We start from the raw sequence: 123,821 nt of genomic DNA, 5'->3' as shown, positions 1-123,821 counted from the left end.
GAGTACAGCTTGTAAAATGGCATGTCGGGTCGTCTTTGTGTTGTTTCAGTTTTATATTGTGTCAAATTTAGGTCAACCTAAATACGACTCGTTTAATAATTGTGTCAAAATACTGAGAATAAACAGGACTTAAAAAATAAATAGGTTACCAAATAACTCGTTTAATATCTATATATTTAATAAATATTATAACCAACAAAGTGTTAGCTCCACTGGCAATGGAGTCCCCTTAAGTAACTTGACTGGGTTTGCTCCTCAGTTCGAGTCGCATGGAAGTAGCATTTGTTGGGAGAACCTGTGCCTCTTGGTTCGAGCGGGGATTTCTAGTCTGGGTTGTGATACGGGCTCAAAGGTGCCTCCCACAGTTGGGGCCCTCTCTAGGATACCTCGTGGTCAAAACTAAAAAAAATAAATAAATATTATACAAACACGCCCCCCCCCCCAAATATTACACATTTATACTACTAAAGTTTTAATTATGTATATGTAAACAATACTATATATCGATATCGTAAAATATACATGTGTACCAATATTTTACACACTTACACTATTAAAGTTCAAAATTTATATAAAATTTTATACATAAAATACTGTGTATATGTTCATCCTTCCAAAAAAAAAAGAGAGAATCATGTTTACTATTTGAGTTTTAATGACAAAAACTTATAAATTAATTTTAAAAATATAATTGTGTCATTAGTCAGGTATTGGTCAAGAACTTTGACCCTAAATTGACACATAAAAAAACCGTGTCAAATTTGACGAGTCATATTCATTTATTCGTGTTAGATAATTAAGTTGTGTTAAATTTTACCAGTTCTAGAATAAAATTACATTATTTTGTGAAAGCCAAATACATATTGGCACGCGACATTGACTAAACATATACATATATATGTTATATGTAGAGTAATGATAACGTAAGAGTTGATCAAAAGGGTACAGAAGAAAAGGTGACAACTTCATCTTCTGCTCATCAAATGTAACCCGTGTTTATTACACATGCTATGCTATTTGTGGATGCTGATGCTTGTTAGTTCAACCGCAGAATTTTGATTTAAATACGTAAGAAAACAATGAGAACAATTAATATTTTGAGTTTTTTCTTTTCTTGTCAATGGAAACAAAATATTATTGACAAGTAATATATGTAGCATATAATTAGTTAGACTGTACTTTGCTGTTGAATTCCACAGAAAGATTAATTGAAAAATGTATTGTTAGTACGGTCGTCGACTTCTATTATATATAATACATGCTTTAGAATAAAACAAGTCATGATAATGTTGTACAGAGTCAAAAAGATGAACGTGCGTGCACATAATTATTTAAGATGTGATTGCACGAACCGATAGTACTACTCGAGAACAATAAAGAAGATGAGGTTTTTGAGTTCTCGCAGTGTCATAAATTATAATTACTCATATAAAATTATCACATTATACACGCACGTATATAAGGCAAAGGATATTTCAACTTAAATTTTTAACTCAAAATTTGAGTTATTGATCTCATACAATCTAATGGTGAATGAACTAGTATCATTAAATGCTCCTTTAACTTTTAATATCTACCATTATATTTTTTGAAATCCATGATTCAAATTTTGTGTAAAAAATTTAAGTAAATAAATTTTAAGTTAAATTATCCCCTCCCTTATATGTGTGAGCATTGGTCTAATACAAAATTTTAGAATTTATTAAAGTTTGAAAAAGTTATTAATCATACGGTTTAATAATATAATGTCATTACACTATTAAGCCGTATGATCTAATAATTTTTTCTCACTTTACAGAAGTCCAGGAACTTATTAGGCGGGGCTACATTTTTAATTCAAGAGCCTATGTGTAATTTCATATAGAGCCAGATGGTTTGCATAAAATTAAATATAACTAAACAAAGTGGTCACCAGAATTGTCTAATAGTTTAATTAAATGGCTAACGGAGTAATGAGGTCTCATTTACTTTTTAGCAAAATTTGTGTTTCATGAAATGTATAAAAACCTTTAAATTGTGGAGATGGATAATTAATTATGAAATTTTGAATCGCCTCCCATCTTTCCCTTTCTTACAAGTTCTTCACTTCACTGGAAACTCTTCTTGTTTACCATACATATATGGCTTGTAATATGAAAATTTTATCGGCACTGTCAGACGGCACCCCAATCTTTGGCTTTGTCTATTATTTCTTCACCATTCTCATCCTCATAAATATGTTTTGAGGGTATGATACCATCTCGCAGATTCCTGCCAAGTATGATTGTTGTTTGAGTATGGGCTATGCTAGCAGGCATTCTTGCAGCTGTCGCGCAAAATATGGGCCACCCTTGAGAACGTGCTGGATGAGCAAGAACGTGAACTTGCGAGGGATATAGGAAGAAGATGAGATTAATAGTTTCCCATGTTTGGTTAATTGGGGAAACAGGGAGTGATTATTTTTATTTTAGGAGGTGTTGTTTGTGAAAGCAAATCCAGAAAACCAAAAACGGCAGAAGACTTTGTGTTTAGAAGTTGGAAACACTTAAGCTCAAACGGCACAAGATCCTGCGTTTTGATGTGTACAAGAATTACACTTCTGAACGACGCATGGAGTTGTCGTTTAGAATTAAGTGATGCACGCATATGTCACGTGCTTGAGCTCAGTTTGTAAAGTTCGTTATTTGTCGTTAGAAGCACGAGGAACTCACGTGAGGTGCTGGAGTTTTTTCTGGGTTCGTTAACTGAGGCTGTTATGGAACAGCTGAGGTGGAAGCAATCGGTTGGAGAGCAGAGAGAGCTGAAGAGAGAGAAGGAAGTTGTTTATATAAAGCTAGTTGTGACCCTTCTTGGCAATCTAAGCATTACTCTGTAATTCATCTCAAGGAAATCAATAAAGCTGTGTTCTTTCCCTCCCGTGGATGTAAGCTAGAGAAATCTAGCTGAACCACGTTAAGATTCTTTTGTTCTTTTGATTACATTGCTTCTGTTGGTTCTTTAGTCATATTAGTTTAATCATCTAGTTCCGGAGTATCATCTTAGTCATAGCTTTTCAATTAAACATCTTGCTGCATCTTGTTCTTTTGGCTTGAGGTCTTGGGGCAGAGTCTTGGGTTGTTTTATCAGTCTATAGCACCTGAGATTTTACAGGAGGGAAATGTTTTTGTTGACGAACATTAACGTTAATGTCCAAAATGTTAGATTCGCGCGGTCAAGAGGCAGCAGAATATAAAGATCTAAAAGCCTACAACTGAGCTAGCTTAAGAATTAAATCCAAACACATTCCATAAACCAAAAGAGCTCAAGAAACTCTGATTATTTATTGATTCAATGGCTACTATCATAAAGTATACAGACTCACAACAGAACAAACCAAACCTACTTGCAAACTTTTCGAAAGCTCAAGTAAAAGATCCCGGAGTTCACACTGAATGCTGCTTATTGAGAGTCAACAAAGGCTGATCTGAAACATGGAAAGACCAAAAGGCATTAGCATAATCTTAACGCAGCGGTAAAGGTAATTTGATCACATAACTCATCCCCAGTGGATTAGAAAACAACTTGAAGAACTTGGATAAGAACGTTCCAATGCTAATAGCTGCAGTTTATTAATAATTTCGAGTACAATGTGTCACTGCAGGCCTGCTTAGTATTCTTTTATAACCACTAGTTTACGATGAAGGGGCGTCCGGCTGTTTTTCTGGTACAGCATTTTGAAATGCCGGTAGCTTGCTGTACGCCTCATGCAGCCTCAGTAAAAGAGGAAATTGAGTCTGCATGTAGAGCGAGGAAAGAAAAATTCATTGTCGCATGCATGTATAAAGTAATGCATTGGAAAGGAAGGACTAATTTTTACTGGTGTGTTGAAGTAGAATATGGTACCAATGCAAATTGAATGAGATACATAAATTGGTTGAAGATGTAACCAATACATGAATTTGAAAAGGAAACCATTACCATGTCAAGGTTGATCACGTTGATGGCTGCATAAAGCTGTGGTGCTAGAAACAAATCTGCCTGCACGGTTGATAACATATATAATAGGAATAGTCATATCACATAAACCCCTTCACATTCTTATTGCTTGGTAAATTACAAATCAAGTTCTACCATGGCTGACCAAATATCAGTTCGGCAAAGCACAACTAAATACATATTGTGATCTCGGAAAACTGAAGCAGGTCATAACTCGCAACCTTATAATGTACTTCAGGCCATAAAGGATAAAACAGGCAAAGACAAATCCTTCTCCTTTCTCCTGGCTTTTTTCGCATTACTTCTTCACTCACTCACTCTCCCTTCTGTCAGATGATTATCTTCATATTTTCAATAGAAAAATTAGAGTAACCTCAATGTTCAATAGTAATCACTACATGAAAGAGCCATAGATCAATGCAGTTATTAGAAACTCAATGCATAGATGACCCACATACAGCCAAGGTTAATTTTGATTTATGAACTCCAGGCTCTATATTGCAGTTGCGAGTATGTACTCTTATATCTTGTCTGCTCTACCCAAATTAATAAGAATGATCCTCCAACCCCACTCCTCAAAACTTAAATCTTAAACCGCGATTGCACCAACAGGGATTTCCACTCCCTGCTTGTGGACTGAGCTTCCTTGCACAGACTATTGTGTATTATAGAAGGGTTTATGATGCACACAGATGAAGGAGGAAAACTAACCAGGAAAACTTCATCACCAGTTGCATATTCGCCAGCATAGTCTTTTAACAGCTTCTCAAGTGCTGAAAATTCAAGCTATAGTCAGATTAAGCCAGAAAACTAATGTTGGAAAAAGAAACTCTGCAAGATGGATATTATTTAGTAGGACTCTTATGGAAGAACCAAATTAACTTCAATGATAATATATTCCAGGGGATAATGTTGGAACATGTTACACACACGCACACGTATGCACGTACACACACGCACACACACGCACACATATATAGGTGTTCTTTCAATTAGGGATTCCTCAGAGATAGGCTAAAAGAAAAAAAAAACACAAATTTTAATATATTGCAGTATAAAATACATCATAATAGAATATTATTTTTTTAATCTTTTAGATCATCAATATGGTGAGGAATCTCTGATTGGATAATAATTTTATATATATACATACATATTTTTCTGTATTTGCAAAGGTATGCGTGAAAATTTACATATATCTGCTTGTGAATTTGTGCATACCTACAGTTTAATTAATTTTAAAACTAATCATTCAAGTATGAAGCCTCATCAATGGACCGATTAAAAAACTCGTAGAGACTTAAAGAATTCTAAGAATGACTGTTAAATTCATCAGCTTAAAAAATTAAAATTTCTCAATGGATATATTAACATGTATCTTCTAATTTTTCCTTTCTAACATTCATGTAAGGCTTACCCACAAAGCCTTTTCCCATGTGAGTTTTAGTCCAGACATCTCCCTCATCTGCATCAACTTTTTCCTCAATGTACTTCTGTGAATCGAAAAGAAGCAACTAGAATAAATTTCAAAAAAATATTCCAACCATGTAATAAATGTCATCTAAAATCATGACTGAAAAGGCTTTTAGAAACAAACCACAGCAGTAAGGTTCTGAAAAGGCTGTATGCTTGAGGAAACAAGATTTGCAGCCTGCAAATGGAGCACAAAAGGAAACTCATTGGTCTCCAAATCTGACACAAACTTCTGATAAAATTGCATAGAGCAATGGATGCAGCAAGTCCAAGACCAAAACATAAAGGTAATGGAAAATGGATCATCTATTTACATCTGATAGGTATCTTCAGAACAGGAAAATAAGGATTATTAGAGTTATCTTATTACGTCGTGATTGCTTTAATAGATGTTTCCTGAAACAAGCTATAGAAAGTTATCTGTTTGGGCACTAATATTTAAGCTATTTACATTTTCCAGATGCTGTATAGGGAGTACATATACTTCGAAAAACTTCCACCTTTTCTTTTCTAAATATTGAGAGGCACATTAATGATGCATGATCGAGCTAATAAATAGGATAAACCATCGAAGTCGACGAAACTTAGCATTAAATTCCATGGATTTAGTCATGTCACTTGTACATTCAAAAGAAGCTATAAGCAGAGTCTGATCATCTTTATTTACCAATGCAAAGCAAAATAAACCAAAGAGAGATGGCAACTAAAAGGATTTGAAATTGACCTGATAATTGATAGCTTTTCTCTTAAGATCAGAAGGCAACAATGGATGCTGAGGATACTTCTCTTCCAGGTACTGTAAAATTCACAACGGAACCATAGATAAGCAAATAACTATTAGTATCAAACATCACAGAAATAATCTAAAATCAGGAGCTGCAAATGGATGACTGACCATTAAAATAGCAAAAGAATCAGATACAACAAAATCTCCATCAACCAAAGCCGGCACATAACCAATAGGGTTGATCTTCAAAAATTCTACAGAACATAAAACCACAAAAGAAGTGAAGCCCACATCCAATTTTGAAATCTACGATCTGGCTAATAAGATCGTCATAAAAAATGATGGTCTGTCACATTTATACTAAGACAAAGTTACTCACCAGGACTGAATTGCTCTCCTTTCAGCAGGTCAACTGCTTTGTATTCATACTCTAACCCTGTAACATAAAAAATATCAAATAAAATCAAATTTTGACAAACTAACTCAGAAGGTGTGAATCAAAAGTCGTCGAATTGAAAGAGAAGAGATGACCTTTCAAGTTGAGACCAATTCTGACGCGATATGAGCATGAACTCCTCCAGTATGAATACAGTTTCAGCTTCATGTAACAGTCTCAGTTTCAGTCTTAATAGAACAATCGTAGTAATAATAACAAGGACCGTGCTAAGTTAGAAGGAACGTAACTTTCAGCCCATGTAACATGGCAATGAGTGTACTGCCATGTTACTTATTTTTATATATTTTATAAGAATTGTAAGTCATGTAAATTGTAATTTATCAAAATCCTAATAATAATAATAATAATAATAATAATAAAGATAATAAATGTGAAATCGTAACTCCAAAACATGAAGCAAGATGAAGACTTTTTTTAATCTTACCATGTTTTATCAACAGGTTCTATCTATCTCTGACCAGACTACGCAAGCACAGCTGATTGAAGTGAGTGACCTATCACTTGTGTCTTTTTATAATGAGCAAAGCAATGGCTTTTCTGTTCTACCGTGAAAACCATATATTATAAATTAATCCAAATTTGCTTGTGCATGCGTAGGCAATTACGTTTCTTACTTGACGATCGGATTGATTGACCATGACTAAATTGGTTTTAGTTCTACTTTTCCTGCTATCCTACATGCTTCCTCAGTTGATGTGTCATGACCCTATTTGCATATTTTAATTTCTTTTCTATTAAGATTACTGTGCTTTTGTCATCATAACACACTCACAAGATAAAAATCCCCTTAAATTAGTATCAAAAAGAAATTTTTCCTCTCCACTATCAATTTCTTTTCAAATTTTTCAAATTTTAATTGAATCCATCCTTCACCACTATCAATTGCTTTTCATCATCATTTCTTACCGATCGTAAGCCAACAATCAAGGACACGATCAATCTAATCTTTACTGACTGGTCCATTGTCACACTAACCCATAATCTGATCTTCCACCTAGTAATTTGCTTGTTTTTTCAAATGGACAGCCACAATTTTCCTTAATCATCAAACCAACAATTTTTTTTTTCTCCGAATCATATAGTCACAATAAAAATTCAATCTTTAAACTATTGTTGCGATCATTATAATGTCTTTTATTCGTTGTTGATAGATAGAAAGCAACTTAAAGGGGTCTAAAGACATAACAAGAAATTATCCACGATTGTAAAACCATTGCTCCAAGTTAAAAGTCTTTAACTTTTTGTTGGTTTTTACTTTAAAAATCTACGACGCCATTTTAAATCAAAATGGCTCACTCTAACTTTAAAATTTTCATTGCCATGGCATTGCTTTTCGTTTCTGATGGCGCAATCTCTATCTTTGTCTCCAACGAAGACTCCACCAGAAGTAGTGCCATCTCCATTGAAGACTTAGTCAACCGCTTTGCCATCTCCATTGAGTGCTCCCCCTGTGACCACGCCCTGTCCAGTGACTGTCAGCACTCTGTTGTCACCTCCTCTGTTTTCGTCTTCTCCGGCACTAGTGAATTCTCCATCATTGATCTCAATGCCTCCATTTTGATGCTCCCTACACGGTCTGAGAACTCTGACGTTTTGTACAGATTTGTCGTTTCTGGATCTCTGGTTTTCGGGCTATTCGCTGCCGTTTTGGTTATGTAGAGTTCAGCGGGTGAAATATCAATTTATTATTGTATTTGGACAATTTTTTTCCTATTACATATATTTTTAATTACGATTTTGAATTCTAATTAGATTAAAATTAAAATTGCGTTGAACTACTATTAGCCCGTTTGAAAGTGTGGTGAGGTAGCTGGGCTTACTAAGGTGTTTGGTAACATTTGTAGTTGGGTTTTGGTAGCTTAAAATTTTTTTTTTCTCAACTTTTATTTCACAGTTATAGTTTTTACTCCACATTAACTGTAGCTTAAAAGCTACAACACTTTACTCCAAACACACCTTATAAATAAGTGGTTTTTATTATATTTTTGAGTAAACAGTAATAAAATTTAGGATATGCCTATGTTGGAGCAGATTTAACGGTAGAGCACGAATTTCAGCCCCACATATAAAGTGATAAATAGTAAAAAAAATTAATTATAACTTTGATTATAAAGTAGTGTTTCCAACATAGTCAAACTCTAAAATTTATTCTAATTCCTATTAATTCTCCTCTCCCCCCTCTAATTTCTAAAACTCTTTATCTTTTCTCTTTTAAATTTTCTAATCAAAACCCTGTCATCTAGTATTAGGGCATATTCTCCCAAGCAACCGATCTTTCTTTTTCCCTTCAACTAAAAAAAGAAAAAAAAATTTCCAGCATCCCAAAATTTTGCCAATATCCCTTCACTTTTAATTTCGGTTTTTACAAGTCAATTACTTGCTTTAATCAAGTTTATCCCACCAACTAATTATGACTTTTGTAAGTTCCACCACAAGCCATCAACCGAACCAATCATTTAACCTTGACAAACTCTAGCAGCCACACCTAAACTGGCGCCATCATCAACCACCGGCTAGCAACACCATAACTCTGAATTTTCTTGATAATCTTTTTTGTACATCATGATCTTTACGGTGCTTGAAGAAAAAGTTACACAACTGACTCAAGTTAATCTGTAGTCCTAACCTTTCAGAATAGCACTCTAAAAGGCACTTCTGCTAGACAATCTTGAATGATTGGGCGAGTTGTGCAAGGCAACCCAAACATTTATCACCATTTAGGCACGTCGAGAGGCATTCTACAGAGGTTTATTTTAACTGTGATTAGCAACCTAAGCCGGAGCATAATTGCAAACAACCTCAGCTATTGCTTTTAGCAACTGATGTCTCCAGTAATCATCAGCCCAATACCTCAGTGATTTTCATTCTGCCAACACACTATTTCGATTGGAAGCCGTTTGATGACTTTTTGAATTGCGAACAAGCCTAATTCGGGGGATGTTATCACCCTAGTAGCTTATTTTAATTTCTTCTCTACTAGGATTAGGTTTTCTTATTGCAATTATGATTTAGGATTCTAATTATATTAGAATTAAGATTGTGTTGAACTACTATAAATAGTGGTTCCCATTATATTTTTGGGCAAACAATAAAATTAATTCTAATCGCTATTAATTCTTCACTCTCCCCTTTGAATTCTTAGGGTGCATTAGGTACTGTTTTCAAAACACTAAATATGTGTTCGGTAGATTGTTTTAAAAATATTTTTGAAAATGGTAACAATTTTCTTTTACCATCTCACAAAATAATAACATTATTATTATTATTATTATTATTATTATTATTATTATTATTATTATTATTACTACTACTGCTACCAACCAAAAAATCAATTTCCCTCACAATAAATTTTTTTATATACATTCTGATATTTATGATTTTGTATATAATTAAATCAAATAAGTAGAGTTTATCGCTTTTCTTTAAACAACAAAATTAACAAGATCACCTAATTTATTCATAAAATTAAAATAATCAAACTAATTAAATAATAAAAATGATTATTCATTACTTTATTTTTATTTTATGAAAATTATTTCAATAATAATTCTTTAAACTATTTCTACCGAATATATTTTACTTTTTTATTTTTAGATTATTTTTGAAAATAATACCGAACACATTTTTAAATTTAAAAATAATATTTTCATCCTCATTTTTATTTTATGAAAACAATATTTAAAAAACAATACTAAACAGGACCTTAAATTTTTTATCAATTCATATTTTCTTTTTTGAATTCTCTAATAAAAAACCTTAAATTTTCAGGATGCGATTGGCTCCACCCCTTATATTCTCACGGAAACCCATGAGAATATACCCCCAAACGCACTGTTAAGCAGCCTGCGCTGCAGCCTCCCCCAATTAATAAATATTTATTTTCTTTAACAAACACCCGCCACTAATAATTTAGCACGATTCAACCTAATATTAATACGTTCGTAATTTCTCTTTGTATCGCACTTGTCTTCTTATGCTGGTTTTCTTTTTTTCTTTTTTTATTTATTTATTTAAAAAATTATGTTCTTATGAAATGGATGATTGAAGGAATTCACTTTCATGATTTGAGTGAATGTTATGGTTCATGCCAACAGTCTTAGGGTGCGTTTGGAATTGATGTTGGGCGGCTGTAGCTTAAAAGTTACAATATTAAAGTGTTTGATAAACACTAGCTGTTGTAACTTTTAAGATATGTTGATATGATTTTTCACTTATATAATATAAAATCTACTATATTTTAAATAATTTTATTAAAATTATTATTTAAAATTTATATTTGTTATATATTATTAACTTTTGTTTCATAGTTATAATTTTTTTTTTCATAGCAACTGTAGCTTAAAAACTATAGCACCTCAATCACAAACGCACCCTTAGTCGTTAGACGACCTTAGTATATATTGTTGTGTAAATTAATAGTGTATATGCGATAGGAGTTTAGGCACGAAATTTGAGCAGATAAAATTATAAATATTATTATCATTCTCTCTTTGCATAGAGATCAACATTGATATTTACGTATGAAGTCTGCATGAGTCCTTAATGATGGGGATAAAAATCACCACGGGTTGGAGTCCATGTGACAATAAGCAAGCCCAATGCAGATTGAACCAGGCCCAGTCCTTTAGCAAAACTACTCGTGATTAAACACTTGATGAATGAGTAAAAGCCGACAGAAAGACTATAGAAAGCCAGCAAAGAAGCCGAGTAGACGGCCACTCAAACAACTTAGCCTTTGGCCTCACAGTAGAGGAACTAATTTGAAATTTTTTTCCTTGTGCCAAATATTTATTATGAATGTATCTGAAATATCATTTCTGAAAGAAAAAAAAGGCCCACTCAAACAAGGCTTCTTCGAAGTGGCAGTGGCTCAACTCATCGTCAATCCAGCAAAACGGAAGCCAATATAACTCAAAGAAAGCCAAGAAGTGAAACGAATCCAGCAAGCACACCAATTCTACATTACAAGCTTCAACAGCAACCCAGTACAATGTCTGACAACACCAGAATATTTTTGTATGATTACTTTTGGGGCCAATCCTTCCGGTTAAAATTGGCGCATTTTATTACATCATATGTTGTGACAGCGTAATGAGCACTTCAACGAGCCTTCTTAATCGTAACATTTCTATTATTTATCTGCTCATTAACTGACAATAACAGTAACAAGATAATCGAGAAACAAGAATGGGAATGGAGGAGAGTGTGCTGAAGCTGAAGCTTCCACTTACAAAATTATTCAATCTGGAGAGTGGAGACGGCTGTGTGCAGCCACGGCCTGTTCATATGTCTCCGAATCGCTGGGACCCTCTTTCTCGATCCCTTTCTCGGCCTCTCCATCTTTCTAATTCTCTCGACAACACCAATATTCCCTCAGTCTCAGTCGCCGTCACCATCTATCAACCCCAGCAAGACCCTCACTCTCTCCACATCGATGTTCGCAATTCTGCTTCTGGGTCGGCGCCGTCACTTTCTCAGAACAGCAAGACGCGTTGCTTGCTCAAGTCAAGAGAATGCTGCGCTTAACGGAGGCTGACGAGAGGAATGTGAGAGGCTTCAAAAGGATTGTACATCAAGTGGCCCAGAAGGAAGGGGAAGAGTGTCAATATATGAAAGATTTTTAGTGGGAGAGTGCTTCGGTGGCCTGCTTTGTTTAAAGATGCAGTCTGCATATTAGTTACCCACCAAACGCTTTAGGTGCTCTGCTTTCACAAGTAAGCAAAAGCATAACAGTTATATATTATCACTACCCTAAAATTTCAATTTGAACCTCGTTTCACAAAAATTGTTGCATACTATGAGGTTTTATAAATTAAATCCAAATTTGGAAGCTACTGAAGTTTTGATTTTTAACTAGAAGCTAGTGACCAAATGTAATTTTAATAGGTGGCCGAGAACTTTGAGCATGGCTAGAGCCCTCTTTGAGCTTCAGTGGGAACTTCAACATTGCTCACCCAGTGTCAGTGAAGATTTTATTCCGAAAACACCGGCTGGAAAAGAGTCAAAGTGAAATCAGAAAGTTTTTGAGAGTTGCCTCCAAGTTGACAAGCAGAATTGCAGAGAACAAAGGAGGCTCAGAAGATGATATCAATTTGAAGCTGGATTGTGCTGGAGTTCTGGAAGAGAATGTGCAATCAAGCTTCCCTCGAAACGACATTGAAGGTGATTTGCATAGATTGAATGAGCTGTCTACAACGGATCCTCCATCTGCCTGTGATGGGATTGGTAACTTTCCTAGCCCAAGAGAACTAGCAAACCTTGATGAGAGTTTTCTGGCAAAACACTGCAACCTTGGCTATAGAGCAGGTCGCATCTTAAAACATGCCCAGGGTATTGTTGATGGCAAAATTCAGTTAAGAGAACTAGAAGATATGTGCAATGAAGCGAGCCAAACAGCCTATGATAAGCTGGCAGAGCAGCTAAGTCAGATCTATGGATTTGGACGATTTACACGCAACAGTGTCCTTGTATGCATAGGATTTTACCATGTGATTCCAACTGATTCTGAACCTATTAGGCATTTGAAACAGGTAAATTATTTTTTACCCTTCCTTAAGCATCCTCATTTGTTGGAAGAGTTTTGAATACTATTGATAAATTCATTGATGGATGTCCATGCTAGAAATTGCACTAGTAAAACAGTGCAAATGATTGCCGAATCGATCTATGGAAAGTATGCACCTTTTCAGTTCTTGGCACGCTGGTAAAAACAAATGGAACTCAGCCATTCTTTTATTTATCTTTATGATCCTCTTACGTACCTGGTTATGTCCCTCACTTGATCTTTTTCATTATTAGGTCAGAACTGTGGCACTTCTACGAAAAGAGATTTGCGAAGCTAAGTGAAATGCCTTACTCTGGTTACAAGCTTATAACAACTGGTATTATGAGAACAAAAAATATTTGTCAAATTAAGAGGAGGAAGATATCTGGACAGAGTGGCATATGATTTACAAATTAGAGTGGCAAAAGTGGGACAAAGGTTATTCTTGTTCTTGCTTCACTGTGACATTCACCACTGGTTTTTTCAAGTATTTAATGTCTGATATGACATTTGGGAAGTCTATGTAGCATTTTACCACACCCAATGTCATCTAATATAGATTAAACGTTCTGATATAATTAGATTTGTTTTGTTAGTGAAGATTTACAGGCCTCGGTTGGGTTTGAATTTTTATGATTTTATTACTTTTGATCGTTTATATTTATTGTAATTTTGATTGTTTAATTTTGATTATTATCGTCTGTGATTCTCTTAGCTTGATGATTCATGTCAAGTAGTTGCTCCTTTGCTTGAAATGGTGAGAATTGATAACTTCAACCCATAATCCCCAGCTCTCATGGAAGCCTCAAAACCCGAATGCTGTAAACTAGAAGAAACGGGATCTCCGCTCATTTTTAACAAACATATGCTAAAAGGATTCATTTATTAATAATGTTTAGCAGCTAATGATTAGTACACGTGTCTACAAGTGAGTTCTAAAGAGAGTTAAGCTCTGAGCTCTCTTGTTGACCGACAGAAGTAGCTGAGATTGAGAAGTGGGTCAGCATGTTAATTGAAAAGTTGTTGAAGAAGTGTGGTGGGGTTTGTGTTTTTGAGATGGGTTTTGAGTTTTGACCAGTGTTGGTTTTCTTTTCTCAGCTCTTTAACGAAAGGTTATGTCTTGTATTGCTGAATGCGCAAAACAGAATGGGCGGAGACCCTGTTTGTTTGTCGGGAAAACGTACATTTTGAGCAACTCTGATAATCCGTCGCATACCAAGGGTATAAAATTTTGACCACATTATAAATTAAATATCAACGGGAGAGATTTGTGCCTCATAAGTAGAGGCATTACACTGAAATGAGGTCAGAGAGAGATAGATGAACCAAGCCTTTCCATATACCCTGGATCCAGCATCGTTAGCATCTGAAAAATATTTTTTGACCTCTTCAAAGGAGAAGCATCTTGCTCCTTTCAGTTGAGGAATGCTACCGCTGCTCTTATTCATGTCCCAATGTGCTGCATTTGTAAAACATAAATAGATTTAATAGTTTACCAGCCAGAAAATGCAAAGTGTACATCAAATACTGAACATACCAAAAGGATTCTGTTCATTGGCAATTCTCTGCTCTTCTCTTTTGACGATAAGCATAAACTCCTGCAAGGAGTAATAGTAACAATATGACACAACCAGCAGCTGCTGCTCCAATTGTAAACCCGATGCTTGTCAACTTGTTTGTTCCTCCAGATTTTCCTGCAAAATAATGCACAAACAGAAACATTAATATCAACGAAAGCAACATTGCACTAATACCTTTTTTTTCTATGACATTAGCAAAATTACCAGCAAAGTAATGATACTGATCACCAATAAAGAAGTAAGGTCCAAAAAGAGGAGGAGGCTTGTCGATCTGGTAGCTGAGAACAAACCCAACACTAAAGACTCCTGTTCGATTAAAACGATCTTGGCCAGCAGGAAAAACTTTTATACTCAATTCAAGGTATTCAAAATTATTCTTGCATGGATTACTGAGAGAAATGGAATCGATGGGAAGTTTATAAGAAGACTGAAAAGATGTTGTCAAAGACTGCTCGAGAGTTTCATAGTAAGTTGTGTTTCCCAAGTCTGAAAATGAAAGAGCTCTGAAAACTAGAGTTCCTGTATATGGATAGGCAGATTGACTTGTGGGGCTAGAATTCTGATCTGAGTTGTAGGGAGCAGATGGACAGTTCTTTGGTTTCATTAAATAGAGGAACTTGGTTGGGAAAGTCTGCAGTGTCCTTTTGCATTTCCCGACTCCTGACAAATTGGGTTATCGAAAAGCCTGCAAAATTTTGAAGAAAATAACCTCCGTGAGTTGAAAATACATTGTTTCTAGTATATACTATGTTACATATGGCGCTTTAACTTTCACGAAATTATTACTTATGGAGTTTTTCGGAAAGCTATTGATTAAAAAAAAAAAAAAGAGAGAGAAAAAAAATCCTAGAATACAGGAATAGTGAGCTTTACATTATGTCAACGCTGGGTGCTCCTCCACTATCTGTGTAGGCAGAGATGCGATTACTATACACATTAACGAGCAGCTTTTCACTGTAGCTCGTACCAAGGTCCAAGGTGCCATTAAGCTTGTTGGTTTTCATGATCCTACCAAAATGTCATAATAAAATCAGGGCACAAGAGTGATTGCGTTCATATGGAGTTTGTTATTGATCTGTTTTGCATTTGTAGCTAAATGCTTAAATTTGTGTGCTTCATTTGTAATTTTCAATAGCTTTTACACTGGATGGGGTGCTACTTGAAATATAAGCTAATAGTTACACAGTCTGCAGATGGGGAATGCCGAACAGATCAGCAGGAATTTGACCTTCAAGATTAGTATTCTCCATCATTCTGTCACAAAAAGTAGCTGATCATTCTCCTTATTTACAAGAAAATTACATGCTATCTTGAATGACTGATAAGACAGATAAATGCACAAACTAAAAACAGGTCTTACAACATAGACCACTCTCCAGTGTGCGCCACGTTTCCAAAGGATGAGATACACCAAGAGCATGCACATAACGGCCCAAAAATCATAAAAATATAAAAAGACGTTTGCCAAAAAGAATACGCCACGTGGCAGTTAAGGTACTCCATATATAAAGGTTTCTAGGTTTTATTCTGCATCATGTTTTTCTCCTTCACTCACACTCCACAAAATAGGTTTTTTTCAACTTCAAACCTTGATTTACAGAGGGTTGGCAAGCTCTCTTTACCATTAAAAAATTTGAGTTTGCTAACTTGAGCGTTTGAGTGTTAACGTCGGGGTACCTCGGCTTCACCTCTAACCTCTCTCTTTCATTGTTTTGCAAGTGTGAAACTCATTTTGAAGGACACCTCTCTTAGCCCAAACCTTTCACCATTGATATCACTTCCTCTTCCCTTTTCACCTCCCCCGAATTTCAGATACGCCGCACACAACAAACCAGTGAGGTACCCCGTCTCCCCTAAAAATACAAATTTATTGTTCTAGATAAATTTACCTTTTTCTATCCCCAAAATCTGTAGAAAACAGAAACCACGAAGGGACATGTGATGCATTGAATCTGCCATCACTCATATCCCTCCAAATCAATTATTATAAAATGAAAATTAAATAAGTAATTGAGATGCTTTATCTATTCCAAGATTATTGATGTGAAGATATAAGTAGATGTAGTAAAACCTTCTCTACTTACAAGTAGCTGAGGATGTTCAAGCCAGTAAGGTTAGGCATTGGACCAGTCAGTTTATTGCTGGACAGGAACCTGAAAAATAGCATCACTAAACACTCTTGATTGCAAAATAATCTGTGGTGGAGAATTGGAACTACGGTCCATAAATAAAGCATAAAAACTCATGAACACTTGTAAGATTGTTGAGGTTTGATGGAACAGGACCACTTAATGAGTTCCTATCAAAACGTCTGCAATCAAGATGAGAAATTCATCAGAAAAGAGTTCACAGATGCTCACTATCAGCAACCCACCTTAGCATTTCACTTGAATATGAGATGTAGATACTCACATGACTTCCAAAGTTTTCACTAGTCCAAGGGTGGAAGGAAGCTCACCAGTGACGTTGTTGATATCAAAAAGCCTGGCCCAAAGAGTGAAAAGTGAGGAAGATAAAAGAAATCGGAATCAACTAGAGAATGATGCTTAAATTAACAATGTTTTAGATGATCAATCTCTGATAGTGACATAAACTACAAAAGCTATTTTGTATAAACTTTATGAAACTTACACATGAATTAGAACCATACCTGATCGGAAAAGTTTCACTGCTATTGAGCCTGAGAGTTGATTATTTCCAAAATGACATTAGATGATGACAAGAAACTTCAACAAATGAATACATGCAGGGCAAGGCTATAAGGTAAGAGAGCTAAAAGGATTAAACAGATTTGGTATACAAGTGCTTCGTATGAACCAGCGTATCAAGACAAGGAGAATTTCCATCGGAGACTGGTGTCTGCCCCTCAATTTGGTAGTCAGCAAGATCCAGCCAGCAAAGTTTAGATAGTCTACCGAGATGGCAGAATTTTTCCACTTAAGTCGTTCGAATTTTAAATCTGCAATGTAAAGATTTAGACAGATTGGCCGTTGGGACAAACTCAGAACTATACAGATAAAAGATGTGAAAGAATGCAAATGGATAAAACCGCCAAGTATTATACAAGTTTAATTGCACTAGCCTAGTGAAGCACTACATAGTCAAAATCCTTACAGATAGACCAGCTCCTGCAGAGATCCAATTGAGTCGGGAATCGGTCGAGAGAAACTGCAACCCACCAGGATTCTATCTGCAAATAGAAATAGCGTATTTTTCATCAGGATTCTAACCGAAAAACTTTCCTGTCAGCAAATGCTTTGACGAGTGAAAATCTCCTTACAAGTTAGACAGCTTCTTCAAATTCCCAATTGTTGTTGGAAGTGGTCCTCTCAAATCCTTGTTGTAGGATAAATCCCTATAAGAAGAGTTCACAGTCAAATGCTTGAAAAGTGCTGACTTTAAACTACTTTCAACAAATGAAGATTTAAATTTCCCCTATATATGATAGAAATTCAGGTGGGGATATATAGAAACCTGCAGGGTATCACATTTGGCACTCTACTAAGTCAATAGTCAATTTTACCGGTTTTTACCTCCAAAAGAAATAAACGGTGCAAGATAGTATAATGGAGTTATCATCATGGAACCCAGTTACTGGTTTGCATTAATATGAAACCATACGAAAAGGACAATGCATTCCATAAATATCTTTTGATTGGTTAGTTTGATTGATATAGTTTTTATATCGACAAGATCAAGACAATCTTTTTGATCATTTGGACCAAGTTTCTTGGAAAGAAAATTCATACTGCTAAAATTTCAGCATGAACAAGTTTGTATTTTCAAAAGAAATAAATCGTTCGTCAAGTAATAGGAGGAGAACCAAAAGTTCCACGCTTGCTACTACAATATTATTATTAATAATCTCGAGAGCTCTTTGGGATCATTTAGGCGATTTTCCACTATCATTTGCTACATTTTTTGTCCCAATAAATCATGTTAAATTTACCATATCTGACAGAAAACGTGATGTGATTTGTGAACATATTTAACAACCAATATGTATAAGAAAATTAATTCTTCAATGCGGGGTTCTTGGATTTGTACGTAATTGACTGCAAAAGTGCTCTGAATTGCCCATATCCAACAAGTTGGCACGCGATTGACTATAAATATATATATTGATAAATCACGATAATCTTAGAATTGATAATCATCCAAAGAAAAGATAATAATAATAATAAAAAATTGATCCCCACTTGAAAAATTCAATGCTTGATTTGGTTGGCTATTGGCGTTAAAATGAATAACAGTGTCATAATTATCCCAAAGGCAACAAGGGAAACTGATAACTCCACGTTCACGTTCAACTTCTTGCTGGTCTGGCACATTAAATTTAGGACTAAACTCCATGTGAATTAAATAGTGACAATCTCCCTTGAGATAAATTTTTCATTAAATTCAATAGCTGATTGAGTAAAACCAAAAGATTCCTGGTTTTTTTTTTTTAGGGAAAAAAAAGGATGCGATGTTGCTTTTATCCTTTTTCTCTTTGTTTGTCACATAAATTATAATGATGGGCACGGGATAAAGTGATTCTATCAGTTGACAGTTATTAGTTGAAAGAAAAATTTCATCTGGAAAACGTGCAAGCTAAAGCTCCCAGAGGTTTTTAGGCTTCAGTTAGGATTTTGAATAATTATCAACTAAGCGAATGAACACATGATTTTATTGTAGGTGTATTCTTCTAGTTATTTAGTTGCATTTTGCTACCATTGCAAAGTTTGAATGATAATGATATTCTTGTGGAGAGTTAAAAGTTTGAGTGAGTGTTTGGTAACTGAGAAAAACAGAGAAAATGAAGGAAAAATTCAGAGAGAAAGTTGAGCTGAATTTTATGAATGAAAACTGAATTAATCTTGTTAATTTTGCTAATTACAGATGTATTTATACAATGATCTTGAACATTCTAGATTCAACATGTAAAAGCTATATATTTGTTAAGCTAAGCAACATGCTTTAACAAACTACCAGCAGCGTAACTAACTTTGCCAGCTCAGATGACATATCAGTAACACTAACCAACTTTGTTGACAAGCTGAATTAGTAATTAATCAATTCTAATTATCTTAACCAATCAATTCTAATTATCTTAACATGGAGTGGCTTGACTTGGCAAAATAGTTATATATCCAGAAGTCATTTTATTTTAAATAAAATTTCCAGGTACGAACACTAAAAATGAAGTTTATATGAATTTGTTGCTACACCATATGATATTAGTGTGCTTATATTTAATTAACTATAATGTTATATATATGTTGTAATAATAATTGAACAAAATTCCGTATTTAAGTATAGTACTTAAAAAAAATTGTCAGTTCAGTTTAGTTCAGTTCAGTTCAGTTCAGTCGCCTACTTTGTTTCAAGACAGGCATGGCCAACAGCCAAGTGCATGCTGCTCTGCAATTGGCAGTCCGTTTGAAGACATGCATGGCTAAGTGCATGCTGCTCTGCAATTGCCAGTCTGTTTCGTCTTGCTTTCTTTTCTTCTCTTTTTAGCGTTTTGGATTTGTCATAACTATACAATCTTATCAAAACATTTAAACTAACAATCTACTGACTCTGACTCATGCTTCTAGGCTTGACTTATCTAACTTGTCTAGCCTTCTGACTTATCTAACCTTCTAACCTTGTAACTTACAGTCACAAACATAATAAAAAAAAATTACTATCACAACCGCTTGAGCAAATATCATCACAGTACATACGGCAACACTTTGCCGATGATTTCAATAGTGAAATAAATAGAGTTTGTTGAATGATATATAGCGATGTAATTTTAATTTTTTTAAAATTAATCACCTAAAAATTTATTTAAAATAAAAAATATATCATGCATGTAGTTATTTTACCTAAATATATAATAAAGATATTTGATGGTAGGAAATGTGATTCAATTTTAAATTTTGATGATAAATTCTACCATTAGTAATTGATTGAAAGGAAATACATTAATTGCGTAAGGGTAGCTTTGAGAGTAAAGTTTTAATTATATGATATATTATGTATGTAGTGATTCTTATGCCAGGGGAAGATTTCATTCAATTTGTCCGAGAAAAAAATTCAGATAAGTTTGAATTTGTAATATTTTGCAACTAATTAACACTTAATTACACTTATGTTTTTATTCAATAACTACTAATCACAACCTGATAAAAAAATAATATAAATACTATATTAGATCAATAATGAATCCAAATCTTATGATAACGTGACTTTATATTATTACAACTAAAAAAGTATTTGGTTACATTTTTACTTTTTTGGTTAATTTTGTAACAATAATGTTAAGGATCCTAACATTTGAGTCACAACTTGAGTCTCAATATTATGTATCACTCATCGATTGGATGCTGGATTTTATAATTAGTAAATCACTTAACCGACATCCAATAGATAAATGCCACATCAGTTAAGACTCAAATTCAAGCTTATATGTTGGTATACCTAGCATTGCTCATTTTATATTCTTTACTAGATTTCTATTTTTTTGAAATAGTACAAAATATGGTAAAGTAATAAATTATATTAAAAACAAATAAACCAATATATGGGTTTTCGACTAACTGTTGTTTGTCTCTTCGACTCTTCCTCGTTGATGAGAAGTGTAAGAATTAAATATTATTAGTAATTACAATACAATACTCTAAACTACTTTACTTTAAGTCTAGTATTTTTTTCCATCCATTGGGTTTGAAGAGTCGAAATCCAACGAATAATATGGCCGGGCTGTTAGTTACAAATAATGTAACTTAGCCGCGGCCTTGCTTAAAACGAGTTCGCCTGTGAGTGTAGTTGATCCTTGTAAAATGTGTGCATGGATGACTGGATGTGATATTGGATTTAGTTAACATATTGACTATTAAGTGTGTGAATGTGAGAGCCACTGAAGTGATAACAGTCGTTGAACTTTTATCAAATCATTTTCACACAAGTCAAATGAATAATAACAAAAGCTTAATGATTAGATGAAGGGTTAAATGTGAGATTCTCTCACATCTGATATTTTTATATGCTACGCATCTTAAATTTTTTTATCCTAAATAACTATCGCAAATGATGTGACATCCATCAATTAGTTGGTGAGATAATACAATCAATTCATTTAAATTTTATAAAGAGCTATCAAACAATTAATAAATGCCACATTATTTGAGATAATTATTTAGGAGTTCGCATGTGAATGTGATGTCTATTGTTTATAGGGACAAATGGTGTTAATTTATAGACTAGAGAAATCGCGCGATTTCAGGAGTATCAATTTTGTTTCTTTTTCTTAATCACGTGGTTTCAGTTTGTTTTATTTGGGAAAAAAAATGTTCTACGTCAATTGATATTGGATTTATTTAACTTTATTGAATGTGTTGTGTGAATGTGATAGCGCTCGCGAGTACAGGAGACTTCTGTCGGATCTTTCGCTTTCTTTTCTTGTATAGAGAAAGAGGGTCCTAAATTTTTATCAAGTCATGATCACACAAGACAACTGATAACCAAAGCTAGATTTTCTCCTAAATTAATTTAATGGTCTGTTATAAAATTCTCTTGACTATTGCTAGTATGTGGGTCCGTCCAGTTACTATTCCATTCTAGCTCAAAAGTCAAACAAACTAATCCCCAGCATAGCACAAAGAGCCAAAAAACGATTCAGTTAAAGCTTCATTCGTTTGTTCACCGACAATCAAACAGATCCGATTCCAGAAAACTCTTTTGATTTTTTAGAAGAGTATTGAACTAATAATCCAAAACTTCTTGACCAATCGGCCTTTGGCCGAGTGTTACAAGTCACGCTCTCATAAGTGAGTGATTCTTCGAGGTTCGAGTCTTCCATACGGTAATATAACGACTTAACCCACATTCTACATCAAGACCACCTTTCTTTCGCTAAAAACAAATAACCACCGAAAGGTAATGAAGTTTCTTCAATTGATGTTGAATTTTTTTTTGAAGGATATCAACTTTTGTTTCAGACACGTACATATAATCAATATTGAAGTACAATTATAGATAAAATCAATAGAAGTTTCTTCAATTGATGTTGAATCGTTTTGAATTGCATGTTATCTTTTTTTTTTTATTATTGTGGTTATCGTGTACTTAGATATAGTAATCCAGTAATTATTTATATAGAAGTTCATAGGCATATTTCACACTCAAAAGTTGCAAAAAAGAGCTAAACCTTCCGATTGCTTCATAAAACTAATCGAAACCCCCATGACATTTTGAAAATCATTCAAAATCCTGAGTGTCAATTTATTTTGCTAATCTTACCATTTTCGAAACCCCCATGACATTTTGAAAATCATTCAAAATCCTGAGTGTCAATTTATTTTGCTAATCTTACCATTTTACCCTTAGTAGTTGTTTGATGTTGGGAAAATGAATATCTTTAATTATTTAATCACAGCTAACTGAAAAATTATGGAAAAAATGGGAATCATCATAATTTTTCAATTAATTTTGAAAAAATTTCATAATTAAATATAAAATATGTATATATATATAATATTTTTTTGCAAGAATACTAAGCTAAGGGCATTTGTAAGAATAAGTAAAAAAAAAAAAAGTACACACACATATGTATTAGTCATTATCTAGCAAGAGATCCTTTAATTAAGTTTATTAAGGGATAAACTAAAGATCTCTAATACAGTATATTTTGTCTTATAATATACTGAATTGTGTATTTCTCTTATCTTTTAAACTATCCCTTAACTTAATAACTTTAAGTGATTCCTCGTTAAAAACTTGCTCACTCTCTCTACATAATAAACATGACCAAATGAGAAGTAGCGAGTGAGCGTGACAGAGTGTGCATGCGTTTGTTTTCACAATTTTCAAGTGGCTTTCGAAACAAGGAGTGATGTTGATTCTGCTTGGTGTAACTCATAATGGTTTTCAAAGTTATAATGGGGTTTAAAAAGATGAACTCATATTGTTCACTTATTTAGTCAAAGAAAAGAAATTAGAGAATCCATCATAAATTTTGCGGTTTCAATCTAGTCGGTTTCTGACAGCAACATCCATAGCACTTCCCTGTCTGGCAAGCACATGATAGCAAAACGGAATATTCAAAGTTTTCAAAAATGATGATGGTTGATCATTAAAAGTGACAGTAAAAATGAATGCACCAACAAATTAATTTCTCAAATCCATCACTGAAAATATATAACCACAAGTATTAAACAATTAAGTTTCTTCTATTGATTTTTATATTTTTGGGAAGGGTTTTATCTACCTAAATACTGTGCATATTTGAATTGGTTTATATAATACTTAAAAGAAACTTTTAATATAATATTATATAATATTATATTTGGTTTGTAATAAAAAACATAACGATCCTCAAATTTCATTCACCTCACCAGTCAATACTGAAGCAGAAGTATAACTTTTAATCACAGGACAATAATGCATTAGTCGTTTCTTTTTTCACTTTACATTCACTTCACAAAAGGACCGGCCTCCGATTGGGTGGGTCCTGGTTATCATCAAAGCAGACAACGCGAGACCCACATAAGACTGTTGTGTTAAACCTAGGATAACGATAAAAGTATAGAAACATGATTTGATAGAAAAGTTAATATTAATGTTTCAACAGCCGACGAAATGCAAAAAGGATTTGATAATGATTTTCAATTTTTTCGCTTCTTGGGTTTTTGTTGGTTATAAATATCACCCCAGGTGCTTGCTTTCATTATACCACAATAACTACAATTTATTTCATATCGAAGGATCTCAACTCATCAAAGCAATGGCGGTGTACTCAAAGATTCTAACTGCAACAGATATTTCTACTCGGCTGGAAGTTAATTCCAGCAGTCTTGGAGATTTTTTCCCGCCATTCCCACCTGGCCAATACCAGCAAGTCTTGGATGTAGAGGACGAGAATGGAAAAAATTGGAAATTCGTCTTGTGCATCCGTCAGCAGGGACAGTACGAGAAACCCTATATCAGCCAAGCCACCTGGCATCCTTTTGTTTTGGAAAAGCAAGCTGAAGTTGGTGATGAAGTCGAGTTTTCTAGGGAAACAGATGGAGCTTCTGGATCAGCATGCAGGTACAAGATTAGATTGATTAAAAAAGGGATGAAAAAGGAGGAGAAAGAAGTGATGGAAAATGAGGAGAAAGAAGTGATAAAAAATGAGAAGAAAGAAGTGAAGCTATTCGGTGCTATTATCGGTTATAGCAACAATTAAAGTGGAAATGTGTTCGCTTTCTTTATTAATTGCATGCTATATATTACGCTTATTATCCTGTTTTTCTTCTTGAAGTGAGATTTGTTTACTTAAAATAAAAAAAATAAGTTTGTTATTATTCTGGTTTTCCATAATTGCTTGTACGTTCATGCTATTTTAGTTCATTTTCCATCCATCTTCATGTAGTTCTTTTCTATTAATAATATTGCCGTTGTTCAAATATCGTAATTAATTGTTCAACTATCTCTCTCCTCATGTTATCATCAGTTGACTTTATTTTTTCAACCAATTCTGTCAATTCAAATCACTTAAACTCACACAAGTATGTGGTAGGTCATGAGCTTGAAAAATCCAACTTTCTCAAGTTAAATAACGTTAATACTTCAATTCAGATCGGTATCCACAAAAACCTAACAAACTAAACTAACCTATAACACTTACCAATAACAATTCTCTTTGGTCGGCTTTTGGTGTTTAATTTTTTTCAAATCACGTACACACAAGTCAACTGAAACAAAACTTACATAATTTGATTTGATTTTTTTTTCTCAAAACCTATTTTGATTTGATTGATAGATTATTAATGATTGAGAGCATTATCATTACAGATTTTTACGTAAAACCAATGAAAGAAAACGCAAGTACATATGCACACTGTCACTATCTCTTACTTCCAGTTTGGTCATAATTTATGGCTGCGTCCACGTACACTCACTTCCAAAGAACTTTCGACATCAAAATCAAGAGCACTTTTTGGTCTGGCAATCATTCGACAGCAACACGTAATATTCAAAGTTTTCAAATAAATGCACCAACAAATTAGTTTATCAAATCCTTCACTGAAAATATATATATCCACCAAATATTAATTAATTAAGTTTCTTTTATAGATGTTGATATTGTCGTTTCAGAGACATGCCTATAACAATTAAAAGAAAGTTATACTTGATATTGCATAGATCTTTCTGAATAAAGATATTAATCTACCTACAAACTGTGCACATATATGAATTGGTTTGGATAATAGTTATAAGAAATCACTCATTATATTTGGTTTGTAACGACGAATATGATGATTCTCAATTTTGATTCACCTCACCAGTCAATACTCAAATAGAATTATAACTTTTAATCGTAGGACAAAATGCAGTATTCGTTTCTTTTTTCACTTTACGTCAACGTCATTTTTTTTTTTTTTTTTAGATGACCGCAGCCAATAATTAAAGATTCAGAAGAATATTCCATTATACAAAAGACGGCCTTTGATTTGGGTGCTGGTAATCATCACAAATCATTTTTGTCAATCAAAGTAGAGCATGTTGTTGAATAAAGGAAAATGATGTTCTCACAATGCTCTGCACAAAGCTTTGCACAAAACGGTTCGTTTTGTACAAAGTATAAAAGCCATTCACACGTGCAAGCAACAACGCCACACACGCACGTAACAAATCCTGCAGCAACGTTCCTCCCATCTCTCTCTCCCGTCTCCCTCTTTTCTCCCCCACCACACAGCAACATTTTTCTCTCTTTCCTGTGTGCACACAAGCTTGATATCAGCTCCGTTCTCCCTCACGACGCAGCAACAGTGACGGCTCTCTCGTCTCTCGCTTGAAGCATCTAGCTGGCTTCCTGGACTTCGATCTCCCTCACTCTCTCAGCCCTGGTCTCCCTCACTCTCTCTGCTCCAATCTTCCTCACGCTCTCGGCTCCGTTGTCTTCATTCTCTCGATCTCAACTGCATCGCTCTCTAACTCCCAACACAATCGGCTTAATTGATTAAAGATTAATTTGTAATTAAAGATGCAGACTGCTTAATTTTTAAAGATTAATTAATATATTTTTGAGACCTCATAGATTTTGAATGGTTATTATTCTTATTAAGGATATCGTGGTCTTCAAATTATTATACAGAGCATATATTAATTTGGTGATTAATGTTGATTGCTTTGCTTATGGTTGCTTGAATTTACTTCTTACATGAGGGACCTTCTCAGTTTTGTTTGATTGGGTTCTTCAAAATTGCTTATGATTGCCAAGGACTGCAGCAATTGTTCCTCTGAATGGGAAGCTTTGTATAATTTGTAACATCATGAGCATTAGCATGGTTGCTGCACTGCGGTCTAGTGGGGGATAAAAGAGGGAGAATGAGAGAGAGAGAGAGAGAGAGAGAGACGAGTGAAATGTTGTTGCACTCTTTGTTCCGTGCGTGTGTGATGTTGCTGCTTGTAAGTGTAAATGACTTTTATACTTTGCACAAAACGAACCGTTTTGTGCAAAGCTTTGTGCTTAGGTTTGTGAGAATATCGGCGCAGTTGAATAAATAACACGGGACCCACAGACAATTGTGTTAGACCTATGATAGCGATAAAAGAGAAGAAACATGATTTGATCGAAGGGGATTGCTACCTTAATCGTAAGGTATAGCCTTACATTAGACAATGTGAAGAAAAAATGAAACAAGATTTGATAGAAAGGTTATTGTTTCAACAGTCCCAAAAATGTTAATAATATAGAGGGTCCCCTAACAACTGTCCTATAAAATCATAAACCACTTTATATTTAATTAGACCACTCTAAATTATTTACAATTTATTCACAAGTATTACAAATTTTATAATGTATTCACTAAAAAGAAATTGAAATTAGCTAGAAATATAATGAGTTAGAATCGAAATAGTTACAAAATGAGGAATTGAAATCATAATAATTTATTTATTTGAACTACATGAATTATAATTAGAATTAGCTGTATTATCATTTATATGTTTACTTTGTCTTAGAATAAAAATCAAAGCGAGTTAAATGGAAGCTATTTTGGGAATTTAAAATTACGTGGGCGAATTGGAACTCTAGAGGCTTCAATGAAATAAAACAGAGTGCAAGAGGTTGAACGAAATTTTACAATCCAAAAATTTTTATAATACTTAAGAATAAATTGTAAATAATATATAGTATAGGGGGCTGAACAAAATTTTATAAAACCGTGAATCCAATTTTCTCATCTTAAATAGTATTAATACTTCAATTCAGTCTCCTACCGCCAAAATCTAAAAAAGGTAGCAAACAGGTTTAATTGCATGCTTGCCCTTAGTAGTATATTAATTTTTGTTATGTGCTTTCTTTTAATATTGTAATATTAATTTCTTTTCTCTGTTTTATCATTAATAATTCTCTTTGGTCACCTTTTGGTTTTTAATTTGTAATCAATCATGTTCACGCAAGTCAACTGAAACAAAAAGTTTTTAGAAAAGCGATTTGATTTTTTAAAACCTACTTTGATTTGATTGATAAAAACAGATTTTTAATGATTAAGATCATTATTATTGCAGATTCTTACGTGAAACTTATGAAAGCAAACGCATGCGCACACACTCTCACCACCTCTTACTCCGATTCGCTCCTTCTCGTTTGGTCAAATTTACGGCAGCAGCCAGCCAACCACACTCACTATCAAAGGAGAACTTTCTACATCAAGAGCACTTTTCTTTCACTAAAAACTAATAATGGTAATGAAGTTTCTTCAACGACGTTGATATTTTGCGAAGGATCTCAACTTTTGTTTAAGAGACGTACATATAATCAATAAAGTACAATTATAGACGAGTGTGTGTGGTCTGCGCTTGCGTTTGAGCAAGACGAGTGCGTGTGTTTTGAAGCTACAGTAATTTATTTTATAGTGGTCCTAAATGGTGTGAGCATATCGGTGTTGAGTTTAAAAAGATCAACTCATATTGTTCACTCAATTAGTCAAACAAAACAAATTAAAGAATGGATCATAAATTTTGTCGCTTCTTGGGTTTTTCTCTTTTAAATATCAGAAAACAAGTACAATTCAGTTGCCAGCAACATCAAGAGCACTTTTCTGTCTGGCAATCACTTGACAGCAAAACACAATATTCAAAGTTTTAAAAAATGATGATGATCGATCATCAAAAGTGACAGTAAAAATGAATGCACCAACAAATTAATTTCTCTAATCCATCACTGAAAATATATATCCACAAATATTAATTAATTAAGTTTCTTCCGGTGATGTTGATATTTTTGGGAAGGATTTTATCTACCTAAATACTACGCATATCTGAATTGGTTTAGATAATACTTAAAAGAAACCACTTATTATATTTCGTTTGAAAAGACGAATATGATGATTCTCAATTTCACCTCACCAGTCAAAGCAGAGTATGTTGTTGAATAAATAACACAGGACCCACGTACGACGACTTGCGTTAGACCTATGATAACGATAGATTTGATAGAAAGTTAATATTAATGTTTCAACAGCCGACGAAATGCAAAAAAGATTTGATAATGATGTTCAATTTTGTCGGCTCTTGGGCTTTTCATATAAATTCACCCCCTGGCTCATCCTTTGATCAGATCACAACAAGTACAATTTATTTGATATCGAAGGATCTCAACTCATCAAAGCAATGGCAGTGTATTTAAAAACTCTAACTCCAACAGATATTTCTATTCGGCTGGAAGTTAATGCCAACCGTCTTAGAGGTTTTTTTCCGGCATTCGAAGCAGGGCAATACCGTCAAGTCTTGGACGTAGAGGACGAGGATAGAAAAAATTGGAAATTCGTCTTGTGCATCCGTCAGGGACAGTACGAGAAACCCTTTATCAGCCAAGCCACCTGGCGTCCTTTTGTTGAGGAAAAGCAAGCAGAAGTTGGTGATGCAGTTGAGTTTTCTAGGGAAACAGATGGAGCTTCTGGATCAGCATGCAGGTACAAGATTAGATTGATTAAAAAAGGGATGAAAAAGGAGGAGAAAGAAGTGATGGAAAATGAGGAGAACGAAGTGATAAACAATGAGAAGAAAGAAGTGAAGCTATTCGGTGCTATTATCGGTTATAGCAACAATTAAAGTGGAAATGTGTTCGCTTTCTTTATTAATTGCATGCTATTACGCTTATTATCCTGTTTTTCTTCTTGAACTGAGATTTGTTTACTTAAAATAAAATAAAAAAAGTTTGTTATTATTCTGGTTTTCCATAATTGCTTGTACGTTCATGCTATTTTAGTTCATTTTCTATCCATCTTCATGTAGTTCTTTTCTATTAATAATTTGTAGTTGTTCAGCTATCGCAATTGTTCAACTCTCTCCCCTCATGTATGTCTAGGGTTTCTATTGTCTAGCTTTTACAGTAAGGGTTTCCATAAGCTAATATTCCAAGTAATTGACATGTGCTTCATGATCTATAATCTTAAAGGCCAACATCTTATGTATGGTACCACAGCCACGCCACGACATACTCTCTTTATATTTCAATAAATTCCTCTTGAATAGTCAAGATTCATATATAAAAAAAAGAAAAAAGAAAAAGAAAAAATTTGTTATAGTTTGAAGAGAATGATTGGGTAAAAGCATCACAAGTGTTTTCATGAGTTGATTTTATTTTTCAACCAATTCTTTCAATTCAAATCACTTAAACTCACGTAAGTATGTGGTAGGTCATGAGCTTCCAAAATCCAACTTTCTCCAGTTAAATAGCGTTAATACTTCAATACGGATCGGTATCGACAAAAACCAAACAAACAAAACTAACCTATAACACTTACCAATAACAATTCTGTTTGGTCGGCTTTTGGTGTTTAATTTTTTTCAAATCACGTACACACAAGTCAACTGAAACAAAAGCCTACACAATTTGATTTGATTAATAGATTGTTAATGATTAAAAGCATTATCATTACAGATTTTTATGTGAAACCAGTAAAAGCGAACGCAAGCACACGTGCCCACTGTCACTGTCTCTTACGTCCAATTTTGTCAAAATGTATGGCAGCAGCCATGCACGCACACTCACTTTCAATATATATAATTTTTTTTAATAGTTTTTCAAAGAATACATCAACATCAAGAGCACTTTCTTGTCTGGCAATCACTTAACTCACAAGAGTTAAGAGTCGTGAACTTCCGAAATCCAACTTTCTCAAGTTATAGATAACATTAATACTTCAATTCAGATCGGTACCCACAGAAACCAAAAAACACTAAACTAAACCTATAACGCTTATCATTGACAATTCTGTTTGGTCGTCCTTTGGCGCATAACTTTTTATCAATTCATGTTCACATAAGTCAACTGAAACATAAAGCTTACAAAATTTGATTTGATTTGTTTTCAAACCTTCTTTGATTGATTAATAGATTGTTAATGATTGAGAGCATTATCATTACAGATTTTCACGTGAAACCTATAAAAGAAAACGCAAGTACACATGCACACTGTCACTATCTCTTACTTCCGGTTTGGTCAAAATTTATGGCTGCATCCACTTACAATCACTTCCAATGAACTTTCTACATCAACATCAAGAGCACTTTCTTGTCTGGCAATCATTTGACAGCAGCACGTAATATTCAAGGTTTTCAAAAATGATGATGATTAAAAGTGACTGTAAAAATAAATACGCCAACAAATTAATTTCTCAAATCCTTCACTGAAAATATATATATCCACCAAATATTAATTAATTAAGTTTCTTTTATAGATGTTGATATTTTTGGGAAGGATCTTTATTGTCGTTTCAGAGACATGCCTATAACAATTAAAAGAAAGTTATACTTGATATTGCATAGATCTTTCCGAATAAAGAAATTAATCTACCTACGAACTATGCACATATATGAATTGGTTTGGATAATAGTTACAAGAAATCACTCATTATATTTGGTTTGTAACGACGAATATGATGATTCTCAATTTTCATTCACCTCACCAGTCAATACTCAAATAGAATTATAACTTTTAATAGTAGGACAAAATGCAGCATTGGTTTCTTTTTTCACTTTACGTCAACGTCATTTTTTTTTTTTTTTCTAGGATGACCGAAACCAAGAATTAAAGATTGAAAAGAATATTCCATTTCACAAAAAGACGGCCTGTGATTTAGGTGCTGGCAATCCTCACAAATCATTTTTGTCAATCAGAGCAGAGCATGTTGTTGAATAAATAACACGGGACCCACAGACAATTGTGTTAGACCTGTGATAGCGATAAAAGTGAAGAAACGTGATTTGATAGAAAAGCTATTGTTTCAACAGCCGAAGAAATGTTAAATAATATAAAATGCCAAAAAGATTTGATAATGATTTTCAATTTTGTGGCTTCTTGGCTTTTCTATTATAAATATAAACCCCTTGTGCATGCTTTGATCAGACAACAGCAAGTACAATTTATTTGATATCGAAGGATCAAAATTCATCAAAGCAATGGAAGTGTATTCGAAGATTCTAACTGAAACGGATGTTTCTACTCGGCTGGCAGTTGAGTCCAACACAATTGATGAATTTTTCCCGGCATTCGAAGCTGGACAATACAGTCAAAACTTGGTCGTGGAGGACGAGAACGGAGAACGATGGCCATTCCGCTTGTTCATCCGTCAGGGACCGTACAGGAAACCCACTATATCTGCTGGCTGGCTTGGTTTTGTTATGAGCAAGCAAGCTAAAGTGGGAGATCTAGTTGTGTTTATTAAGGAAAGAGCTGGAGCTATCGGATCAGCCTTCAGGTACAGGATTAGAGTGATGAAACCAGTGAAGTTTATTTGATATCATAGCAACTCAACTCATCAAAGCAATGGCGGTCTACTCAAAGACTCTTTCTCCAACAGATGTTTCTACTCGGCTGGAAGTCAATGCCAGCAGTCTTAGACGTTTTTTTCCGGCATTCCCAGCTGGCCAATACGATCAACACTTGGTTGTAGAGGACGAGAATGGAAAAAATTCGGGATTCTCCTTGTGCATCCGTCGGGGACAGTACGAGAAACCCTATATCAGCCAAGGCACCTGGCATCCTTTTGTTGTGGAAAAGCAAGCTGAAGTTGGTGATGGAGTTGAGTTTTCTAGGAAAACAGCAGGCAGGTACAAGATTAGAGTGGTGAAAAATGAGAAGAAAGAAATGATGAAAAATGAGGAGAAAGAAGTGATAAAAAATGAGAAGAAAGAAGTGAAGTTATTCGGTGCAATTATCTGTTATAGCAACAATTAAAGTGGAAATGTGTTCGCTTTCTTTATTAATTGCATGCTATTACGCTTATTATCCTGTTTTTCTGCTTGTCCGTTCATGCTATTTTAGTTCATTTTCCATCCATCTTCATGTAGTTCTTTTCTATTAATAATAATGCCGTTGTTCAAATATCGTAATTGTTCAACTCTCTCTCCTCATGTATATTTAGGGTTTCTATTGTCTAGCTTTTACATTAATTAGAAAGAAAAAGTTGTCTAGCTTTTACAGTAAGGGTTTCCATAAGCTAATATTCCAAGTAATTGACACGCTCCATTATCTATAATTTTATAAGGCTAACATCTTATGCATGGTAACACAACTACGCCACTACGAACTCTCCTTGTATTCCAAAAGAAGAGAGTATAAAACAGCCTAACCCTTCAAAATGATTGGGTAGAATGAAATTATTAAACTAATAAAAAAGAAATAATACTATGTATTATTGTATAACAATTAATAGAGAATGATTCGGTAAAAGCATCACAAGTGTTATCATCCGTTGATTTTATTTTTTCAACCAATTCTTTCAATTCAAATCACTTAAACTCACGTAAGTATGTGGTAGGTCATTAGCTTCCAAAATCCAACTTTCTCCAGTTAAATAGCGTTAATACTTCAATACAGATCGGTATCGACAAAAACCAAACAAACTAAACTAAACTATAACAATTCTGTTTGGTCGGCTTTTGGTGTTTAATTTTTTTCAAATCACGTACACACAAGTCAACTGAAACATAAGGTTACATAATTTGATTTGACTTTTTTTCAAACGTACTTTGATTTGATTAATAGATTGTTAATGATTAAGAGCATTATCATTACAGATTTTTACGTGAGACCAATAAAAGAAAACACAAGTACATATGCACACTTTCACTATTTCTTACTTCCAAGTACATCTGCCCCAGTCAATACTCAAATAGAATTATAACTTTTAATCGTAGGACAAAATGCAGTATTCGTTTCTTTTTTCACTTTACGTCAACGTCATTTTTTTTATTTTTTAGGATGACCGCAGCCAATAATTAAAGATTCAGAAGAATATTTAAGCACTTAAAAATAGGGAGAGGGCTAACTTACAGATTCTGTAAGTAACAGCCCTCACATGAATAGTGTTAAATAGTGTTTGGCTGTGGGCCCGAGTGGGACCCACAACCAAGTTTGTGAGTGAGCTGTAACTTACAGAATCTGTAAGTTAGCAAGCTCCTAAAAATAGAATACAAAAGACGGCCTGTGATTTGGGTGCTGGTAATCATCACAAATCATTTTTGTCAATCAAAGCAGAGCATGTTGTTGAATAAATAACACGGGACCCACAGACAATTGTGTTAGACCTATGATAGCGATAAAAGAGAAGAAACATGATTTGATCGAAGGGGGCTGCTACCTTAATCGTAAGGTACAGCTCGCTCTACCAGCGGTAGACCCTAGTAGGGCCAGGCTGTACCTTACGTTAGACAATGCGAAGAAAAAATGAAACAAGATTTGATAGAAAGGTTATTGTTTCAACAGCCCCAGAAATGTTAATAATATAGAGGGTCCCCTAACAACTGTCCTATAAAATTATAAACCAATTTATATTTAATTAGACCACTCTATATTATTTATAATTTATTCATAAGTATTACAAATTTTATAGTGCATTCACTACAAAAGAATTGAAATTAGCTAGAAATATAATGAGATAGAATCGAAATAGTTGCAAAATAAGGAATTAAAATCATAATAATTTATTTACTTGAACTACATAAATTGTAATTAGAATTAGTTGTATTATCATTTATGTGTTTACTTTGTCTTAGAATAAAAATCAAAGCGAGTTAAATTGTAATAAATTACTATTTTACGTGAAATGTTGTAAGTTTCATGTTTAACGTCTGATGTTGCATGTCGGACGTTCGGGTTTCATGTTTGACGTCGGATGTTGCATCTTTTGGATAAAGCCAAAATAAAGAATATTCTCGAATATTCTCGTCCGTTTCATGTTTGACGTCGAAGTTGCAAACTTTACGTCATAAGTTGTATATTTCACGTGCAGTGTTGCAGGTTGCATGTTTAACGTCCGTTATTGCATGTCCGATGTTCCGCTTGCATGTTTGCCGTTAGATGTTGCATGTTTTGGATAAAGCCAAAATAAAGAATATTCTCAAAAATAAATGGTGTGAGCATATCGGTGTTGAGTTTAAAAAGATCAACTCATATTGTTCACTCAATTAGTCAAACAAAACAAATTAAAGAATGGATCATAAATTTTGTCGCTTCTTGGGTTTTTCTATTTTAAATATCAGAAAACAAGTACAATTCAGTTGACAGTAACATCAAGAGCACTTTCATGTCTGGCAATCACTTGACAGCAAAACATAATATTCAAAGTTTTAAAAGAAAGATGATGATCGATCATCAAAAGTGACGGCAAAAATGAATGCACCAACAAATTAATTTCTCTAATCCATCATTGAAAATATATATCCACAAATATTAATTAATTAAGTTTCTTCAAGTGATGTTGATATTTTTGGGAAGGATTTTATCTACCTAAATACTACGCATATTTGAATTGGTTTAGATAATACTTAAAAGAAACCACTTATTATATTTCGTTTGAAAAGACGAATATGATGATTCTCAATTTCACCTCACCAGTCAAAGCAGAGTATGTTGTTGAATAAATAATACAGGACCCACGTACGACGACTTGCGTTAGACCTATGATAACGATAGATTTGATAGAAAGTTAATATTAATGTTTCAACAGCCGACGAAATGCAAAAAAGATTCGATAATGATGTTCAATTTTGTCGACTTGGGTTTCTCTGTTATAAATTCACCTCCCTGGTGCATGCTTTGATCAGATCACAAGAAGTAAACTTTATTTCATATCGAAGGATCTCAACTCATCAAAGCAATGGCAGTGTACTCAAAGAGTCTAACTGAATCGGATGTTTCTACTCGACTGGCAGTTACGTCCAGCTGGCTTAATAATTTATTCCCGCCATTCCCGGCTGGCCAATACCATCAAGTCTTGGACGTAGAGGACGAGAATGGAAAAAAATGGAAATTCGTCTTGTGCATCCGTCAGGAGGGACAGTACGATAAACCCGTTATCAGCCAAGCCACCTGGCGTCCTTTTGTTGTGCATAAGCAAGCTGAAGTTGGTGATGAAGTTGAGTTTTCTAGGAAAACAGATGGAGCTTCCGGATCAGCATGCAGGTACAAGATTAGATTGATTAAAAAAGGGATGAAAAAGGAGGAGAAAGAAGTGATGGAAAATGAGGAGAAAGAAGTGATAAAAAATGAGAAGAAAGAAGTGAAGGTATTCGGTGCTATTATCGGTTATAGCAACAATTAAAGTGGAAATGTGTTCGCTTTCTTTATTAATTGCATGCTATATATTACGCTTATTATCCTGTTTTTCTTCTTGAAGTGAGATTTGTTTACTTAAAATAAAAAAAAAAAAAGTTTATTATTATTCTGGTTTTCCAGAATTGCTTGTCCGTTCATGCTATTTTAGTTCATTTTCTATCTATCTGCATGTACTTCTATTCTATTAATAATATCGCAGTTGTTGAACTCCCTTTCTTCATAGATATCTAGGGTTTACATTGTCTAGATTTTGCATTAATTTCCAAAAAAAAAAAACTTGTCTAGCTTTTACAGTAATAATAAACTTTATTTATTATCGGTCATGTTCAATGTTACTATCGATCATGTTCCTATTATTCCCAACAATTAAAGTGGACAAGTGTTCGCTTTCTTTATTAATTGGAAGCTATTAAGCTTATTAATTATCTTGTTTTTCTTCTTGAAGTGAGATTTGCTTATTATCCTGTTTTATTAATTGGAAGCTATTAAGCTTATTATAATGTTCCTCTTATTCCCAACAACTAAACTAACCTATAACACTTACTGTTAACAATTCTGTTTGGTCCGCTTTCGGTGTTTAATTTTTATCAAATCATGTACACACAAGTCAACTGAAACAAAAGCTTAATAATTTGATTTGATTTTTTTTTTTAACCTGCTTTGATTTGATTAATAGATTGTTAATGATTAGAAGCATTATCATTACAGATTTTTATGTGAAACCAGTAAAAGCGAATGCAAGCACACGTGCACACTGTCACTGTTTCTTACGTCCAATTTGGTCAAAATGTATGGCAGCAGCCACGTACACTCACTTTCAATATATATAATTAAAAAAGTGATGAAAAATGAGGAGAAAGAAGTGATGGAAAATGAAGAGAAAGGATTTAAGCTATTCGGTGCTTTCATCCCTTATCCCAACAATTAAAGTGGAAAAGTGTTCGTTTTCTTTATTAATTGCAAGCTATTAAGCTTATTATCCTATTTTTCATTACATTGTATCAATCAATCATTATATTGATTTACAATCAATCTATCTTAATCGGTAATTAAAATGGAGACAATTAATTATTTGATTAATTTTTTATTTCCATTAATATTATTTAATTCTTATCATCAACATTGTCAATTATACATATAATATTTTTATTAAGACTTCTCCTATTCTAGTTGTAATGTACTTATGGAATGCAACTATTGTTGCAATTTACTTTGTGTTCTGTGTAATATTTTTTCTATTTCTATTTTTAGTATATCAACTGTGCTTTTTATTTATAATTCAGTTGGTTTAGGAGTTTCAATACCTAATAATAGTATTAACTCAACTACTTCTTTTCATATTATGGAATCTCTTAATTTGACTATTCGAATATGATAATATTTCTTTAATATAATCTAAGGTTTTTCTTAGTGTATTAATATTATTAGTTTCAAAGAACTGTCTAGTCCTAATAATAACTTAGAAATTTTGTCTAAATTAATTTATAGATTTTGGCTTAAATTAATTAATAGATCTGCTATAAAATTCTGTTGACCATTGCTAGTATGTAGTATAAAATTCTGAGTTGGCATACTCACCAAAGCTTGTATTTTTCAAGCCGTCTACTTTTATAATAAAATTTAAAGTAAACGCGCGTATTCAAAACATTTAGCATGAATTAAAGTACTTTTACTTTATATGTTGACTTGGAACATTGTTATGACAACATTGCCCACACATCACACCATCGTCATCATCTATAAAATTCTGTTGACTATTGCTTGTATTTGGTATATGTTTAAACTGAATTTCTAAGTGCTCTATATTACAACTGATCTTAAATTTTTTAGCACTACTAGAAAAATGGTCTTTACTGATACTTAGTTCGTGACACTTTATTAAAAAGTATCAGTATTTACATATATATGGACCATTTTCCGTGTTTAACATACAAGTATCACAAAATATTAATACTCTGGTGTCTCTAAATTAAACATCAGAGATTACTGACACTAAAGTATCTGTAATAAATTTAAAGTAAATATTATATTGTTCCCGATAAAACTCGAACCCAAAACCTATAAAAATTAAGCTTTTAAGTTTTAAACTAAAGCCATTATAATTTTTCGTAATGACACTAAGGTATCACTAACTGTTAAAAAAAACAAAAACAAAAACACACGCACACATTCACACATGACACCTCACCCCACACACTCACAAGACGCAAAAACAAACCCTAAGTCCTTAACAATTAACATTACAATACTTTGAAAGAGAGAGAGCGCCGCTACTCTCGATCCAGTGCTCCAACACCGGCTCAGATCTCTCGCTTTTATATCACCGCGTCAAGCCTCTCCGTCACGCCATCAAGCCTCCATCAAGTGTCACTGCTTCAAGCCTCCATCAAGTGTCACTGCGTCAAGCCTCTCTGTCACGCCGTCAAGCTTCCATCATGCGTCACCGCGTCAAGCCTCTCTCCGCTGTCATAAGTCACCGACGCGGCACCGCGCCATCACTAGCCAACCAACCACCAAAATTGACAGCCGTGCTAGCTACCCACCACCACAATACCCTGCCACTGCCTGCTAATACTCCACAAAATCTTCTCAAGACTTCTAGCCACAATGTCCAGGTCTACTTTTTCAAGTCTTGCTTCTTCAAGTCTTAAAAGGTTAAAACAACAATTTTAGATTTCAAATCTTGCTTCTTCAAGTCTTAAAGTGTATCTTCAGTCACCAATTATATTTATGGGTATTCACCGGTTCGTTGAGTAATTTTTTCAAACATATGGGGTATCGCGTCATAACAACCTTGTATATATCTATATCTAACATTGAATGAATGAATGAATCTATGTGTAGCTTACGAAATGAAAAATCAAGAGTAGTAACAATTAAAGAACAATTAAAAATGAAATGAAAGCTTAATCACAAGTTGTCTGTTGATTTACCTTTCAATAAATCTCTCTCTCACACTCACACACTCTGCTCTCTAACCTACCTTTTTGACTTGGCTCCCAGAAAATAATAAAGTAAAATTTTGGTCCCAAGAAAGTTTGATTTCTAAACAAAGGGGAAAAAAGTTAAAAGAAAGTAAGATTTATTTTACAAATTTTACGGTGCTTCTCTTTTAGAACTGTATGTATAAATAATAATAATAATAATAATAATAATAATAATAATATGAGTTTCATAGAAAATTTAGTTTATTTGATCATGTTCATTGATATGCTTTAACAATGCTTTATTAATTCTTTTTATTTCTTTAGGAAAGATTGATAGAGTGGATAATATCTAACTAATTTTATGATAAATGGCAAAACGTGTGGAATATAATTGGAAAAAGATTGAAATAATCTATTTCAGATTTTTATGTCCTCTTGCGTTAGTTTATTGGATATGCTTTTATTATATGTCCGTAATTTACTTTGTTTAGGCCAAATAAAATATTTTTTGTTGGATGGGGCAATATATAGTATAGATGGCCTAGTGTAACTCACTAGAAGCTGCAAATTCTCTGTAATTTGCAGAATCTTTTTTTTTTTTTAATCTGGGGTACATGCACAGAGATTTGGGTGCATCCACTTCACACTTATCATTTTTATACAAAAGAAACCATGTAGCACATATTAAAATCACATACACTTCACTTTTCAAAGATTTAATCCAACAATAAAAAAATTTCCGATTTAATCCAACATCACATGCAACTTCCTGTGGAGTTAAGTTCCCAAATTCCATTAACTGAAAACCATGTCCCGAATTTGATTTACAAGAAAGGCTTTTACAAGAGAGGACAAGGAGAAATTTGAAGTAATCTGGAATTCTCCATAGTCTTGGTTTCCTTGATTTGCTATTTGGCTTGTTGGCATTCTCCAATATGTAATATGTTTGTACTATTTTTGTAGAAGTTACGAAAAGACGATGACTTCTACTTGATTTGCTATTTGGCAGGTTGCCATCCAGCGCTGTGAGCCCTCTTGGTAAGGATTGCATTATTTCATCCATGAAAGCAGTAAGTTGCCCAATTAATTCATTTGCTCGCATCAATTTGCTAGATTGTTTTATGTAGGTATCAATTGTTATGTGTTAAATGTCCCAAAGTATAAGAAACCAAAAGAGAGATGAGTACAAAGACATGGGGTGTGTATTAAACAGACTAATTTATTGCGTCAAATTGGATATTACAACCTACAGAATCAGTTAAAAAAAAATGAAATGACATGAAAAATGAAAAATGTTTATGGCATGTTTTGTTGGCTTGCTGAACATGTACATGTATTTAAGTGACTTTAAACAAACAAAACATGGCTTTGTTTTGCAATTTGTATCTTTTATTTAAACTTGAAAAGTTTAATCTTGCATTATGTCTACAGGGGGCGTTAACACCTATGTTAGATTAATTACATGCTTGGTAACCCAAACTTTAATTCATTAAAAAAAATATTTATCATTTAGCTACGAAGCTTAGGAGTATTCATGCACATGTAAGAAGTTCATGTATCTAGTCTCTATACTTTTTTCTTGGGGGTTAAATTTCAAATAGGGTTTAAAATTTTAATCTTAATACTTTTTTTCTGTTCTATAAATGTGCAGCAAAATTCTTCAGCAAACTGTGGATGAAGTCAAAAGAAATCCTTCCTAACTAGCACATGCCGACTTTTATGAAACTTGCATTTTTTTCTCGTCTCCCATGGGGAGTAGCTGAACCCATTGAGGTAATGCTTAATTCAATCATTTCTTGATGGTTTATTAAAATATAGCATATATGTTTTATTGTCTTATATTCTGTACCTGTATTTTGGATTTGGAATTTCTATTAATAGACTTCACTTTCTACCCATAAAATGAGAATATAATTATACTTTTGTAGCTATTTTGAGCCACAAATATAAAGAATGTTCACCTTAGAAAAAATAAGCTCCACCATTTTTTAAATAATTGATAGTGCACCGTGTCTAAGTGAATGATTGAGAGATCTTTGTAATTGATCCAGTGATCTTTCTTCAATATTTCCTTTTGGTTTCTTCATCTCAATGACCTTAAGCCATTTTTTATTCTTGTACCTTAATAACTGACTATGTTTAGTTTCTTTTTGCAGAAGTGAAGTTTCTAAAAAGCTGGTGTTGTATTTTGACCCCAGATTGTTATAATTGTGTCTCGAAGATTTGATAGGAAATTGGAAAGTACTGCAAGAGTTTGGTACTATACATTTTTTTCTTAAGAATACTTATTTAATTCATTAGTGATACCCTAAGAATACTTAGGATGAAAAGGATTAATATCAATTCTGAGCTTGTTAGGGATCTTCGGTAATTACTGTTAGGTGTGCTATGTGCTGGTTCTGTTTATTTCCATGTTCTTGCTTTCCGTAATTTCTAGAAAATGTTGAGTGGTTGGTTACAGATTATTGTTTTAGTGATATTGACTTGTTAGTAATTGGATTTGAAGTTGGATGTGATGAGTACACATTATGGATGATCTTTCGTAACTTCTTGATGAGTGGGCCGCATATGTTGCCAAGTTATTTGTAGCATACAATAATCATGTAATGTATGAGTATATTTTTTATTGTAAATGTCCAAGACTTAATTTGTCTGGCATACTAATTAATTCTATATGTTACACTTGTAGGTGGGAAAACAATGAAGTTCAAGGTGTAGAGGCATTGAGGAAAATTTTGTTGCCAACTAAATACTTGTATTTTTCTCAAATCGAATGTCTACTTGTGTGTCTTTCAAAACCAAGAGGTGGGCTTGGAAACAGCCATCCTTTGAAGAAAGCTTAATAGTTCACTAGTCTAGCTCCATGGCACCGAAAATGAATCAGGGCTCCTATATTTGAGATATATATTCTGAATTTATATGTTTCTTTAATACTTGTTTGAATTTGTATTTGATACAATTGTAATAATAGATATACTACCAATATTTAAATATGAATTGAAAGATTTTGCAATATGAATCGAGGTGTTTTTTTTTTTTTAGATTTGTGGTGCCTTTTAATTTTACCAACAAATCAATTAGTAATGAGACAATTTAAATTTTTATTTTTCTAAATAAATTAAATAGTGATACCATGGTAATAGTAATCATAGACACTAATATTATATCAACAATTACTAATACTATAGGATCATAATATTAGTGATACTATAGTAACAATAATCACTAACATCAATTACAAGTGTCACTATTTTTCTGACTCCCAGATTACTGACGCAATTAACAAGTGTCACTAAAAGTAATTACTGACACTATTCTAATGTCAGTAAAGACCATTTTTCTAGTAGTGTAGATAAATTTGCCTTGACCTTTCTATGGTTACTTATTAGATAAATTTACCCTTTTGAACAGTATAAATAGAATCCATATTTTCATTTGATAATGGAAGTAATCAAAGGTTGTAAAATGTCATCACCTGATTTCAATAAAATCTTGGAAGTGTTGTTTTGATGCATTATTACCTCTTTGCATTTTGCTGTTTGTAGTAAATGGCTGGTTTGAAAATTTGAAATGCATATATCATTTTTACATTAATTTTTTTTAAAAAAAATTGTCTAGCTTTTACAGTTTGTTTGCATTGAGATGTATTTATCATTTTTATAGAACTAGAGGATTAGGTCGATTGTGGGCATCATACGAGCTACATTTTTATAGAACCAAGTTATGCATCATTTTTTTTTTTTGATTCAATAGGGGCTCTGTTAAAAGAACTACAAGGACACTATTCGGGGGTGAGCCACCCCATACATATCATGAAGAAGAAAAGGAATGACACAATCCGGGGGACTACTCAAATTGTGAAGGCCAATTGGAAGGTCGGAAGCGTAATTCGCAATTGAGTCTGCAGCAAAATTTGCCTCTCTGTAAACATGGTTCACATAAATGTGCCAATTCCTGTGTATAAGCTCTTTGATGGACGAAACAAGCGGAGAGTATTCATTAGTCATTTCTTCAAGATTATTCAGCATTTGAACAACGCATTGACTATCGACTTCAACAAGAAGCCAGCGAATACCGTGGTCCCAAGCCATAACCATACCTTGATAAACCCCCCATAGTTCTGCAATTGTGACCGAACAATACCCAATGTTCATTGCAAAGCCACTAACCCAATCCCCGTTAGAGTTCCGAAGAATTCCTCCAGCAAACGAACCCCCATTTCTTCTACATGCACCATCTGAGTTAAGTTTGCACAAAGGCCATACAGGGGGTTGCCACCTAATCCACTTTTCCACTTTTCTTGTTGGACCATTGAGGCCAGACTTGTTGGAGCTAGTGATCTCTTCTGCACGAATAAGAACATCTTGAGCCATGCGAAGTGAGTCCGTTGAAACCTTATTAAACTGGTACTGATTCCGCCAAAACCATAGTCTCCATATTGCGACTCCAAACATACAAGACCACTCCAAACCATTCTCCATGCATTGGTTACTTCTCAAATTAAGAGTTAACCAGTCAATAAGATTTGAAGAGAAAAAAACTTGACGCCATTCACTTGGGAGAAGTTGGTTTCATAACCTTCTTGCCATAAAACAGTCACGAAGTACATGAAGCGTGGTCTCTGATGCCACCCCACAATGGTCACAGGTCCAGTCAATATGGATGTGCCTTCGTCCAATTTCGGCTTTTGTCTTCAACCGATCATGAAGGGCAAGCCATATAAAGGTTTGCACACGAGGCGGCCCCTTCCATTTCCAAGCAATGTTCCATGTTGTGCAAATTTTAATGTACTCGCAAGCGCACGAATCTATTGTAGTATAGACTAATGGTGACGAGTGTCGATCCCACGAGGAGGTGGATTTTAATTATATATAGAATTAATTTTGTAAATGGGTGGTTGGAATTGTGGTGGAAGTGATTTAAATTATCCTAAAATTGGAATTGAAATGGCGATAATAAATTCTAAAATTGGACTTGCAATGGCGAGAATAAATTGAAGAGAAATCTATTAAATTGACGTACTTGGGTATCTGGATCCGTATCAACATACATCATGGGCTAAATAATCCGTATTAATGCCAATTAAATCATGAGGGGGGAATCCACACCTCATGAACCACGCTCTAATCAATATGGTGCGAAGGGCTTATCGTGCCAAATAATAATAACCTTGTACTAGAGGGCCGGTGAAACCAAGGCGGTACTAGACAAGATTAGTATTATTTGTCGACGAGAAGTCAAAACATCCACAAAAACTAGAGGGGAAGAGAAAATAAATTTATCAAATAAAGCCCATGACACATGTTGAGACTTCACCTTCAACCCAAGCTTGAAAGAAAATTAGCCACTCATAATTGAACTAGGGGTAAAATAGGAATTTATTAAAATACGAAGAAAATACAAGATGGAGAGGGAATTACAGAAAATGGATCCCAAAAATGGATTCAGAGCTATCAAATTAGGGGGGAGAGGCCCCCTTTTTATAGATACATGGAGTAAATCATGGCCATCGGATTAAAAACAGTTTGGACGCTCAGGATTGCGCCACGTCATCAGTCAATGCCACATCATCGGTCCGTCTATGTGAACAGTGTCGTGAACAGTAACGTATACAGTATCGTACACGTGAATAGTACCGTACAAGTGAACAGTGCCATTTTTCCTTTTATGCTCCTCCTAAGGTTTTCGACCGTCCTGAGTTCAAAAGTGATGTCCGTTTTGCCATCTGATTTCTCGTTTATTGTGAAATGACTATGATGCCCCTAAAATACATAAAATCTTAATTAAAATAAAACACATGTAATTAAATCACAAAAAGGTTAAATACATAAAAGTAAGGGTTGTTAGTAAGACTTGAAATGTAAAATGACGGTTTTCTCCTTTATAAATATACATTTTCTAATACTCAACATTCCACCGAGAGTGTTCTATACCAGTTTCGTTTTCAGTTATGGCCATATAGGCAGACTTGATAGAGAAATCCCCCCGTTGAGAATTGGCCCAAAAAAATTTATCATCGCCCTTTCCTTCCATTGGTGGCTGAACAGCTGCAATTCCTAAAATAATACAATTCGGGAGGAGATGTTCAAAAGAATCCCAACGCCAGTTACCATTAGTATCGACAAAATCAACAACTAAATTCATTAAACTCTCGACAGGAATAGGAGCCAGCGCATATGAACTCAAAGGCTTGTGCTTAGTAACCCAACAGTCCAACCAAAAACGGACCCTCCTACCATTTCCTATATTCCACTGAAGCCCTTTAAGAGTATCCGACCAAACCTTTCCAATTGATTTCCAGAGATGCGAACCACTGCGAGTTGGTAAACCAAGAGGGAAGTCCGAGTCAGCTACGCCATATTTGGTATAGAGTACTCTACACCAAAGACTCGTTGGTTCAGAAACCAGACCCCAAAAGAAGAATTTAACATTATGACTCAAATTCACAAGGATTCACTATCAAATCAATTATAATAGAGTTATGTGTCCCAATTTGAGTTTCAACTGATGTGGTATTCATCGATTAGATGATGGTTAAGAAATTTTACAAGTTATGAAATCTATCATCCAATAAATAAGTGACACATAGCATTAGAACTCAAGTTAGGACTCAAATATTGGGATCTTTGACATTATTGACTAAAATAACAACAACAGCTGAGATTCTTTGGCGCCATCTTTGACATTATTGACTAAAATAACAATAACAGCTGAGATTCTTTGGCGCCAATGTGCTCGGAATACGCAGTATTTGTCAAGAACCCTATTTAAAATAAAAGAACTTGAGATATTGTATTTTAGGGCATTTCCTTTTTTTTTTTAAGGGTATCTTTAACATTATTGATTAGCTCAGATTCTTTGGCATCAATGTACTACGGAATAAGCAATACTTGTCAAGAATCATATTTTGAATAAAAGAATTTGAGATATTGTACTTTAGGGTATCTCTTTTTGTTTTCTTTAATTTAAAATCATACTTTTAACCAGTTTGGTAACTAACCGGTGATACTATTTTAAAAGTAATTAAAAAAACTTTTATTAATAGAAATAATGTGCAACATTGATTAGATCTAATAATTCATATTTCTTACATTATTGATGCCTGAAAAAAATTATAGTATCATAGAGGGACCCTTATTCTATACACGTTATAAAATCTCAATAATTACCTCAATTAAAATAACATTTTTTTTAATTTGTTAGAATAGAAATGAAAAAGATGCTCTCGACTCTTCGTACATCAATGACAAAATAAATGATGAAGAACTGCCCATTTGTTTTGCCTTATGGCCATTGGTGATTTGCTTGAAAATTCTGGTTTTGATCATTGTCGGAAGAATTTAAATGCAAAATAGCATCTATATAGTATGGGTTTAAAATATTTAATAGGATCACAAAAAGACACGTGATGGGGTTGGGGTGTTGAGGAGAATATACTAAAATTGGCCTACACGCGATTGGGGTGTTGAGGAGAATATTCCATATCAACTAATAAAAAATTCTTGGACTAAGAGTATAAGATTGAGATAACCCTCAACTCATGAATTAACTTTTGAGTATGAAATAGGCTACTAAGCTTTTATACAATTATCTATTTATAAAACCTGGAATCCAACTTTCTCATCTTATATAATATTAATACTTCAATGCAGTCTCGTACTGCCAAAATCTAAACAAGGTAGCAAACCGGTTTAATTGCTTGCCCTTAGTAATATATTAATTTTTGTTATTTGCTTTCTTTTAATATTGTAATATTAATTTGTTTCTCTGTTTTATCATTAAAAATTCTCTTTGGTCCGCTATTGGTGTTTAATTTGTAATCAATCATGTTCACACAAGTCAAGTGAAACAAAACGTTTTCAAAAAAGTGATTTGATTTTTTTAAACCTACTTTGATTTGATTGATAAAAACAGATTTTCAATGATTAAGATCATTATGATTGCAGCTTCTTACGTGAAACTTATGAAAGCAAACGCATGCACACACACTCTCACTACCTCTTACTCCGATTCGCTCCTTCTCATTTGGTCAAATTTACGGCAGCAGCCAGCCCACCACACTCACTATCAAAGGAGAACTTTCTACATCGAGCGCTACTGACAGCCGTCATTTTGACCATACATTTGGTTTTCAATTTTCATTCACCTCACCAGTCAAAGCAGAGTATGTTGTTGAATAAATAACACAGGACCCACGTAAGACGATTGTGTTAGACCTGTAATAACGATAAAAGTGAAGAAACATGATTTGATAGAAAAGTTAATGTTTCAACAGCCGAAGAAACGCAAAAAAGATTTGATAATGATTTTCAATTTTGTCGCTTCTTGGGCTTTTATTTATAAATACCCCGCTGCTTGCATGCTTTGATAAAATCATCCGATCACAACAGATACAATTTATTTGATATCGAAGGATCCCAACTCATCAAAGCAATGGCAGTGTACTCAAAGATTCTAACTGCAACAGATGTTTCTAATCAGCTGGAAGTTAAGTCCAGCTGGATTAATGATTTATTTCCGGCATTCGAAGCTGGGCAATACCATCAAGACTTGGTCGTAGAGGACGAGAAAGGAGAAAAATGGGAATTCGTCTTGCGCATCCGTCAGAAAAAGCACAAGAAACCCTCTATCAGCCAAGCCACCTGGCATCCTTTTGTTGTGGCAAAGCAAGCTGAAGTTGATGATAGAGTTGAGTTTTCTAGGAAAACAGATGGAGCTACCGGATCAGCATGCAGGTACAAGATTAGAGTGATTAAAAAGGTGAAGAAAGAAGTGATGGAAAATGAGGGGAAAGAAGTGATAAAAAATGAGGGGAAAGAAGTGAAGCTATTCGGTGTTATTATCGGTCATGCTTAACTTATTCCCAACAATTAAAGTGGACAAGTGTTCGCTTTCTTTATTAACTGCATGCTATTACGCTTATTATCCTGTTTTTCTTCTTGAAGTGAGATTTGTTTACTTAAAAGAATTTTTTTTTTTATTATTCTGGTTTTCCAGAATTGCTTGTCCGTTCATGCTATTTTAGTTCACTTTCTATCCATCTTCATGTATTTCTTTTCTATTAATAATATGGCAGTTGTTCAAATATCGCAATTGTTCAACTCTCTCTCCTCATGTATATCTAGGGTTTCTATTGTCTAGCTTTTACATTAATTTAAAAAAAAAATAGTCTACCTTTTACAGTAAGGGTTTCCATAAGCTAATATTCCAAGTCATTGACACGCTCCATTGTCTATAATTTTATAAGGCTAACATCTTATGCATGGTAACACAATTACGCCACTACGTACTCTCCTTATATTCCAAAAGAAGAGAGTATAAAACAGCCTAACCCTTCAAAATATAAACTAGAAAGCGACAAATATTAGACACATAATGTGGTAGGATAAGACATAATTTATTCAAACACGCGCGTGCAAAGAAATATTCTCATAATTTGTTCAATAAATTCCGCTTGAATAGTCAAGATCCATATAAAAAAAAAAAAGAACAAAGAAAAAAGAAAAAAAAACTGTTATAGTTTGAAGAGAATGATTTGGTAAAAGCATCACAAGTGTTATCATCAGTTGATTTTATTTTTCAACCAATTCTTTCAATTCAAATCACTTTAAACTCACGTAAGTATGTGGTAGGTCATTAACTTCCAAAATCCAACTTTCTCCAGTTAAATAGCGTTAATACTTCAATACAGATCGGTATCGACAAAAACCAAACAAACTAAACTAACCTATAACAGTTATCATTGACAATTCTGTTTGGTCGTCCTTTGGCGTATAACTTTTTATCAATTCATGTTCACACAAGTCAACTGAAACATAAGCTTACATAATTTGATTTGATTTTTTTCAAACCTACTTTGATTTGATTAATAGATTGTTAATGATTGAGAGCATTATCATTACAGATTTTTACGTGAAACCTATAAAAGAAAACGCAAGTACACATGCACACTGTCACTATCTCTTACTTCCAGTTTGGTCAAAATTTATGGCTGCATCCACGTACAATCACTTCCAAAGAACTTTCTACTTCAACATCAAGAGCACTTTCCGGTCTGCCAATCACTTGAAAGCAAACGTAACATTCAAAGTTTTCAAAAATGATGATGATTGAAAGTGACAGTAAAAATGAATGCACCAACAAATTAATTTCTCTAATCCATCACTGAAAATATATATCCACAAATATTAATTAATTAAGTTTCTTCCCGTGATGTTGATATTTTTGGGAAGGATTTTATCTACCTAAATACTACGCATATTTGAATTGGTTTAGATAATACTTAAAAGAAACCACTTATTATATTTCGTTTGAAAAGACGAATATGATGATTCTCAATTTCACCTCACCAGTCAAAGCAGAGTATGTTGTTGAATAAATAACACAGGACCCACGTACGACGACTTGCGTTAGACCTATGATAACGATAGATTTGATAGAAAGTTAATATTAATGTTTCAACAGCCGACGAAATGCAAAAAAGATTTGATAATGATGTTCAATTTTGTCGGCTCTTGGGCTTTTCTTATAAATTCACCCCCTGGCTCATCCTTTGATCAGATCACAACAAGTACAATTTATTTGATATCGAAGGATCTCAACTCATCAAAGCAATGGCAGTGTATTTAAAAACTCTAACTCCAACAGATATTTCTATTCGGCTGGAAGTTAATGCCAACCGTCTTAGAGGTTTTTTTCCGGCATTCGAAGCAGGGCAATACCGTCAAGTCTTGGACGTAGAGGACGAGGATAGAAAAAATTGGAAATTCGTCTTGTGCATCCGTCAGGGACAGTACGAGAAACCCTTTATCAGCCAAGCCACCTGGCGTCCTTTTGTTGAGGAAAAGCAAGCAGAAGTTGGTGATGCAGTTGAGTTTTCTAGGGAAACAGATGGAGCTTCTGGATCAGCATGCAGGTACAAGATTAGATTGATTAAAAAAGGGATGAAAAAGGAGGAGAAAGAAGTGATGGAAAATGAGGAGAACGAAGTGATAAACAATGAGAAGAAAGAAGTGAAGCTATTCGGTGCTATTATCGGTTATAGCAACAATTAAAGTGGAAATGTGTTCGCTTTCTTTATTAATTGCATGCTATTACGCTTATTATCCTGTTTTTCTTCTTGAACTGAGATTTGTTTACTTAAAATAAAATAAAAAAAGTTTGTTATTATTCTGGTTTTCCATAATTGCTTGTACGTTCATGCTATTTTAGTTCATTTTCTATCCATCTTCATGTAGTTCTTTTCTATTAATAATTTGTAGTTGTTCAGCTATCGCAATTGTTCAACTCTCTCCCCTCATGTATGTCTAGGGTTTCTATTGTCTAGCTTTTACAGTAAGGGTTTCCATAAGCTAATATTCCAAGTAATTGACATGTGCGTCATGATCTATAATCTTAAAGGCCAACATCTTATGTATGGTACCACAGCCACGCCACGACATACTCTCTTTATATTTCAATAAATTCCTCTTGAATAGTCAAGATTCATATATAAAAAAAAGAAAAAAGAAAAAGAAAAAATTTGTTATAGTTTGAAGAGAATGATTGGGTAAAAGCATCACAAGTGTTTTCATGAGTTGATTTTATTTTTCAACCAATTCTTTCAATTCAAATCACTTAAACTCACGTAAGTATGTGGTAGGTCATGAGCTTCCAAAATCCAACTTTCTCCAGTTAAATAGCGTTAATACTTCAATACGGATCGGTATCGACAAAAACCAAACAAACTAAACTAACCTATAACACTTACCAATAACAATTCTGTTTGGTCGGCTTTTGGTGTTTAATTTTTTTCAAATCACGTACACGTAAAAGCGAACGCAAGCACACGTGCCCACTGTCACTGTCTCTTCCGTCCAATTGGGTGAAAATGTATGGCAGCAGCCATGCACGTACAATCACTTTCAATATATATAATTTTTTTTAATAGTTTTTCAAAGAATACATCAACATCAAGAGCACTTTCTTGTCTGGCAATCATTTGACAGCAAAACGTAATATTCAAAGTTTCAAAATGATGATGATTAGAAGTGACCGTAAAAATAAATGCTCCAACAAATTAGTTTCTCAAATCCTTCACTGAAAATATATATCCACCAAATATTAATTAATTAAGTTTATTTTATTGATGTTGATATTTTTGGGAAGGATCTTTATTGTTGTTTCAGAGACATTAGACATGCCTATAATAGTTAAAAGAAAGTTATACTTGATATTTTATAGATCTTTCCGAATAAAGAAATTAAGCTACCTACGAACTAAGCACATATATGAATTGGTTTGGATAATAGTTATAAGAAATCACTCATTATATTTGGTTTGTAAAGACGAGTATGATGATTCCCAATTTTCATTCACCTCACCAGTCAATACTCAAATAGAATTATAACTTTTAATCGTAGGACAAAATGCAGTATTCGTTTCTGTTTTCAATTTACGTCAACGTCATTTTTTTTATTTTTAGGATGACCGCAGCCAAGAATTAAAGATTGAGAAGAATATTCTATTTCACAAAAAGACGGCCCGTGATTTGGGTGCTGGTAATCATCACCAATCATTTTTGTCAATCAGAGCAGAGCATGTTGTTGAATAAATAAAACGGGACCCACAGACAATTGTGTTAGACCTATGATAGCCATAAAAGTGAAGAAACATGATTTGATAGAAAGGTTATTGTTTCAACAGCCCCAGAAATGTTAATAATATAAAATGCCAAAAAGATTTGATAAATGATTTTCAATTTTGTCGCTTCTTGGGTTTTTCTATTATAAATATCACCCCCCTTGCGCATGCTTTGATCAGACCACAAGAAGTACAATTTATTTGATATCGAAGGATCAAAATTCATCAAAGCAATGGAGGTGTATTCGAAGATTCTAACTGAAACGGATGTTTCTACTCGGCTGGCAGTTGAGTCCAACACAATTGACGAATTTTTCCTGGCATTCGAAGCTGGACAATACAGTCAAAACTTGGTCGTGGAGGACGAGAACGGAGAACGATGGCCATTCCGCTTGTTCATCCGTCAGGGACCGTACAGGAAACCCACTATATCTGCTGGCTGGCGTTGTTTTGTTATGAGCAAGCAAGCTGAAGTGGGAGATCAAGTTGTGTTTATTAAGGAAAGAGCTGGAGCTATAGGATCAGCCTTCAGGTACAAGATTAGAGTGAGTAAAACCACTGAAGCTATTCGATGAAATGGACAAGTGTTCGCTTCCATTATTAATCGCATGCTATTAATATCTACTGCCAGAATAATAGCTACTGCCAGATATAGAATCATAACCTGGAAACATATTGTTAAGATTTTCATAGCCAACAAAATCTGGATTAGAAGTAGAGCCATCAAAGTTTGAAAAATATGCTGCTCTTGGTGTTTTTCCTTTGCCAAAGCCTCTTGGAACAGGCACATAGTCTTCAACAAATCTGTGCCAACAGACATCAGCAGTATGGCCATTTTTAAAGCAAATCTAACATATCAGCTCTCCAACATTATTGAGAATTCCTTGTGATCCACTCATGTTAACAGATTCATTTTTAGCTAGAAAAGATGGGTTCCTAGGTACTGGATTCCTAGGTGCTAGAAAATGGTTGAAACTAGTTGAGTTATTGCCAGGAAAATGTCCTCTGCCATAGCCACTTTTAAAACCTCCATTAAACATTCTTAGAGAGTATTTCATATTTCCCCTGCCAAAGAAAGGATTTCTACCACCAGAATAACTTCTTTTAAAACTTCCTCTAGGCTGTGCAAAATAAGCCCTGGGATAATATGCATTAGTGCATGCATAATTTGCATTAAACACATTTTTGTCATCTTTCTCTTGCTCTAATCTAGTCTCATGAGTGAGTAACAGCGCATAAGCATCATCAAATTCCATCCTTGAACCAGTTATAAATGCAGCAATATCACGATATCCTGATCTTAATCCATTAAGAATAGTTAACATAAGATCCTTCTCTATAATTGGACTACCAACACTGGCCATCTTACCAGCTATTGCCTTCATTTTAATACAATCATCTTCAACACTAAGAGCTTTTTTTTTAAGAGTGTTCAGTTCATATCTGAGCTAAAGAACTCGAGCTTCAGATTGAACTCCAAATTTCTTTTCCAAAGTTCTCCATATATCAAATGAACTGTCACAATTGATAACAAGACTTAAAATACCTTCACTTAATGATGACAGTAGCCAGCCAAGAAGTGTCTGATCCTGTGATCTCCAGATCTAATATTCAGATTTTCAATTTTTTGTGTAGATCCATCTACTTCAGTTAACAGAAGATACTTATTAGGTACTAATCTAGCTCCTGTGACAAAATCCTCTAAACGATTTCCTCTAATTGAAACTAAAACTTGAGAACGCCAGAGTAAGTAATTTGATCGATCTAGCTTGATAGGATTAGTAAAAGAGAAGTTGATTTGAACAGTTTGATTTGTGTTGTTTGTTGTTTGATTACGAAAGCTTGACTGTTGATTACTAGAACTAGCTTTGTATGGCTCTGATACCATGTTTGAAAGCTTGAAATTTGAATGATCAGACTATTTGGCTATTGAGAAAATATGTTCTGGTTGCAGAGAAAATCGTAAAGAGACTTCTGGAATCTTATGTTTTTATTTCACTTTTCTTAATAACGAAATGATTACAAGATGCTCTTATTTATACTCAGTTGTTTACAGCTAACAGAAATGAAGAAACTAACTAAATAGAAACTTAACGTGCTTAACTAATTTCAGCTGAGCTGGCACTTCACTCTTCAACTAATTTAGCTGATTGTACTCAACTCACACATGCGCTGCATGCTTCCATATATTATGAGCTTCCTTAACAAATCAGCCCATGGATGAAGTGCACCATGAACCAGTGCAAGATAATCAACGGCCCATATGAAAAAAGAAACTTCCAGACAGGCAAAAAGACTACGTCGTTTAGGATGGTTCATGGAAATGCTTTGATTAGCTGCGTTTATTTCAGATTCCTTTTTGTTGTTTTCTGTTGCGTTGTTAAAATTGGTTAATTTTCAATCTGTTATATATTTAGTAGCTTTGTTGTTTTTAAGGGCATGAAATGAATGAACAATTTTCTTTCTCTCTTTGACTCTTCTTTCTCATTCTCAAATTTCTGAATTTCCTTCGTTGGAGCAATCACTCGCTTGATGAAATGGTAATTTCGATATTGCTCTCAGTTTCACAAATTAAGAGCGTATCACCATACTAGATTATTTTTTCTCGCAAATTAATCTCAAGTAAGAAATAAAAAAATTAAAAATAAATAAGTGGGGGTTGGGATAAAAGAACACCTAAAATTAATCATGTTCATTGAGACTCGAAGCCTTTATCTATTTCTTGTCTTACCTGTACTGGAGGTAAACCCTAATTGGCTTGAAAATTATAGACTAAAGGAGCATATCTTTGTTTAAAAAAACAAAAAATCCAAGATTAATTTTGATCCTGGGGAAAGATTTAACATCGAAATAGCAATTTGATACTTGCTTTGTTATATTATGTGTGTGTAGGTCGGAGGGTCGGGTGTTAATTGAAAAATAAAAATAAAAAGAGACAAGTTGTGATGGGGAAGCATTAACTCAATTATTTCATTGACTTGTTTGAAATTCCTGCATCTCTGTCGCAGTCGCGGTCAATCAAAGAGTTACATCCGTTTGGGTGAATTCAATTGAAGGCGACGGATTTATAACTTCTTCTCTTACTCCTTCACAAGCAAAATTCTCTCTCTCTATATCACACATCAAGATTTTCTTGAAATTTAAAAAACCGATACGGTTCTGTACATAATATCTTTCAAAGAACAGAAGTGCAGCCCCGAAATTAATTTACTCAAATCAGATCAAATGGGTGGATTCATCTGTATATGTTAAAAAGTCTAAGAAGCAATCTCCAATAGAACAAAAAGTAAGATCAAAAGGGTGGCTTCTATGGTACCTGTTTCCATTTACTGGTAGAGTACATTATAGGAGGGTAAACTCTAGGATGTGTTGCTCTCTTCGATCGTGGCATAGATTCTATTAGTTCCTATTTCTAGTGCGGAGCCATATTTGATTAGGTGGGATCTCACTACTAAGGGCACTTTTCGTTTGCGAATAGTATGGAAGCTTGTGCATTGTTCTAGGCTGAAAGATGAGGTTTTTCCACTTATCTGGCAGTGACATATCCCTTCTTCGATTTCTTTCTTTCTTTGGCTAAAGTTGCATGGATTTTTGGCTACTGATGATACTTTGTGTTCGAAGTGATTTTGCATGGTCTCTCAGTGTGTTTGCGGTTGGGCCGCTAAGACTTCCTGACACTTATTCCTTGATTGCTCGCGAGTTAGGTTGGTTTGGGATAATTTTTGTCAGACTTTGTGTATGAGCTGTTGTTGTTTTGACACCTGAAGCTTTACTTTTTCATTGGTTGTGGTTTGCCCTTTCTCAGAGCCATTTTCAAGTACTTCCTTATTTTATTCTGTGGCAAGTTTGGAAGGCTTATAATGCTTTCAGATTTGATTCCCAACGTTTCTCAGTTAATACGATTATCCATTGGGTGGGATTGGATCTCGGGCTTACTAATTTTGCTTTTGGATTTAACCCTTCCCAGCTGCAGGGAGTTTTAGATTCTCATCGGGCTGAGCTGCAGGGAGTTTTAGATTCTCATCGGGCTGAGGTTTTGGTTGCTTTTGGATCTTTTCTCGGTTGTAAGTCAATATGAGCTTATGACCATTTGGGAGGGATTGGAACTTGCTGTTCAGCTTGGTTACTCTAAGCTTGAGGTAGAGTCAGATTTTGCCACGACGGTTTCTTGAATTCATTCCTAGGGTCCTATTCGATGGGATTATGCCTATTCTCTGCGTCAAGTGTGTGCTTTAACATTTTTCTCTCTTATTTTGGTAAGGGATGTGCTTTGGAAGGCTATTTTTGCTGCTGACTTTCTAGCCAACTGGGCCTATACTCATCGAGTTAGCCAACATTTCTTGTGCTCTCAGGAATCCCCTGCTGGCTTATTTGGCATTCTCTATTTGGACGCACAAGCAGTTCCTTATGTTAGACAATAGAATAATTGGTCTACTATTTCATTTGATGATTCTATACTTTCATTTTCTTTATTCTTATGTATTTGCTCTTGCTTTAGGAGGTTTTATTTTAGAGTGATGATACAGCTACAAACTCTTGTATAAATTTATCTTGTATGAACTGATGTGGCATTAATTCATTGGTTAAATGAAAATATAAAATATTATAAATAAATCATGTGGGTCAAGTGATATTTAATTCAACTAATTTTATCATGCCACATTAATTTGTACAAAATAAGTTTATACAATAGTTTGTGGGTATATCAATACTCTTTATTTTATATCCCCCTCCTTGTTTTTTTTAACTTTTTACTGATTTATATAACAGGTATGAGTCACGCCTAACTCCCTGCCTCTTGTTTTTTTTTTTTTAAATGAAACCTAATAATTTTCAGTGTCCGATATGCAAATGAAATAAAATTGACATCATACCAAATTACATTTGTATAATGCCAAAAAAATATGCATTTTATTAGTTTAATTAAAAATTACATTTGCATCATGTCATAATATAATTCAACTACTCTTGTTCCGGCCACGATGACGGTGACTACTACCAGTACAACACCACCTACATGATTCAAAACCACCTGTAGACTTACTTCTCTGTGGCTAACAACAACAACTACCGAGGACACACCACTCGCAAGGCCACGATATCTCAAAACTCAGTGGATTATAGGAATCTTACTCTGGGTTTGGATTTGTTAGTTTCCTTAATGGTGTGCTTGTCCTACTTCAGATCAGCAGTTTCAGGTTCAACCATCTTTTAACTTACATGGTTTCTGGGGGTGATAGCATTTCTGCGATTGCATTCCTTTTCAACGTCGACCAACATGCCCTTCTTGACGCTAACAAGCTATCACAAGATGACGTTACATTTCCCTTCACTCCAATTCTAGTTCTCTTAAAACTGCCCCCACCAAGATCCAGCTATTTGTACCATCTCCACCACCTTCTTCTCCACACACCTCCGTCTTACTCCTGTACCTCTTCTAATCATCAATTATTACATATACATAATACAAAAATATTATACATACATATACTTATAAACATGCAAGTAAATTTAATTCAATATTATGTCAATTTCAATAATTTATATTTTTATAACAGTTTGATAGTACGATTTATCAAATATATATGACAAAATTTAAAATTTATGGTATTTTTATCAATAATAATAATATATAATTTCAAATATTATTATTATTATTATTATTATTATTAGTAGTAGTAGTAGAAGATTTTAATAATGATAATATTAATAAAAATAATTAATAGCAGTTTAAATAATAAAGTTAATATTATAATTATAATAATAATAATAATAATAATAATAATTGATAAATTTTAATAATATTAATATTAATTAATGTTTATTATTATTATATTATAATAAAAATTATAAAGGACCTATTTGCAAATAATACAAAATTTTTGGGTATTTTCATAATTCTACATAGACCAAAATGCCAAAATGACAGAATTTGATTGAGGTTAATTTGGAGATTATGAAAGTTCAATGGCGTAAAACGGATAGTTCTGGGAACATGAATCTATTCCCAACCCCTCTTGTGAATGAAATCTATAGGAGTGATTCCTAAATTTGTGTGGCCTGCACGATTCCGATTCTAATTTCAATTCCGCTCTTATTTGGTGAAATAAATACTATCGATGATTCCGATTCTAAATTCTTATTCTTCAATCTGAGAAGTAAACACACCCTTATTAATTGATTTACTTCACAATTGATTATTTCTACCTTACATCTAATATTAGTTATTGTAAAAGCTTACTAAACTAGCTCTAAATCAGATTATAAATGATAATTTAATTTTTAAAGCATAAATAATTCAATATATTATCACGAAATAATTTTAGTTAATTAGTACGTAAATATAACGCTAAAATTATGATTTTGTATTCATAAAAATATATCTTTAAAACATTTATAATATAAGTTATAATATTTAATTTTCTCTTATTATTCTCATAATAAAAAATATATTTTGCAATTATGAATTAGTGTAATGACTAAATAAGCTATAATTGTTTTAATTTAAATTTTCTTATTTTTAACTTATCTCTTTGACTTAATAACTTGAGGGTCCGTTCAATCGTAAAGGAAAAGAAAATGGTCTTGGCGCAATAGTTTTCTCTCTTTCTCTCGGCCGATCCGTCGTGGAAAAATGACTTATGGTGCCATTTTAGACAACAACTGCACTTCCACGAGTGCCGTCATTTTCCCCGGTTCCGACCCATCTCACCTGTTCTGCTGTTCATACTCCCTAGCGCCGGCAATGCCAATATGGGAGTGTTCGTAGCTGACGTATTGGACTCCGACGTCGTTTCATGGGCGGTTCACGGTTGAGGGATGCAATGGAGTATTCTGCGTGGCGACTCCTCGCACGTTGGAGGATCCTGTGGGCCTGGAGAACAGGAGAAGGAGCTTGTTCTTCCGGCGGTTCAAGGGACACTTAATGGGCTTGAGGCTGCTAAGTGGTTGGGGTGAGGCGCGTGGTGGTCACCAGCTCCTTTTCAGCTATTTTTGCGCCGAGTCCCGGGTCGAAAGATAAGGTCTTTGGTTAGACTTTGTGCACTGATCTTGATTATTGCAAGTCTCTTTTAAGGTTATTTTTTCTTATCAAAGTTCCTATTTTTATTTTTCAATGTTATTCGGTTAGTGGAATACATCATCATCATAAGCGTGGTTTTTTGAATGATTAACAGTTGTGGTTTTTTTGAGTTGAAGGGAATATTGATGAACAATTGGGTGATTATTTTGTTTGCCTATAAATTTTGCAGGTTTAATTTGTGAACTTTGAGTGGAAGGTATTTTCAAAAGTTCTTTTGGTGTTACCAAAGTGGCTTTTGTGTAGTCGGAAGCTTGTTTTGTGTTTATTTGTGGTGTTCCGTTGAACTAAGCAAAAGCTTTTCTAGTCTTCTTGATGGAACAACAGTTGGTGATTAGAATTCGCAAAAGTGCTGGGCTTTTTTGGTAGAAAAGCAAAGAATTTCAAGTGCTTTTAAGATAAACCTTGAAAAAGCGCTTTCACTAAATTCACAGAAAGTGATTATATGACCAATTTCATCAGTTAAATTTATGGATGGAAGATAGAGTTCTGTTTGTCAAAAAGGGAAGTGTTGGTACAGTGAGATTATAGGTTCTTAAATTGGTTTGTGTCCTGGGACTCAAATTGACAAATCAAGACCAATCCGCATCTATGTATATTCATTTTCTCGAGTGAAGTACCCGGTTGTGGACAGCTTTTCTGCTGTTGTATGCATCCAATTTTACATGTGGGATTTTAATTGTTGGTTAATATACATCCTATTAATGCTCCTGCTGCTTCTGGTAGATATCTATGCACAGATGGTATCTATTTTACCTGTTAGTACTTTTATTAATTATTGTTTTGTTTTTGAGTTTTGTTTTTGATATCTATCAGTCTCCAACCTCTTCCCCGAGTTTCCTGTTCACAGGTTTGTTATACGCCTCACACTCACACTTAATATTATGGCTCACTGTTTCATTTTATCATAGTTACTGTGACCCTCTTCTCTATTATACTTCCAAATGAAAAATAAAATGGTGCCACTTTTTTTATTAAGTGGCTCCACGATGCAGCTTTTGGTAGTTGTCATTCCCAATGATAGGAAAAACAGTTACAATCAAATCTCATGAGCACGGCCGGCATAAATTATCACTACATTAATTCCTACACTGATTTGTGAACCAAGTCTATATTTTACCTGTTAGTACTTTTAATATCTGATTGAATCATACAAAATCAATCATTATTGTTTTAGTTATCACCCAACGGAGTAGGTTGACTAAGTTGATTGTTGGAATTTTTGGTTGTGCGTTGGCAAAACTGGCTGTTATGGTGGGATGAGAGACGTTACAAGAATCCTATTTAATTTTAAAAAAAAAAGGTTACGAGAAAATTTGAAGTTTTACTATTTATACAGAAGCCATGACATGGTCTTGTGTAACATGACCACATCCTTTAATTTTATGTTTTACTTTGTAGATTTCCTGAAAGAATGATCCTTGTTATGAAGTTAATCCTTTGCAAATTAGAGTTTGCTTACTGTTACCCTTTTTGGAACTGTAACTACAGAGATGACTAGAGATCATTTTATATGGATGAGAGGTGAAGTTCACTTGGTTGTTAATTTTAAGTGAAGAGGCTGAATTGCAAAGAATTTAGCACAGAAAGTGACGCAACACTCAATTTCAATAGTTTTGTTTAGGGATCAGTTGTTTTGAGTGATCAATGCGATAATCCAGATTCTAACATGATGATCCTAGTTGAAGGTGATAATTGCACCCATATGTGGTGTACAATTGGACATGAATATATTATTTCTCTCTTAAATTATTATGACTTTCTAGTGCTTATCCTTTCATGTTTATGGTGGAGCACCTGTAGCTGTGAGCTTCTCTTTTTTGAAATTTCGTTTCTTTAGAATCACTTCTTACTCTTTAGAATTGAATGAGCCTCTTGCTGTTGTTTACATGTATCCACTTTATGAAGTGGAGCTTTTCTTCTCGAATAGTTCAGTTCTTGATAGATACGGTAGAATAAAAATATTCTCTCTGATAAGTCTGTCAATTCGATTGCTTTGTGTAGTTTGCCTTCTATATTAGATTTTTGTCTCTCTTTAGCCTTGGTGAAGAAGCTTTACATTTTATTTGCTGCCCTGGAGTCCTTTTGAAGCCTCGTTGGAACAAAATGCTAATGGTTAATTGCTTCATGAACCAGTTCTGCATTAATATAGGACAAAAATCAAGTATTGTTTTACTTATGAAATGGTTCTCCTGTGACTATGCAACTTTAAAAATTATGAATACTATCAATTTGAATTTTATGTTTCTGTTTACAATTTTCTAGACCAGCGCTGGAAGTATTAATTCAAAGGTAATACTCCACTAACATTTTGCTACAGTTTTCTCTGTTTTTCTGGAGGTGGTGAGTAGTAAAAGTATATATGGTCTCTAGATTTCGAAGTTTATGTGTATCAAATCAGTGATTTCTTATTCTGCTTCTTATCAAATCAGGATACAGATATAAGCTGAGTCGGAGTCGGGTCCAACACAATGGAACTTGGAACCATTTATGAAAGAAATAGCTAAGTATATTTACTTTAATTCGATAGCCAAGTATATTTACCTTAATTCTTAACATTGTTGCTGTCAGATTTGCTCACGACAGCAATGGGATTCTGATCTGGTTGAAGCCAAGTACACAAAAGACCTTGAAGATAACCTGAGCATAATCCATCTTAGGTTCAGGGAACACTCAAGCCACTCTTTAGAAACAGAGAATTCATAGTCTTCTGCTGCCAAATTTTTGAAAGCGAACATTGTGAATATCTCTACTGAGTCTAAAGTGGACTTTAAGGTGACAGAGAAGACACTTGTGACAATACTCAAGACTCTGAAGAAGCCATGGGTTTACATTTCTGGTCCAACAATCAATCCAACTGGCTTGCTTTACAGCAACAAAGAGATAGAGAATATATTAACTGTTTGTGCAAAATATGGGGCAAGAGTTGTGATTGATACGGTATTCTCAGGATTGGAATTCAACTACGAGGGTTGGGGTGGCTGGGATTTGGAAGGCTGTTCGTCACAGCTGTATTCTTCCACCAATTCGTCTTTCAATGTGTTGCTGGTCGGAGGGCTTTCTCTGAAGATGCTGACTGGAGCGCTCAAATTTGGATTTCTGGTTCTAAATCATCCTCATTTGGTTGATGCATGTAGTAGCTTTTCGGGATTAAGCAAGCCTCATAGCACAGTCGGATACGCTATAAAGAAGTTGCTTGGTCTGAGAGAGCGAAAAGCAAGAGAGCTGATGAATGCTGTTGCAGAAAATATAACTTGGAAAGTATATCAAAGCAATTGAAAGAGGTACTTCTATCTACCCTTTTAGGAGAAAATTTGAATTAAACAATTACATTCAATACATAATCTTTGAATTATATTACTCAATTCTAAATATACGTGCTATCATTTTCTCCATGGTGATCTTTCTGCGACAGGCACTTGAGAATTACGGGTGCGAAGTGGTTCAATCCTGCGGTGGTGTTTCAATGGTGGCGAAGCCCTCTGCCTATCTCAACAAAACTGTGAAGATCAACTAGCATTCATCTAGCAGTGGTGAGAAAACTGCTATGGAACAAATCAAGCTTGATGACTCAAATATCAGGGAAGCCATAGTCAAGGCAACTGGATTATGCATCAACAGTGGTTCGTGGACCAGAATTCCTGGCTATTGCCACTTCACAATTGCACTGGAAGAAAGCGAATTTGAACGAGCTTTGGATTGCATAGCTAAATTTAAAAGCGTCGTACAAAAAAGTTCTATTATCTGTCATGATTTATTTCTATTCCGTGATGACGATTGAATAAATTGAAAATCAAATTGAACTGGTTTTCACCGGTTAGCAACAATTGTGATGTTCTGAGATTATAATGAACGTTATCTCTAATGTGATTTAGGACACAATATTTTTCCAATTACAGTTACGTTTGAACAATTCCACTGTAGATATATATATAATAATGACGAAATTGTGTTTTATAACAAGTAATTGGATCAATATTAATACAATACTATTTTAAGTAACATGTGAGTCCCAATTTCTAATTCTAGTGAGCTTCCAACTCAGATTCCCAAATCAAAAGAATTTTCTCTCAGTTTCTTTTGCAAAGTCTTCTAAAGAACTATCCAGATATTGAGATATAATCCAATCTAAACCTATATATCTCTCTACTTCACCTCCCTCCATTCACCAGAAAGTCAACAAACACTTTGTTTCAAAACAAACACTTTGTTTCAAAACAAACACTCTCAACAAGCTAGCTAGCTAGCTACCCAGATGGCGAAATCAAGAATTCTTGCAATGATAATGCCTTTTCTTGTTATGGCAGCAACATTGATGATCATTGCATCACAAGCAAATGCTCTGATGCCGTACACATGATCACCTTTCTTTGACATGATGTTCCTAATGACAGGGAATCCTTTCGGGGTTCTTGAACAAACCACTCTAAAAATCCCAAAAAGAGCTGACAATCATCAAACTCTAGCCCTGGCGACAGCAGACTGGATGGAGACACCAACAGCTCATGTGATCACACTCGACATTCCAGGGATGAAGAAAGATGATGTGAAGATTGAGATTGAAGAGAACAAGGTACTGAGAGTGAGTGGGGAGAGGAAGAGTGATGATTATTATAAGGAGGGAGTCCAAAGAGAGAAATGGCACAGAGCTGAGAGAATAAGTGGCAAGTTTTGGAGGCAGTTTAAGATGCCAATGAGTGCTGACTTGGAACATGTTAAGGCTCATCAGGAAAATGGGGTTCTGAGGATCACGGTGCCAAAGCTAGCTGAGGAGAAGAAGAGGCAGCCTAATGTTATTAACATTGATGAAGAGTCTGGTACTTCTTACGGTGAAGGTACTAAGGCCACCAAGGCTCAAACGTAATTGATCTAAAATACAAGTGTTTGCTTGGCTTGATGTGCTATTTATTTCTCATCTTTACTTGGCTTTGTAGTGGAATGTTCTCTCTTTGGATGTTCTGTTTACTGTATTTTAATGGGTTTTTGAGCATGGCTTGTATGTCTTAACAACACTAAAGTGCTTTTTATAAATCCTACCCCTACAGCACTAAATGAAATTAATACGCTTGGTTCATTGTTAATAAAAATATAAAAAGAGTTTTCTTTGGCATATATTCTGTATTTTAAGAAAAAAAAAATTATCAAACTCCAATAATGAAGATATTCCGCTTCTGTTATATTGATGTGTCAATATGAAGATGTATTGTAATTATAACAGTTTTGATGAATCTAAATATTCAATAACTGATAAATTATATTTATAAATATTAATAGCAATGGCACATAACCAGTTAATTCAAGAACTCGCCTATAGTGCATTAATTTAAAGAGTATGAATAATTTTGTAATACAATCCAGCAATCGAAAACTACCTTACAACACCATTAAAAGAACATTATATCACTGTTGCGGATGAGGCTAATCAGAGAAATATAATGTGTTTGCTTGTGTGCTTTTTGTTTTTGCTATTTTTTTTTTTTTCTGGCTAATGCTTTGCTTGGATTGCTTTTTGATATTTTATTAACTTTGTCGTGGGATTCACTTGATCAATTGGTATTTTTTAGCATCATTGTTATACAACAAAAGAAGAACACCAACATACTGTTTAATTTTAATTTCATCACAATCCCACACACACAAAATGTAGAAATCTTTCATATTTTAAAATAATCACCAAACAACAATTCACAAGTTAGATTATACACAGACGAAATAATGCTAATCCAGCGAATTCAGCCATTATAATTTGATTTTCATTTATATTAATTATGTCCAATCATCTATTTTATTTAATGAAGAACACTCGAGCATTTATGTATCTAACAGGTAAAATTTCAAAACAAATTTTGCCGAAGGCAAAGTCTGATCAAAAGAAATGTTATATTACCGTACAGGGACAGCAGTAATATAACTCAGAGAAAAATGAAGTTTCAACAAGAAATTAATTACACATTTACACTCAATAAGAAATTAATTCATTAATTTCTACCAGTTTTATTTGGAAAACGTAGTCCATTATTTAATAAAAAATTCGAAAACTGATTACAAGATAAAAACTCACTGACACCGAACTCAACATGAGGTATATGGGTTAACAAGTCCCAATATTGTCCTCCATCCTTTCTGCACTTCTCTGCTATCAACGGACAGCGATAGATACTTAATTGCAAAAGTGAGGATGGCAGGCCCTTCTCCGGAAAGTATTTGAGCTTGGGACAATTCAAGAGTCGCAATTCAGTGAGGTTTTGAAGATCAACAATTGAAGAAGATAGGCGTTCCAGATTTGGAAAATTGTAAATCCACAGAGTTGTTAGAGAGGCAGGAAGAGGAAGCGCGGTCCCTAATCTTTTGTCCTCTAGTGGAAATGACACCATGTCGTCATCGCATCCTTCGATTGTGAGATGTTGCAGAGAGGAGAATCTGTGAAATCCCCGTCCCCGCTCAATCGTTGACTTCCAAATCTCCATATTACCTCGAATCCCCAGTGAATGAAGGTTGGTGGGAAGGCCATCTTCTTCAAGGCTTGGAAGCTCAACTCCTATTCTTAATTCTTGAAGAGACTTCAGATTGTGCAATCCCTTGGGTAAGGCCTCTAGTCTGTTACAATCAGATATCTCCAGCCTCGTGAGTTTCGCACCAGGCAATCCCCCTTTGGGAAAGGACACCAGATTTCCGCATCTCCGTATCTCAATCTCTTGAAGCTGGCGGAGATTATGTAAACCACTAGGTAAAATTTTCAGATTTTCACAATAAGCAATCCTGATTATTTCAAGAGACGTGTTGTTGTCCAACCTTTCTGCTATAGACTCCAGCTTTGGACAATCCCAAACACGAAGGGACTTAAGAGACTCAGGTAGATTGCCAACTTCAAGGGACTCAAGCGTGGCAGGTAACTCGTTTTTCGAAAATATACATGTCAGAGATGGACAACTGTTAATGTCCAACTCCTCAAGAAGAGATGAGGTGCACCTTCTGCTGCTGCTGCTTCTCTGTACGCCCTCTTCCACTGTCAAAGTCCTTATATTATCGCAAAACTCGATGTACAACCTCTTAAGGCTTGGTGGTAGCTGGACTCCAGCAATATATGTCAACGAACGGCAACACTCAATACTTAAGATCTCGAGAGATGAATTGAAGTCGCACATCCATGCCTCTGGTAACCATTTCAGTGCATCACAACTGTTAATTGATATTATCCTCAACTTGGCAGGCAGAGCAACCTCAGGAAAGGAAACAAGGGAACTGCAGCCGCAGATTTCTATCTCTCTCAAGGAACTAAGGCTGAGCGATGATTGTGGCAGCTTCACAAGGCCTTTGCATTCATTCAATTCTAGGTATTCAAGTCTGCATGACAACTCGCAGAGCTGCTGTTGCTGGTCTTTCTCTTCCTCCGCCACCAAGGATTGAAGTGTGGGACAGCTGTCAATCGTCAATCTTTTGAGAGAGCAAATGTCTTGTAGTAATCCGTCATGACTCTTCCATATATATGTTTGCTCTTTTGTCGACAAAATTAATTCTTCCAATTTTGGCAGTCGCAGCTTTAATGGCCCCGCAAGAAACACTTGATTTGATGTATCTCTACAAACCACTGAATTCTGTGAGCCGAGATGATCAGTTGCACTTCTCCACACAACCTTTTTACATCCACCAATCTGTAATTTGCAAAGAGCTGGAAGACTCGAAACTAAAACTGACAATTCTTCACATCCTTTAATAACAAGCTTCTCCAATGCAGGAAGGTGCTCTGGAAATGTTCCTTGCAGCTTAGAACAGCTTAAAATTTGAAGCTCTCTCAATTTAGGAAACCCTTCAACTCCCTGACTGAATCCATGAGGAATCCAGTCTTCCCATTCTTGCATGTTTTCAAAAAGAAGAGTCTCCAAGCATGGAAAAGGAATTGGAGAATCATTCCCATAGAACTCTGAACCCAACCTCTTTACTCTGCTCATTCCACTTACTGCAAGATGCTTTAAAGAGGGTAGTTGCCCGACTGACGGAAGGGCCGTACATATGCCACAATTTTCAAATTTTAAGGTCACTAAATTTGAGAACGAGGAATCTCCCAACCAAGTTGGAAATTTCATACCTCCATAGCCTTTGATACAAAATTGCTCCAGATTTGTATGAGGTTTTAGCATGTCAAGCACGCCCATTTCAGTTTCTACCTCCCTTGAAGATGAACCATCGGTACTGCAAGTCCAATTAAGCGATAATTCTTTCAGATTCTTCTTTCCATCCATTTGAGCCTCCATGGCATCACCAACGCATTTTACATTCTCCAATTTTGAAATTTTAAGTGTCCCATGAAGGTGCGTCAACAACTTTAGCTCTCGTAACCCGGAACCACTGCCTTGTCCCACAACAAAATTACACAACGTCTGAAGACTAGTCAACCTACCAATTCCTACTGGCATTTCCTCCAACGACTTCGTATTTGAATTCTTAAGATGATGCAATTTGGCGAGGTTTCCCATGTCTGCACACAACTTCTTCAGCCGATCACAATCTTCCAACAAAAGACTGTGCAAATTGTAAAGCTTGTTGACAGATTCAGGCAGAGTTCTAATCTCAGTTCCAGACAGGTTAAGGTACCTAAAATACCTCAAATCACCAATTGAATCCGGTAGCTCATCGATGCGATATCCACGCAGAGAGAAGACCCTCAATCGTTGGAGTTTGAACAACTCAGTAAGAATGCTAGGAGCCAAGTATCCATGCAAACTATTTAACAACGTTACTGGTAAAAGAGTTCGCAAATGTTGGATATCGTACAAGTCCTCAAACCTTTTAACACCATCGTAATCTCCACGAATGTACGATAGATGATGAAGATTTCTTGAAAAACTTTGTTGCTTGTTAACCTCTGAGATATACTCCATTCTGAAGTACATTTCCCCAGCAGCCCATTGAGCAAGGTCATTGACGAGGTCGTGCATCACTAATCGTGATTTATTGTTGCTTGATTGCTGGAAAAAAGATCTTGCACGTAGCTCTTGAAAGAACTGTCTACCTAGATCTTCACTAGGATTCCCACTCTCTCCGTGATCCAAGAAACCCGAAGCACACCATAATAAAATTATCTCCTCCTCTTCAAATTCGTAATCCTTTGGAAACAATGAGCAGTATGCAAAGCATGGTTTCAAAGTTGGAGGAAGATAATAATAGCTCACTGCAAGGGCTGGTATAATGCGACATCTCTCTTGTGGTAATTCCCATATCTTGCTACTGAGCACATCTTCCCACTCACGTCTGTCATGTTTTCCACGTAAAAGTCCTCCCAGTGTTTTTGCTGCCAAGGGCAAGCTTGCATTTGATCACTATCTTCTTGCCAATGTCCTCCAATGACTTATGTGAACTGAAATCTCTCGTCCCCAAAGAGTGCTGAGCAAACACGGACAGACAATCCTCAGTTGACAAGTTTTTCAATTCATAAGCTTGATCCGGGCCTCATGATTTTTGCAACCTCTTGATTGCAAGTAGTGACAACAATCTTACTTCCCTGTGCGCCAGCTTCAAATGGAAGGCTGAGGTCAACCCAATCATTGTAATCCTCATTCCAAACGTCGTCTAAAACTAGCAAAAACTTCTTTCCAAACAGGTGTTTCTTCAATTTCTCTTGAAGCAAATTTTAGTCCTGATTATCCACATTCTCGTCAGCAGCAATGGAAATTAGGATTGATTTTGTAAGCCTGAAAACATCAAAATCATCAGAGACGCAAGTCCATGCCTTGAGATCAAAATGACCCTGCACTCGATCTTCATTATAGACAAGCTGAGCAAGAGTGGTTTTGCCCAGCCCGCCCATACCTATAATAGGAATAACAGAGAATCCACCATCATTTCTTGAATCATCCTTCAACAACAATTCAACAATTTCCTTCTTTTCTGTTTCCCTGCCATAGACCTTGGCTTCATTCACCAAAGAGGTTGTGGGTAGTCTTTGCCTGTCTTTTTTGGACCCTCCAGCTGAACTTTCTTTCAAATCTAGCAAGTTTTTCTGTGTTACAATATCTTGAAATCGGTCGTTGATTTCTTTGATTTTGGACATCATGGCGTAATCGAACTGAATCGATTGTGGTGTAAAAGTGGTGCAGCAAGTAGGAATGAGCTTCTGATACAACCACTGCACAGCCGATTGCTCAAGCTAGGCCTAAGAGACAGCCTAAAATTCCCTTCAAGCTTCAAGATTTTGTGCGGGAATGATGGTGCAACCGATTACAGCACTTAGATACTCTTCAAGATATTATGCTGAATTTGTTATTTACTATTATTGCAATTATGCTTTGCTGTGCTGTCAAGTTTGTTAGAAAGAATATTGTGCTGTCAAGTTTGTTGAAGAAAATATTGTGCTGTAAAGTTTGTGCTGTGAATATGTTTTGTCTGTAGCTCTCTTGGAGGAGTATTTAAGGAAATGAATGAACAAGAAAAAAAGGGAGTTCCCTGAATCCAAAAATACAAATCCTCTATTTCTCTAATTTCTCTAGTCTCTACTCTTTACCCTTCTATTTCTGGAGGACTCCACCCTCTAAAGTGGAAACGAAATTCCCAGAACTTGCTGCAGCTAACAATCAAGCCTACCATTTGGTGCTTTCGTTGAGAGATGGCAAACGAGGGTATGCAAACACGATATCGAGCCCTTGAAGAACAGGTTACACAACTCAAAGAATCGACCCAAAAATCCCTTGAAGACCTACGCCAAATCATAATACAACAGCAGCAGATTAACCAAAGTTCACAACAAAACCTACAAGGTGCACAGCAAGCACTACAAAACTCTATAGCAGAGCTTGCTGCCAGAGTTACCATGATGGCACCCTCTCAGATTGGGTCCTCCACAAACCCACCAGCCTCTGCACCACCTACGCCACAAAACACACCACCTATACAAGCTCAACTACAACCCACACAAAGCACAAGATCTATACGATGTGATCTATCAACATTTGATGGATCTAACCCCTTAGATTGGATATTTCAAGCTGAAAAATACTTTTCTTTCTATGAAACCCCAGAGGAGCAGCGGATTGACATCGCCAATTTCTATATGACTGGCCAAGCACTCTCTTGGTTCCAATGGATGCACAAGAATCAACAATTATCTTCTTGGGCAGCTCTCACCCGAGCTATTGAAAGCAGGTTTGGCCCTTCCTCCTATATTAATCACAGAGCCACTTTATTCAAACTTACCCAAACAAGCTCTGTAGAGGCTTACCAATCAGCCTTTGAAAACATCTGCAACAGAGTCACCAACCTTCACCCAGATGCCATTTTAGATTGCTTCATCTCAGGTTTAAAACCAACCATTCAGAATGAGTTAGCTATTCACAAACCTTCTAACCTTCCTGATGCAATTGCTTTAGCCAAATTGATTGAAGATAAATTGCTGTCCTATAACCAAAAACCCATTTCATGGAAATCATCCAATACACCAATACCCATACCTACACGCAACGAAACAAATATACGGCCAGACCCACGGCCCCCACTTTTACCCCTCCCACCACCAAACCCATCAAACCCACCAAAGACAGCCCTTCCTATTCGTCGTCTCACGACTGCCGAAATGCAAACCCGTCGTGCCCAAGGCTTGTGCTTCAATTGCGACGAACGATTCAAGCCCGGTCATCGTTGTCGCACTCGCCCTTTTCTGTTATTGTTGACAGAGGAACCATCAGAAAGTTTTCAAGAAGAAGAAATATTGGTGGAGGATACGGTGTCTACCGAAGAAACAGCAAATCCAAGCCCCGAAATTTCTTTTCATGCTTTGATTGGAACAACTGGTCCCCAAACCTTCAGACTCAGTGCTAAAATTAACAATCAACCTTTATCAGTATTAATTGACACTGGGAGTACACATAATTACCTCCACCCGCGGTTGGCTCACTTCCTTCATTTGGCTATCGAGAAGACAATGACGTTTTTGGTAGCTGTCGGCAATGGGGAACGGATTCGTAGCGAGGGTCACTGTTCGAAAGTTAAATTCGAGATGCAGGGTGTTGAATTTAAAGCTGACTTTCATATACTAGATTTTTGTGGAGCTGATGCTGTTTTAGGAGTACAATGGCTGGAGAAGTTGGGGAAAATTATCACTGATCACAAAGCCCTAACTATGGAATTTACATATAAAGGGCAGCCTATTAAACTTGAAGGAGCTCAAAACATTCGGCCCCACCCCATTCCTATATCCTTCCACCAACTAAAAAGACTACAACAGACTACCTCAATAGCTCAGTACTTCCGTTTAGAACTCGAACCAGGCAGTCCACCTTCGACCCAAAATATTCACCAATCCATGGATTCTACTCTTCACCAAGATTTCCTAACACTACTAAGCCAATATCCAGCTGTTTTTAGCATCCCAAAAGGCCTTCCACCTAATAGACCCCTCAACCACAAAATCACTCTTCTCCCACAATCTACTCCTGTGAATGTTAAACCATACCGCTACCCACATTACCAAAAAAATGAAATCGAGAGGCAAGTTCAAGAAATGCTTCAAGATCAAATTATACAACCTTCCACCAGCCCATTCTCCTCACCCGTCCTCTTGGTTCGCAAAAAAGATGGGACATGGCGATTTTGTGTCGATTATAGAGCTCTAAATGCCATCACTGTCAAGGATCGATTTCCAATACCTACAGTGGATGAATTACTAGATGAATTACATGGGGCCATCATCTTTTCAAAGATTGATTTACGGAGTGGGTATTTCCAAATTCGAATCCACCCACCCGACATTCCAAAAACTGCATTTCGAACACATGAAGGTCATTACGAGTTTCTCGTAATGCCCTTTGGGCTGTCCAATGCCCCCTCCACATTTCAAGCCACAATGAACTCTATTTTCAAACCTTATCTTCGTAAGTTTATTCTAGTTTTTTTTGACGACATTCTTGTTTACAGCCGATCCCATGAGGAACACCTTTACCATCTCAAAATTGTTCTCCAGCTGCTCCATCAAAACCAATTGTACGCTAAGTTATCCAAGTGCAGTTTCGGCCAAGCTAAACTAGAGTATCTCGGCCATTTTGTTTCAGCCCAAGGAGTGAGTGTTGATCCCACCAAAATTCAAGCTGTCTTAAATTGGCCTAAACCAAAAACAATTGCTGCTGTGAGGGGTTTCCTGGGACTCACAGGATATTACCGACGTTTTGTAAAGGGGTATGCCCAAATTACAAGCCCATTAACTGATTTGCTTAAGAAGGACGGATTTGACTGGGGTGAAGCAGCTGACTTAGCTTTTGAGCGTCTCAAACGTGCTCTGACTGAAGTTCCTATCTTAGCCTTACCAGATTTTTCCAAAGTCTTTGCAGTGGAAACGGATGCCTCTGGCCTCGCTGTGGGTGCGATTCTCTCCCAAAATCGACATCCAATAGCTTATTTCAGTAAGAAGTTGCCACCAAGACTTCAATCTGCATCTGCGTATAGTCGTGAGATGTATGCAATCACAGCAGCAGTTCGACGATGGCGACCATATCTCTTGGGCCGACCTTTCACCATATTCACTGATCATAAAAGCCTTAAGCAACTCCTTACACAAACGATACAGACACCAGAGCAGCAAACTTGGTTGACAAAGCTGTTAGGGTTTGAATTTACAATTGAGCATAAGGCCGGGGTGGAAAATAGTGGACCCGATTCTCTTTCACGATGGACAAGTGAAGCACAAGGTAATCTGATGTCAATTTCAGTCACTACTAGCACTTTCCTAACTGAAATTCGAGATGCCCTTGCTTTGGACGACACGGCCCAACAACTTCTGCAGTCAATTGAGAAAGGGGTTTGCACAGATAATAATTTTTCTATTCAACAAGACTTACTTTACCATCAGGGTAGAATTTTTGTTCCTAACAGTATGAAGCTCAGAAAACGCCTTCTAAACCTATTCCATGGCTCGGTGATTGGCGGGCATTCTGGGGAACAAAAGACTTATGCTCGATTATCAGCAAATTTTTATTGGCCGCAAATGCGCCGAGAGGTACAGCAACATGTTCGTGAATGTTCAATTTGTCAGCAAACCAAACCAGAAAACTTTTGTTCCAAGGGGCTTTTACAACCGCTGCCCATACCATCCAGAGTCTGGGAAGACATTTCAATGGATTTCATTACTTCTTTACCACAATCAAACGGTAAGACAATTATTTGGGTCATTGTTGATAGACTGTCCAAGTATAGTCATTTTTGTGCCTTGCCGGAGGGAGTTACTGCACCGAAATTGGCTGAATATTTTGTTCGTGAGTACGTTCGACTTCATGGATTCCCTAGATCCATTGTTACTGATCGTGATCCTCTGTTCATTAGTGAATTTTGGCGAGAACTATTTAAATTGCAGGGAACGGAGTTACGGCCTAGCACTGCTTATCACCCGCAAACTGATGGGCAAACCGAAGTGGTCAACCGTTGTCTCGAGACATACTTGCGAGCATTTACTGGAGACTATCCAAATAGATGGTCTGCAGCTTTACCATGGGCCGAATATTGGTACAATACCAGTACACACAGCTCGACAGGATTTTCACCATTCCAAGTTGTCTATGGCAGGCCCCCACCACCTCTTGTAGGATATTCCGGCGAAGACACCCCTATTGATTCTTTAAACTCTGCATTATTGGATAGAGAAGCTCTATTGGCTACTGTCAAGCTGAACCTTCAGAGAGCACAGGAAAGAATGCGCATCCAAGCAAATCGTCATCGTCGCGATAAGGAGTTTGAGGTTGGTAACTGGGTTTATGTTAAGCTTCCACGTTATCGACAGTCTTCTCTTGCTCACCGTCTAAGTAACAAGCTTGCCAAGAAGTATTATGGTCCTTACCAAATAGCGGCAAGAGTTGGAAAGGTTGCATATCGCTTATTGTTACCACCTGAATCTCGTATCCATCCCGTGTTCCACATTTCAATCCTCAAGTTATGTCCAAACCCTGCTGAAGTTATTCCCGCCCACCCACCACCAACTGCAGAACCTTATTCCATACCTCTATACATTTTGGACCAGCGAACTATCAAGACAAATAAGCAAAGGGTCAAGCAAGTCTTAGTGCAGTGGTCTAACACGACACCTGATGAAGCTACATGGGAGAATTGGGAACCTTTCCACGCCACTTTTCCTCATATTAGCCTTGAGGACAAGGCTCATTTCCATGAGGGTGGTAATGATACAACCACTGCACAGCCGATTGCTCAAGCTAGGCCTAAGAGACAGCCTAAAATTCCCTTCAAGCTTCAAGATTTTGTGCGGGAATGATGGTGCAACCGATTACAGCACTTAGATACTCTTCAAGATATTATGCTGAATTTGTTATTTACTATTATTGCAATTATGCTTTGCTGTGCTGTCAAGTTTGTTAGAAAGAATATTGTGCTGTCAAGTTTGTTGAAGAAAATATTGTGCTGTAAAGTTTGTGCTGTGAATATGTTTTGTCTGTAGCTCTCTTGGAGGAGTATTTAAGGAAATGAATGAACAAGAAAAAAAGAGAGTTCCCTGAATCCAAAAATACAAATCCTCTATTTCTCTAATTTCTCTAGTCTCTACTCTTTACCCTTCTATTTCTGGAGGACTCCACCCTCTAAAGTGGAAACGAAATTCCCAGAACTTGCTGCAGCTAACAATCAAGCCTACCAGCTTCCGAAACTTACTTGTTCTTGTACGACTGCTACTGGGTTGATCATGAGCCGCAGCTGGATCTCCATTTCCAAGCAGCAACATCCTCCGGAAAGCCTCAGTTTGAAACTCATCCAACAAGTCTTCAACATCAAAGCCAAGTTCTGAAGTTCGCCAAGCCACAACTTCACAATCTCATCAGTCCTCTTCTTCTCCTCAGCATCAGCAAGCACCGCCTTGATCTTCAAAAGCATCGTCTTCCACTTCATTAGATCGGCCCGGATTTGATCTTGGCGTGGAAACAACCGAATTCCCACTGAAGCTAACTTATAGACCAGCAAATCAACGGACGCCGTAAGGATTGCCTCTCCGATGATTGACATTTTTTTTCTTTTTGGCGCAAAGAAAGAAACAGAACTTTGAGTTTTGGAAAGCAAAATCAGAAAATTGAACAGTAAGCGTGGAGAGTCGAGCAAAATGAAAAAGCGTACTATGTGTTGTTGACGAGGAAAAGGGTTCAAGGCTTCAAGCCTATTACATCTAAAATGCGACGTGTCTTCCACTTTACTCTTCTTTAATCTAGACGCGTCTTCAACTTGATAAGCCTCATTTTCAATAAAAGTGTTATTATTTTTTTTTATTAAATGAGATTATTGTTTAGTTTATAATTTATATTATATGAAATTATAATTGATATTTATAAATCAGATTATTATTGAGATCAACTTACATCAATATTAATAAAATTTTACTCAAATTTTAACCCTTATAAATATTTAAAAAATATCTACTCCTCACTCATAAAAAAAAAAAAATCACATTCACTCAATTAATTAAAAAAAAAATCTCACAATACTTTTATGAAAATCCAAACGGCTAACCTCCAAATCCTGACCACTCGGACTGTGTCGAGTGGTTGTTCATCTTTATTCTATACTTTATTCCCATAAGCCTCATTTTTCAATAAAAGTGATACGGTAACCAGAGGCCCCACAATCGGACACCTGATCCCTTTTTTAAATTTAGAATGCGGAAACTTACCGGCCATTAATTTTAAATTATTTTATTATAAAAAAAAAATCATAATAACACTTTTAAATTACATCATTTATACGTCTTTCGGATCCGCCTATGTTGCAACGGTTGTAACATACTCCAGTTTTTGTCTTTTGTAATTTAACAAATACTAAATTTCATTGAGCTCTTTATATTCATTTTTATTCATAAAATACTAAGAAATAATATGATACTTTCTACTTACATACATCATTAAAATTCTAATTAACACCTCACACTCTTCATATTTATTATTTTTATAAATATTAAAATATTTATTTGGATTACATCCAAGACATATTAATCCACGTAAGACACTAATATCAACAAAAAGACAATAATACCCTTAAATTTATAAATTAAAAATAAAATTTAAGATTTTTTATCTCTTTCCTCTCGCCTTCATCTCCATCATCATCACTTCTCACATTCATCTTCTTCCATCATCATGATCTTTATCTCCATCTCCATCTTCATCTTCACATATTTTAAACTTAAGGAATATTAATGAAATGACATTAATTCCCCTAAATGTTCTAAAAATTTCATGGCAATCACTTCAATTCTAAACTCAAATCGACTGCTTCTGTCAAAAGGAATTGTAAATTGTTTTGATGGGGATCTTCTTCGTTACTATGTCATCAAATCCCTTAGTTTCAGATCCAGTATTCCAAATCCTGATCCCAAACTTATTTAGCCTTCAAGCTAAAACTTTTGTCATGAGCTCAACAACTCCAATTTTAACTAGCGATAATTCAAGATTCTCTTCCAATCTCAATTTCAAAGTCCAACAATCTGTATGAGTGATGATGGGTGGCCGTTCGTTTCCATTAATCTTGACAAATCCAAATCATTTGCAAGTTTTGGTTGTTGCTGCTCTCTTTTTCATTATGGTGGGGCTGTTCTTCTTGTTGTTGTTTAGTGGACAAATAATTGGTCTCTAGCAAAAGTTTTTGGATCTTAATCATTTACTAATAGAGACAACAAAATCGTTATTCGCTGGACATGACACTCAACATTAGAACTCTGATTATTCACTTGTGACAATAACGGCGTTGGAGGTGGTGGCTCAGCGCATTGTAAGACGCTTCCCATAGCCGACAAGTGGTTTTGAGGGGGAGATATTGTTTGTGTTGCTTGCGGTTTTTAAGCGATTTCAAACATGGTGGTGGGTCACGAAGGTTGATGGAGATGAGACTTAACAATAGCGTGCTTTTGTTGCTGGCTGTACTGGTTAACTCCATTTTCTTCCACCTTCGTCAAGAAGGATAATTTTATCTTTTTAAAACTCATGAACAAATTATAAATGAAAATAGTGTAAGGTGCTCAAGTAAATTTGACACTAATTAAATCATAAAAAACAAAAACAGGGGTATGCTACAACTGTTGCAACATAGGCGGACCCACATCTTAAGGAATTAATCATTCACCCACCAAATGGTTATCATCTGTTACAAAATTAATAAAATTATAATAAATTTATTATTTTATCGTTAAAATTCAATTTAATATAGAAAAACATAAGAAAATTATCAGTTATATATTTTAAATTTATCATGTTATTAAAAATACTATAAAAATTTAATAATTTTTAATTTTTAATTATGAAATCAAATTTAAGGATTGAATTTAGCTTTCTTTATTTTTATTCCCTAATCTTTAATTATTTTCTTGTTCAATAAAATAATTCAATTAACTAAAAATAAGTAGCAAATATATAAAGAATTATTCTATGCATCTTATAATTTGTGGCCAAAACATGACCTAAAATGCAGATTTTTAATGTTAATCTCAAACGAAAACCGTCAAGATTCTGATGATGTTGCTGATGATGGTATTTGTGCTACAGCAAATGGGTGTTCAAAGTTCTGTACAGTTTCATTGAGAAGGAGAAACAGTATTGGCAATGTTGGGTTTATTTCGTTTGTTAATAAATCAGCTCAAGCTTTGACAAATTTGGATTTAGGTAGGTGTAGTTTGATTAGTGATCAAGCTTTGGAAGCCGTTGAGACCGTAAGGATAATTGGGATTCTGAATTTAGATTGTTGTTCGTTAATTACCAAACCTTTTCTTAACCGGTTTCCCCGGTTTCTTTTACGAAAAACGTGGTCGTCTCTTGTGCATTGGATCACTTGTTTTTAAATCCAATCATTATATGAGATAAAGATAAAAAATATGGTATGGTATTAGAGTTGCATCATAACTGAATCCCATAAGTTATATTATTTACACGGACTTATCTATGATGCGACTATGGTACCATACCACTGTTACTTTCAGTCATTAGATCTCTTACTTTTAAATTTAATGATTATATATAATGGTTGAAAACAATTGTGATATGGTACCATAATTGCACCATAACTGAATCCCATTTATATATCTTAATTTCAGAATATGTATATTTCACCTACGAAATCGTTAGCATTTATTAGAAAATTAATAAGATTACAGTAAATTGATTATTTTGTTGTTGAAATTCAATTTAACGTAGAAAGACATAAAAAAAAATTAACAATAAGATATTTTTAATTTATTATATTATCAAAAATACTACAAAAATTTTAATAAAATTTAACTTTTTTAATTATGAAATCAAATTTAAGGATTGAATTTAGCTTTTTTTATTTTTGTTCCCTACTTTTTCAATTATTTTCTTGTTCAATAAAATAATTCAGTTAACTAAAAATAACTAGTAAATATATAAAGAATTATTCTATAAATCTTATAAAATCTCAATAATAACCTCAATTAATTTTTTTAATTTTAATTTTTTTTCTTTTATAACTCCTAGTATCAATTCCTTACTTTCTATAAAGCCAATCTCTCTCTAAAAAAAGTACTTTATTCTAATTTCATGTAAATCTCAATTGTTAGAATAAAATTAAAAATATGCTTTCCACTCGTCATGCATTCAATAATAAAATGATGAAATTAAGGATATATACTTACATATATCCTTAGAAATTAAAAATTAACTCTATTAAGTCACATGGTTTAATAGTATATTCACATCAAATTGTGTATTTTTATTGTCTTTAATTTATTTCTTAACTAAATAATTATTTTATACACACATAGAGAGAGGCGGAGCCTATGCCGAGTCTAGCCCAAGGAAAATTCTCTCATAGTCCCTTATATTTTATTTTTGTTTTTATAATAATAGAATTTTTATTTTTATTTTAACTATGTCCCTGATTTAATTTTTTTTTCAATTTGAGTTAGTGACTTATTTAAAAAAATGACCAAATTATATATTTATTGAATAAATTAAAATCATTAGGGAGGTAAAATGTTATTACTACTTTAACTTATTATAAAAATACTGTAACTGAAAGAAACGTATATCAAAATATTATAACTTCACCACTAGTATTATAGTAGAACCTCTCTATAGTGATATTTTATAATTAAAAATCCTTGTAGTGAAAAAATTCTAATCCTAATTTGGGCTAGTTATAATTAAGAATAAATTCTAAATTATAATAAGTTATAACTTTTCTAGATTTGCTCTAACGAAACTTGTTTTCCCTTAGTAAAAATTACTTATATGTTGTGGAAAAATATATGTTATATTATACTAAATGTTTAAGATATAAATATTTTTTAAAAGTTATTTCGGATAATGATTTATTATTTAGAGTTGTTACCACTAACCAAATCTTTATATAATATTTATAAAATTTATATTGCGAGAAAAATAATAAAGAGAATACAAATATTTATACTTTTAAAATGATTTTGCATATTCCCGACACTACATAGATACATGCATTAATTTTTTAAAATTATATCTAGTTCTTTTATCAATGTCTATACATTGAATTTTATCAATGTCTAAATTACTATAATATATTATGTGAAGACAAGTTTCTTAAGACGAGATATGAGAAAATCATAACTTATTACAATTTATAACCCAAATTGAGGTCATAATTTTTCACGACTATATTGAAGTTATTCCTATATAAAATACTATTATAGAGAGGTTTCACTATACTTGTACAAATTAAATTTAGTCAATTTTTGTGTTATAATTGTCACATTTGTAATCTAATCGTTTGCTCTTTTTGTTAATAATTTAGCACCATGACCATTAAAATTTTATAAATAACCCAATTGGCATTAACAATTTGTATGAGAGATGAAAGTGTCAATTTTCCTTAAGAGTAATTCTACAGCAAAATCATACGAACAAGTGTCTTTCAAAGTTTCAAGTTCAATAATAAGATACGTTTAATTTGGAAGTATATTGCGTCTACGACTGTCTTAACTGCTATCTTCTTTAGTAATTTCCTTTTTATGTGACAAGATGCAATTTATTTTTCAATGATTTAAACTGAGGTAACATTTATTTATTTATTTAAGTTTGAATTTGAATATAAATATTTAAATAACACGTTTATTTTTTTAATATATAAATATAAGTAGTATCTTATTTATTTTTATAAATAAAAATTTTAAACATAATATTTAACATTTGTATCCTTATAAATCAAAAAGAATAAAGGAATTAATTTTGAAGTTTAAAAATGTATATATTTAATAGAGATATTTTTAGAAATAATATTTATTTTTTATTACGATATTTTCTCATTCAAATAAAAGTTACATAAATTTATTTTTTTATTTATATGTAAATGTCTAAATTATATTTAGAAAAAGAAAATTCAGATTTTCTGCAGCTTGTGAAACCGCGAAAGTTCGGGCTAGCTAATTTCTACCACACTTTTCTTCCATGGTAAGACTTTTTACATCTGTATATATGCTTATGAAATGGATGATCGAAGGAATTGACTTTCATGATTTGAGCGAATGTTATAACTTATACCAGTGTGATTTGTAAGTGATTAATTTAGAATTTCAACGCAGCGTGATATTGTTGTTCGTGCTAACAGTCTTACAACACTTTTGTGTGATCATTTTTAGGACCAATCCTTCACGCTCGTGACTTTACAAATGCAAAAATAAAGTTACAAAACTTCGCCGATCATAGTATTAGTATATACGCCAAATTCCCAATGATTTATTTAGCCGGTCGTTATCCGGTGAAAATTGGCGCATTTTATTATGAGTATAAAAATATTATTATATCATATAGTTTTTGTGAGGGGTATAAAAATATTATCGAAACATTTCTAATAAATAGTTAGCTGCTCATTCATCGAGAAACGAGAATGGGAATGGAGGAGAGTGTGCTGAAGCTTCCACTTGCTGAAACATTCAATCTGGAGGCCGCGGTGTGCAGCCACGGCCTGTTCATGATGTCTCCGAATCGCTGGGACCCTCTTTCTCGATCCCTTTCTCGGCCTCTCCATCTCTCTAATTCTCTCGACAACACCGATATTCCCTCAGTCTCAGTCGACGTCACCATCTGTCAACCCCAGCAAGACCCTCACTCTCTCCGCATCGAAGTTCGCAATTCTGCTTCTGGGTCCGCGCCGTCACTTTCTCAAGAACAGCAGGACGCGTTGCTTGCTCAAGTCAAGAGAATGCTGCGCTTGTCGGAGGCTGACGAGAGGAATGTGAGAGACTTCAAAAGGATTGTACGTCAAGTGGCCCAGGAGGAAGGGGAAGAGTCTCAGTATATGACGGATTTTAGTGGGAGAGTGTTTCGGTCGCCTACTTTGTTTGAAGATATGGTCAAGTGCATGCTGCTCTGCAATTGCCAGTCTGTTCTCTTATCCTTTCCTTTATTTTCTTCTCCTTTTAGCGTTTTCGTTTTGCCCATCACCTGTTTGATATAATGTGCCTTCTTTGGTTGGTTTAGTCGTGTTTTTTTGTTTCTTGCGTATTTTGCAATTGCTAGCCCCATTTTGTTACATCTTCATAGAGCTCGCTGTCAAATTTTGTTGCTGTATAACCAAAATGTTACCCACATTTTTTTTCCCTTTTTATGCTCTAGGACTTTTAATCCATGCTTGTTGTTGAATGGATTAAGTGAGTGGGTATTTGCTACATATTACTTACCCACAAAACGCTTTAGCTGCTCTGCTTTTGCAACTAAGCAAAAGCATAACAGTTATCAATTATCATTACCCTAACATTTCAATTTGAACCTCATTTCACAAAAATTGTTTCATACTATGAGGTTTTTAAATTGAATCCAAATTTGCAAATTATTGAAGTTTGATTTCTAACTTGAAGCCAGCGACCCGTGTAATTTTAATAGGTGGCCGAGAACTTTGAACATGGCTAGAGCCCTTTGTGAGCTTCAGTGGGAACTTCAACATTGTTCACCCAGTATCAGTGAAGATTTTATTCCTCAAACACCGGCAGGAAAAGAATCAAAGCGAAGGCAGAAAGTTTCGAAAGTTGCCTCCAAGTTGACAAGCAGGATTGCGGAGAGCAAAGCAAGCTCAGAAGATGATATGAATTTGAAGCTGGATTGCACTGGAGCTCTGGAAGAGAATGTGCAACCAAGCTTCCCTCGAAACGACATTGAAAGTGATTTGCATGGATTGAATGAGCTGTCTACAACTGATCCTCCATCCGCCTGTGATAGGATTGGTAACTTCCCTAGCCCAAGAGAACTAGCAAACCTTGACGAGAGTTTTCTGGCAAAACGTTGCAACCTTGGCTACAGAGCAGGTCGCATCTTAAAACTTGCCCAGGGTATTGTTGATGGCCAAATTCAGTTAAGAGAACTAGAAGATACGTGCAATGAAGCTAGCTTAACAACCTACAATAAGCTGGCAGAGCAGCTAAGTCAGATTAATGGATTTGGACCATTTACACGGAACAATGTACTTGTATGCATAGGATTTTACCATGTGATTCCAACTGATTCTGAAACTATTAGGCATTTGAAACAGGTGAATTATTTTTACCCTTCCTTAAGCATCCTCATTTGTTGGAAGAGTTTTGGATACTATTGATAACTACATTGATGCAGGTCCATGCTAGAAATTGCACTAGTAAAACAGTGCAAATAATTGCCGAATCAATCTACGGAAAATATTCACCTTTTCAGTTCTTGGCATACTGGTAAAAACTAATGGAACTCAGACATTCTTTTGTTTATCCTTATGATCCTCTGACTTTCCCAGTTATGTAGTTCCCTCACTTGATCTTTTTCATTGTTAGGTCAGAACTGTGGCACTTCTATGAAAAGAGATTTGGGAAGCTAAGCGAAATGCCCTACTCTGATTACAAGCTTATAACAGCCAGTAATATGGGAATTAAAAATATTCGTAAGGTTAAGAGGACGAAGATATTCTGACAGAGTAGCTATGATCAACCAACTAGAGTAGCATATTAGGTCAGAACTGTGGCACTTCTAAGAAAAGAGATTTGGGAAGTTAAGAGGTGGAAGATATCCTGACAGCGTGGCACATGATCAACTAAGGCAAAAGTGGGACAAAGGTTATTTTTGTTCTTGCTTCATTGTGACATTCATGTCTGGGCTTTTCACATATTTATGTCAGAAGTCTATTTAGCATTTTACCACACCCAATGTCATCTAATATAAACTAAACATTCTGGTATAATTAGATTTGTTTTGTTATCGAGGTTTTACATGCCTCCTTTGGGTTAGATTTTTCATGATTCCATTACTTTTGATCTTCTATATTTCTTGTGATTTTGATTGTTTCATTTGATTATTATCGTCTGTGGTTCTCTTAGCTTGATGATTCATATCAAGTAGTTGCGCCGTTGCTTGAAATGCTGAGAACTGATAACTTCAACCCATAATCCCAGCTCTCTTTAAGCCTCAAAACCCGAATGCAGTTTTCACATAAAACAACATCAACCTATCAGTAGTAATCCAAGTATGGCGTAAATTAGAAGAAACAGAATTAAAGCTCTCATTTTTAACAAACAAATGCTAAAAGGATGTCATTTATTAATAATGTCTAGCAGCTAATGAGAAGTGCAACAGTCTACAACTGAGTTCTAAAGAGAGTGAAGCTCTAAGCTCCTTTGTTGACCAACAGAAGTTGCTGTGAATGAGAAGTGGGTCAGCTTGTGAATTGAAAAGTTGTGGAAGAATTGTGATGGGGATTGTGTTTTTAAGATGGGTTTTGAGTTTTGATCAGTGTGGGTTTCTTCTCAGCTCTTTAACGAAAGGCTATGTCTTGCTTTGCTGAATGTGCAAACAAGAATGGGCGGGAGACCCTGTTTGTTTCTCGGGAAAACTTACATTTTGACCAACTCTGTTTATAGTTCACAAATCGAAGGCAATAAATCGATTCTGTTTTCAACTTGTGTTAAGTCTTTCTCTTCTTTGGTTTCCTTTATTAAGGCCAACTTCAGAAAGCCAAGAAGTAGAGAGAGGCAGCAGAATATAAAGATCCAAAGCCTACAACTGAACTCTTAAGAATCGGTCCAGGCACATTCCATAAACCAAATGAGCTCAAGAAATTCTGATTATTTAATGATTCAATGGCTATAATCATACAGTAATACTATACAGATTCTAAACGGAACAACCTGGCCCCATTTGCAAACTCTTCGAAAGCTCAAGTACAAGATCCAAATGTTCGCAGTTGCTGCAGCTTACTAGGGAGTCAACGAAGGTTGATCTGAAACACAAGAAAGACCAAAAGGAATTAACATTAGTTCAACAGAGCAGTAATGGAAATCTTGATCACGTAACCTAACCACAGTGTATTACAAAACAACTTGAAGAACTTTGATAAGAAAGTTCAAATAGCTACATTATATTAGTAATCATGGGTACCCTCGCTGCATACCTCCTTAGTATTTTATTGAAACTACTCTTTCATGATGAAGGGGTGTCACGCTGTTTTTCTGGCACAGCATCTTGGAATGCCGGTAGCTTGCTGTATGCCTCATGCAACCTCAGTAAATGAGGGAATTGTGTCTGCATGTACATTGAGGAACGAAAAACTTGTCACATGCATACAAAGTAATGCATTTGATTGGAAGTTCCATATTTTTTCGATTTTGAAGTAGAATATGGTACGGATGTGAATTGCTTGAAGATGTAATTTAACCAATACATGAATTTGAAAAGGAAAGCATTACCATGTCAAGGTTGAGCCTGTTGACTGCTGAATAAAGATGTGGTGCTAGAAACAGATCTGCCTGCGGGGTTGATAATATATATAATAGTAGTCATATCTCATAAACTCCCTTCACACATTCTTATTGCTTGGTAAATTAGAAATCAAGTTTTCCATGGCCGACATAATATCAGCTCAAAAGAACCATGTGGACATCGTGATCTCAGAAAACAGAAGCAGGTCATAATTCATAACCTTATGGTGTATTTCAGGCCATAAAGGATAAAATTGGCAAAGACAAATCCATGTTCTACTAGTTTTTTTTTTTTCTTTTTCACACTACCTCCTCACGCACTCTCTCTCACTGCTGTCAGATGATTATTTTCATATTTTCAATAGAAAGAAGAATCACTACATGAAAGAGGCATAGATCAATAAAATTATTAGAAATTCAATGTATAGATGACCGACAAGCAGCCAAGGTTAACTTTGATTTATGAACTCCTGGCTGTATGTTGAAATTGCGAGTATATACTCTTGTATTTTGTCAACTCTACCCAAATTAATAAGAATGACCCACCAAAACTTCTCCTCACAACTTAAATCTTAAACCGTTATTGGACCAATAGGGGTTTCCACTCCCTGCTTTTGGAAAGAGCTTGCACAGGCTATTGTGTACTATAGATGGGTTTACTATGATGTACATGGATGAAGCAATAAACGCTAACCGGGAAAACTTCATCACCAGTTGCATATTTCCCAGCATAGTCTTTCAACAGCTTCCCAAGTGCTGAAAATGCAAGCTATAGTCGGATCAAGACAGAAAAGGAAAGATAAACCGTCAAAACTCTGCAAGATGGATATTATTTGGTAGGATTCTCCGGGAAGAACCAAAATTACTTCAATGAAAATTTTCCACAGAATAATATTTAAAAATGTTATATATGTGTATATATATATATATATTCTGTGTTTGCATATGCAGACACAGAAATATACATGTATCTGCTTGTGAATTTATGTACACCTACAGTTTAAATTTAAAACTTATCATTCAAGTACATGGATCTTCATCAATGGACCTAAAAAAATATTGTAAAAACCTAAAGAATGCCACTAATAACCATTCCAATTCATCAACTTAAAAATTTGAAATTGCTTATTCGATATATTAAAATGGATCTTCTAATTTTTCCAATGTAATGTTTATGTAATACTTACCTGCAAAGCCTTTTCCTATGTGAGTTCTAGCCCTGACAACTTTCTCATCTGCACCAACTTTTTCCTCAAAAGTACTTCTGTAAATGGAAAGCAGCAAATAGAATAAAATTTTCCATAAATATTCCAACCATGTTGTGAGTGTCACTAGAAGTCCTGATGGGAAACGACCAGTACAGGTAGACTCTGAAGAGGTTGTATGCTCGAGGAAACAAGATATGCAGCCTGCGAATTAGGTACAAAAGAAAATTCACTGGTCTCCAAATCTGACACACTTTTGGTAAATTTTATAGCAGAATGAATGCAGTAGGTCAACAACCAGAACATAAAGGCAGAGGAAAATAAATGGACAGTTAGAGTCATCTCTGTTACAATGTGCAAGCCAACTCATGGCTATAGCAGGTTTCTGCAGCACACTATAGAAAGTTTTCTGTATGGGCACTAATCTGTATGCTTACCATTTACATTTGCCAGATGCTGCATAGAGCATATATATACTTTGAAAAATGCAAACTTTTCTTTTCTAAATCTTGAGAGGCACTGTAATGATGCACAATTGAGCTAATAAATAGGATAAACCAACAAAATTAACATATTTGCAACAAAACCATGGATTTGGACACGTTACCGCTCGTACATGCAACTGAAGCTATAAGCAGAGTCTGAGAATCTACATTGACTGATGCAAAGTGAAATAAACCAAAAGAAGAAATGATAATTAAAAGATTGAAGAATAGCAAATTTGAAATTGACCTGATAATTAATAGCTTTTCTTTTTAGATCAGAAGGCAACAATGGATGCTGAGGATTCTTCTCTTCCAGATACTGCAAAATTCAGAGCCAACTCGTGTATAAGCAAATAACCATTAGTATCAAATATCACAGAAATCATCTAAAGTCGAAAACAGCAAATGAATGACTAACCATTAAAATAGCAAAAGAATCAGATACAACATCTCCGTCAACCATCACCGGCATATCACCAATAGGGTTAAGAGTCATAAACTCTACAAAACCAAATACGAAACATCGAAAGAAGTCAAACCCACAGCCAATTTTGAAATTTACCACTGGGTGAAAATGACGATTATAAATTTATATATACTAAGACACAATTACTCACCAGGAGTGAATTGCTCTTCTTTCACCAAGTTAACTGCTTCTTACTCATATTCTAACCCTGTGATTAATTACACAGAAATCACATTTTGACAATCTAATTCAAAAGGGTTGAATCAGGAGATCACGAGTTGACCTTTCAAGTTGAGAGCAATTGTGACAAGTTGTGCACATGAGCTCCTCCAGTGTGAATTCAGTTTCAGCTTACTATCTTTTCCACTTGCCTGTTAATAACGGTATGAATAATAATAACATAAATTTGTAACAACAATTCATGGAAAAGGATGAAGATTTTCAACATACCATGTTTTATGATCAGCAGGTGTGTTTCTGCGACCACCAGGCCACAGGGATACAGCAGACCGAAGTGACAGGCGCCCCAACGCTAGAAAATTCACTGTTATTGACGGACTAATACCGTGTCGTCATCTAACTATTTAGACCCACATTTGTCAGAAATCCATCTCGTTGGCTGGCCAGCATTGAGCAATGTATATTTTATTAGCCCGCATCTGCATGTGACGTAATTGAAATTTGAAATCAGGCTTTACTCAACTCCATTATAACGTTGCCCTCTCTATCCACAAGGAATGAAAGCTTCACTTAACTGACCAGGGGCGGGTGATGACTCCACCTCCAAGCCACATGGATTACGAAAATGCTATTTCCTAGTTTGTCTCTCATCTTTCTCTTTCTCTCTGACTTATTTAACTGTTTTTTTGCTTTTTACGCAAAACAAAATTCGAACCGATAGTACGGTACTGATTTTTTTTTACTCATCCTTTTTTCTTTTTACGCAAACAAAAATTTGGACCGATATTACATTACTGATTTTTTTATTTTTTTCTCTTATTTTTCTGATTGTTAATGTCATCTGTACCCTTAATGCCGGTACTCCTTGTGTTGCAAGAAATTAATAATTCACATACTCAATTTTGCAGACCATATGATCCGCCAACATGTATTCTCTCTCTTTCTTTTTTTTCTTCCAACTTTTTGATAAGTTACAAATCATTTGCTTTTTTTTTTTTAACTCTTGTGGTCCAAAAGCATTTATGTTTTCATTTCAACCAATAATAATAACTTCGTCATCGATAATATCCAGTCCCTAGAGTAATTGGCCACCCAACAAAATTTTTTAAAAAAAAAAAATTCCTACAATTAGAATGAGAACTTGAATATACACATGCTTGCTTGTGTTTAGACCAACTTGAGAGAGGGGAGTAAAGAGGCAGCAGAACATAAAGATCGAAAACCTACAATTGAACTATCCTAAGAATTCAATTCAAAGACACTTCGTGTTTTAGATGACACAGAAAACCAAATGAGCTCAAGAAATTCTTATTATTTATTGATTCAATGGTTACTATCATAGAGTAACACCATACATATTCAAAACAGAACAAACCACTCCTACTCCCTGACTCCTTGAAAGCTCATGTAAAAGATCCCAATGTTCACACTTAATGCTGCTTACTGAGCGTCAACAAAGGTTGATCTGAAACACAGAAAGACCAAAAGGCATTAACATAACCTTAACACAGCAGTAATGGTAATTTGATCATGCAACTTAACCACAGTGGATTAGAAAACAACTTGGAAGAACTTTGATAACAATGTTCCAATACTAATAGCTTCAGTTTATTAATAATTACAGGTACAATGTGTCACTGCATACTGCCTCAGTATTTTGTTATAACTATTACTTCATGATGAAGGGGCATCCGGTTGTTTTTCTGGTACAGCATTTTGAAATGCCGGTAGCTTGCTGTATGCCTCATGCAACCTCAGCAAAAGAGGGAATTGGGTCTGCAAGGAAAGAAAAATCCATTGTCACATGCATAGATAAAGTAATGCATTGGATTGGAAGGTCTATTTTTACTGGTGTTAAAGTAGAATATGGTGCCAATGCAAATCAGAAATATAGTCTCTTTCTGAATCTTGAATGAGATAAATAATTTGCTTGAAGATGTAACCAATACATGAATTTGCAAAGGAAAGCATTACCATGTCAAGGTTGAACCTGTTGACCGCTGCATAAAGCTGTGGTGCCAGACACAAATCTGCCTGCAGATAACATATATAATACTGATAGTCATATCACGTAAACTCCCTTCACACATTCTTGTATCTTGGTAAATTAGAAATCAAGTTTTACTGTGGCCAACCAAATATCAGTTCAGCAAAGCACAACCAAATACATATAGTGATCGCAGAAAACTGAAGCCAGTCATAACTCGCAACCTTGTAATGTACTTCAGGCCATAAAGGATAAAACTGGCAAAGACAAATCCTTGTTCTTTCTACTGGTTTTTTTCATGCTACATCCTCACTCACTCTCTCTAACTTCTGTCAGATGATTATCTTCATATTTTTAATAGAAAGATGAGAGTAACCTCAATGTTCAATAGTAATCAATACATGAAAAAGCCATAGATCAGTGCAGTTATTAGAAATTCAATGCATAGATGACCCACTTACAGCCAAGGTTAATTTTGATTTTATAAACTCCAGGCTATATATTGCAATTGCAAGTATATATACTCTTCTACCTTGTCTGCTCTGCCCAAATTAATAAGAATGATCCCCAAAAAACCCTCCTCAAAACTAAAATCTTAAACCTCAATTCCACCAATAGGGGTTTCTACTCCCTGCTTTTGGAATGAGCTTTGTGTGTTGTAGAAGGGTTTACTACGAACATAGATGAAGCAATGAAAACTAACCAGGAAAACTTCATCTCCAGTTGCATATTTCCCAGCATAGTCTTTTAGCAGCTTCTCAAGTGCTGAAAATGAAAGCTGTAGTCAGATCAAGCCAGAAAACTGATGTTGGGAAAAGAAACTGTCATAAATCTGCAAGATGGATATTAGTTGGTAAAGACTCTCTAGTAAGAACGAAATTAACTTCAACGATAATATTCCACCGGATAATGCTGAAAATGTTATATACATATATAGGTGTCTTCCAAACAGGAATCTATGACCATATTGAAGTCAGAGACAGGATAAGAGACCAAAAAAAAAAAAAGGTAAGTTTTGATATATACTGCAATAATGTCTACGCGCGTGCACGCACACATGCAGATATATATATATATATATATAGTGAGGACATTCTCATTTTGTTAAAGTAAGGATATCAGTAAAATACAAAAAACACAGATTTCAATACATGAAACTGTGTTTTTTTGTCTGTTAGTGTATTGAAATCTATTTTTTTGGTATTTTACTGGCATCTTCATTTTAACAAATGCATTTGTCTATATTTGCATATCTTTGCATGGAAATTTACATATATCTGCTTGTGAATTTGTGCACAGCTACAGTTTTTTTTTTTTTTTTAAAGTTTAAAACTAAGTTTAAACTAATTTAAAACTAATCATATGAAGCCCATCAATGGACCGATTAAAAACTCGTACAAACCTAAAGAATTCCAAGAATAACCATTCAAGTTCATCAACTTAAAAAATTAAAATTGCTCAATGGGTATATTAACATGGATCTTCTAATATTTCCAGCGTAACATTTATGTAAGACTTACCCGCAAAGCCTTTTCCAATGTGAGTTTTAGCCCAGATGTCTCTCTCATCTGCACCAGCTTTTTCCTCAATGTACTTCTGTGAATATAAACAAAGCAAAAAGAATAAATTTCAAAAAAAAAAATTACAACCATGTAATAAACATTTAAACTCATGATTGAAATGGCTTTTAGAAACAGACCACTACAGCAAGATTCTGAAGAGGCTGTATGCTCGAGGAAACAATATTTGCAGCCTGCAAATTGGGCACAAAAGGAAATGCATTGGTCTCCAAATCTGACACACACTTTTGATAAAATTGCATAGGAGAATGGATGCGGTACGTTCCACAACCAAAACATTAATGCAGTGGAAAATGGATAGTTTATTGCATGCCCAGAACAGGAAAATTAGGATTCTTTATCTCTGTTACGTTGTGCATTGCGAACTCTACGGTTATAGGTGGTGTCTGAAACATGCAATAGAAAGTTATCTGTATGGGCACTAATATGATTTACATTTGCAGACGCTCTATAGAGGGTACATATATTTTGAAAAACTTCTACCTTTTCTTCTCTAAAAATTGAGAGGCACATTATTGATGCATGATTGAACTAATAAATAGGACAAACCAGCAAAGTTGACATATTTGCAACGAAACTTAGCATTAAATTCCATGGATTTAGTCATGTCACTACCATGTGCAACTGAAGCTATAACAAGAGTCTGATAATCTTTGTTTACCGATGCAAAGCGAAATAGACCAAAAGAGAGATGATAACTAAAAGAAGAAAGAAAAGCAAATTTGAAATTGACCTGATAATTGATAGCTTTTCTCTTAAGATCAGAAGGCAACAATGGAGGCTGAGGATACTTCTCTTCCAGGTACTGTAAAATTCACAATCGACCCATATATAAGCAAATGACCATTAGTATCAAACACCACAGAAATAATCTAAAATCAAAAGCTGCAAATGAATGACTAACCATTAAAATGGCAAAAGAATCAGATACAACAAAATCTCCATCAACCAAAGCCGGCACGTAGCCAATAGGGTTGATCTTCAAAAACTCTACCAAACCAAACATAAAACAACAAGAGAAGTGAAGCCCACATCCAATTTTGAAGTCTTACCATCAGGGTAATAAGATCGTTATAAAAAATGATGGTTATTCACATTTCTACTAAGACATAGTCACTCACCAGGACTGAATTGCTCTCCTTTCACCAAGTTAACTGCTTTGTACTCATATTCTAACCCTGTAATTAATTAGTTACATAAAAATTAGCAAACAAAATCAAATTTTGACAAACTAATTCAGAAGGGTGAATCAAAATTCAATGTATTGAAAGAAAAGAGATGACCTTTCAAGTTGAGACCAATTCTGACACGATGTGAGCATGAACTCCTCCAGTATGAAAACAGTTTCAGCTTAATATAATAGTCTCAATTTCAGTCTTAATAACGATCGTAGTAGTAGAAATAATAATAATAATAAATGTAAAATCATAACACCATAACATGAAACCAGAAGAGGATTTTCTATCGTACCATGTTTTATCAACAGGTTCTGTCTCTAACCAGACTACACAAGCACTGCAGATTGAAGAGACTGACCTAACACTTCTGCCTTCTTATAATAAGCAAAATAATGGCGTTTTGTTCCACCGTGTGAACCATAAACTATAAATTGTAGATTGGCTTAATATCACTTAAGTGACAACATTTCAATAAATATAAAAAAATGATACTTTTTAAATATAGGTTGATTAGGTGATAATATTAACGTGTATATATCTATAGTATTGATTTTTATGAAATTTTTTTTATATATTTCTGACTACAAATGTTGGAGTTTTTATTAATAAATAATTTCTTAAAAGCCGTATAATATTTCTAAGGGAAAATATCCACCGTCCACCCGTTTTTTACATCATTTTCAAAAATACACAATTTCTTCATTTTTTGGCTGGAATCCACCTAAAGTTACATTTTTTTTCACTTTTCCACTTCCGTTTGGAATCCGTTAAAAAAACTAACGGAAACTTAAAAAAATGACCATTTTACCCCCAAAACAAAACTTACAATTTCACCTTAAAAATTATAAAAAATAATCAGATTAAATCTAATAATTTTTCCCATCGGTCAATAAAGACATTAATTCCACAACCATCAAATGCAAGTTTTTTTTTTAAAATATGTCGGTAATTAGAATGCTAAATTATAACAGTAGTATTAAAAATATTCCAATCTCACAAACCATTAATTGAATTTAAGATAAGTAAAATTTTATTATTCATTGAGTTATAATCTCTAATAGTTAAGATTTTTTTGTACTTCATTAACGTACCAATAATGATATTTATCATTAAATCTTATTATTTTTGGCATTTTTAGGGTGAAATTATAATTTTCGTTTTGGGGGTAAAATAGTCATTTTTTTAAGTTTCCATTAGTTTTCTTAACGGATTCCAAACGGAAGTGGAAAAGTGAAAAAAAATGTAACTTTAAGTGGAGTCTAGCCAAAAAATGAAGGAATTGTGTATTTTTGAAAAAGGTGTAAAAAACAGGTGGACGGTGGATATTTTCCCTATTTCTAAATATGTTCATGAAACATGTATAATCGTTAACTTTAATCGAAAAATAATTCTCTGCGAAATTCTGTTAAAATTGTGATTATGAAAGTACACAGTGAATCGTTAATATCAAAACAGTTAACCGATAAATTTTAGAGAGGATAAATCTTTAATCTTGAATCGTTTAGCAAAAACGGATAAGGCTAGTGTGTTTTGCAGATTACTGGAATTAAACGGTGAACTGTTTATATCAAATGGCTAACTGATAATTTCCAAACTGAAATTTTGTACTAACCTTGAACCGTTTAACAAAAATGGATAAGTTCATTTTGTTTTTGCAGGTTGTTGAAAATAATCAACGAACCGTTAACTGCAAACGGCTAATCGATAATTTTCAAAATGTCATTCCATGATAACCTTGAACTGTTTAGCAAGAACGGATAGCCAAAATTTGTTTTGCAAGTCTCTAGAAATTAATGACGAATAGATAGTGGCAAACGGTCAACCGATTATTTAAATTTCAGCTTAACAGTCACTTGGAGCAGTCAAAACGGTTAACCGATAACTGTTAACGGTGATCCGATTTCGTGCAGAAAGTCAATAACGGCTATTTCTCAACTCCAACTATAAATAAACCCAATCAAGTTCAAACAAGAGTTGATCAAAATGTTATCATTGGGCTTGTAATCGAGAATACAATATTCATTGAGCCTTAAAATTGTTCTTGTTTCATTTATTCACACATTGAACATTGATTTGTAATAATATATTTTGTGTGAGAGAAAAACACATTTGTAATCTTTGTCTTGAGTGATTATAAGTGTTGTGATACACTTGGATTAAGAGATTGAGAATAATCTCTTGGTGTAAAGGTTGATTGACATTTGTGAAGTCAATTGTAAGTGTTCTTGAAGCCTTGGAGGCTTGCCTAATAAAATTCTCAAACCTGGTGAGCTTGGAGGCGTGGACGTAGGTAAGGTTGCCTGAACCACGTAAAAATTCTCTGTATTTGAATCTCTTTTCCCTTATCTCTTTATATTTTGGTTGATTTATTTATTATTGTTTTAAATTCGTTTAAGATTCGCATTAAGTTTTGTTCAAGTATTTCATAATTTTTAGAAATCCAACCCCCCTCTTAGATTGCTTAGATAGTATTTCAGATAAATCATAAATTTTCTCATTAAATATAACGACGCATGGGTAAAATGGGAGTCGCCAATAAAAAATTAATAATAGAATATATTTCTCTTTTTTATTTTCTTTTTATTTTTCTTTTCTTTTCTAGTTTGTTCCTTCTCTTTTGGATCATTTCTTGATAGGTTTTAGAGTTTTGATTAGAGAATTTAAGAGAGAAAAATAAAAAAAATTAAGAATTCAAAAGGAAGAAAAAAGAATTAACATAGATTAGAATTAATTTTTATTATTGCTTCCTCCAAAATATAATGAGAATCACTTGTTTATAGTAGCTTAACACAATCCTAATTCTAATCTAATTAGAATCCTAAATCATTATTGCAATAAGAAAACCTAATCTTAATAGGAAAGAAATTAAAATAAACTATTAGGATCCTAACATTCTTCACCCCTTGTAACAGGCTTATCTATAAGACTTCTACCTAGGATCACTAACCAACATTTTTCAATTCAAACAATCATCAGGCGACTTCTAATCAAAATAGTGTGTTGGCAGAATGAAAACCACTGAAGTATTGGACTGATGAGAAGGGAAGACATCAACTGCTAAAAGTAATAGCTGAGGTTGTTTGCAATGGTGCTCGAGCTTAAATTGCTCATCACAATTAAAACAAACCTCTGTAGAACATTTCTTGGCATGCGTAAATGCTAATAATTGTTTGGGCAAGGCAGAGGGTATTGAACCCAATAAAGAAGGGGTTGGTGAAGTGGATGTCGGGTTTGGTGCCGGGTCATGGAGAACTAGAATTGATGAGTGTGAATTCCTTGATGAGAACATGAATTGCCTCCTTTCTGGAAGGGTCACAATGCTGGCGAATACTTATCTCTTGTTGGGTGGAGCCCCTACATTCTAACATACAAACTTCATGAGGATGAGGAGATGAATATGTTGCCTTGCCCAACTGGCCAAATCCTTCAAGAATGTCTTGTAGAATTACCTGTAGAACGTTATTTTGAGCGGTTAAGGCTACAAATTTTTCATCAACTTGAAACAATTGTGCAACTTTTCTTCAAGCACTATAAAGATTATGATATCTAAAAAACATTATCAACAAAACTCGGGGTTTTGGTGTTGGTGGTTGACAATTGATGGTGGTTCTAGGTTAGGTGTGGTCACTTGGTTGAGATTAATGATTGGTTCGATTGATGGCTTGTGGTGGAACTTGTTGAAAAAATAGCATGTATATATGCCATTTTGAGGACATTTTGAGTGGGTCCCACTTAACGAAAGTGAAAACTCTTGTGAGGTTCGGATTCTACTCCGTTGATACTTCAAAAGTATAATCTTATTTTTTCAAAATGGTGCTTGGGTAAATGAGAAATTGTTCTCAAAGTTCACCCTTGAAATTGGAAATTTGAAAGGAAATGAGGCTTATCCCACATGGGAAAAAGAAGCCTAGCGATTAGTGTTTATATATAAACACTTAACTATACATGAGTAAAAATTATAAGGATAGCGGCTTTCTCCACATGCGCATGCGCAGGGGGGTGCAAATCCAAGACCGATTTGGTTGAACTCGTGTGCGCTCGCGCGTCCTGCGTACGTGAATGTCAGCCCACAATCATCCATGCAAGCTTGGCACGTTTTTAATTTCCTTTTGAATTTTTTATTGTAACAGTTTCACGGTTTGAATTCAAAGGATTTGTAACAGCTTCAATAATTATTTTTTAGCTGTTATATAATTCACGTTTTTTTTAATTCAATTTTGAAATCAATTCATTGAATTGATTTAGCTATTACAACAATCAAATAAAACATATTGAATTCGAAAATTCAATACAAAGCAGCTGTTACATCCTCACATAAGTATAAAAAGACACCTCCTCTTCTGTTTTTCGATACATTGAAATTAGCACTAAGAGCACTTGTGGTTTTTTCTTCACTCCTTCGTCTGTTTTTTCTGATCGAGTTTGCCGCTGTTGTTGTTCGCCGAAATTACCTGTCTATGCTTGACCGAAAATTCGTGCCCGTTGTATCCTGGGAAACAGATACCAGCAAACCTAAAGCACTCCAAGAGGTGGTAAATCTGTTTTAAAGAAACTGTCATGTGCAGGCCTCGGGTTTATATTTCTGTTTCGGTTTCCTTTTCTCTTTTGTTATTCATTTGCTGTTTCTGATTGCTCGTTTACATTGTTGTTTAAATTAGCTATTATTTAAATTTTTATCTCACTGTGGTTGTTTTACTTACAGAACTCACTAAAGTCAATATTAGTTGGTGATAATAAACTTGATCAAAGCTAAATCAAAAGTCAAGGCTAATGGCAAAACGTTTAAAACGTTTGGATGCTATATTACTGTGTGTTTTTTTTGAAGTTAAACGAAAAAGAAAAACGGGTGGCAGGAAAAATATGCTCTGAAAAAATGATAGGTTCTAGGATTTTAATTAGAGAATTCAAGAAAGAAAAGGTGAAAAATTTAAGAATTCAGAGGGGAGAGGAAAGGATTAACAGGGTTTGGAATTAATTTTTAGTATTGCTTCCTCTAAAACATAATGAGAACTACTTATTTGTAGTAGCTCAGCAGAATTTTAATTCTAATCTAGTTAGAACCCTAAATTATAATGCAGTTAGAAAAATAATCCTAATGGAAAGAAATTAAAATAAGTAAGAAAACATAATCCTAATTTAGCATTCTTCTAAATTTTCTTTGTTTCTTCTTCACCTTTTTATTTGCCGTCTTCTTCTTAGTTTTTCCTTCATTTTCTTTTTATTTCTTCTTCTTCTTGGTATCGATCTTCTTTTTCCTCATCATATTTTTAATTTGTTGACTCTTTTTCGTTTTTCCTTATTTTCTTTTTATTTCTTCTTCTTCTTCACACCATTGATCTTCTTCTTCTTATTCTTCTTTATAGAGTTATTCCTACCGCCCTTTAATTCTTTTTAGGGTCTAGTGTTCTTGTTTCGGGTTTCATTAATTATATGGATTCTTTTCGATTGGGCGTACGTGTTTCTTTGTTGTTTAACGTTATGATAGAATAACATAATTTTTAACCCTATTGATTCATGTAGCTCAAATTAATCTACACAAAAATTAAAGAAATCAACTCTATTAAGTGTTTATTGTTAGACGATTGGTTTGATGGTGAAATTGATGGGGTTCTTTTGTTGATTGATTGAAGAAGATGGTGATGGATAAGAATTTTGTGGTATGAGTTGAATTTTGTTCTTATTTTTTTGTCCTTGTCATATGGGATATATTTATAAATAAATAAGTAGTTAGGATGTTTTCATCATTGCTTACGTTTAAAAAATAAGTTAACGATTATCACCTATCCGTCTATGTTTAAAAATTATTTTACTTTTTTAGTATTTGTTAAAACACGTGTCATTCAAGTGAAATTAAACCCTTTAAATTAATCCAATATGCCTGTGCATGGTTAGGTAATTAAGTTTTTAATGAACTATCGGGTTGATTGACCATGACTAAATTGTCATCTAATTATTCGAATCGGAAAACGACACCCTGTAAATAGTCACAAGTGCCCTTTTCCTTTAATGGTCACCATGACCTTTTTTTCTTTTCTAGGGACAATTATACCCTCTCCGATCATCTCAACAAAACCACAAATTATTTTCCCTATAATTAAAAGTCGGGATAAAAACAAAATCATTATCCTCATCTAATGTTAAATTCTACGATTTTGCTTCTTACATGGTGTTTGTTTTTGCATGCCCTGTTCTGTTCTCTTACGAAGCTGAGTTTTGTTTTTTTAGCACAACAAAAGCACATATTTTATAAGCTACGACAATCCGAAATTAGTGAAAGAAACTTAGTTCTATATTGTTTGGTAGGCTAGAAAATGAAAGAAAATAAAAGAAAGGCTTTGCAAAGAAATCTGTAGAATCTTTTATTTATTAAAAGCTTACAGTTTAATGCCTATAAATTGATATTTATATTGAGCTACAATCTACTTGACACACACACGAGATTGTTGCAACTCATAAGAGATTGTTGCAACTCATAACCAATTGCTGCATAACTAACTTGACACATCAGCTCAACCAGCTAACTAACTTTGACAGGTCAGCTTAATGATTTGATCTGCTGCAACCAGCTACATAACAACATCATGCTTTGCTCCAGCTTCATCTAATTCACTAACAAGTAGGGATTACTATGCTCTATTTAACAAGTTTCTTTTTAGTTGATAAAAAATCTCAACAAATAGAATCAATATACAATAAAATATGTCTATAGTGATACTTTTTATAAGAATAATCTCTGTATAGTTGTATAAAATTTTGATCCTAATTTGAGCTAGTTATAATTAAGAATGAACTTTACATTATAATAAATTATAATTTTTATAAATCCCATACAAAAAATTTGCCTCCACATAGTAATAATTATTTTTATATTACAAAATATATATGTTTTCATTACATTAAAGTTTAGGATGAAAAAAAATATTTTTCTAAAGTATTTGAGATAGTGATTTAATCTTTAGAATTGCTATCCAATCATTATATAGTTTTTATAAAATTTACATTGACAGAAAAATATTAAATTAAAAAAATATAAACATTTAGACTTTTAAGATAACTTGCATATTCCCAATACTACATAAATAAATAAATAAATAAATAAATATATTTATTTATTTATGTCTATCTATTTTATCAATATCTATAGTTAGATTTGACATTAATTAATTATTAATGTAGTGTATATTTTATCTTTATATTACTCATATTAAGGATAATCAAGTTAAAACAATAATTTTGTAATTACACCTCTATTAAGTTACAATCTCCTTATAATAACAAAATTAGTTGGTTGGTTCCAACAGTATAACCATAGAGAGAGAGATTTTATTTTACATCAAAATTTTTATTTATCTTATGCTGTTATTGTGATTGTACAATATTGTCATATAATACATAGCACTAGAAATTTTTTAAACGCATAAGTTCATAATCATTATTAAAACTTAGGAAGAATGATATATATACTTTCATTCATTTTAAAAATAATTTTACCACTTTGATCCATTATAATTTTTTGAAATTCTTTTTATTATTGTTAAAAGAAAAATTTACCACCGCCGACAAGTAACAAAAAGATAAAAATTTTATTACAGTGTCGAATATAATTTGTAAATTTTTTTTTAATTACAGTTGAAGAGTAAATATTATATTTTTATATACAGATTGATTATTTGAGACACTATAGATAAAACTAGTTGATTTTCTTTTTTTTTTTTGGTGTATTTTAAAATTTATACTAATTGTCCCCTTCAATTTCTTTTTGCCATTGTTTTATTACCAAGTACCAAGAACGGAATAGAATAACTTAATATCATGTTTTTCTCACAGCATTATTTATTACAGACAAGCAATAAAAAAGGAAAATAAAACAAACACATACACACAATACACACGCAATATGCCAGGCCCCAGAGACTTAATCGAATGGTTTTCAAATAATCTTTTCAGACTGGCCACTCGAGTCACTAGTACTAGCAACATCAATTCCGGTAGAAAATAATGAGAAAAACTTATTAAGAATGCAACACTTGCTAGCCCAAGTGGCCCTGAGCTTTCAGGCTTTCCACTGCCTCACGAATAGTCTCTTCAACCGGAGTGAAATCCAGCCCCAGACTGATTAGCCTCTTCGCTGCATTCTCACAAGCTACCAGGCCAGGTTGAGTTTCCCCCTTGAACCTGCAGTGTGTAATCCAATTTGCAAGGGGAAACCGAAAAAAGAAAAAAGAAAAAGAAGAAGTGAACAGAATATCAAGAAACATAAAAACCAATAATTGAATAACTTGCACATATATATTTAGATGCCTCTTCTGTGGAGTCCTCCTCCAATATTGCGGAAGACTGCGTTCGTTAAAAGTCAGACAGAAAAACTTCCACCAATTCAGTCATCAGTAAGGTTAAACATCAATTCAAATGAGTAAACTAGTGATTGATTAATCTTACAAGTAACTTTAAACTGATGATTTTTTTTTGGGGCCTGTAGCAATTCTTTGCCAAAAGAAATTAAAGATCCATGTATTAACAAAATACAGATATCCTAGACACACACACACAAACCTGTGAATTGGATACTCAGGGAAGAGTTTGGAGACCTTTTCAGCAAATTCAGCAAACTGATAAATTCCGTTGGTACAGAGGTATCTACCAGAAGCAGCAGAAGTTTCAAAAAGCAACACTTGAGCCTTAGCCACATCTTTAACATGCACAGCTCCCAGCCAGTAATGCTCTTGAGTGTCTTTTGAACCCTGCAACAAACGCTGCAGCACAGCTCCGCTCGCGTTCACGTAAGGCTGCGGAAATGGCCCAAGAGATGTGGCTGGATGGATTGCCACCACATCCGTTCCATTCTTCTCTGCAAATTCCCATGCTGCTTTTTCTGCTAGTGTCTTTGACATTGAATACCATATCTAACATAGAATTTTTTTTTTTTTTTAGGGAAAAAAAAAGATATAGAAGTTAAATCTCTAAAAATCAGCATAACTCATATCAACATGGCATGGGCTCTCTCTAAATAAAGAGATCCAGGCTGACCGGGGGTGATACTAGGCTAGCTACTACAAAAAAACTTACTGTCTCGAAAATAGAATAATCTATTTCATATACGTGCCGTATATATTAATTCGTATTTCAATCTATAAAATAATTTTTTTTAATGATTTGATCCTTAAAATTTTAACAATTAGACATTTTATCCCTATATTTTATATAATTTCTTTAAAATCTTCCAATAAAAAGTGATCCGTACCCTTTGTCTTTTGACACAGATTAATTTAAAAAATTGTTGATCTGTCCAACAACCTAGTCTCTGATAATAATATTAAAGTCAAATCTAAACCTTATAAACTGTAACATATATATAGACACACACACATACCTTGTGAGACTTGCAAAAGTCAAGGTCGGTCCAAGAAGTTTCATCAATGACCTTGCCTTGAGGCCAATTGGGATTAGGCACAATGGAAGAAATGGAGCTGGTGAGCACCACACGCCTGACACCAAACTTCTTGGCAGCCTCTAAGACATTGAGGGTGCCTTGAACAGCAGGAATGAGCAGCTCCTTTTCGGGGTCCTTGGGATCATCCAGGGTGTTAGGAGAGGCAAGATGGAAGACCCCCTTGCAACCCTCGATGGCCCTGGAAATTGCTTCGTTGTCTAAGATATTGGCCTCGTAAACACGGACGTTGAGCTTGGTGGCGCCTGGGAGGCTGAACAAGTGGGATGCGTCAGTGCCGGGAAAGATGGCAGCGTGAATGTTGGTGTAGCCTTTTTCTAGAAGGGTTCGGACCACCCATGTTCCGATGAACCCGTTGGCTCCAGTCACGCAAACTACTTCCTTTTCTGGCCCGTTCATCCTTTTTCTCTTTAATTATGTGACGATTTTGTGAAGTGTGGAGTCTGAAGGTAAGGCTACACAATCATTTATAGAAGGCAATTTTATATTTTTTGAAAAAAACAAAAAACAAAAAGCACGATGCTGTTGGAATACACAAGAGAGTATTTGGACACTACTGGATATACACATTTTAATGATGAGAAATTTTTGGGTGCTACAGGTTTATTGCTATCTTTTTATTCACTTCTTTTCATCTAGGTATATTTAATTATTTCTATAATTATTTCAAAGAACAACTGAATTGAATGTAAAAATATATAACAATATTCTTAAAAAATTCACTTTTTTCCCCCAAAGAACAGGTAATTAAATACATTCATAGGTTAAATTAATCTTTTTAATCTTTATCTTTTCAGATTTGAATTTGCGTGGTCAGTCAACCAAACCCTTAGGGACCGGTATTTTTCTTTAGCAATACGTAGAGTCACATGACAATAATAAAAGATCCATTCCTATGCATACGAGCTTAGTCTATTATGTTAAGGAGGCACACTGTTGTTCGATAGTCAGCACAACGAGAGATCAATGAGGTTGTTGAACAGATTGATGACATGGAATTACGGCTCAGCCCAAGTGGTTCTGTGATCTGTAGCAGAGTAGTGGGATTGGTTAGCTTGATTTGCTGGGAATAGAAGCTTAGTTAACAAGTTAGTTAGATTACTGCATATAAAGCAAGCGAACTCTCTGCATATTCATACTGTGAAGTAAATCAATCGATTCATTTTCTTTCAAATCTCAATGATATTTTCTCTATTTAAATCTTAAAAAATGGATAGTAAAACATACAATTAAAGAAGGAGGTAAAAAGCGTTTATATTTCACCTGATTAGTTTCGGAATTTGAGTGGTCTCATCCCCACCGGCCATTGAATCATTGATATGATCACATGCATTGTGTTTAGAGGCACACAGGAGAGGTCCATTTAGCACAACGAGCGTGACAAACGTTTTGCTGCACTCGCAGCAGACACCTGTACGACCGATCGTGATGGGCGATTTCTGTTTTGCAACAACTTTCTGAAAAGTTAGGAATGATCGCCTTCAACTTTTTTGGCATCTTCTTTTCCCTGGCATAAATTATATGTGTTATGAACGATCACCTTTAACTTTTTCGTATCTTCTCTTCCTTGCCATAAGTTATATGTTTGGCCACAAATTGTCGATCGAGATTGCCCCTTATCGTTTGCATGCAGTTATTAGATAATTAACTTTCAATATACCTATTTTAAAGATGTTTAATATCTTCCAAATTTGAATCTCTAGTTTTTGCTATTGTCTTTTTGACCCTTCAACTACAAAAATGTTAGGTACTTCTAGTATATTATTTTCTCATCCATTAAATTCACATGCCTTTTCTCTTTCATTACTTGTTAAGCCAAACAATGATATAGTAGTAATTTTACTAGTTATAAAATTAATCATCTAATAAATGAGTGACACATGTAGTTTTGATAAAAATTAATATTCATACATTGAGATTCCTAATATTATTCTAAAACAAAAATATTAAAAAAAAAACAAAGAGACTATTAGCACCCCTCTAATAGGCTAATAAAACTCCACTTTCTCTACATTTACAATTTTAAACTTAAATCGGTTTATAACTCATTATCATTGTTTTTAATTTTCATTATATTCTAAGAAGAACAGAAGAGTTGTTGTAGATGAGATTTGCTTATACACCAAAACTAAAAAAGATTTTTAATTATTAAGAATAACATCAAAGGAGATATGAAAGAGTATTTATTTAAATTTAGATGAGAAGCTAAAAGAAAAAAAAAACAATAGAGTTAAAGAGTATAGCAAAGAAAAAGGGAGACACCATTAATAAAGTTCTTTCAAGAATTGTGTAATTATTGTTTCCAAAAAAAAAAGAATATGCGGTGTCAATGCACACCATTCACTTGAAGACAGAAGAAGATTTTTCAGCTCTTACCTTTGAGACAGATCTTCAACAGAGTTTTTCTTAAGGTGAACAAAACTACCATTAACATACTTCGTAGGGTTGAACATAATGTCATTTATATATGGATACCCTAATTTGAAGAGTGCTAGAAAGGTCATTTGCAAGAGGGGATACGAAGAGTTAGACCAATATAGAATTGTTTTGACCATTTCTCAAGATAGCATGTAAAAAGAGATTTGCATTTTTAATGAGGTTCAAGGAGAATACAAATGTACAAGGGCTATTGTAGAATAAAAATGGGTGCTCATAGAAAAGATATTACTTCATGAACATTTAAATGGGTTTATTTTGCAGTTGACATTTTGTAGTTGGATTATTGGGCTTGGATAAGATGACATTGGTGAACTCAACCCAAAATAACATCCAACCTCTGAAAACCTGACTAGATTAGTTGGGCCAGGTCAAAGATGTTAGATAACTTGGGTCTTTGCCCACCCTAACGGAGCATGGTGGAGCTTGCTAATAGCATATTTAACTTTTTAGTACATTCATAACCAACAAATAATAATCTAACATAGAAAACAATAATCTGACATAGAAATGATTTGGGCGCCATAATAGAAATGGTGTCTATTTATGATTAAACGAAGAACACCTAGAGGCTAGAGAGAGTGATAAATTTATCTAAAATTCTGAGAATTTATTAAAGGAGAAAAAGTACGTGATTTAAGCATAATTATTAGGGGTTGAAATCATAATCCTTGTTAACTGTTGGGATAAGCACAAGAGGAACCCTCTTCCTGGCAGCAAACCCATAAACCTCCTGAAGATCCACGTCACCGCGGCTAACTCCACGAGGCAATGCCCAGTCAAAATGATTTAGAAGTCGAGCCAGAGCCCATTGCACCGCATTCAATCCGAAATCATAGCCAGGGCAACCTCGTCTTCCTCCTCCAAATCGCATGAACCTGAAATCTTCATCCTTAAAATCTTTAATATCATCCTCCTGTTGAAACCTCTCAGGAATGAAGTCGTGGGGATTTTCAAACAACTTGGGATCTCTCCCAATTGCATGGTTGTTAATTAAAATCCTAGTTTTGGCCGGTATCTCATAGCCTTCAAGCGTGCATTTGTCGGAGGACTGTCTTGGAATCAAGAAGCTAACTGGGTGTAATCTCATTGACTCCTTAATCACAGCTTTCATGTAATCTCATTGACTCCTTTTTCATCACTCTTGGGTGCCTAGCCAGCTCTGTCATTATCCATTCTAGAGTTGCTGTCGAGGGGTCAACTCCCCCCACGAACATGTCCTGCGCGCATGCACCACATCATACATTAACGTATCATATATTACATGTTTTAATTTTCTCTCGAGATATTACTTGAATGGATTATGAAAACAAATGTACATCAATTAACTGGCCAATTCAAAAGCCGTAATGTAATTACCGAAACAATAGACTCAAGACTGTCGTCGGTGATGGGGACATCCAAATCATCTCTTTTTTGGACTCTGCGCAAAACCTCAATAAGATTTTCATTTCCGTGCAATAATAATGCGCTGGTATCCAGCAGCTGCTTCCTCTTCGAAGTCTTATCGAAAATCTCCTCAACAGAGTTCAACAAGTTCCGAGTACCCTTGATCACCCTAGGTGTGTACCCAGTGAGCCAGCCGGGCCAAACCCACTCTGAGAAAAAATCCCCATAATAAAACCCAGTCAGCAACTCTTCAACCTCTACAAAAACACTCGCCAGGTATCTACTCTTTTGCCCTTCTTCCTTCTCTTCGTTTTCCAAGAACCTAACCCCAAAAGCTGCAAGGCAAAAGAAATCAGTAGCGAAAGCGAAAATAAGATCGCTCATGTCTGTTTCTGACCCGCAGTTTCACGCGACTCATAAACCGGTTCACTTCCTCATCCAGGACTACTTTGAAAGAGTTGACTCGTTTTGGGCTGAGTAACTCGGTGACGCATAGCTTGCGAGCCTGGCGCCAGTAAGCGCCGTATGGGGAGAAGGTGACGGCCGCTGGTCCGACCGAGAGGTACTTGGCGCTGAGTAAGTTCGGGCGGCTGGCGAAGACCTGGTCGTGAGTTTTGAGAACTTGTTTGGCCAGCTCATTCGAGGAGACTACAACGGCGGGGACTCGGCCAAGTTGGACGTAAAATATGGGACCCAGTTTCTCTGCGAGTTCAGCGAAACTTTTATGTGGCTTGCGCTCTTTGTAGAAGAGGTGAAGGTGACCTATTATCGGAAGTTTGTTTGGAGGTGACGGCAGTGACGGTGAATTTGGCCGTGACCTTCGCCGATTATTAATCATGTAGAGGATTGCCGTTGAGGCAGTGAATGACAGAAACAGGATTTCGGGGCTAAAGTTGGCCATTAGTTCCTCGACTTAATTTCCTCTCGACACTCTGATGGTGGTTCTCTTAAGTGCAAGCAGCGATGAGGAATAGGCATGACCTTATAAAACAGCACTCTCGGATGAGCGAGGGTAATTTTGTACTTTTGTTATACATGTTACCAACCACTCCTCACGCACGCCATATCATTAAGCACTGAAACGCCCAAATGAGAGTAAAGTACCAAGCTTCTGCCTTTTCAAACAAAAACTTATTTGAGTGGAGATTTTACTTATAGAATTTTTATTAAAAAAAATTAACTTGTTTAATTGAAGTTAGAGCTTTTTAAAAAAATTATAAAATTATTTTAATAAATAATTTTTTTTAAAATTATATTATTTTAGGAGTAAAATAAAATTATGAAATAAATAAATAATATTTTATAAATTTTAACTTTCTAAAAAAATTCTATAAGCTGTACTTCTAAAAGGGTGGGACTCATATTCATCTTTACATCCATCTTTTAAAATAAATTTATTATTAAAAATTTAAAATCTCAAAATCACTTTTCACTAATCTCTTTCTCTCTCTATCTTACAATTGCATATTCTCTTTACTTTCACATTCTACAATGAAATGCAAGTTACGCAACCCAAGAGGGGGGTGAATTGAGATTTTAAAAATTATGCAATACAATTCGCACAACAAATCAATTTAACGCCTTAATAGAATAAAGAACAATAAATTCAAACAAGCATAATAATAAAAGAGTAAGGGAAGAGAAAAACAAACACGCAGATTTTTACGTGGTTCGGCAATCCCCGCCTACTTCCACGCCTCCAAGCCAACCTAGCTCGATGATTTCACTATCTATGCCTCCCAAGGCTTCAAGTTCTTACAATTGACTTTTAATGTGTCAATGAACCTTTATAACTAAGAGATTATTTCTCTAATCTCTTCACCCCAAGTGTTTCTCACACTTATACACTCACAATTTGATAAGAAATAAAAATTATAACAAAAACTCTCTTTAAGAGTGGATATGCAAATAATAGCTCAACAATGATTCAATCTATAATGATTTGCGTTTTGGAAGCTCAATATATGTTATATGATCTTATATTTGCTTGCATTAGTCCTTAAAATGAAGTTGAAGTTGAGTTTTTATAGTTAAAACCCGAAAACTAGCCATTATAGACAAATTCCCGCAACCAAGCGGTTAGCCGCATGATTTATCTAGCTAGTCACTTGTAACAGTGATATTATCGTTATTTTTGAGTTTTGCTACAGTAATACTGTTCACTAAAATTACACTTTAGTCTAAAACTTTTTATAATTATATTATGACCCAAAACGTCATAAAACTTTACAAATAGATCTAATTTCAGAATTTTCTAATAATTGATGCTTTCCAAAACTTTTTGAAATTATGATATGGCCCCAAATATATTATTATTTCTCAAAGAAGTCCTTTTCAAAATTTAACATAATATCTATATTCTTCAAAGTTCTCAAAACCTTTCACTTTAGTCCAAAATGTTCATAAATTATTATATGGCCCAAAACGTTTCAAATATTTGCAAAAAGGTCTAACTCCGAAATTCAAAATAATACTTATTAAAATCAAAGATTGCAAAACTTTCCATTTAAGTCCAAAATACTCAAAAACACAAAATACTTTATCTTATGAAAATGAAACCTTTTAGTTTATGAAAAGTAATTAATTAAATTAATCTCTTGAGCTTCTCAAATGCTAAATCATGCATCAATTAAATCATACCGGCTTTACAAGAATTTATCACATTAATTTGTCTGTTAAGCTCTAAACTTTATTCTTGATTTCGCCGTTGTCCGTTGAGTGTCTTGAGCTTGATTTCACTTGATTCACTTGCATAAATATTACCCTTCAAAAACTAGTGAAAATGTGAAATACAATATTTATTAAATAACTTAATACATATGTTTGTTATCATCAAAATTGCATTATGTGTAGCCCTTTAGGCTAACATACAAACTATAAATACTCAATTCATTCTATTTTTAATTAATTTTTTTGCTTTTTTTAGTATATCATGATCTATATTTTATACTTTTTATATGTGAGATTTTTTTTCTTGATATTCATTAGTTTTTGTACTTGGTAAAAATTAAATTAATTAATATTCATTAACTTTCATGGCTAATAAAAATCTATTGATGTTTATTTTTAGTTAGTGATACCAATTATCTATAGCTAAAAGAATATATTTGAATTAGTTTATGGGAATTTGTGAAATTGAGAAGAGAAAGAGAAGAAATGGTTAATTAAGTAATTCTTTAAAAAATTATTTAGATAGTAAAATTCTTAAATAAAAAGAGGGTGTAGAGAGGAAATTGGTAGATTCAAATAGCCACATCCTTTTAAACAATTCAAAATATGAGTTTTTCTTAGTACAAGTATAATGACTTAAACTCCAAAAGCTTTATTCAAAAAGTGACTAAACAAGGCTAGGAATTATGAAAATACCTTATGAAATTAAGCATTTATGCCATTAGATAAGCAATAGAAAACATGTTCTGAGACTTCATTTGGTATAACTTTTCAAACAAAACTTGCTTAAGTAGGGTTTTTATAAGTGGAGCTTTTATAAAAACATTTAGTTATTTAATTGTCAATAAGAGCTTTTATTAAAAATTAAAAATTATTTTAATAGAAAGTTTTCTAAAGTTATGTTATAAAATGAATGAAATATGATTGTCAAATAAGTAATTGTATTTTAGACATTTTAATATTTTAAAAAAGCTTTTCAATTTCTATTTTCAAGAATCCAAAATTTAAGGTTTTGTTAGTAAATGTAAAATAATTTATTTAATTGTTGAAAGTTTTATTCAAAAAATAACCAAACGACAATAAAAATTAAGAAAAAATAATAAGATTAAATAGGTACTTATAACTATTGGATCAGACATATAAAAATTAGAAAATATTTTTAAAATTAGCCAAACTAATTGCATCACTGTATTATTTTAACTAGACATATATGTCATTTTAGAAAAAGGGTGGACATATGTGCAAAGCTGGTGTTTAATTTAATACACTGTAAAATGTATGGCATGTCATTTAAGATAAAGTAATATAACATATGTGCAAATCTTACATGCACATCGTATGTATTGTGCATCTACGCTTCTCTTTTGACGTGGAAAAAATGAAAATGAAATTTTAGAGAACCAAAAGTTGAAAAGATAAAGTAATAGACTTCCTTTTTTTTTGGGGGGGGGGGGGGGGGGGGCTATACCTCGATGGTACCCATTCATAACGAGCAATACTATTTAAATTAAAAAAATTAAATAAAAACTAGAATTAAATATAGCACTACAGGAAAAAATTTAATTAATGCTATAATGTAATTTATTTTATCTTCCCTCCATCATCATTTCCTTTCGTATTTTTAACATTTTTTATTATAACATGAGATAAAAGGCATTTACATTTCACATTATTTTATACGTAGTTTCAGGCTTTTTGACTGGTCACCATCCATTGAAAAATCGTCATTAATATGGTCACATCAAATGCTGATTTATGGAGGCTTGCGTGAGAGTTTCAAGACAATGCAATTCACAAATGATGGTGACAAAAAAGAATGTTTATGACTATTTTCACAAAATGAAAGGCATAATAGATAGCATGGCAGTAGCAGGACCACCAATGAGTGACTATGATTTTATGATGAGTGTGTTAGAAGGAATTGGTTCAGAATTCAATCCTGTAGCAGTGTTGATCACAAGAAAATGACAAGATCTTGATATATCAGAATCACTCTTTAGGTTAATGATACATGAAGGAATGTTGGAATAACGAACTTTAGCTGAAGCTATGGAAGCATTTGCTACAAATTTTGCTCAGAAATGATCAAACAAGAAGAAAAGTTTAGGTGCATACAACTCAAAATTTGCTTTCAGTCAAGATGTATCAATATCTAAAAATCCTGGATACATGATGCAAGGAAATTTTAGAACCAATCAGCAAGGAGGAAATCATTACAGAGGAAAGAAAGGTGGAAGAGGAAATAATATGTATGGAGGAAGACCTTGGAATCAAGGTGGTAGAACTCAAATGCCTGGTAATTTTTCATCACAGCAATATCAACCTAGATGCCAAGTGTGTTTCACCATAGGACAAACTACTGATATCTGTAAGGATAGGTTCAATAAGGATTTTGTTCCAGCCATGAGGTATCTACATCAAAGCAATTATAATCAAGGGTTTAATCAAGGCTATAGTCAAAGAAATATGTCAGCTTAAATGGCAACGCCAGAAACTGTAATGGATGATGGCTGGTACCTAGACAGTAGAGCAACTCATCATCTTACCAATGACCTCAACAATCTTAGTGTCAATGAACCTTATGAATTAATGAAAAACTTATAATTAGTAATGGATATGGCCTTAATATTTCTCATATATGAAGTATTCATTTAGCAATTGGAAATCACAAATTATTGCTAAAAAATCTTCTGTTTGCGCCACACATTACCAAAAATCTTTTAGGTATTTCTAAGCTAACATCTGATAATTCCTTGATCATTGAATTTTGTGGAAATACTTGCTTTCTCAAGGACAACAAAAAGAGGACAATTTTGCTGGAGAATGTGGCTATGAAAGGTCTGTATAAGCTAAAACTTGAGCTTGGAAGTAAAACTCATCAAGCGTTATTTTCAACTGTAAATAAAAAGTCATGTTCTGTTCCTATGTCTATGATGTCACATTGTTTAGATGATTTGCAACCTTATTATAGTTCAGATACTCAAGCTAAAATTGTCCAACATCATTCTCGAAATTGTCTGTTGTCTCATTCCAGTTCAGTTTTCAGTACTTTAATAAATGTTTTACATAGGCTACTTGGTCATCCTAGTTCAAAAGTCCTGAAACATGTACTCTCCAGTTGTAAACATTTGCAGTTAAGCTATAAAACTCATTCTTGATTTTTGTGATGCTTGTCAATATGGGAAAGTTTATAAACTACATTTTGGAGTAACAGAAATCAAAACAACCTCTCCTTTAGAACTCATACATACTGACTTATGGGGTCCAGCACCCATCACCTCTCTAAATGATTATAAATACTATATTAGTTTTATTGATGATTATAGTAGATAAACCTGGGTTTATCCTTTGAAAACCAAGTCTTAAGCCTTATCTGTCTTTATCATTTTTAGAACTCACATTGAAAAACAATTTGACACAACCATTAAAATCCTACAGTCAGATTGGGGGGGTGAATTCAGATCATTTGTGCCTTATCTTAAAAAACATGAAATTTTATTCAGGCATCCTTGTCCTCACACACATCACCAGAATGGGACAGTAGAGAGAAAATATAGACACCTTGTTGAGATGGGTTTAACTCTTCTTGCACAAGCCAAATTACCTTTAAGTTTCTGGTGGGAAGCATTCTCAACATCAACCTTTCTTATTAATCAATTACCAACTTCTGTTCTAACCTCAAATAAATCTCCCTATGAAATTCTTTTCAAACACAAGCCTGACTATGCTTTTCTGAAATGTCTTGGCTGTTCATGTTTTCCATATATGAGATTCTATAACAAACACAAATTAAATTTTCATACTACAAAGTATTTGTTTATTGGTTACAGTACAAACCACAAATGTTACAGTACAGTACAGTCTCCCAAGCTTTTTTAGATCCCAAATGGAAGGCAGCCATGCAAGCTGAGTATGATGCACTTATGGAAAAAAACAATAACTTGGGTTCTTGTACCAGCCTCTCAAGCTACTAAAGTTTTTGGTTGTAAATGGGTGTTTCGCATTAAGTATAATGCAAATGGTCCTGTTTCTAAGAATAAAGCCCGATTGGTTGCAAAAGGGTTTCATCAAACACCTAGTATTGACTACTTTGAGACTTTTAGTCCAGTGGTTAAGCAATCTATTGTGCGAATTGTACTTAGTCTTGCTGTGATGAAGGGCTGGAAAATAAGACATCGATAATGCTTTCCTTAATGGAGAGCTTAATGAAGATGTCTACATGTTCCAACATGAAGGTTTTATTCAGTCTCCATCTGGTCATGTTTGTAAGCTGCTTAAGGCTCTTTATGGTCTGAAACAAGCTCCCATAGCCTAATTTGACGGGTTAAGGAAAGCACTGTTGCAGTGGGGGTTTCAGAACTTAAGAGTAGATTCATCTTTGTTCTTTAAACATGAACTTGGAGGTATTGTGGTTGTATTAATATATGTAGATGATATTTTAATTACTGAAGATAACAATGCAGTGATTGAAACATTCATCAAATATCTTGGAAATACTTTTGCTTTAAAAGATCTTGGTGATTTCAATTACTTTTTTTGGTATTGAAGTTACTCATGGTGCAGAGGGTAGCTTAGATCTCTCACAGGCCAAATATGTAAGAGATTTGCTCACAAAAACTGGCATGAAAAATTGCAGAGAAAGTGATACTCCAATGAGTACAGGACAGAAACTAACAAGAGCTGTAAATAAAGATAACTTGATTGTTAATGCTACTAAATACAAAAGAATAATAGATGCATTGCAATATTTGGTACTTATAAGACCAAAACTTGCTTTCTCAATAAATAAGTTAAGTCAATTTCTTACTGCACCTACTGAAAAACATTGGATTGTTTGTAAAAGAATTAAAAGATACTTGAAGGCAACTTAAGATTATGACTTGTTTGAAAAATTGTATAGCCTTTCTTAGCAACTTTTGTGTTGAAAGTTGTTTAAGGCATGTGTCACTGTGCAACATACTCATTCAAAACCAGCAAACAATAATCTGACAAAGCAGTGATTTGGGCGCCATAATGGAAATGATGTCTATTTATGATTATATGAAGAACACCTAGAGAGAGTGACGTAAGAGTCTTTCCTCATAATTTTATTTAGGAAAATGATAAACAAACTCAATGAAGACAAAGGGACAACAGAAACGCAAGTTTGAATTGCCGTTTCACTCGTTTCAAGCGTTGATTTTTGCTTATTTTAATATTGCATGGACCCCACAAGAAAAAAAAATGAGTTTGCTTCGTTTTACTCCCCCTCCCTTTTACACAGACTCTCTAATCCCTAACCACTCATTTTACTCCCCCTCCATTGAGTTTGCTTCATTACCAGACATGAGTTTGCTTCGTTTTACTCCTCCTTTTACACACACTCCCCTCCATTGAGCAGGCTTCATTCGTTACCAGCCTTTTTTTCTTTTTCTCGCCCAGCCCAGATCTACTACGACGTCGCTGTTTTGGAGACGTGTAGTTGTTGCTTGCTGCATCCGTAAGAATTTCTTTTTAATTTTTTAATTTTTTTATGTCATGGATGATGAAATTTTGAGATTGACAGTGTTAGCATTTCTTCCGTAAGCCTTTTTTTTTTTAAATTTTATAATTATAACTTTTTTTCTTGCACGATCGGACAAAGATGATAAGAAAAAGATAAATAATTGAAAATATTGTATTAAAAAAATTGGAAACATGGGTGAGTTGTTGTTGGTGGTGTTGGATTTGATTTTGTTTGCGTGTGTGAATGTGTACCGTAGCTCACATGGTACGGCCTTGTGTTCATTTAATTCGTTGCTTCAATGCTTCTTCTTCTTCTTCAGAGACACTGAATGTCATAGCCTCAGCTTCTGGTTTTCATTCTCACTCGTCTTCATAGATACTAACAGGGCATTTATTACTGCTCACTGCTATGTTTTTGAGTCTCGACTATGTGAAAATTCATTTATTTGGTTATTATTGATCGTTGAGTTCCGACTTTGGATCTATGCACTTGGGTTTTCAAAAGGGTAACCAGATTTGCTTTTAAGTTGTTTCATTTTTTTGTTTTTAACTCAGATTGGAATTTGTTTGCTGGATATTGATGGTTTAGTTTGACAACCAAGATGTTGTAGTTGCCAGTGGATTAAGAGGATTTGTTTGCTGGATATTAATTTTCTCGTTTTTTTTTGTCTGAATTTGTTTGCTGGATATTCATTTTCTCGTTTTTTTGTCTGAATTTGTTTGCTGGATATGTTTGCTGGATATTCATTTTCTTGTTTTCTTTTGGTGCAAGTTGCTGTGATCTGTCTCACTTACAGTTGCAGAAATTAGTTTCTTGATTGATGCTGGCCTTCGTGCTTTGCTGTGAGGCTCCCATTCTTTTTCAGAAGGTTAAAATGTTACTCTTTTTTCCCTCTTGATTTTGAAATTTTCTCTTATTGTTAGCAGTTGAAATTCTTAGCATAAAAGTCTAGAATATTGATCTAAATTTTTCCAATATAGAATTCAAATGCCTACTCAAAGTTGTTATGTTGTTTTCAAAGGACGAAAGCCGGGAATATACAATTCTTGGCCTGAATGTTAGATGCAAGTAAATGGATTCAGAGGGAATTCTTATAAATCTTATACATCTTTGTTGGATGCCGAAATAGCCTACAATGATTACATAAAAAGGCATGAAAAATTGTCAGAGACATCTAATATGTTAGAAACTACAAAATTTCTTGTGGAAACACTCGAAAAGAGGGTGCAAACTGAAGTGCCTACATGTGACAAAACTGTGCAAACTGATAACACAAGAAATGATTGTATTATTCTACCTATATTATCCATTGTATGTTGTATTTTAGGGATAGTCATTGCTATATGTATTTTGCATAAATGAAATTGTATCCCGTGTAATGTATAAATTTAAATATTTTTAATTAAATGATTGTTGTGTATGAATTGTTCCCACAGTTTCAAATTTCCTAAGTTTTTCCTCATTTGCTTGAATTGATGCTTCATGCAAAATATATAGTGTGACTTTTTTTCTTTTTGACTTAATCAAATTAATTACCTTGGCTTAAAGGAAAGCGCGCGGATGAAACCTATCTAGGCTAGCAAATCTTTTAATCTCTTTAAATTATCTAATAAAACAACGAGGCCACAACTATAGCAAAATTAAATAGAACAAAAGATGAAGAAAGATAAGAAACTGTATGAATTGAAAAGATTATTACCTAATTAACCTAACCTTTAAAGAGCTTATATATTGCCATGCAAACATATATACGGTTGAACTTTGCCAATTGGCATATATGCATGAACCATGTACTAACAATCAATTCAAAATTATTAAGTAAGGTATATATTAAAATAGATAGTGGTAAGAGCATATACATACCTCCACGCTCCCTCTTTTAATCTGGTAAATGCATGCAAGTGATGATCAATTATCAGTAGGTAAAATTTCATCATCACAATCACATGCAACTATAGTATTATTAAGAGGAAAAATTATTACCTTAAATAATTCTAACATAATTTCAAAAATTAAAAGTTTAATTTAACACAACATTATTTCATCACTACAATTTCAAAGATTTAATGTCAAATCTAACATAATTTTAAAAATTTAAAGTTCAATTTAACACAACATTATTTCATCACTACAATTTAGAGCCAAAATACAAATCAAGTATCATCATTGTTATCTTCATTACACTGCTGCTGCTGTAGTAACTGTTGGAAATTCTCACTTTGAGATCCTTGATAAGTCATCGAAGGAGAAGAATAATGCAACTGCGAAGTATACGGTGGGACTGGTTGCTATAATACATAAAAATAAATATCATATTACATTACAGAAATATTAAAATATATGTATTCATTAACGATTTGTAAACAACAACTTACTGTATGTCAATTATAAGGAAATGGCTGATAAATGTTGCTTCCACCGAATTGGGATTGGTACATAGGTACCTAATCAAATAATAAAATATATGTAAAATTCATATGCGCAATCTTAAAACTAAAATTTAAATAATTTAATTCTTACATTATAATAGCCCATAGTGCCGCATTGGTTGAGATTTCCGTATATAGTACTTCCTTCTTGTAGCGTCTACATATGTGCAATCTTATACTTAATAACATATCCTCGAAATAAAAGAAAATTTTAAACGCATCAATTCACAAAATTTACCGTGGCTATGTTACTCCCTTGTGTGGAGATTTCATTAGGCACATGATAAGATGATGGGGCAGTTTGTTGTAAATCCTACAAGATTATTAAAGACAATTAAACTAAGACCAAATTAATTAGAAAATAGATATTTATTTTTAATCATACCTTATTTTTTTGTGCGGACTTGTTCTTTTGAACGAATTTCTTTCGAATCGAAAATTCTTTCCTCAGGCTAGGTTGACGGCCTTTACGACGTGTCACTACTGGATCATTTAGTGCAAGTTGAACATTGTTGTTGCCACAACTTACTTCGCCAATAACAGTTCTTTCCACACTCTCACTGTTAATTTGTTTGTTGCTACTACAACTTGCTCCACTAGTATTAGTTTTTCCCACACTTTTACAACGAATTTGCTTGGGCAGATCCTTCATTACTTTCTCAATCCAATCCAACACCGTTTTATAGCTATTTTCATCATCAGAGGCTACGTCTGCAACCTCACTGAAAGCGTTACACATTTTTTCATATCTTTCTTGCTGGATGGTCAAATTCTGCACATCATAACAAACTTTCAGCTTACTATAACATCTCCTCACATCTTTTCTCCACCTTGATAAAATGTATCTTTCTGGAAGTAATTCAACTGAGTTACGTATCAGCACTGCAAGGGCATGTCTGCAAAGAATCCCCCTAAACTGGAATTTTGAACATATACAAGTAACTTCACACTCAGCTTCTTCAAAAACAACCTCAAAGAAGCCTCTCCGACCTTGCCCAAATGATTCAATTATTTGATATATTGATCCCACAGAATCCGAGATATCACAATATATTAGAGCAGTCAATTCTTCTTGAAATTCTTTAAACTTGGAAATGGTGTACACTTCTTCAACTTGCCTCTCCATCTCATATCTTGACACGCATGGTGTCATTTTACTGAAACACTTGGCATCTGCTTGCCATTCTAATTCAGCTTTCCTCGTCAATGCATTTTCATATTGCTTTACAAACTGTTTCAGATTTGTTTTTGAGTTAACAAATCCATCAAAAAATGCATTCATACTTTCACTTCGCTGAGTTGTTGACATTCCTGCCCAAAAATAGCCTTTTAAATAGCATGGGACCCAACGATGCCTCTCCTCGTACAAACCATTTAACCAATCATTATCCCACAAATTATATTCTGTAATCATGCAATGCCAAGCTTCCTCAAACGCATCAGAACTCAATGAATCATATACAGCAGAGAGCAGGGAAGATATAATACATTCACGTTCTTTGAAAGCCTCTAACTTCTCAGGCACCTTCTTCATTATGTGCCATAAACACCATCGGTGCCTAGTAGTAGGAAAAACATTTTCAATTGTCTTTTGCATTGCCCTGTCTTGATCTGTAATAATACCAAGGGGAGGAGAATCAGACATGCATGATAGCCACGCCTCAAATAACCACGTAAATGTCTCCGTATCCTCGCGTGAAATCAATCCGCATCCCAACAAAATAGACTGTCCATGGTGATTAACTCCAACAAAGGGCGCAAATGGCATGTCATACTTGTTGGTCAGATATGTAGTGTCAAATGTGATGACATCTCCAAAATATTTGTAAGCTGCCCTACTCCACGAATCTGCCGAAAACACATTCTTTAATCGATCCTCTTCATCCAAATCAATGGTAAAAAAAAATTCATTACATTCTGCTTGTTTTTTCTGGAAGTACTTTAAAAGTGCCATAGCATCTCCTTCCTCAAGTTGTAATCGCCTTGTTTTGTCAACAAAATTTCTACAATCTTTTTCCAAGAATGGCACATTTTCATATCCACTAGCTCCAACAACAATAGAATTGAAATTTTGGTCTATTCTAATTCCTGCACAATCATTCATTTCAATTCGCTTTTTAGCGCTTGTACTAATTCTGCGATTGCATGGGAAATACCTAGCTTTATCTGGACTCAATCCATGGTTGTGTTGAAGATTTAAAGTTCGAAGAACCCATTTTCCATCTTCATTTAAACAACCTTCAATTTTTGCATCACAACCATTTTTCACATTCGGTTTCGGCTTCAATGCATTAGCAGATTTACTTTCTGACTTGCCGCTACGCCCACATGCAAATGTCGCATATTTTACAATTCCATCGGTCCCCTTCTTAGTACTTCGAACCTTCACAGGAAACCTTTCTTGTTTACCATAAGCTTTGTAAAATGCAAACATTTCTTCATGATTATCAAATAACATTCCAAGAGCTGGCTCACATTTGTTCGGTTCCACAATTTCATTTACATCGTTAGCTCTTGTTTCTTGCAATTCTTCAAATGCATGCTCATTTTCCAAATACTCCATTTCTACAAAATAATTAACATTTGTATTAAGAAACTTATATAACATTTTGTCCAGTAACGAAAATTCCTAACAATTTAAATAAATAAAACACATCCACAAATTTTTATAATTTATTCCATTATCTCCAACAATTTAAATTATAAAATCCTAACAACTTAAATATATAAAACACATCCGGAAATTGTTATAATTTATTCCATTATCTCCAGCAATTTAAATTATAAAATCCTAACAACTTAAGTATATAAAACACATTCAGAAATTGTTATAATTTATTTCATTATTTTCAGCAATTTAAATTTTAAAAAATCCTAACATATATAAAACACATTTAGAAATTGTTATAATTTATTGTATTATTTCCAGTCATTTAAATTAAGAAAAATCCTAACATATATAAAACACATTCAAATATTATTATAATTTATTTCATTATTTCCAACCATTTAAATTTAAAAAATCCTAACATATATAAAACACATTAAAAAATTATTATAATCTATTCCATTATTTCCAACCATTTAAATTAAAAAAATCATAACAATTCATAACAATTTAAATATATAAAAAATAAAAATCTACGAATTTTTACAATTTAAATTAAATATTCTAACTATTTAAACATCTCTCACCTCTATTTGTAGACCTATATCTAATTTATTCCTTCTAATAATTGAGATGCACAGACAAAATTTGTGAGATGCTGAGACAAAATTTGTGAGATGCTGAGACTAAAACTCGTTTAAATTTTACCTTCCTGAACACAAAGAACTCTCGTACTCAAATGGAAAAAATTCACGTACTCAAATGAGAGAAATAGAGAGAAATAGAGAGAAACTATATAACTAAAAAGTAATTTCCCTTTCATTTATTTTCGTTACTTTTCTTTTTTTTTTAAATTATTTTATTCTTTAAATTCAAAAAGTAACAGACAAAGGGACAAAACTGCTTCATTCACGTGCCCATTTTTTGTTTCCATTAGGGATAATTTTGTCCTGCACCCAACTGTTTCAACATATTTCACCACACACCCATATGTTTCGAAAATACTCACTCCACACCCAATTCCGTTAATTTGACCGTTTATTCTAACGGTCAAAGGGCAAATTTGGAAATTCATATCCTAAATATTATTTGATGATGATAAATTAAATTTATTTGATAATTTAATTGATGAAATTATTATTAATTACCTTTAAATAAATTTTTTTAATGTAAACATTAATTATTAAATTAATATTTTATCTCATTTTATTTTTCTCTAATTCAAGATAAGGGGTATTTTGGACATTTACTTAAATTTCAAATAGCTCCGTTAAACATAACGGTCAAATTAACGGAATTGGGTGTGGAGTGAGTATTTTCGAAACATATGGGTGTGTGGCGAAAAATGTTGAAACAGTTGGGGGCAGGACAAAATTAACCCTTTCCATTAATCCCACATGACAATTTTTTTCTGTCGTCCCTTTGACTTCATTTCGTTCAAATAGCAGAACTCTTTTATTTAAGATTCTGAACATTTATTAGAGGAGAAGAAATACGTGATTTAAGCATAATTATTAGGACTTGAAATCATAACCCTTGTTAACTGTTGGGACAAGCACAAGAGGAACCCTCTTCCTGGCAGCAAGGCCAAAAACCTCCTGAAGATCCACGTCGCCGGGGCCGACTCCACGAGGCAATGCCCAGTCAAAATGATATAGAAGTCTAGCCACAGCCCACTGCACAGTAATCGAACCCAAACCATAGCCTGGGCAACCTCGTCTTCCTCCCCCAAATGGCATAAACCTGAAATCTTTATCCTTAAAATCTTTAATATCTTCCTCCTGTTGAAACCTCTCAGGAATGAAGTCGTGGGGGTTTGTAAACAACTTGGGATCTCTTCCAATTGCGTGGTTGTTGACAAAAATCCTAGTTTTGGCCGGTATCTCGTAGCCTTCAAGCGTGCATTTATCGGAGGACTCTCTTGGAATCAATAAGTTAACTGGGTGTAATCTCATTGACTCCTTAATCACAGCTTTCATGTATTTGAGTTGATGGATGTGGTTTTCCTCAACTTTCCCACTCCCAGATGCAGTAACTACGCTTCGAACTTCTTCCTGTGCCTTCTTCATCACTCTTGGGTGCCTAGCCAGATCTGTCATTATCCATTCTAGTGTTGCTGTCGACGGGTCGACTCCCGCCACGAACATGTCCTGCGCGAATGCACCAGTAGTATCACATCATACATTGACATACGTTTACATGTTTGATTTCTTGTAAGAAATTAATTTAAATTAATCAAGAAAAGCTGTAATTACCGAAACAATAGCCATAAGATTGTCGTCAGTGAGGGGCACATCCAAATCGTCGCTTTTTTGGACTCTACGCAAAACATCAATAAAATCTTCATTACCGTGCAATAAGAATGCGCCGGTACCCAGCGGCTGCTTCCTCTTGGAAGTCTTATCGAAAATCTCATCAACAGCATTCAACAAGTTCCGAGAACCCTTGATCACCCTAGGTGTGTACCCAGTGAGCCAGCCGGGCCAAACCCACTCCGAGAAAAAATCCCCATAATAAAACCCTGTCAGCAACTCTTCAACCTCTATGAAAACACTCGCCAAGTATTTACTCTTTTGCCCTTCGTCTTCATCTTCCATGAACCTCACCCCAAATGCTGCAAGGCAAAAGAAATCAGTACAGAAGGCGAAAATAAGATCACTCATGTCTGTTTCTAACCCACAGCGGGCTTTCACGCGGCTCATAAACCGGTTCACTTCCTCATCTAGGACGACTTTGAAAGAGTTGACTCGTTTTGGGCTGAGTAACTCGGTGACGCAGATCTTGCGAGCTTGGCGCCAGTAAGGGCCGTTGGGGGAGAAGGTGACGTCAGCGGGGCCGACGGAGACGTGCTTGGCGCTGAGGATGCTTGGGCGGCTGGCGAAGACCTGGTCGTGAGTTTTGAGAACTTGTTTGGCCAGCTCTTTAGAGGAGACTACAACGGCGGGGACTCGGCCGAGCTGGATGTAAAATATGGGACCCAGCTTCTCTGCGAGTTTAGCGAAACTTTTATGTGGCTTGCGCTCTTTGTAGAAGAGATGAAGGTGACCTATTATCGGAAGTTTGTTTGGTGGTGACGGCAGTGACGGTGAATTTGGCAGTGACCTTCGCCGATTATTAATCATGTAGAGGATTGCCGTCGAGACAACGAATGACAGAAAGAGGATTTCGGGGCTAAAGTTGGCCATTAGTCCCTCAACTTAATTTCCTCTCTACTCGCTGTCGGTGGTTCTCTTTAAGTGCAAGCAGTGATGAGGAATAGGCATGACTTTATAAAACAGAACCCTCTCAGATGAGCGAGGGTAATTTTGTACTTTCGTTATACATGTTACCAACCACTCCTCACGCACGTCATGTCTTTAAGCACTGAAACGCCCAAACTAAGTACCAAGCTTCTGCCTTTTCAAACAAAACTTATTTGAGTGAAGATTTTACTTATAGAATTTTTATTAAAAAAATTAACTAGTTTAATTGTAGTTAGAACTTTTTTAAAAAAAATTATAAAATTATCTTAATAAATAATTTTAAAAAAAATTATATTATTCTAAGACTAAAACAAAATTATGAAATAAATAAATAATATTTTAAAAAATTTAACGTTTTAAAAAAAATTCTATAACCGGTACTTCTAAAGGGGTGGGACTCATATTCCTCTTTACACCCATTTTAAAAAATAAATTTATTACTAAAAATTTAAAATTTCAAAATCACCCTTCGTTAATCACTTTCTTTTTTTTAATCTTAAAATTGCATATTCTCTCTACTTTCACATTCTATAAACTAAAGGCATGTTTGTGATTACTTTTGGGAAACTTAAAAGTGATTTTAAAAATCTAAAAGTTAATTTAAACGTTTTAGTAAAAAAAAATCAAAATTACTTTCGTCAAAATCAACCCCTCTTACAGCTAATTTTAAAAAGTAGGAAAAGAGCAGTTTTTAGATTCTTATTTTGAGAATCAATTCTATCCTTTAATACAATTTCATAAATATCCTTAAAATTATTAGATAAACCTAAAATTATCTTTATTCAAATTAGAAACAAAATTAATATTTTAATAATTTTTTATTATAATTCATCAATATAAATTTATTAATATCAATTTGTTGGTTGAATTATTATTAAATTTATTTTACTATATTATAAATTTAATTATCAATTGTTTCAAGATAAAAAAATAAAATCAATATATTATAAATTTTATTTTTAGTAAAAATTATTATAATACACAATTAAAAATATTATATGTACATGTTTTTATATGTATAAGTAAATTTTATCCTGCATTATGTATATTTTAGTCATTTGTTTTCTGTCAGCAGTTTGATAATAAAATTTACCAAACGTTCATAACTGTTTTCAAAACTCACAGTACTTGTGAAAACAAAATTTACCAAATATTTAACTGATTCTTTTCACAACTAATTATTTTTACAGCACAGCTAATAGCAATTATTTTAAAAATTACAGCATTCCCAAACTAGCCCTAAATACTCAATTCATTCTTTTTATAATTCATTTTTTCAATTTTTTTAATATATCATGATCTATATTTTATACTTTTTATATGTAAGATTTTTTTTTCTTGATATTCATTAGCTTTTGTACTTGGTAAAAATTGAATTAATTAATATTCATTAACTTTCATGGCTAATAAAAATCTATTGATGTTTATTTTTAACTAGTAATACCAATTATCTGTAGCTTGAAGAATATTTTGAATGAGTTGATAGGAATTTGTGAAATTGAAAAGAGAAAGAAAAGAAATGGTTAATTAAGTAATGCCTTAAAAAATTATTTAGATAATAAATTTCTTAAATAAAAAGAGGGTATAGAGAGGAAATTAGTAGATTTAAATAGCCCCATCCTTTTAAACAGTCCAAAATATGAGATTTTGTTAGTAGAAGCAAAATGACTTAAACTCCAAAAGCTTTATTCAAAAAGTGACTAAACAAGACTAGGATTTTTTAAAATATCTTATGGAATTAAGCCTTTATGCCATTAGATAAGCAATACAAAACATGTATTAAGACTTCATTTGGTATAATTTTTCAAACAAAACTTATTTAAATAGAGTTTTTATAAGTGGAGCATTTACAAAAAAAATTAGTTATTCAGTTGTCAATGAGATCTTTTATTAAAAATTATAAAATTATTTTAATTGAAATTTTTTTAAAAGTTATGTCATAAAATGAATGAAATAAGATTGTCAAATAAGTAAATTGTATTTTAGAAATTTTAATATTTTAAAAAAATCAATTTCTACTTTTAAGAGTCCAAAATTTAAGGTTTTGTTAATAAAAGTAAAATAACTTATTTAATCTTCGAAAGTTTTATTAAAAAAAAATGAACGACAATAAAAATAAAAATAAAACTAATGAGATTAAATAAGTACTTATAATTATTGAATAAGACATATAAATAAAAAATGTTTTGAAATAAGCCAAACTAATTGCGCCACTATATTATTTTAACTAGACATATATGTCATTTTAGAAAAAAAAAGGTGGACATATGTGCAAAGCTGTGGTTTAATTTAATACGCAGTAAAATGTATGGCATGTCATTTAAGATATTGAATCTTACATGCACATCGTATATATTGTGCGCTTACGCTTCTCTGTCTTGACGTGGAAAAAATGAAAATGAAATTTTAGAGAACCAAAAGTTGAAAAGATA

General features: G+C 34.2%; 8 protein-coding genes, 1 long non-coding RNA gene and 4 pseudogenes across 37 annotated transcripts; 3 read left to right on the top strand and 10 right to left on the bottom strand.

Annotated features, from left to right (window-relative positions):
- Window positions 1-3,319: 3,319 nt before the first annotated feature.
- On the bottom strand, window positions 3,320-92,059 carry LOC18041775 (glutathione S-transferase zeta class). Of its 3 annotated transcripts, none has more exons than XM_024182895.1 (10): window positions 91,975-92,059; window positions 6,686-6,752; window positions 6,534-6,590; window positions 6,323-6,408; window positions 6,152-6,223; window positions 5,552-5,605; window positions 5,372-5,447; window positions 4,666-4,727; window positions 3,937-3,996; window positions 3,320-3,752 (listed from the first exon to the last, which is right to left on the bottom strand). In XM_024182895.1, exons 1-10 carry the CDS (start codon window positions 91,975-91,977, stop codon window positions 3,651-3,653), a joined length of 639 nt encoding a protein of 212 aa, XP_024038663.1. In that variant the 5' UTR covers window positions 91,978-92,059; the 3' UTR covers window positions 3,320-3,650. The 3 variants fall into 3 exon arrangements, with proteins under 3 accessions (XP_024038663.1, XP_006431372.1, XP_024038662.1); XM_006431309.2 differs by lacking the exon at window positions 91,975-92,059 and adding an exon at window positions 7,036-7,056; XM_024182894.1 differs by lacking the exon at window positions 91,975-92,059 and having other exon boundaries at window positions 6,686-6,758.
- Window positions 14,403-19,742, bottom strand: LOC112098506 (annotated as a pseudogene).
- LOC18041752 lies at window positions 38,498-42,285 on the top strand. 23 transcript variants are annotated; one of them, XR_002905139.1, is made up of 4 exons: window positions 38,498-38,933; window positions 40,255-40,283; window positions 41,402-41,502; window positions 41,935-42,285. XR_002905139.1 is itself a non-coding variant. In XM_024182897.1 (3 exons), the coding sequence occupies exons 1-3, from the start codon at window positions 38,754-38,756 to the stop codon at window positions 42,086-42,088; spliced, it is 363 nt and encodes a 120-aa protein (XP_024038665.1). In that variant the 5' UTR covers window positions 38,500-38,753; the 3' UTR covers window positions 42,089-42,285. The 23 variants fall into 23 exon arrangements, 1 of the variants encoding a protein (XP_024038665.1); XR_002905133.1 differs by having other exon boundaries at window positions 40,255-40,315; XR_002905135.1 differs by having other exon boundaries at window positions 40,255-40,315; window positions 41,389-41,502.
- LOC112097652 lies at window positions 58,457-62,813 on the top strand. The gene is made up of 3 exons (XR_002905141.1): window positions 58,457-58,941; window positions 59,117-62,228; window positions 62,360-62,813. It is a non-coding gene; the product is annotated as an uncharacterized LOC112097652 (long non-coding RNA).
- On the bottom strand, window positions 64,904-68,200 carry LOC112098505 (putative disease resistance protein At3g14460). The gene is made up of 2 exons (XM_024185015.1): window positions 68,188-68,200; window positions 64,904-68,122 (listed from the first exon to the last, which is right to left on the bottom strand). Exons 1-2 carry the CDS (start codon window positions 68,198-68,200, stop codon window positions 64,923-64,925), a joined length of 3,213 nt encoding a protein of 1,070 aa, XP_024040783.1. The 3' UTR covers window positions 64,904-64,922.
- On the bottom strand, window positions 68,197-69,016 carry LOC112098504 (annotated as a pseudogene).
- Window positions 80,716-83,102, top strand: LOC18041374. Of its 2 annotated transcripts, none has more exons than XM_006431297.2 (4): window positions 80,716-81,269; window positions 81,771-82,413; window positions 82,494-82,585; window positions 82,685-83,102. In XM_006431297.2, the coding sequence occupies exons 1-4, from the start codon at window positions 80,776-80,778 to the stop codon at window positions 82,818-82,820; spliced, it is 1,365 nt and encodes a 454-aa protein (XP_006431360.1). In that variant the 5' UTR covers window positions 80,716-80,775; the 3' UTR covers window positions 82,821-83,102. The 2 variants fall into 2 exon arrangements, with proteins under 2 accessions (XP_006431360.1, XP_024038661.1); XM_024182893.1 differs by having other exon boundaries at window positions 82,690-82,771.
- LOC18041696 lies at window positions 83,851-87,078 on the bottom strand (annotated as a pseudogene).
- On the bottom strand, window positions 88,220-92,067 carry LOC18040949 (glutathione S-transferase zeta class). Of its 2 annotated transcripts, none has more exons than XM_024182896.1 (11): window positions 91,975-92,067; window positions 91,788-91,854; window positions 91,626-91,682; window positions 91,409-91,494; window positions 91,238-91,309; window positions 90,624-90,677; window positions 90,445-90,520; window positions 89,628-89,689; window positions 88,912-88,971; window positions 88,560-88,713; window positions 88,220-88,402 (listed from the first exon to the last, which is right to left on the bottom strand). In XM_024182896.1, exons 1-10 carry the CDS (start codon window positions 91,975-91,977, stop codon window positions 88,612-88,614), a joined length of 639 nt encoding a protein of 212 aa, XP_024038664.1. In that variant the 5' UTR covers window positions 91,978-92,067; the 3' UTR covers window positions 88,220-88,402; window positions 88,560-88,611. The 2 variants fall into 2 exon arrangements, with proteins under 2 accessions (XP_024038664.1, XP_006431356.1); XM_006431293.2 differs by having other exon boundaries at window positions 88,611-88,713.
- A 7,410-nt stretch (window positions 92,068-99,477) lies between these two features.
- LOC18040948 (cinnamoyl-CoA reductase 2) lies at window positions 99,478-102,604 on the bottom strand. 2 transcript variants are annotated; one of them, XM_024183325.1, is made up of 4 exons: window positions 102,394-102,604; window positions 101,053-101,585; window positions 100,236-100,585; window positions 99,478-99,857 (listed from the first exon to the last, which is right to left on the bottom strand). In XM_024183325.1, the coding sequence occupies exons 2-4, from the start codon at window positions 101,527-101,529 to the stop codon at window positions 99,713-99,715; spliced, it is 972 nt and encodes a 323-aa protein (XP_024039093.1). In that variant the 5' UTR covers window positions 101,530-101,585; window positions 102,394-102,604; the 3' UTR covers window positions 99,478-99,712. The 2 variants fall into 2 exon arrangements, with proteins under 2 accessions (XP_024039093.1, XP_024039094.1); XM_024183326.1 differs by having other exon boundaries at window positions 101,053-101,573.
- Window positions 102,605-104,215: 1,611 nt separating this feature from the next.
- On the bottom strand, window positions 104,216-105,856 carry LOC18041682 (annotated as a pseudogene).
- Window positions 105,857-112,661: 6,805 nt separating this feature from the next.
- LOC18041681 (cytochrome P450 71A1) lies at window positions 112,662-121,398 on the bottom strand. 2 transcript variants are annotated; one of them, XR_002905263.1, is made up of 3 exons: window positions 120,403-121,398; window positions 119,607-120,297; window positions 112,662-112,716 (listed from the first exon to the last, which is right to left on the bottom strand). XR_002905263.1 is itself a non-coding variant. In XM_006431287.2 (2 exons), the coding sequence occupies exons 1-2, from the start codon at window positions 121,330-121,332 to the stop codon at window positions 119,662-119,664; spliced, it is 1,566 nt and encodes a 521-aa protein (XP_006431350.1). In that variant the 5' UTR covers window positions 121,333-121,398; the 3' UTR covers window positions 119,424-119,661. The 2 variants fall into 2 exon arrangements, 1 of the variants encoding a protein (XP_006431350.1); XM_006431287.2 differs by lacking the exon at window positions 112,662-112,716 and having other exon boundaries at window positions 119,424-120,297.
- LOC112098516 (protein FAR1-RELATED SEQUENCE 5-like) lies at window positions 115,264-118,102 on the bottom strand. Its single transcript, XM_024185051.1, has 3 exons — window positions 115,925-118,102; window positions 115,778-115,852; window positions 115,264-115,398 (listed from the first exon to the last, which is right to left on the bottom strand). The coding sequence occupies exons 1-3, from the start codon at window positions 118,100-118,102 to the stop codon at window positions 115,264-115,266; spliced, it is 2,388 nt and encodes a 795-aa protein (XP_024040819.1).
- Window positions 121,399-123,821: the final 2,423 nt, after the last annotated feature.

This window comes from Citrus clementina, unplaced genomic scaffold (assembly GCF_000493195.1).
Source record: "Citrus clementina cultivar Clemenules unplaced genomic scaffold, Citrus_clementina_v1.0 scaffold_5, whole genome shotgun sequence".
NCBI lineage: Eukaryota > Viridiplantae > Streptophyta > Magnoliopsida > Sapindales > Rutaceae > Citrus > Citrus x clementina.
Note: the sequence above shows the minus strand (reverse complement) of the source record. Positions and strands in the feature narration are given on the sequence as shown.

Excerpts from the sequence above, each read along its gene's own strand:
- LOC18041681 (XM_006431287.2), bottom strand. The coding sequence starts at position 121,332 with ATGGCCAACTTTAGCCCCGAAATCCTCTTTCTGTCATTCGTTGTCTCG. Across the intron at positions 120,298-120,402 it reads ATCTTATGGCTATTGTTTCG|GACATGTTCGTGGCGGGAGT; the intron begins GTAATTACAGCT and ends GCATTCGCGCAG.
- LOC18041775 (XM_024182894.1), bottom strand. The coding sequence starts at position 6,758 with ATGAAGCTGAAACTGTATTCATACTGGAGGAGTTCATGCTCATATCGC. Across the intron at positions 4,728-5,371 it reads CATGGGAAAAGGCTTTGTGG|CACTTGAGAAGCTGTTAAAA; the intron begins GTAAGCCTTACA and ends TTGAATTTTCAG. Across the intron at positions 3,753-3,936 it reads ACGTGATCAACCTTGACATG|ACTCAATTTCCTCTTTTACT; the intron begins GTAATGGTTTCC and ends CTCTACATGCAG.
- LOC18041752 (XM_024182897.1), top strand. The coding sequence starts at position 38,754 with ATGCGTCACCGCGTCAAGCCTCTCTCCGCTGTCATAAGTCACCGACGC. Across the intron at positions 38,934-40,254 it reads CTTCTAGCCACAATGTCCAG|GTTGCCATCCAGCGCTGTGA; the intron begins GTCTACTTTTTC and ends GCTATTTGGCAG. Across the intron at positions 40,284-41,934 it reads CAGCGCTGTGAGCCCTCTTG|GTGGGAAAACAATGAAGTTC; the intron begins GTAAGGATTGCA and ends TTACACTTGTAG.
- LOC18041374 (XM_006431297.2), top strand. The coding sequence starts at position 80,776 with ATGGGAATGGAGGAGAGTGTGCTGAAGCTTCCACTTGCTGAAACATTC. Across the intron at positions 81,270-81,770 it reads ATGCTGCTCTGCAATTGCCA|GTGGCCGAGAACTTTGAACA; the intron begins GTCTGTTCTCTT and ends TAATTTTAATAG. Across the intron at positions 82,586-82,684 it reads TTTCAGTTCTTGGCATACTG|GTCAGAACTGTGGCACTTCT; the intron begins GTAAAAACTAAT and ends TTTCATTGTTAG.
- LOC18040948 (XM_024183325.1), bottom strand. The coding sequence starts at position 101,529 with ATGAACGGGCCAGAAAAGGAAGTAGTTTGCGTGACTGGAGCCAACGGG. Across the intron at positions 100,586-101,052 it reads ACTTTTGCAAGTCTCACAAG|ATATGGTATTCAATGTCAAA; the intron begins GTATGTGTGTGT and ends ATTCTATGTTAG. Across the intron at positions 99,858-100,235 it reads CCTGAGTATCCAATTCACAG|GTTCAAGGGGGAAACTCAAC; the intron begins GTTTGTGTGTGT and ends TACACACTGCAG.
- LOC18040949 (XM_024182896.1), bottom strand. Across the intron at positions 90,521-90,623 it reads TTCAGAATCTTGCTGTAGTG|AAGTACATTGAGGAAAAAGC; the intron begins GTCTGTTTCTAA and ends TTATATTCACAG. Across the intron at positions 89,690-90,444 it reads CATTGGAAAAGGCTTTGCGG|CACTTGAGAAGCTGCTAAAA; the intron begins GTAAGTCTTACA and ends TTTCATTTTCAG.
- LOC112098516 (XM_024185051.1), bottom strand. The coding sequence starts at position 118,102 with ATGGAGTATTTGGAAAATGAGCATGCATTTGAAGAATTGCAAGAAACA. Across the intron at positions 115,853-115,924 it reads AGTCCGCACAAAAAAATAAG|GATTTACAACAAACTGCCCC; the intron begins GTATGATTAAAA and ends ATAATCTTGTAG. Across the intron at positions 115,399-115,777 it reads AAGGGAGTAACATAGCCACG|CAACCAGTCCCACCGTATAC; the intron begins GTAAATTTTGTG and ends TATGTATTATAG.